Source organism: Pieris rapae, chromosome 7, assembly GCF_905147795.1.
Source record: "Pieris rapae chromosome 7, ilPieRapa1.1, whole genome shotgun sequence".
Lineage (NCBI taxonomy): Eukaryota > Metazoa > Arthropoda > Insecta > Lepidoptera > Pieridae > Pieris > Pieris rapae.
In genome coordinates, this window is record NC_059515.1 from 9,705,679 (window position 1) to 9,849,857 (window position 144,179).

General features: G+C 31.9%; 6 protein-coding genes across 7 annotated transcripts; 4 read left to right on the forward strand and 2 right to left on the reverse strand.

Annotated features, from left to right (window-relative positions):
• The first annotated feature begins 685 nt into the window (after positions 1-685).
• LOC111000481 (aminopeptidase N-like) lies at positions 686-16,553 on the forward strand. The gene is made up of 13 exons (XM_022269926.2): positions 686-1,257; positions 3,814-3,987; positions 6,326-6,640; positions 6,763-6,952; positions 7,457-7,716; positions 10,060-10,252; positions 10,797-10,983; positions 13,133-13,230; positions 13,600-13,782; positions 14,237-14,415; positions 15,259-15,381; positions 15,641-15,728; positions 16,176-16,553. The coding sequence occupies exons 1-13, from the start codon at positions 800-802 to the stop codon at positions 16,275-16,277; spliced, it is 2,550 nt and encodes an 849-aa protein (XP_022125618.2). The 5' UTR covers positions 686-799; the 3' UTR covers positions 16,278-16,553.
• Positions 16,554-16,758: 205 nt separating this feature from the next.
• On the reverse strand, positions 16,759-29,930 carry LOC111000476 (aminopeptidase N). 2 transcript variants are annotated; one of them, XM_022269921.2, is made up of 14 exons: positions 29,239-29,930; positions 27,092-27,259; positions 26,068-26,355; positions 25,369-25,549; positions 24,767-25,041; positions 23,688-23,862; positions 22,998-23,175; positions 22,466-22,569; positions 22,099-22,293; positions 20,865-21,055; positions 20,316-20,492; positions 19,184-19,330; positions 18,072-18,150; positions 16,759-17,315 (listed from the first exon to the last, which is right to left on the reverse strand). In XM_022269921.2, the coding sequence occupies exons 1-14, from the start codon at positions 29,841-29,843 to the stop codon at positions 17,106-17,108; spliced, it is 2,973 nt and encodes a 990-aa protein (XP_022125613.2). In that variant the 5' UTR covers positions 29,844-29,930; the 3' UTR covers positions 16,759-17,105. The 2 variants fall into 2 exon arrangements, with proteins under 2 accessions (XP_022125613.2, XP_022125614.2); XM_022269922.2 differs by lacking the exon at positions 29,239-29,930 and adding an exon at positions 27,459-27,946.
• Positions 29,931-30,799: 869 nt separating this feature from the next.
• LOC111000475 (aminopeptidase N-like) lies at positions 30,800-45,842 on the reverse strand. Its single transcript, XM_045628867.1, has 16 exons — positions 45,738-45,842; positions 42,535-42,991; positions 41,746-41,904; positions 41,070-41,384; positions 38,722-38,905; positions 38,127-38,280; positions 37,381-37,462; positions 37,041-37,224; positions 36,316-36,511; positions 35,439-35,578; positions 34,230-34,364; positions 33,019-33,199; positions 32,404-32,578; positions 31,926-32,072; positions 31,347-31,425; positions 30,800-31,058 (listed from the first exon to the last, which is right to left on the reverse strand). The coding sequence occupies exons 2-16, from the start codon at positions 42,987-42,989 to the stop codon at positions 30,837-30,839; spliced, it is 2,808 nt and encodes a 935-aa protein (XP_045484823.1). The 5' UTR covers positions 42,990-42,991; positions 45,738-45,842; the 3' UTR covers positions 30,800-30,836.
• Positions 45,843-49,304: 3,462 nt separating this feature from the next.
• On the forward strand, positions 49,305-73,249 carry LOC111000473 (muscarinic acetylcholine receptor gar-2). Its single transcript, XM_045629048.1, has 6 exons — positions 49,305-49,449; positions 62,085-62,199; positions 62,986-63,121; positions 64,967-65,108; positions 69,993-70,176; positions 71,016-73,249. The coding sequence occupies exons 3-6, from the start codon at positions 63,039-63,041 to the stop codon at positions 73,085-73,087; spliced, it is 2,481 nt and encodes an 826-aa protein (XP_045485004.1). The 5' UTR covers positions 49,305-49,449; positions 62,085-62,199; positions 62,986-63,038; the 3' UTR covers positions 73,088-73,249.
• Positions 73,250-103,194: 29,945 nt separating this feature from the next.
• Positions 103,195-112,757, forward strand: LOC111000470 (cytochrome P450 4c3-like). The gene is made up of 10 exons (XM_045629036.1): positions 103,195-103,403; positions 104,098-104,190; positions 104,538-104,648; positions 104,956-105,147; positions 106,349-106,545; positions 110,266-110,341; positions 110,409-110,607; positions 110,863-111,017; positions 111,607-111,777; positions 112,566-112,757. Exons 1-10 carry the CDS (start codon positions 103,244-103,246, stop codon positions 112,736-112,738), a joined length of 1,527 nt encoding a protein of 508 aa, XP_045484992.1. The 5' UTR covers positions 103,195-103,243; the 3' UTR covers positions 112,739-112,757.
• A 3,760-nt stretch (positions 112,758-116,517) lies between these two features.
• On the forward strand, positions 116,518-124,038 carry LOC111000471 (cytochrome P450 4d2-like). The gene is made up of 10 exons (XM_045629012.1): positions 116,518-116,761; positions 118,267-118,359; positions 119,106-119,216; positions 119,962-120,153; positions 121,396-121,592; positions 121,869-121,941; positions 122,011-122,209; positions 122,344-122,498; positions 123,162-123,332; positions 123,872-124,038. The coding sequence occupies exons 1-10, from the start codon at positions 116,602-116,604 to the stop codon at positions 124,036-124,038; spliced, it is 1,518 nt and encodes a 505-aa protein (XP_045484968.1). The 5' UTR covers positions 116,518-116,601.
• The last annotated feature ends 20,141 nt before the right edge of the window (positions 124,039-144,179 follow it).

Sequence of the window (144,179 nt, forward strand, 5' to 3'; positions counted from 1 at the left end):
CCGATTTTTGTGACCTTTGACCTTGAATATCTTAAGACGCGGACACGATAACGATTGTGACTTTTGAGACAACATTTAGAATGACAAAACAAAGGTTCATACCAATTTGCAGCTTATTATCTTTCATTCCGAGGTTGACCCCTTTTCTTACCTAATATGACTGGGCTAAATGTAAATTAAAATCGAAAGAGATCCCTTTCCACTATTAATTAAAAATATGTCTTAGTTAATGTTATTGTTACTGTATCTAAAGTAATAAATTATTGAATCGATGTTATTGAATTTTTTTTTTATATGAATTCTAAATTTCACCAACATCACCTTGATGACTAGAAATCTTCACAAGGCATTTTCTTTTGCGACCCAGCGATCTGTGAAATCAACTCGGTTCAAAATTCGAGCGTACTCTTCTCCCAAAGGCTTGCAACGCACCCCCTAAATTGATTGCCCTTTTTGGGTGCCCCGCAGGCTCGTTTGTCCCCCTTTATAAAAAAATATATAAAAAAATATACTTTAATTTTCCTACCACCGGTTTACAATTCAAAAATTTGCAAATTCGTCTGACCCCCGTTGATCTATTACGTTACATACTATGCTTAATAAAGGTGAAAAATACGTCATGATACTAACCCAAGGTATAATGGCCAAAATAACATGCAACCGCCATAGACGCAACATAAACAATTCGAACGTTCGTTAAGAGCGGACGCGTCTGTATTTCCTTTCGGCGCGAATTCCTTTTCTATATTTAAAATCAAAAAATATTAATTGCACAGACTATATGTAAAGTGTATAGACAATGTTCCTTTTCACTATTTTGTTGTTCATTTCAACAACCAAAGCGTACGTTTTGGAAGAAGAATGTTTGAATTACACAATTTATCCCGCGCAATATGAGCTCACTATAATACCGCATATATTTAAAGATGGAACATCATACTTCGATTGTGATTTATTAATAACGGTGATAGCAAATGCGCCAAATGTGAATATTATTGAGTTGGACGCAAAGGAGTTAGAGATAAAGAGTGGTTCGATTAAAGTTCTGGATGGTTTAACGGACATTGTAAATCAACACAGACCATACGAGTTTGATAATAAAAGGGGAAAATTGTTTATATATTTGAGGGAACCGATGAAACAATACGGTGCAAGTAGAACTCAGTATATAATAAGAGTGTCTTTTGTGAAATACGTTTTTTTGGATAGCGAAGGTGTATTTATTATTCCTTATAAAGGCGACGACGGGAAACAAGCGTAAGTATTATTTTATTTTATTTATTTATTCACACTTCGTTGCTAGAAAGAAACACAAATAACACAATACATAAAAATTACAAGGGGTGCAACGGGCGGCCTTATCGCTAACAAGCGATCTCTTCCAGGCAACCCTAGTAAGAAAAGAAAACAATAAATAAAAATGATGAGTGCAAGAAGTGCATAACTAGAATTTATATAAAAAATATATATTAATATTAATCTATAGAACCTTAATCTAGAGAAAATAAAAAAAACAATATTAATAACTAACTAAAACTAAAAAGCTAATCTTAAGGATTCAAGAATAGCTAATAGCGATGTAATACAAAAGAAGACTAATAAACTCAAAATAACTTTAAACAAGTACACTTATCAACCGAAAAGATGTTAAATTGTTTCTAAATTTACATTGATTACCAGTTAGCAACCCAAGCGCGCAAGAGCGGGCAAGAACTGGCAAGAATCCGCCACTTTTTTAATCGCCAAGTTTTGAGTTATACGACTTGTTGAACTGGAGCAAATCAATCCTTTTATCATGATCATTTATGTATGAAATATATTATTTAATAGCTTTCGATTCTTACACTATTCTGGGCCAATTATTTTAAAAATACTAGTTTTAAATAAAGCTATTATAGAGATTATACCGAAGTTTCATTATATCAGAGGAACGTGTATCTGACATCATACTTTGCAAGATAATAGTTTTAAGAAAACCAAATAGACTTATAAGGGAATTGATTGTGCAGTTTCCTGTATAAAATATTAGCGAAGTTTGTGTGATTCGAGCAATGTTGGCCTAGTAGCTTATGGCGATTATCAACTCTTTACCACAGATTGAACATGTGCTTATTGACATGTAAAGATAAACAGGCAGGTCTAAAATATGTGTATGACACATTAGCCTGATCACCGACTAGTCTATATAAAGAATTAAAATGGTCGCAAGACGCAATTCATTTAAATAAACAAATTTCTGGGATAACTCCAAAACATTGTTTTCCGCGAAAATTTAATTCAGGAACAAGCGATATGCAAATACTTATCGTAGGCGATTAAATAATAAACAGAAATAAAACATAAAACACCTTGAAAACGCGTGTTATAAGAAAATTGTTTGTTTATATGTTGGCGAGACGGGTGACCTTCTTCCCACATGCACTGAGTACAGATTTATGGCTAGAACGGAGTGGTCAAGATAGTTCCAGTACAATTATTAAAACTCCTAAACTATTTGTAATACTTTGTAGATTTAAAAAAGCTTAAGTGATAACTGACTCAACACTTGCGTTGCCAACCATAAGGACAATAAATATTATCATACAAATTCATACCAAAATAAAAATATTTCTTTCATAAAATAAAACAAATAACATATTCATGCAAATGATTTTGTCCCATTCGGTGTCGAGAACTTTGGTCCTAGCGCTAAAAAATTTTAGGAAAATATCTAAAAGGTTCACACACATACATCACAGGAGACCGAAAAGCTGGCAAATACCTCATTATTATTCATAATTTTTTTAAGGAATTTATTTTAAGTTCATAGTCTTAATTAAATAGGAGAAACTAAGTATTTTTTCCACGAGTTTTTCGAGTCGTTCCTTGAATTCACTGCAGAAAGGACTGATTTGGAATTACAAGGAAATAATTTTCTGTATAACATAATTATTAAAATTGTAAAAAAATTGTTTTGGTAAATACTATTGTATACATGCACTCCTTCTCATAAAACGTTATGATTGTATACGTAATAGAAGATATATGCAATCATAATAGCATCATCAGGAAACAATATTTATGTCAGGGCCATGTTCAATTACCCATAAAAGATTCGATTTTGACTCGTTTTATAAATCACAGTATCAACCTACGCACAACATTTATTATCATTATAGATAATCGCAATAGGTGTATAATTATAAAAACGTTGTTTATATCGCCTGCTAATTCTTTTTTTTTCCTTGAATGTATAGTAAAACGAGGTATTATCACAAATTAGTATTTTTTTATTGTCACTTAAGGCTCTATGTCCCCAGAGTGCTTCCAGCTTAGAACACCTGCCTGATCGGTGATAGACAGCACTCCAGATCATTCGAACTTCTGTCACCTCTGTAATGATGCTTTTTTTCTGTCTGTTATGGGAGGAAAAATAAAGCGATTTCTTTTGCCAGTCAAAAGCTTGATTGCTTTGTGCTCAATTGGTTTTATATCAACTGGATCCTTATTGCATAATAAAAATCTTAGTATCTATATTTTTTTAACTTGATTTAATAAAATCAGACTAGTTAGAAACAAAAATTAGCCTTAATGACATAGTAGATGATAGAAAGGTTTTAAGAATGTTAAGTTTATACCTCTTAACATTAAGGCTGTATCATATTTAAACAGCAACTGATAATTATTAGGAAGTGATACCTGATAATTAGTGTAAACATAGCGCTGGTAATACTAATTATAATTTGCAATAGTTTGTAAAGTGTTATAGTTACTTCCGTCTAAATGACTTTTTAATTTTTCACAATTAACATTGCTATATTCTTCTTGTTACAGATATCTATATACAACCCGATTATCTCCAACCAAAGCCAAATATTTCTTCCCGTGCTTCAACAATCCAGAATTTGAGGCTGTATTCAAGTTTAGGGTGTATGTTGCACCACCACGACCGGGCATCCAGTTCTGTAATACAACATTCGTCGTCGCAAACGAGTTAAGCAGACAGAAGTAAGTAGCAATTTCGTGGAGTTTCAAATCCTAACTTTGGCATTATTGTCTAATAAAAATATTCAATCCATACAAAACCATATAAAAATATTATATAGTAAAATTGAGTCTCACATGGATCGTGTATAACACAATATTAAGTTGTATAACCGGAAATCGACCACAGAGCTTCCTCTATGCTTTCCAAATTTGAATTTAGGTACCTGGTGATTCTTTTTTGTTTTATTTTTTATATCATAGGAGAAGCAAACGGGCAGGAGACTCATCTCATGTGACGTCATACACACACTGCCAAAAGGCATGCAAATGCGTTGCCAAATTTGAATTTGGAATAGGAATCGATATGTTATTTCATTAAATCTTTCGTCCCAACAATAACAACATTAATCTTGCAACTAAAAACCTATTTCCTCTTAACCACGTTAAATACCATGCCTATAAATAGAGACCACTGATGTATAACATTATCTCGTATTATTGACGCTCGATACGGAACTGGTCAAACCATACAAGTTACAATTGACACAGTTTCTATTCATAGTAACCATTTTTGGTCTGGTCCGGAGCTTTGTAGAGTTGCGACTTCCTTTTTATTAAAACGCGTGAGCATGCTTAACTCTTGGAAAGTTAAGTGTAATAACATATACGAATACATTGATCATGATCAGACGGCTATTCTTTGCTTACAAACGGTAATAATAATCACCGCGACTGGAACCGTGGACCACGGGGTTTTAACCACTAAGTCACAAAGACTGTAGCTCTATATTATTTGTGATATATTCATCTACCTGAAATAATTATGTTAACAATTATTTGTATATAGGTCATTTCAAAACTCGAATTACATTTTAGGTTGGGACAAAAGTCTTTTCGCATTATAGTCTATATGAACTTGTAATCAAACCTCCTTGGTTTTTCTGTTTGTATCTGGCTGGTTTCGTTAAATGTTTAGGTTTTAAAGAAGATAATTCCAAATTCTAAAAATATGTTATTTTAAAATTTTTCAACAAAAAAAACATATAACATATTATTACATCTCTCCTATGCTGATAATATGCAGAAAATATTCTTATTGTGCAAACATTGTTTCGTAATATATTGTTTTATATGCAAAATATTGTCATGTAAATTTAACATGGATACTTTGTAATTTTAACGCAATTAACTATTTAAGATCTCAGAATTTTCATTGACAATGAAAGGTCGAATTTTTAAAGTTATCAAAATTATTGAATATATGAAAAGTTTAATTAAAGAAAGTTGATTTCGAAAGATCAGGCAATATTGCATGGTGAGTTCAGAAATACATGACACAAAAAGAGTGATATGCTTATGTACTTCTTATGACCTGATTAGCCATTTTTACTTTTACTATCGTTCCTTGAAATAAAAGAAAGAAGATGTTTATTGTCATATTCTTTCTCTTTTTTAACATAAAGTTGATAATGCAGAAATCTACCTTTTAATAATACAGCTTTAATAAGGGATAAACAGAAAGTGGGTAACTTCCGACAAGATGCGTTGCTAATGTCTTAAAGAATCATGAGAAATTACAGAAAAACATTTGCCGACGTCCAGTAATGGCAAGACAGCATATCTAAATTATCTTCTGCCCGTTTTGCCTTAATAGTACGCAGTCACGGCATGGGTAATTTATAAAAAGGTTTACTGATTTTTTTTATGATTAATTAATATTTTATTACAAAAACTTAGCTTTTATAATTCCAACATTTAGTTAAAACGTGTAAGCTAATTACACGGAGTATGCTAAAGTTAAAAATATTACGAAAAGTATCTTATCTAGAGGATTGTATAAGACAACCAACTTATCTGTGACCTAAAACCACCTTTAAAAAAAATGTTTTATGTAAAATTTACATAGATATAGTTCTTTAGTTACCTGCAAACATATTTGTTTAGGTTTATAAAAAGGGTTACATTTACGAATTTATCTGAAGGAATTGATTTAATTTCATAGTTAAATTAATTTACTTCTTTTGCGAACTAGTGAAGTGTGCAATCGACTCCCAGTCTTCCCTGAGAGTTGCGACCTCCGACTACTCAAAGGCCGGCAACGCACTCACTAAAGTATAGTGTCTATGGGCTGCCATGACTACCATTTTTGCGCATCCCATTTTTCACTGTTTCGGCTCGTTTGCCTCCTTATATAAAATAAAATATTAGAAATGAAGTTCAGTTTTAATATAATATATTTAGTCGTATATAAAACTTTACGTTAGCGTTTGAAAGTATGCCAAATTAACAAAATAATATATATGTAAAAGTAAATGTTTTTTAATCACTGCACTCGTAAATGAAATATGTACTATTTTAGCTTCAAAGACGACAACTATGGCATCATCGAATACATTCCATCACCGCAAATCGGCGTTCACCAAATGGGCTTCCATCACTCACAATTCAGCAATCGTGAGGTCAAAATTGGCGAAGATGCCTTGATTTTCTGGTCCAGACCGTCTCAATTGCCATACTTATCATTTATATTGCAATTTGGAGAAAATCTTATACATATGATCCATAAATACTCATTGATTAAGAGGCCGCTGGTAAATGGACCGATAAATATTGTGGCCGTACCTAAGAATCTTAATGGATACGAGATTGGAAGCTGGAATCTTTTGACTAACAGGTGAGTGACCTCGGTAATTTTATATTAACTCTAATCATATACAATAATCCACTTGTAAATAATTTGTTGTAAGATATGGGGGGCGTATATGTTATTAATTTATTAATTACTCATTTTTACAGTGAAACAAAATTAGCATATATAAATGAATACACAAGCATGAAACAAATGGAGGAAATGATGTTTGAATTATCCCAGCAATTGAGCAGGATATGGTTGGGAAATCCTGGAGAATTAAAAAGGACTAGGTGGATTGAAGAATGGTTCAAGGAGGGTGTTGCTACATATTTCGCTTATTACTATCTGACGCAGGTACATGATTACTAGGCAAATGCAAACAGAGGCTATGTATTTCATATATTAACACATATCCATCCATCTGGAGGTTCAAGCTTGCGGGCTAATTACTAGGATATTTTTTTACTTCTAATTGCAAAAATTAAATCACAAACCAATAATAAAACAAAACGTGATCCATTCTAAAATCAATAAATACAAGTCGATGTCCCAAAAAAATAATAATACCAACAAGGGATCGTTAGTATCTACATATAGGGTTGACATTATAATACATTTAATATTGACTTTATTAACAGCTATGTTATATACACATTAAAAAAACACTTTTTTTCCCGGATGGAAGCTATGTATTATTGTAAACTTATAATTATTTAACATAGTTTTAAATTCATCCGACGTATCGCGAGCGATACATAACTTCAATCCGATAAAAAAGTTTTTTTTAAAATGATAATACATTTTTAATACGCCTACGGTTATTAAGATATGCATATTATGTTATATTTTTACTTTCAGTATAATCATGGAGGTATGAAACCAATAAATCGTATTCCACTATCGATGTACGGTCAGCAGATGAAGCAGAGAGCGATGGCCGTAGACTGGCACCATTCAACTCCAGCGCTTATGTCTTTTAATAGAACCTTAGCTGTAGAAATCCCCAACCGATATAAGGAATTGGTGACAATGAAAACTGCATCAATTCTGTGGATGGTTGAAAACTGGTTGGGTTCAGAAAAATTCCATCAAGCTTTGATCAAATATATCAATTTACGGTAAGATATTATGTGCATTACTTTAATGAGATGTGCGCTGAGAGCTAGTACATTAATGGTTTGGTCCTCGCCGCGTTCAAGTATTACGTAACGAATTTTTTTGGGGGGGGGTCCAAAAATTGCGTGACGTAATATTGGAACGCTCCCGAAAGGTGAGATTCTGAGAACCGAACCTAGCACTCCTAAGACTCTCGTACCTCAAAATCTAATTCATATTTTACGATGTAATATGCGTTATCATTATTAAATCAAGAGGCCAACGGGCAGGAGGCTCAGTGGTTTTAAGTGATACCGCCTGCATTAGACTAATGCTGAGATCTATAGAGCGCGCTTTGACTTAGCTCAAACTTTACTAACGAAAATCTTAGCTTAGTGTACACTTAGCATAAACTATGATTTGGTATTTATAGACATTTTAACGGTAAGATTAAGCTAAGCACAAGCTAAGACAGAAAATGACAAAATACAAAGTGATGTTTCATTTCACGGAATACCTTCTTTATTATTCTTTAAAAAAGTATAACAATAACAAATATTTAAACGTCTAAAACGATACACATTTATTGATATCTATTTATTTTATTATTGCAATTACTAGAATTTTACAAGTTTACCTTTAGAAAAATTATTTAAAAGTTAAATGACATAATTACAGAGATGACAATAATTTTTTGTTATGTAGAACGGATCGCATTGTTATGACAACTTGTATTTACAATTAAAAATTTTCAATCGCTTTTTCACTTTTGCTGTTTTTGTTTGTGTGAGCTGTTACAAATCTTTAATTATACTTTAAAACAACGACTGGCTTTGACTTGGACCTGGACCTAGCTTTATCGAAAGTGACATAATGGAGAATATAGAGAGAGAGTTCTATCTTTAATAGAAAACATTGAAAGGGTAGGAACTGCAGCCGATATGAATCCCCGAATACCAAAAGTATATGTTCGGAACGAACACAACCAAAATGAAGCTAGGACTACGGTCAAAATTGACAAATACCAGTAATATAAATATTGCTTATGCTGTACTGCATAATATAGGTATAGAGAGATGGGATGCTTATGACGATGGCGATCTTGCTGATCAGACACCAGAAGTTGAAGAACACAAAAACAATGAAATATATCCTACCGGTCTAGCATTCCGGCAATCCGTGATTGCCCAATTTAACTACGTTTTTGGTAATAAAGAAAATCAAACAAAACTTATTGTATTTTAATCATTTATTTTTCGATTCTTTTTTTAACTGTAAAGCTTCTAATGATAATTTATTTTTTTGTTGAAGAATCTATTTCTAACTGATTTTTTAATTTTAAATGTTCCATTTCTATCTCACATTTTCTTTTGTTGTTGTCCAACTCTTGCCACAGCAATTTTTTTTAAGGTCCTCAAATGAAGGTTTATTTTTTCTGCTTGCTGATTCACTTTTAGTGGTGACTATAACACTGGTTTCCGTCAACCCAGCTTCTTCAGTCCAGTTGCGGCTTGTTCCCGGCTGATTTACATATTTAAATGTGGCATCTATAGTGGACGCTCTTGCCCTCTTTGGTCTCCAGCTTTCACTATTATTGTCATGATCAGTACCAGCTAAAAAAGTAAACAGTCTAATAAGTAAACATTTAGGAATGTCTTTTATTGGCTAAGATAACCATTAAATTTTTGCCGCGGGCTTATACCTAATTAATGAATGAAGTGTATGAAGATCTTTGTATTTATCTTACAGCATATTGATATTTATAGATAGTGTAGATACTTACAGTATGTGATACGGTAGAGAAGATTAAATATCTAAGATATTAATATTTTTAGGCAAACGAAAATAACAGATTTGAAGCGAGAGTTGAAGTTAGTTTGAATTTTGTTGTCAACATATGTCACTGCTATAGGGCAGATACGACAAAATAAAAAGTCAAGTAAAACATATGATGGCAAAGTAAATTTTGGGCCATTATTTTTGTTAGGCTTATAGTCAAAGTTTTTGGTAAGTCGTCGATTTCGTGGACTTGAGATAAAGCTAAGCCAACACTTCGAGAGATTCGTAGTTTGCTCTATAAATACCAAATATGACTTAACTCGATAGTTTAGTCTGAGCAAAGTGTAAGTGCGCTCTATAGATCTCGGCATAAGTGTCCAGTACTAGACTGTTCGCAAGTGCGCTGCCGGTGTGTGTCAGCACATTACAAAAAAAACATGCAGTTTGCAAGTCATTGTCTTTTTTGCCAACGGAAATTAAATTAAACTTTGATTGCCCCTTCTTCTTCTATTACTTCCTTAATTTATGAATAGGTATAAAAATATATGTTAATAAACAAAACCTATATAATATTTTCATCCTTGCAGGAGAGGCCGCTTCGTCTCCATCGCTGACTTCATGATAAGTTTAGACCAAGATACCGTTGAGTGTATGCATCAGTTCTTCAATGGAACAACGGCATCCCGGGTGCTCAGTTCCTGGTTTTACCAATCCGGATATCCCGTTGTTTATGTCAATGTACTCAGAGATAGGACTCCAAATGCAATTCAATTAAAACAAGTACGTATTTTTTACAGTTTGTATTTGTCTTACATAGTTTAGTTGACTACGTGTGGTTCGGAAAATAATATCGATGTAATTTACTCTAATATCCGTTACAAAATCATTAGATTTTTTACACGACTAAAGTTATTTTATTGTTTAAATATACAGAAACGAGTGAGATTAGAATTAGTTAAAATATTTATGGTACATTTTATAAATTTGAGTATTTAAATGATACTAACTCTTGGAATTGATTTACTTTAATTCAAAAAATTTGTATGTTTTAAAACTTGTATATTAAAAGTGGTAGTGGTAGTGGCGGAGAGTTGCTTGCCAGTTCTTCTTGCCCGCTCTACGCCCTTGACTTGCGACTGGTAGTAAATTAGAATTAATTTAACTTATTTTCTGTTCGTCGTTCGTAATAAAAAGTTTACTTTGAGTTTGAGTTTGAGTTCTGAGTTTGAAAACAACTTCTAACTATATTTATCTATAGTTTATTACATATACAATACTAAGATATACTAAAATTATCTCACGCCATTTTTCAAATACCTTTCAGAGACAATTCAGTTTTAATGACTTGAACCGCTTGGAATCCAACTATCTAATACCGATTTCGTATATCGTACAAAACAATGAAAACTGCTTCAACTGTCACCAACCACGCTTCACTATCGGCAGCCAAACCTACACATTTGGAGAGAACTTGAATGGCGGTTGGATTATTCTTAATAGGAATTCAGCCGGTACGTATTCGTAGATTTCTTTTGTTTTTACGTGCACAAAAATTACACGTTGAATTGCAACCTTGCTTCTGATTAGAGTTAGTTAATCAAAGTGTATTATTTTTAATGTTAGTTTATTGGATTTCGGATATACATTTATTTTTTACCCAACACATATAATTGAACAACCAAGTGAATAAATTAACTAGTCCGTAGCATGCAAAACTGTATAGACTAGCATTAGCAAGTTTGATAAACTGCTAAAACGATTATAATTTTAAACACTTAAAATTATAATCACTTAGAGTTTGAGCAGAGATTTCTACTAGGAAAAACATAATACGACTTCAGTTGCGACACCGTGTCAAACGCTTTGGCTAGGTCCAAGAATACCCCGAGGCATACTTTTCCGACTTCCAATTTGTTGCCTACCTCCATGAGAGTAGCTCCATGTGACCGCAATCTTCACTGGGAATTTTTTAGATAACCATTCGTCCATCTTGCAGTTGCCCGGCTAATATACTTATAGATATACAAGCGAGAAAATACTCGTACCACACATAATTAGTTCTTAGGAAAGCCTAAACCGGTTCTAATTAACCAATATAGTTTATAATAAAAACCACTAAGTATCGGATGCCCTACTGACATTGATCTTGCAGTCCTTGGTTAACTACGATACTATCAACTGTTTATTTCTGGTCTATCCCACGCCATTAGTAGATCGCTTAGTCTAAGAGCTAGGTAATAAATTGTGTATAAAATTTATATTGATATAAAATATGTCAAAGGCTGTATTTGGTTTTTAATTTAGAAGTAATTTTATTATAGTAGAGAGAGAGTTGATATTATAAATAGGACCAGAATAACTTTGTTTAATTGTACACAAAGTAAGTAAATCGAATTCAAATCGAATGCAGTCGTAAAAAATATATATTGTACCTTTCTTTAAATTTTGAATATTTTATTTTAATATTATTTAATTTTATATCCAACTTTAAGCATATAGCCTACTATATGGTACTTAAGTAAATAATTAAAAGGTCAGCCAACGAACTTAATACATACAGAATAATGCAGATCCAATTTCAAGCAGATACGGCTTGGGTTTGATAAACCACAATAAATCGTTTCGCAGCACAAACCTTATCTTTGCAGCAGTACCTTTAATGAACGATCTCTGACTCACTTCAACAGCCTTGACGTATGCTGTATTGACCCAGGTTTTGGACGGTGTCCTCCACCCATGATACCACGAAAATTTGTGCTCTTGACATACCGTAGAAGTGATTCTGATAATGAAGTATTAGTTAAATATTTTCTTCCAATTAGACCACTAAAATGACACTTTTGCACGTTAAATATTATATAAAGATGATTCTAGTTGCCCCCTCTAAACCGTATGGGCAAGAAACTCTACATTTACTCTTTTAAAAAAGGGGTTTACAATATTTGTATACATTAGGTAAATAATTATATTTGAAGGCAATGTACTCCTAGAATTAAACTACTATGCAGGTCTATTATTGTATTGTTAGTATACAATTCTTCATATATTTACAAATATCAATCAATCAAGATTAATAAATAAAAACAATAAAACAGTGTGTGAGATAAAAATAAAATAATTACAGTAATTGTAGTATTTTAAAATATTTTTTTTACAAATAACATATTATGTCTTAATAAATTACTAATTGGATTTAAATACGTAGCTAGATCTTAGAACCACCTACGCAGCCATAATTGTTTTCTTATTGCAAACTCCTTATACGTTTTATTACAAGTGCAAGGTTTTTCGGCCTTCAATTCTTGGTGGGTGTGTGTTTTATTTATTGCTGTGTATTCGTAACATCATTTGAACACAACATTTTGAAAACATGTCCATGTATATTTATTACATTTATTATTAAATGTATATATATGTCAATAAGATAAGGTAAATTTACATTTTAAAAATACTGAGTACGATTCTGTCGGTTTGAGAACCTTCTAATTGTCTAGTATTTATGTAAAAACCAAAGTTTTAATTTAAAAAATAAATTAAATTAAAATTGTTTATTTTTTATTCCCGTTCTCAAGTTTCGAAAGATTTTGCGTGCCCGTAGTTTTTTTTTTAGAGAATTGCAACGTGATAAAAACAATAAGAAATGTATTAATTTATATCCAGGTTACTATAGGGTTAATTACGATGACACAACTTGGAAACTCATTGCCAACACACTGAAGGAAAACAGACATGCAATTGATGAATTGAACAGAGCACAAGTTAGTATTTGGAAATATTGTTTAATAATTTAAATAAGTTTTTTAAATATTTAATACATAACCCTGTGGCTCTACAACCCTTGGATAGTGAGTGATATTGTTATATTTAATTATTTATATTTAATTATTGTATGGATAAATGTATAGTCTTGAAACAATGTTTTAAATAATTCTTCCACAAATTTCCCCAATCTTTTTTAAAAATAAGAACCATTATTTGATGTTTCTGACTTATAAGAGAAAAAATTACGTGCATGTTAACCTATTTTGAGATTGTATTTTTATAACATAAGTATAGAAATGAAATTAAATGATCTGTTATTCGTACAATTTATTTTAAAAGTGTATTATTGTTTTAAAAATCTTCAGATTGTAAACGATATATTCGCGCTGTACGCAGCTGGCGATGTCAGTGAAGAAATAGCGCTAGATGTATTGGAGTTTCTAAACATGGAACTAAGTAGTTTAGTATGGGACTCGGCTATCAGCGGGTTTGAGTTGCTAAAAACAGATGGCGCTCATATGACTAAGATCAACTATGAGGAGTGGCAGGTAAAAATAAATATTAAGGTGCATAACATTCCAAATTCAAATTTGAAATTTAGAATTATCTCCGTAGCTTACTTTGAAGAATTTTTATAACGTTAGGAAACATTTGCTCAAAAAAGGGCGGGCAACGCACTTGCGAGCCTCCTGGTGATACGAGTGTCCATGGACAGCGGTATCGCTTAACAACAAATTAGCCTCCTACTTATTTGCCTTCTGTTTATTTTTTTTTAAATATGGTTAATCTTATATAATGTCAGATAGAATTTTACAGAAATTTATAAATAGCAGCAAATTAATTTTTGAAATAAGTTTCTAGTTGGTAAAGCTTAAGCAAATATGAAAACCATTTTACATAATTCCAAATGTAGTATACATTTTTTAGAAGTGGTTTAATCATTAAGAACTTTCATATTAGCTATTTAGTATAATTAATTACGTTATAAAAAATGTTCTTAAGGCTTTCATGCGCCAAAAAGTATCAACAATATATAAACGACTTATGGACGATATCGAACGAAGGCCGGAAATAAGGTTCTTTAGGAGCAATATAATAGAGTTCGCTTGCGCTATCAAACACCAACCCTGTATAAGTGATATGTGGAGGATATATGGGGACTACAAGGAAGGAAGACTACGGTAAATAAAAGACCTTTAAATTAGGGCCTGGGGCAGTAGTTGCGTTTCTTTCGTTAAACATTTCAATACGCAGAGATCAGTTCACATAACCCATGAATTGTCTAAGTGTAACATTCAACTTCATTACTTAGGGCTAAGATATGCTATGACTTATGTATGTCAAATCATCGCTCTCTTATGTCAAATTTGAATTTGACATAAGAGAGCGCAAAAGGTTGATACAGCGCTTAGCATTTTATTAAGGCAAAGAAGTTATAGGCCTGAGTATTGTAGATTATCGAACTATAACACTCTCAAATGTAAAACCTACTATACTTGTGACTGAAGGGAGTCAGTCATATTTAGCTGTATGTCAGTCACTATCTTACGACAAACCCTTAGCACAGGGAATTTGTTTATGCTGACGATTTTTAACCACGTCATCTCAGCCACATATTTTGAAAAATCATGTGGATTTGTATCTTTGAAATTTTTTTTTTTTTATATTGAGACCTGCATTTAACTGTGAGATAACTTACAAATATGACTAACTCTCTTCTTGATAGAATGTAGATCAATTCATAGAAAAAATACTAGTCTCTTCAGTAAACACTTTAGTTCGCTTGTTCGGAAAATTTATGACAGTTTTGGGATTGGTCAAAAGTCGCTATAATATTATATTTTCATGACTCCATAGTCAGTCAAAGAATTGCGAAGTTTATTTACTTGTTTGCTACCTTATTACATCTAAAATATTTCTGTAAACTTATTAATAAGATTATATTTGATTAAGATATATATTGAAAACAATATATCGATTTAATATAGACAACCATTATGTATAATTAATTGTAATTACTTCAGATTGGATCCTGACTTCCGAGCGGCATGTTATTATGTAGTATTAAATGATGCCAATGGTAATTTAGCTGTGGAGAATTTCAACGATTTTGAGAATGAGGACAAAACTAGAGCTGAACATGCATTGTAAGTATAAATAATGCATCTGATATCAGTAGTCTCGGTATAGCGTGCAATTCTCACTGGCGTTGTGTCGGTGGATTACATGCCTGGCACATTAAGGAAAACATCGTATTAAAGTGGGAATATTAAAAATATAAAAAGGTTAATTATAAAAAAATCTGAATAATTAACACCAAAAAATTTACATTGGGCGCCATACACCAAATAATAATTAAATATATTTATTTATTGTATTTATTAACTTATTCGATAACTTTTCCAGACGTGAAGAGAACAGGTTCCTATACCGAGTGCCTATTGGTCATCCTAGACCGCTACCTATTAAAATGTCAACTACTACAACAACGGAGGTAAATTTGTATTATCGCTTTTTAAAGTCAAAACTCTATACGTTATCAACCAAGTCGTGTTAGTTACACTGCACAACTTATGTCTAAAGATTGGCTAAACTGATTCTTCTCCGGTCCAAATAGCAAAGTTATCGAATAACAATAAATTAAATAATTTTACGAATGCAAGAAACAGTGCCATCTGTTGACAAAATTACGCACCATTGTACGTAGAATTCCTGTCAGTTCAAGAAATTCCGATCTTGTGGTGAATGAGGAGATGCATAACCAGGGTTTGATCTTGATCAAAGACATGTGTTACCTCATCAAAAATGTTGTAAGTCAGTACAACATTTTTCATCATAAGTGCTTTAACATGCATTATCTCAATATTTGCGCTAGATGGGCCTATCGTGTAAATCTTTTGCAATAGCAAGCAATAATAAACAAACCTATTGTTTCTTTCAGGTACCAACAACCATCAAAGTAGCGGGTTGTAATGGAGCAAAGAAAAAATTGATTCCCATAGTATTATTAAGTTTGGCGTTCCTTACTAGTAAAAGTATATAATAATTTATATTTAAAGATTTTCATGTATCGCACAAAGTCGATACAGTACAAATTATTAACTTGGAAAATATCTTACAATTAAAAAAAAGGGTGACTTTGAATAGTGTGAGAGATTATTAAGGAAATATATAACGAAATTAACTCTTAATGATCTTTTAACTATAATTGGTTTTATATTTTTAAATTTTCTTCAGTACATTCCGGCTTACATCTTGTTATTTCAGTATCTAGTCAGAGATTTTTTGTTGCTATAAATAAAAACATAGATTTTTGTTATCTTTATTTACTACTACTACATATGTACATACTATATTTTTAATAATTTAATTAACTTTACTTAATTGTTATTTAAGTACAAATCAAGAGGACGCGTTTGATTTGTACTTAATTATTATATAAAATAAATTATTGAATTAACTTATGTTTTATTTGCTAACAATATTCTCGAGTAAAAATGCAGTAAATAAATTAAAACTTACCAACTACCCATACACCAAACTTATAACTTACCTAACAATATATTTCTTAAATACAATTAAAATTATTCAAACTTACTATAATTCACTTTGTGCAATAATGACGTGTACAAAAATAATAAATTAAAAATATTTTCTTTAATCAAACAATCTAGTTACTTAGATAACTTAGATGCGATATCTGGCAAACATTTTTTGCCTTATATTAATTGAAAAACTATTAAACTATCTTTTTAATAGTTTAGTGTTTTCTTTAACCTACGTAAAATTTTAAAAAATAATTTTCACCCCAATAAACTATTAAACTAAATTTTAAGGATTAAAAAAATATTCTATGATTAATTAATATTGGTTAGTTAAATAAAGCCATCAAAACTGATAGACTTAATAAAACTATAGAGCCTACTAGGGTAGGTGCATCGTTTTCATCTATCCATTCGTAAACAGTGTTCAAATATACTCTATTCCAATCCATATCTTGTTGCACCTGATCCCTAAGCCTTTCTGCGATAACCAAGGACGTGTCCAGGTTGCTATGGAGGGAGTTGACCCAATTTGTGAACTGTAATTAAACATTAACATTTGTGAGATATATAATGGACACGATGGTAGGGGAGTAGAGTAAAATTAAATAAATAAAAAAAAACATTAACATTAAGAATCTTGAAGCGCCCGATCCCAATAATGTATCCTCAATTTCAGATAGAAAACAATCTGAGATTGTGGATTGAGAGACTGTGACAGTCAACCGATCTCCTATCTGCAACCCAATAACCAAACGCTACGAAGACAATCCATTTTTGGCGACAGATAGAATGCAATCTCTTCCCTCTTTGTCGTTCCATTTTACCGAGTTTGCACTCATATTTGTTAATCAATGTAAACCACATAAATTTTAAGATAGGATATTGTTTCGAAGTCTTGGTACTTAGAAATCTATATCTGGTCCCTTGGGCTTCAAATCATCGAGTCGTATACAGTGGTAACATACTTCTATAAGCTTTGGGAGCTGTCGTTAATAACTTCGAGTGCAAATATCAGCTAATTATTAACTGTTTATTATGACAATACTTCAAATAGAAATTATAGGAAGTGCGGCTGTATTGTTAAATTTAGTCATGTTATTATATTGCAAATCAATTGGGATATGATTAAACCCACTATGTCTTTTCTGACAAACTTGAAATGAAAATAGAAATTAATGATATAATGTACTTTTCATAGCACTACGTATCACTGTGAAAATGGTCCACTCGTTTTTCATTTTGTTTTATCTATCGTTCATAAAATGTTGAACAAATTTATCAATTTTACTTACATCAGTTGTCATGTCACCATTAGCAATATTTCTTGACAAAGCGTATAAAATTTCTTCCAATTTCTCGGGTCCTCCCAGTCTAGAAAAAATAATTAATTTAACAGAATTCAAAACATACAAACATATTCAAAACATAATAAAACATAGTCAAATTGAGACACGGTTATATTATATTTATAGGTTTTTAGTTTAAGATTAAAAAATTGTTATTTTCACATTGATTACTGTAGTGTTTTGATGTATAATATTAAATGTTTTAAAATTAATAAAGATGAAAATGTGCTGTAATCAACCTTCGTGAGTTCGAAAGTTTTGTCCATAAAAAATAAACAAACAGTAAATGAATATCTATATATATTACTCATATAAATATTTGAGATACGTTCGATTTCTAATCTATTTACTGTATGTTGTATTGTGAATTATTTGTTATCATGCTTAATGACTTTTTAAGATATTCATTTGTTTTACGAAATAAAGTGCATACTATGAAATTATTTAGTAGGCTTTGCATCTTAATTGATGCGTTCTCTTCTTTTTGTATTATTATATTAAAATACTAGCGGACCCGATAGACGTTGTCCTGTCTACACGTCTTTGATTTGAAAATTTCAAACTTTTTTTAATAAGCTAAAACATTCTGGACCATTTTGATGAAAATTATTATTCAAATGTTATGACAATATCTAACGACCCAGCACATGGTCTACAACTAATGGTAACACAATGATAACAAAACTTTTTTTTAATTTGATCGCAGCGCTAACTGTCGGGACAGACTAAAATTAAAATTCGAATATTATTTAAAATATGACACTGCGATGGTAGCGCCGTCTGTCGGATCCAATGTAAAACATTCCAAAATCAACAACTACTAATAAATTGAAAATTAATTAAAAAAACATTGTCCAGCGGACAAAATTGTGAATCTGAACCATTCCCAGATCCCCTTGAAAACACAAAAAATTTCGTCAAAATCGGTCCAGTCGTTTGAGAGAAGTTCAGTGACATACACACTCATGGAAGAATTATATAGATAAAGATGACTTGTATTTAATTTCTTGTAGTTCTCTTTTAAACAGCATCAATACTGATCTGCTACTACTACTTACGCATTCCTTATCTGTGCCGTGTTCCTTGATATAAAATCTAATGCTCGTTTTGCATTCTGGAAGTGGGATTTGATGATTGCAATAATAATTCGCGTTTTCTCTTCACTATTATATGGACTGTTATCTGCTGCAACTTGTGCTAGATAGCTGTAAAATTTATGAGTTATTAGCTTATATTTTCAAGTCAAAATCTTCTTTTGTTTGATTGTTTTTTCGACCATTTATTTAAAAAAAAATGCGATTAAATAATTAATAATTTTTCGAATCGATTGTTTTTCGTATTAATGTGACATTTAACCTTCAGGATAAATACGTTTAAGTATCGCCTATATTCATTAAATATAAGCACTGTTTGTGGTTGGAAAAAGAGGGTTTTGAAACCTCTCTCATTTTTACAAACACACCAATTTTAAAATTCTTGAAACTCAAAATTTACCCAAAAAAGCAATAGTTTTTTTTTACTTCACTGATTACTACATTACGACAATTGATTTACTTCAAGGAGTTTTGTTCAAAGATTATTAATAGTGAATCGTACTAAAGTAAAATTTGCCATACAAAAATATCTTAAACATTATTTTCCCAGAACAATGGAAAATTAAAAAAGATAATAACAACTACAGTTTACTTAAAAAGTCCTAGAGCACCACGTGAATAACGCTCATTAATTAAAAACCTCATCCGACTTTCGTTGCATAAATATTTTAATTCAAATCCCTTTGTTCAAAATTCAAAGAATAAAATGCGTTCTATTTTACTTCTTAATAGCGCTTTGTAAGTTTGCGTTAATTCAGCCGATGCAGGTCACAAAGGCAAAGGGGTGGAAACAAAGACGGAATTTAACATGCCTACGTTGACCCCTATCTGGGAATTTAAATTAGATTAATAAGCAATATGCGATAGTTATTTTACAAAGAACAGATAATACGTTGCATTATGATTCATTCTAAGGGCTAACCCGTTTTTCCGGCTTCGATAAAATCTGTATATCTAAGTTCTCATCGCATTTGCCATAAAATAAAATAATTGTTGTATTAAGTCCTTTCGCAAAATGTAAGTGCTTCTTTGTTCAGTTATTTCCTGTATCTTCCAAGTTTAAATTGATGATTTGCCTATTTCAGGACATACTTACGATTGTATAAATGCATCATCGCGCGAACAAGCCAGTGATTCGAGTACAACGACTCTCTCATACTGGTTGTTTATAGTAGTCAAATAAGCTTCGAGTAGCTCCCTCTCTTCTTCTCCACCAGTCATCACATTTGTACAGAACACCGCTGGGTGTAGATCAGCAGGGATATTAGGATTTCTAAAAACATTTTTTACATAGCTGTACAGTTTATTATTGAGTTCTTCTTCGGGGTTTAAATATCATTTAACTGGAATAAGTTACAAAAAAGATACTAAAACGACTAAATATCACATGAGAGTCATAAAATCGTGTTAAGTAAAGTCTCAATCTACTTTTATTAGGTATACCTTTTTTTTACAAAGATAGAAAGTATATTAAAGGTATATAATAGAGCTTTTAAAAACTTTGGCATACAATCAAGCCATGTGGCTTGTTTTCCTCGCTACAATTCTTGAAAATAAAATACATTTCACCATCATCAGGCTACCAGAAGCCCTTGTTTTAATATTTTTTAAATTCATTTGTGTTTTATTTAAATATAATACTTACACAACCGTATTATCTGTAGGATTTCTAAACAAGTCAACTGCTGCAGCAATACAAGGCTCATAGCCTCCACGACAAGAAATATCCATAATCAGACCTCGAGACAGGGATCGCATAGCTCGTTCATTCACGTTTAACTCGGGGGTAAATGTTAGATCAGTCTCTGCTGTCATCATTATTCGACGAATGACTCTCTTAAACAATGTAAAAAACAAATGAGCAATGATGTAGCTTATAATAAACTACCCACAATTATTAAAAAAAGTACTTTCAATTCATTCAAATCTAGTTCGAATCTAGATCGAAGCTAAATGAAGCTAGAGAAACTTTGAAATTAATTTCGTATAATTACTTTTAATTCATATTTCTTTGGTTACTCTAGTTTTAAGCTTACTGCATCTACTATATTTTTATTGTGATTATTTTAAGAACAACTACATTGTAAGTTAATTTAAGGTGTTATTCTGATGTAAGTGACCTTTTTGTCTTATTGGGAAATAAAGTTTTGAAAACTTAATATTATTTTATTATCGTCAAATCGTTTATTCCAATTAGACCACCTAAAATGGCACTTTTGAACGTTAAATAAAATATAAAGATGATTATTGTTGCCCCTGCCAAAAGGTAGTTTCGTGTGGAAGAATGGGCAACAAACTCCACACTAACTGTTTTAAAATAGAATTACAATATTTGTATACATTAGTTAAATATATATGAAGACAATGTACTCCTAGAATAAAAATCTACTATGTCCGGAGCTATCGTATATAAATCAATTATTGCTTTAATGACGGCCAAGAAGTACGTCCCCTGTACGCACGTATCAGGACTTGCAACTAATCTACGTGTTAAGTGCTGCGAGCACCCAAAACCTAACTGGACTTATGTGACGCCAATATACAATTGATGATCCGTGAATGATGATTTGTAAGCAATAGATTGTCGATCGGACAACGGAGTTTCGCAGCATTTAATACAGCCTTAGAAGATTCGTAATATGTAATTACTATGAAATAAATTTACCTCTGAACATATCTAGTAGACTTGATCAAAAATGTTATCTACTACTGATTCTCATATTAAGGCTGAAATGGCAGAATGGCAAACGTCACGTCATACATTTTGCAATGAAGGTACACGATCCGTTGTACCTCACACACGTCTTGCATATACAGAAAAAATATTTAAAGTATACATAAATCAAGACCTAGTATTTTTTACTGAATTTATTGTATACCTGATAGATATCTTGATCCAAGTCTTCATCGCCATCAACAAGTGCCTCGAGATGATTTCTCAATATGTGCATGTTTCTATCAAATGCTTTCCATACAACATACTCCGTCTCAAGATTTAGCGTTAAAACAATTCGCAGCGCAATAGAGTATTCTACCCTTCCAGATCTCGCCAAATTAAGAGCGTCATCAAGTATCTATAAATGATAAAAATAACACATATTAACACATACTATGTTATTGAATAACCCAAATGTTCTCCAAGAAATTTCTAATTTGTAAATAATAAATAAATATTTCCAACATGAGTTTTTCAATAATACCGTGAAATATAATTTAGATCTGTATTAATATATGTATAATACGTACGGTAGCTCGGTTGATTGGATGAATAATATTGCGTTGTTCTTCGTCTTCCAAAGCCTCTATAATCCTCTCCCATAATTCATTATCGTAATTGACTCTATAATAACCTAAAGCAAATAAAATTATTCAAAGTCAAATAGTGTATGAAGATATTTCAGAATACTAAAACTTTATACTATGAATTTAAAGATATTTAAGTTGTAGTATTGAGTTTTACTGGTTCGCTTTACGCCCTTGACTTGCGAACTGGTAGTAAAGTTAGAATTAATTCTACTTATTTTCTGACGTTCATTGTATACTTGTTGACCTATATGAATAAAGTTGTTTTGAGTTTGAGTTTCATTTAATTTTAAACACTGTAAATTGCGCTAGATAAATAATCAAATATTTTTCTGTGAAAAGAGAAAGTAAAATACTGGAATATTGTTCATTACATCGGCAAATATGTATTTTAATTCTTAATCTACAAGTTATATGTTAATGAAAAATAGCAAATTACAGCCCTGAAAGTAGAAGCATACTCTAATACACTTACCTTGACCCTGAACATTAAATATAACCCAGTCCTCGTCTCCAAGGTCCATAGAAATGGTTGTTGAAGCCTCCAACAAATGAGTTGGATAAATATTGTTAAAATCGGGGTTGACTCGGGTTGTAAAACTCAATGGTATCATGAAGTTCATTTGGGGTCGAGATGCAAATCCAAAACGTTCCTGGTTAAAATTTAATAGAAATTAATATATTTTTGATAACAAATAAATTATCAAATAAATCATAACAAATAATCAGGAATCACTCATAAATTTGAAGATGACGACGCAGTACCTACAGACTTTTTATGAGATCAGATATAAGTTTTGATTATAAATTTAATATTATTTCTAAAACAAATATATACAAATGTATAGTCGTAATGTAGATATACAAACTTCGAAGGTGTCTACGTTGATAACTAAAATAATGTCAAATAAAAGATAATTGCGCTATGGTCTTATTCATAGTTAAAAACCTATGTCATTAATCCTAAAGTTAAGTAATTTTGTCGTTTACGTTTTTTGTTTCTGTCATGTCTGTGTATAATGTAATAATGTGTATAATATAAATGTAATAATATTAATGATATATTTTTTTTGCTCTAAAAAGGTTTTATATTTATACAACAATAAAGGCAGATTTTTTATTAATTTTGGATTAAAATGTTGTGAACAACTCAAATTCAACATACCTGAGTCACAATCACACCACTACCCTGCCGCTGTTCAATGCGAACGACAGGGTAATTATTGTTCAAAATCCACGGTTCAATAAAGTCGATGACATTGTTTATAAGAGGTGTAGCTTGACCCCAAACAGTAGAAAGTGTATCATAAAAGTTGCGGGAGTTGACATTGGATAAAGACCTGTAAAATGTTTCTTATTAGTATATGTCAAATTAGATGCACTAACACTGCCTAGGCCAATGGAATATACACTAAAAACGAAATGGTCGCGCGTTAGATTTTATTTCTCTTTCCATTAAACAAATTCTTCAGAACTAACGAATATTGTGCAATTTAAGTAGTATTGCATAATTATTTCTTGCATAATAAATTATTTAATTCCAAGAATTTGAGAAAAGAATAAATAATTTGTCAATCTCAAGATTTCTTAAATAGCTGCCGGAGACCTTTTATGACTTTTCTAATAACATATAATCTAGCACCCTTGTTAGTTAGTTTTTAAAGTGAAACTTTTATTACATCGTCTCTAACTTTTTGGTCTGTGTGGCGCATGTCGCGTGATGGTCGGCGGTAGGAATAAAGTGAAAAGCGCTCGTCATAGCAGCCAAGGCCAATATGGCGGCGCCTATAGTTCGCAGTAGCTGACCGTGTAGTGTATAGACTATTCTTAATTTGTGCCAGTGCTCCACGCTATTTTAATACGTTTAAATAGTCTAAATAATAATTATTAAGTATTATGTATGTCGTACTCTCTAAGACACAGAATTCAATAAAAATATTAGTTGGGGACTTAGTATACTTTTATTAGTCCCATTATCATTCCAATTTTCCAAGTATAAAATTAAGATTGATAAAGCGATTTTTCAGCCTTAAAAGAATATTATTCCAAATTTTTTTAGTTAAATGTCTGTAATGTTAAAAAAAAGTTTCACTTTTACCGTGGTTTCAAAAAAACCGCACAACATTTTTTCTATACAAAACTGTCGATATCTGAGACGATTGGCTGCAATAAAATGAAACGTATAATGGAGAATGTTCATAATATGTTTGTTCAGTTGGCTTTTGTATTTATCGTAAAACTTACGCCGTATTAAAAAGTGTGGCTGCCGCGTTGCGGATGTAATCAACTTCAGAGTTTTGCGAGAGAACTAAGCTCAACATTCTCATGATAGCTGGAGCTTTTGTTTTGAGCAAGCCATTGATATGGTTTCTTATAGCATCTTCATCATAAATATCTGCACTAATTTGTAAGGGTAGGGCATTCGTGTATGAATCGTATAGTAAACTCTCTTGAATGACATCGCTTACAAAGACATGGTCCATATCTATTCGTGCTATTTCGTCAGGGTTTGACTCCAGCTAAAAATATTTATACAATTTTGTATATTTTAATTGATTTAAAAATGAGAGGTATGCATTGAAAACTCATTCATTTATATTCACCGATTTATATCGTGTTCAGAAACGATACAATATTTTTATTATTAAAAATTATTACAAAAATGAAACATTAAAAAATATTATTTAAAATACCAGAAACGTATCGACAAGATATATTATATAATATATTGTTTGTACAATTTTACTCGATTGTGTCAAAGAGACAATTAATTTAGTGCTTCTAATAATTATTATGTTAATTTAGTAATTATCACATAATATATCTACCCATTTATAAACACTTACCGCTCTAGCTGCCTCATATGCAGTGTACCGACCTAAGCCAGTGATAACCCATTGATGTCTCCAGTTGGTGGGAGCCAGGACATATCCAAACCATTGTCTTGCCATTGCTTGGGCAATTTCAACGAAACCAATTTGCTTTTGTTTGGCGGATGCCGACACTTCTATAACGATGTAAGGTTCCCTAAAAAAATTAATATTGATAATCCGCAAACCAGCGTAGTTAATTTTGTTACTTGATTTTTATACAAAAAAACTTAAAAATATATGGGTGTTAGAAAGGCCAATTATTCTATTTTTTTTTCAGTTTCGTTTATATACATATCTAGTTTTTTTACATTTTTTGTACGTATTAACGGTAGTAAGTTAGTAGTAATGTACAGGCTCTAAATATGCGTATGTAAACTTTCCATCATTGTTTTTTGATATAATAATCCAAATGTAAAAAAAACTTATTATATATTAAAATGCGTAAAATTTAATAGTTAGCGTAACCTAAAAAGGTAACTTTCATATGGAAAGCTTTGGCAGCGCTCCCTTGTTGTTCGTGGAACTAAATATGAACCCTAATGCATTGTGTTTTTAAAATGTAGACTTAAATCAATTATAAACTGTCTATAGCGTATATCAACACTATAAGTAATCATAAAGCGTATTACAGTATTACATAGAATACACTATGCTGTTAACAGATACACTTACCAGATCGCCATTGTCGATAACGCATACCAATCGCGATCAACGTCCGGTAAAGCCATTATATGCAATTCGCCTTGCTGATTGGCAATTATATTCTCGTATGGTTTCCCGGTGAAATTATTGAAGAAGTTAAAATAACTACTTATAGCCACGTTTGACTGCTGGTCTCCGCTATTACGGCCTGGTCGCGTATATACGATGACTCGTGATGTTGGTAAGTTGGCTGCATTCATATTGTGAGCTATCATACCCCAAAGATGAGGGGTTCCTGGTAATGGTTCGAATTGAAGTCTATAATGAAATAATACAATATTAATAAGAATAATTAATTGAATACTTATGCAGTTTTTTATTAAATTTAATTGAAGACCAAAAATAGCAGACGTCAACTTGCAGATGATTGCCACGATATGGCGGGCTTCCATGTGTAGAAGTGGTATGGGTCGGTGGCGATTTTAACTTTTTTCTTCTTTTGTAGCAGTAGCAGAAACAACGTAAGCAGTTATATATATATATTCAATAATAATGTCTTAATGAAGTAATGGATTAGTCTGAAGCAGTGTTGGTTTAGTGGGTTGAGCGTGCGACTCTCATGCCTGAGTTCGTAGGTTCGATCCCCGGCTGTGCACCAATGAACTTTATTTCTATGTGCGCATTGAACGCTAATCTCTAGTGAATGCTATAATGGTGAAGGAAAACATCGTGGGAAACCGGCTTGCCTTGACCCAAAAAGTCGACGGCGAATGTCAGGCACAGGAAACTCACCTACTCGTCTATTTGATATACAAATGATCATTAAACACATACAGAATTAAAATAAAAAGGTTGTAGATGATTTCGCCACTGATTTTTTTTTAAATGAATCATCTGACAACTAAAGCTAATTTCCTTTATTGTGTATAATCTTGAAAGGAATCGGTAAGATCGTTTGCAAGGGTGACACCAATTATTTCTGGTATTTCAAAGAATTGTCTTCATACAGAGAGCCTTACTAGTGAAAATATAAATCTAAGCTATAAATACTTACTCGTTTGCATTCGGTTGCTCTGCTAATCGTTTGGAGTTAGCTATAACATGATTGTATGAATTAAGTCCAGCGAATGTAAGCGAAATTGTCGTTTGTATATTAGGCTCATCAATACAAGGGAAGACCCGTCGAGCATTTGTTGGGTGAAGATTCATAGCCACATATGAACTGAAACAAATAATCAATTTTAAGAAAAGAAAAAGTATGAATAGACAAATCATTTAAGAAAACATAATATATGTAATGTTGGCATTGGAAGCAAATGTCCTACCTATTATAATAAGCTTAAATTAACATTTAAAACGTTTTTGAGACATTAATCACAAAGCCTATTTACATGTAAGCGATATTTTTTTTAAATAATTACTCTGCATCGAAGCGTCCTCTATATATACCAATACCAGCATTTTTTAACTCTCCCGTATATTCCACAATGACGATGAGTAAAGATGATGCTTCCTCGGGTGTAATTTTCAATTTGCCATCTTGCAGTTCCCATCTTGATGCAATTTCATTAGCAACAGAGAAGCTGCCCACTACAACACCTGTTACTGTCAAATCTTCAACATAAAATTCTATGGGGTCACTTCTAGTTTCTTCTGTCAATACAACTTCTATAACGGCTCGACCAGTAAAACTTGATTCCTCTACTGTATAGAGTTTGATTGTATATCGTCTGGCATTTTGTCCAGGTCTCAGAGATTGAACATTAATAACTGAAGAATCGGTGCTTTCCAAATAATTATGGTTTTCATTTTTTAGTAACGGATAACTTGAAACATAGTCATAACATAGAATGCATAACACTAATGCCCATTTGTATTTTAACCGTGTCATTTTGTCACTTTGGTCTCAATTGGAACACTGAATAAAATACACAGAAATAGGTCGATAATGATAATGACACTTGATTTTTGATAGTGTCATTTTACTTTGATGAGATAAAGGTTATCGGAAAACGGTATTTCTGTAGAACCATAACCAAGTTATACTATTTATCAGTGTATGGTTAACAGTAGGTAAAATAATATATTTAATAAGAATAATACAATTACATTATTTGCAGTGGAATCTATTCCATTAGAAAAGGACTCAAAATCTCGAGTTTATTTTTCATGGAGTAGAATTTTATTGCGGTTATATCTTAATTAATATTAGTAACATGTTTCAAAAATGATTTTATGTATATAAAAAATGTTACAAATTCAAATTGGCTTCCTGTCATATTGAATGCATTTCTTCCTTATTAAATTTGACTTACTCATTTTAAAATGCAACAGTGATTAGTTGTTTCTCAAATGTTTTTCTTACAATTAAAACATAAACCTGTTACTTTTATACCCACGTAATATAGATATTCATTACTTAAATGAAAATTGATTATTATTAAGTTATTTATTATTGTAAGCATTGTGGATAAAATTAATAAATAGTTCCATGGTTCTTCATAATATTTTTTTTTCTACAAGTGCAAATTGTAACATTGCAACATCAGTATTGAACAAGAACTATACGATAACAAAATATTTCAGATTATTTTAGATAAACGAAGATTGTGTCAGTCACAGCAGCTTAGGTCATTTTAATGTTAGACAATTTATTTTTGATTGAAATATTTAAAAAAAGTGTAAAATTATAGATACAACATAACTAATGCAAATACTAATTCACTAACTTTAAACACAAAACCTACTAACAGTTTTTTCGCGATGTACAAACTTAATTAACTTAACTAACTTATCTACGTTCTTTCCGCGAATCCTTTGCATGCTTTTATATATGCTGTTAAACCACGCCATAGGTAGCCTACGGCTATACAAGCACATCAAAGGTTGTAGAATAACATAATATATTCATTATTTTTTAATAAATTTTAAAAACATTTGCAATTAATATTTATCAAAATCTGCTTTTTATTGCACTGTTCTTGGTGCCTTAGGTAATAGAGGATTTAAATTTTACTCTATATTCCACTCAGGTACAACAAAAGAATATAAGCGAAATAATAAAATGTTAATTCCTAATAAATGCCATGCAGCAGTCGAAGAGAGTCTGGCTATACTCTCTTGGCGTAACTCCGACAATTTATAACATCATCACGCTTATAACATTGATCAGATATTACGTAAAATGTAAAAAATACTTACTCTCCGTCATAGGCACCTGTATAGAATCCAATTCCAGCTGAGGCTAACGTTCCCGTATACTGTATTTCAAAATCGTGTAACGTCGATTCTACACCAGTATCAATTTCTATTACCCCGTCCTCAGTGTTTACATTATTGATATCAGATGATGTACCACCAGAAATTCTTTTAACGGATGATACCGTTAAACCTTCAAAGTGAAACTTTACAGCATCTCCTATCGTGGCATCAGTAACTTGCACCGAAATCCTCGCAATCCCAGCAAAAGTTCCACCACCTATGTTAGGTGTTAGTTTAATATCATATCTTGTTGCAGTCATATCAGGTCTTAGATTGTTCCTAGAGCTGGATTCAAGATTCCTCAACTGTATTCCATCATCTTCTTCAGTTTCTTTAGTTGAGCTAACTCTTCTTGTGATCCGATTTTCATGTCCATCTTCTAAAATAATATTTGTTTGTTCGGGAATTATAAAATTCGTAAATGAATCTTCTTGCGTTTTCAAATTTTCTTCGATTAAATCATGTGATGTCTGACTTCTCAAAGGTAGTGTCGAGATTGTTGCTATAATAGTAGACAACGCTACTATTAATTTAAAAACACCCATAATTAATATCCAACTCAGTTCTAGCGAAAAACATACCACCGGTCTACATCTATAGAATCCCAAACACTAAAAGATCTTTCTGACAATATCTTAAAAAGGAAATGCGATAAAAGCAATCGATACGCACACTTGTGTGGTGTGACAATTGATAAAATAAGACAAGTGGATCTGTCATAGCTCTAAATAAACTTAAATTGTTAATAATGAGATGATTTTTGATCGAAATGCGTTAAGATCCTCTCTGAATCTTTGATATGACACGGTTTGACATTATTACAAGTAAAATATTGCATGATTGTAATGATTTTCTGACGTTAACGTACGAAGGCGCTAGTTGATAATAAATAATCTAAGTGGAGGAGAAATAAAATAATGTTTTAAATAGTACAAAATTTAGACATATTACAATACATATTTATCTCAGAAGTGCTTTCAGGAAATTCTTTCGGATAATGATATCTCAGGAGATAAGTCTATAAAGATAAAAAAATATGTACTTTTATTTGAAAAACAGTAAAGGTTTAAGTAAATAAAAAAAGACTTTAATGATACAATAATAGGTTGAATAGTTCTTTATTACTTTTATTACGAGATACACCTATATATTATCAAATACATTGGATTTTTCTTTTTAAAGAGGCTGATATCAGCTATCGAAAAATAAGTTTTTCAGTTCAGATTAAGAAAAAAATTATATGAACTTCGAATAACCTCAAATTCATAATATAGAAAACATTATGAAAATAATTCTATCCACAATTTAATTTAGATAACAAAAGGCAGTAAAATAAATTTAAGTCAACAATCGAAACATGTTTAACTGTTCCATTTTAATTAATAACTTGGGTGTGCAGCGTTTAATTTTAACTGGATGAATTGAAAAGTTCTAAATGATTAATTATATTTTTTAATCACAACACCTAAAATACATAGTTTATAAATTAAAACTTATTAAAACATATTAAAACATATTATATTTTTAACCAAAATATCTTAGTAGTTAAAAATGGACACAAAGATAGATATAAAAATTATTAGACTTGAGCTAATTGCGACACCATTGCTGCGATAGTAGCTGCTAAACCAACTATTAACAGTATTGTAGTTATTTTCGCTCCACGCAATGGATGAAGCGACGTTTTCTTGGATGCTAGCCACTCCCGCCAACTCAGCGGCGGAGAATATGTTCTGGTAACGGGTCACGAACGCCTCCATCTGTTAGAAAAATTAAAGATAAGATAATGTCAAAAGAAATTAAAGATAATATGGTTTAAATCACTTGTGATACGTTAAAACTGCTGCATGTATAGGATAATTTAATAGTAAAGTAATAAAGAAACTGATCATAAAATAACATACATTGATATTGTTCCAAAATCTAAGCTAACAGGCGCATTCATGGATGGCGAAAAATTTTATGTAGGATTGGTAACGAAATGTTAGTGACCTTTGATCATAATGAAAGTAATTTTTTACATGTTTCGTAAATCAATTAGGATTTACCTTTTGAGAATGTGCTTTAGATGTTAATCTTCGTGCGAATGCATTTAATATGTTTGAAGTTCCGGTTAGTCCTTGTACTCTGTAAAAATGACCAACGATAAACTGTTAAAGATCCTGTACAATCAAAAATATAGCAAATCTTTAAATTGCCCTATTCTATGCTACCACCTTATAAAATTGTTATAAAATATATACGTTTATAATATATATTTAAATGTTTAACATAAAAACATTTAATTTTTATTTTCATCTCACACACTGTTTTATTGTTTTTTATTACTCTTTTTAAAATATTTTACGGTTTCGATATTTGTAAATATGTGAGGAACATGTATAATAATAGTTTTATTCTAGGACAACATTGTCTTCACATATAATTATTTAACCAATGTATACAAATATTGTAAATTATATTTTAAAAGAGTAAGTGTGTCTTTCTTGCCCATTCTTCTCCATACGAAACTACCTTTTGGAAGGGGCAATTAGAATCATTTTTATATTTAATTCAACGTTCAAAAGTGCCATTTTATGTGGTCTAATTGGAGTAAATGATTTGATTGTTTTGACATTGACTATTACCTCGGTTGAATGGCAGCAAAATTTTCAATTACAAAGTCCAAAGCCACTTCCATGCTCTCTGGGCTTGCATTAATAGTTGCAACAATAATTGTATGTCTGTCCTGCTCGCGCACTGGTGATGTATCGTCAATAACTTGGTTCAGGAAACTGAAAATTTTTAAAAATTCAATTTAAAGACGGAATGATAAAGCATACTAGTGAATTTGTAACAATGGCGTACATTCTAAGTTGCAACCCTATCGAATGATACAATTATTTCTTACGTCACTCAAGAAAATTAATATTTGATATTAATAACAACAAATTCTTACTATATTTGTCTTGATCACTATTATAATTGTATCACGCAAATTTATCAACAACAATATTTGTTATATTATTACGTATGATCTGTATAGAGATTGGTATAATGAAAATTGTTTTATTTAAATGATAAATCTTGTTTACTTTTCCTTGATTGTTTAAAAAAAATACTTACAAGCTACGTAATTCAGGATTAGAAGTACAAGCCAGTGAGTTTAAAAGAATAGATTGTTCGCTAGAGTCCTGGCTGTTTACAAATCTATCCCATAAGAAGTTAAAGTTGTCAACGTCACCTCCACGCAGGCCAGAGCAGAATACTATTGTTTGAATATCTGGCTTTGGGCGATTATCTGAAATTTAACAAGACTTTGGTTGAAGTGCTATTTTTTTGCCACCTATATCGGTATAAATACATGATGTATTCAACCAAAATACTCTTTTATTATAGCTTTTTTAGCATTTATTCTGTGTACATATAGAAAATTTTAAGCTAATTTAGCTCAAAGCTTAATCTAACTGTAGATACTGAGGAAGCCATATATGTAGCAAGCAATTTACATAAACATTTTTTTTTCAAAGTAATATATAACTATAAAATTAAGGTATAAAATATATTATTACTGCTTCCGATAGACTTCTGTTATTGCAATCGCTGTTTGGTTTATATATTTTTATCATTGTTTTTAAAATGCGAGATGATTGTTCAAGCGCACATTTTAAATATAATATACATCAATTAATACTTTCGGGCTACGCAATGCTTGTAGTTCTTAGGTAATTAGTGACTTACTTTCATTATTTTTGAACTGCTGTAATAATTCTTGGGTGCGATTAACGCAGTGCTCGTTGCCATGGCGACAGTTTAAGTTAAGAATGATGTTCCGATGATAAGCCGTAACATGCTCGTCGCTTGTTTTAGGCTCGAAACCAAGCTCTTCGTAAAGTGGTGCGGTTAGCTCACGAATGTATCTCTGAAAAATAGGTTATAGAAGATTAGCAACTATACTAACTAACTATATACTATATGTATAATGATCGCCATATGTACGCCCTTAGATGGCGATTAAAAAGAGGGGATAAAAGTTTATTGCCAGTTCTTCCCTTCCGTTATACACCTTTAAGAACTGGCAGTAAATAAGAAATACTTCATGTACATTTCTGTATTTGACGTTCATAAGTGTGCATTGTATTATTATTTAGAATGACCGAAAGAGATTGAATTTTTTTACAGTACTGCTGCAAGAACTGTAAGACCCAGTCAGTATATTATACAATCAAAGAGTAGTCAATCGAATCTTGCGATCACCTTTTGTTACACATATACAATTAGATGATAAATTCTACTGATACAATTGGAGACTAGGACTTATGTAGGATTGTGGAATTATATTTATTCAATATGCTTATAAAGAAATTTTTATTCATATATTTCACTAGACAAATTTTAATAAATATTAAATTTTGGATTCGACCTAATCAACATCTGAAACCACATTGCCCTAATTACCTCATTCGTATTCCATTTAAAGCTTGTCCCCAATTTTTACCTTTTCTCATTACACTAACTGTCCTTTGTTTCACAAGCATTCAGCCGTAGTCTACTATTACGTAAATCGACTATAGCTAAACGCATTTTCAATTTTTATCCAGTATATAATATTAGTGCGTTTTTAATAAAATCTTAAGCTTAATAATATCAACTATTATATTATATATATTATAAACTAATAATATTACGATAGATGTATCGTAAAATGTATTAAAATAAAATAAGTTTATTATATATATATATATAGGTATCACTTATTCCACGTCATTAAGTTTGAACCTGTTGGCATCCTTACTCTTCGGCAAAGAACACAGAGGGAGTAGAGGTAAAAAACTCTCGGTACTCTTTTAAAAAAGCAAATCATCAAACAACACATATTTTAAAACAAATGAATTAGAAGTAGCCTATCTAGAACTAGTCCCAGTCCTAGTCCTATGTTGAATTGCAATTACCTGGAAGAGAGCGTGTGCAGGTGTACCAGCGAGAACAACATCTAAATAGGCAAATGCATTGTTTATGGATCCCCAAGGGATGTAATCCGTCTCATTCACGAGGTAACGTGAGATTTCCAACGGGATTTCGTAGTCCTGGAACAGATATGATCCGTTTATATACAAATTCGACAAATGTCATTATTAAACAACATTATTGGGTGTGCGCCTTAACGAACGAATAACATGATTTAAAATATCAAGCAGTTTCACTCAGATCTCATTAGATATTTATTTTGATTTCAGGTTAATTTTGATCCGATTTGTAAACAACTGAACTGGCATTTAAGATTTCGGTTTAATATTGCGAATGCGATAAAAATAAAACACATGCCCTAGTTTAACATCCATAAACAAACACATTCTAACACAAAAAAGAGTGTCTGTACGTATGTACACGCGAAGTTCTTTGGCGTATGGAAAAAAATAACTAAAATGCAGTAGTGATTAATGATAAATATTAAAATTAATAAAAACCATTTTATGTAAATAAATAAATTATTATTAATACTAATAGTAGTTACTATCACCGTCGTATATGAAATTGATTTAAAAACGCCATGATAATATTTATTTTATCACACTGTTTAATTGTACTGTTACGAAACACGTGTTCTAAATATAAAAATACTGGAATTTACAACTTGAACATAGTTATCGATTTCCACGCCACCTAGACCGTACTTTACGATGTCAAATTTAGGTGTTGGTGTGCGCGCGCATCGTAAAAATTCACTCTCATCATTTTTCTCCATCTCGCCAAAAGAAGTATAACTTCAAAAATGTATTTCTTCTGATTAAGAAAGATCTAAACAATATTAGTAGACTTATGTACTTACAATTTCTTTCAAATCCCTTTTGCAGCGTACGAAAATAAAGTTTTAACTAAACATTAGTGTAGTAACTTTGGTATCTTTAGTTGACTGGAGGGCAATATTTAAAAAATGGAAACAATTATTTGCTGCCCCAATATTTGACAGGATTTTAATATTAATGTATATTGGGCGTTCAACACTTTGTCAAGGCACTAACATGATTACAGATCTAAGTATCATGCTTAAGCCAAATTGACACATTGAATTACCGTCAGAGATAGCAGGTATACATTTCACGTATGCAAAATATATTACACACACACATAAATACAGTACAACTATTTTTAAAACATACTAGTCGTCCAGTCTTTGCCAAGTTGAAAGAGTCATCAACGATTTGTGCCCGATTTAATAAGTGGATGACACTGTGCGAGGTTTGTAAGGCGTTGGCCAGTGCTCTCCAGTTCTGTAGGTCATAATTGACTCGGTAGTATCCTAAAAAAAATTTAATAGGTATTTATTGATACATCGATAACTCAATAGCTATCGGGTGTACAGAATATTGGTCTCAGATATTTCCGGGTGTTTTTTTTTATTTAATTTTTTTTATCTGGTTGACTTGTCCCTAAATAAATCGATTGTTATATTTAATTAATAATTAAGATATACATAAATTTTATTTGAATGAGGTGACCCGGCAAGCGTTGCCATATAAATTAATTGATTACTGATTAGCTATGGACCACTGAGAGTTGAGATAATTACGAGTGCAGTAGTTATGTTATATGCTATATTATTTTTAATTTCAAATAAAAAGAAATATTATACGAAAAAAAAACATGTGAGATGGGCCATTATCGCTTAAAGGTATCAAAAATATTTACAACCTACTGAATGTACACAAAATGTCATGGGTATCGATCAAACAGTTTAGCGAGATTACACACACTGTGGCACTTAAATGTTATATAAATTTATACATAAACAAATGTTAACGAAAAAACATCAGAACAGTACTTTACAGTTTTGTTATTGTTGTTATGAAGAATAAACCTAACTATAAATTTGTGATTATTTTGAATTGAGTCTTTCACGTCATTTTGTAATTATGGGATTAATCTGCAGTAAATTTTCTTAAATTGAGTAAAAACATCAAAGTTGTAAGTAAAAACCTATTTGTATTTGATGTTAATGTTTTATAAAATTTGTTAAGTACAGTTACATATTCTTACCTGTCTGCTGCTTATTGATGATATACCATTCAGCATTAGCTAAGCCAGGAATGTCAACTGATAAAGCTGGACTGTTTGGCAATACCCATCCTTGAGGCCTTGTATCACTGAAGTCTGGGCTTGTGGACAGAACCCAGTTCACTGGCACATGCCAAGCGTCATTTGCTGACAAAGCTGGATCTGTCAGGAACCGACGCTGAAATTCCGTTATTGCATATAACATAAATGTATGTCGAGACACAAACTCAATAAATTTAAAATAACTTTATATTTATAATGCATTCTTGTCAAAATAAATATCACCACACGATAACAAGTTATCTGGCATCAACTAAACCACGTACGAACTACGGCAGAAAGAATGTTTAACTTCGAAGGCACTACCCACTATATAAAACTACCCACATATATAAACAAATATTACTTCTTTCAATTCCTTCAAATCGAAGCTAAGTGAATATGTTAGACAAAATTAATTTTAAATTCATTTCTCATAATTATTTTAATGCATATTTCTTTGTTTACTTTTACTTTTAAGTTTACTGCATTTACATCAATCTTTTTATTATGATTCTTTTAAGAACGACTTCAATGTTATGTTAATCTAAAGTATTATTCTTATATGAGTGAAATGTTTATCTTTTTTGAGAAATAAAGTCTTCCTACCTACATATTAGTTGAATATACATATTATATTCTATATTTATCGTAGCCTCAATTTTCACCTGTGCAATAGAAATGGATTGGGCACCGGCCGCCTGCCTTTCTACTGTAAGAACTGGGAAGCCACCCTGGGTGGTCCATCTTTCCATGATAGTCGCTACTCGGATGGGTAAGCTATGGGAAGATTGATCAAGAGCTTGCTGGAGGGATGCGAAAAGATTAGGTGGAGTTACCGCAGTACGGGAACTGAAAAATAATAAAAACACATCATGAAAAAAAATTTAAAGTATCGAAAAAACCAGAAGAAAAATTTTCCTTGTATGCAACAAGTGCGAAACAATTTTTTTTTATTAAAGTCTCACAGTATCATTACTAAAATTAAGAAATAAATTTAGAACTTACTTGGCTTTCAAATAAAGTATTAGACCTTGACGGAAGACCTCTGGAGTAAGGAAATGCTGCATCATACGAATAACAGAACCCGCTGAAATGTTAAACAAATTATTTATTGTATACAATAGTTAAAAATACAATATATTGTAAAAATATTATGCATTTTAAATTATGATTTAGAAATGGAAAAAGAAGGTTAAATTTTACTGTAATATAATATTGAAATCAGTGGGACTAAACTCTCTATCGTTATGTTAGGTTAGGGGGGTGTTAGGGAATGAGACTAGGGGTCAGACCTTAATCTTATTAACTGGGTAGGCTTTTAATACAGGGTTTTAGTTATATAGGTTATTATACTTTTACTACTACACACAAAAACATCTTTAAAATTAATTATTTCTAAGGTAAAAGCCTCAATTGATCATCATGTGTAAGTATAATATATATCATCACACTATGTATTTGTACTATAAACTAATAGCGTGCATTATTATTATTATTATTATTGCGGTATCACTTAACATCAGATGAGCCTCCTGCCCGTTTGTCCTTGTCGCTTGTCGTTTGTGGTTCTATAAAAAAAAAAAAATCTCGATCTCCCGTTCTCACTCTCTCTCAATCAGTCTCAATCACTCTCTCGCCTTTCTTCGACAAAAATGCTGCACAGCTTCGTAATGTTAAAATACCATATCATCATAAAATTTTTACCCTTATGCGCCTAAAGAAGTTTCACTTCAAAAAAGCAATATACTTACACTTCTGGTAAGCAACAGCATTAAAAGTTCCGATGACCTGAGATGGTGTGTACACAGGGTGTGTCATAGGATTGACACTGAGTACGGCGTCGTTTTGAAACACGCCTTGTACCAGCAAAACGTACTGATCCATCATACGCCACTCTGGTAGCACCTGTGTTCAGAGTAAAATGAAAATATTGAGTACGCAATTCTGAGCCATCATTTATATACTGTACCCTAGATCTTTTCGTTTACCATTTTACAACCTAGGCATTTTTTGGACCTAGTCCTTCTTATCAATTCAATATGTATATTTCATTTCCATCATAAGAACAAAAATGTGTCATTATTTCTGAAGTCAAAAACCTACTATACTACTAAAGTTGTAATATTAAAAAAATATCTTCAAAATGTATTACAATAATTATGTTTTACCTGAGTTAATTTTTAAGAAAATATATGTTTTAGAATACTTTGCTATTAAAACTATACATTACATTTTTTCAATATTTTAACTATACAATATTACCGAGTTCAAACCAATAAGCAAGTTATTACTAAACTTCTATGATATTCGTTTGATAAATTTTAATTTAATGTACCTATTACTTACTAATTCTGTTCCGAAGTTCTCAAAGAAGTTGGCGAAACCCTCATTAAGCCAGGTGTAGGTCCAGCTGTCGGGACTGACCTCATTACCGAACCACATATGCATGTTCTCATGGCAGATGATGCGTCCAATATTTTGCAAAGTAGATGTAGTAGTCACTCCATCAGTTGCTAGCAGAGCGACCTCTCTGAAATTTCATAGCGTAAAATATGAATCACAATCAAAGCAATTCTGTATCGAACTCAAACAAAAAAAATATCAATGTCCAAACGGTTTTTTTACAGGTAAAATGTTGCTGCCACGACGTTTATATTAGTTTATATAATTATATAAAAATACGTTTATTATGGACCATTAAGATAAACATGTATCACTTATTCCACGTCATTAAATTTGGACCTGTAGGCATCCCTACTTATCCGCAAAGAAGACAAAGGGTGTAGGCCGAGAGAAAAGCCGGCGCAAAAAACTCTCGGTACTCTTTAAAAAAAACAAATCATCTGAGAACACTTATTTTAAAACAAATATAGCAAATTACTAATATAATATTTTACTTCGTAGTGCTTCCAGCATGAATCTTAATTAATCGTGGCGGTCATAATATGATTTATGTTAATCTTTTCTAATTAATTCGTTTCAGATCGACGTGAATTTAAAACTATTTTTCCTAACTACTAGAAGCGATCTTCCAATTTACGTATGTATATTTTGTGCATCTTAACTCCTTTTAAATTAATTAAAAAAAAAACCCTTGAAGAGATTTACGTTCTAGTAGCAGTGTTAACTCATCCATGAGTTGAATAATATTCCACTATATAAAAATAATAATAATTTATTTAATAATAATTATTATTATTGACTGTAATGAACTTAAGATTAGAGCTATCGGACTTCAAGCAATGTTTGTCGCTCTTATCAACCTCACCTTTTTGTTTTTAAAAATAAAACCTGCATCATATGTAATTGAATGAACCATTGTTCAACTTGATGCCGGCACGTGTCAGAAGTAGTATTGTTACTGGTATATTTCTACGCGACGAAACTATACATATGATTTTATATACACAAAAGGGCCTTTACAAACTATTTGAAGGCCACTAAACCTATACAAATGAACCCGGTAGGGCCAGGAGATGGGACTTATATTTATCGTTTGACATTAATGCAAAAGTAACTTAACTTTAAATTTGTGAAAAGTCATTTTTATTCTAATTTAGTTTATATTATTATGATTTCATCAGGCATTTATAATCCTAAGTATGATTTCTTTAGTAAGGTAGAGAAATAGGATATTTAAAATGACCTTCCTTATAATTATATCCTAAGAAACAATTTAAAGATGCCTTAGGCTTTCTTAACAATAAACAATATTTTTTTAAGTTATACTTCTTTTGGCGCATTAGGGTTGAGGGAATTTTTCACAGAAAACCAATACCCGGAAGTTAGCCATAGTCAAAATTTTAGTTTTTTTGAAGTTATACTTCTTTTGGCGTGTTTGGGAAAAATTATGAGATTTTTTTTTTCTATTATTACTGTCGTCTTTTCTACAAACGTAGGAAAAGGCGAAAGAAAAAAAATTATTTTATAACGAAGAACTTCTAACGCGTGTATATACATAATACACGTTTTTTTACATCTTGCGGGAATCATAGACTCGTGTTAGTTTTAGTTTATATAATTTTAAAAATTCGTTTAATATATTTACGAGTTATAACTTGAAGCACAGCCACAATTATTTTAAAATAGAAGAGTGAAAATTGCTTCACTATAAATCTTAAGGGCTCATTATGTTATCAAAAGGCAACGTTTTTCATTACGATAGGTTAATTTAGTGAGAAGCTATTGTTAGAATTGCTCCGTTGATGAGAACTGTTGCTATCAGCTCTGTACTTTGAATAATGGTACATTTGTCGCAGGTTTTGATATAAATGGGCTTTATACATTGTTATATAAGATTTGATACTTCGCAAGTATATTGATAAATTTGCGTCAGTTGGCGTACACCTTTTTGATTTGAAGAATGGATATATATTAATTAAGAATCATTATTTAATGCGAGTGTGAATTAATAATATTTAATTATTATTGTTGTGTATATTATTATTTTCACTTAAATATAAATTATAAAACTTCTGTTTATTTCGAAGTAGAATGAAGTGGAATTATTATTACTACTATTAATATTTTTTGAATCCTAATTAAATGAGTGTAAATACGTAATATTATTTCATTTTTATGTAAGCATAATTAAACCAGCTGAAAATATTATTGTCGTATATACGACTTATACCTATTATACTTATAATTATACGTATACTTATACTCATATATATATATCATTTATATATTACCTGTAAATAACGAGTCCCCAATTTTCCATAGCACCAGCTGCAAAGTCTGGAACAGCCACTTTGTCGAGTTTAGGCAATGCGTACTTAAAGTCTGTGTATTGTTCCAGTGCAACCATGTTCTTTTGACCATAATCTAAAGCGAATGCTGCTGTACTCTGAGTTCCTGGTCTAGAATATACCCTGAAGGTAGTGTTGAAGATCGCATTTTGTTCGTTGGAGATGTATTCAAAGTTAGAGACAAGGAACGCCAGAAGGTACGGTGACTGTATAAGAGTGTCTTGAAATTCGTATTTGTTGAAACCCTGTAGTGTAGGCCTGTAACAAATTTTTAAATATTTAACTGTATTATGAATCTAATCAGTAGTGTATTACACACAAAAAAAATACTTTGACAGGCTTTGAAGAGAGTCTAGTAAACTTAGACTGACGTAGCTTATTAGTTTTTTTCTAGCCAGACGGTTCGCGAGTGCGTTGTCGGCCTTTTAAGAATTGGTACGCAGACTTATGTCTTCTTGAGGTTAAATTGGACTAGGTTTAGTCTGCCCCAGTCTGAGACTCCACGTAGAAATGAAATATATAAACGCATTTTTAGAAATGTCGGGTTATGTATTTAAAACAATAGATAAGTTAATAACTGTTAAAAGTTTTATAAGACTCTCATTCTCATTAAACATACTTTGAAAGATCAGTTCTCAGAGGCATGTTAGTTCTGACAGTTGGGTAAGCGGGAGGTGCGTATACCGTCATTCTAAACACTGCCTTATATTTTGGTTCGTCGAAGCAAGGGAATACACGGCGAGCAAAAGTAGGCTGCAGCTGTGACGTCACAAGGTTTCTGTAAAAAAATTCTCATAACTAACGTTTAACGCACAAATTGTCGTACCATTTTAGTGAATATTTTATGTTACCATTTAACTGGATTTCTTGTATAACACGGCGATATACTGATTGAAACAATCACAATAACATTATCACTATAACACTTTTAATAACCAAATATTTTGCTTTCTTCAAGAACATTGAAAATACTCAGATATTATATACTTAACACATTCTAATTAATTGAAAAATACTAAATATTTTTAACAGACATTTAAGTAGAAACAAAACGTCGCTTCGATAGGTTCGGTTTTTACTAAAATTATGATTCTTCGGATATTCCAATAGTGATAGATGAAAAAATCATCACCGAAGCCTACCCTCGTTCTTGCGATGGCTTCTAAAGCGATGCGCGCATCGGTTATATCTTTAAATGAGCAATTCTTTTATATATATTATTAGACAACTTAAACTTATTGTTTTTTTACTGAAAGAAAAATACTTTTACTATTCTACCGGTAAGATCGAAAAATATTATTCATATTTCATCATTTTATTAGTATGCAATTCGTACTTAAATATAATTTCCAAATTGTATTCTAAATTGATAATAATGTATAGTTGGTTAAAACAATAAGTTACTTACACACGTCCAAGGCCTGGCTGCTCAAACGTTGATACATATAACCCAAACATATTATCTGCGTATTTCGATTCAAACTCTATGTTCACCTCAATCGGCTGCAAAGCAACCAACTGCTGCGTTGTTCTTATTCTTAGAAAATGGGTGTCATCAGTTGCCAAAGTATAACTATCAAATAGATTCACACTGGGATTGATGGCGGTGTTCAGACGAATACTTTTTATTGACATTTCCATAGCATGCATGACGATCTCTTGTGTGTTTATTTCTGGAATGATCCGGATATAAACGCTGCCCGTAAATGTATCCGTTTTACCCGGATCGATGACTAGCTGGACATCGTAAAAGGTGGGTTGAGATTCTCCAGGTAAGCGGTAGTGTCCATACTGAGTGGATATATCTTGATTTAAGGGTAAAGCTAGAGCTGTCCCCAAGAGGACTAGGAACACTGCATACATGGCTGAAAAAAAAGTTTAGTTATTTCAAATGTATGGTAGTAATAATGTTTTCTGATATGATGCGGCGTTTTATCACTGTTTAGATTTGACATTTAATCTAGGTGATATTAAAAATGTATGCGTAATAACATAATTTTCATACATGTCATACTACGATTCAATTTCGAATTCAACTCGAATTCCCTAGACGAACCCAAACACCGAATTCAAAAAACACTAAATAACTAATTCGTCTCTTTTTATCAAGTTGTGTTTACGCACTGATGAAAAGGGACAAATGAGTATTTTCGTTAAAACGGGATCAAAGTTATTTAGTTATTATATTGTATAAACGATTACGTTTCTGACATTATTATTTCATTGATTAGTTGCTTTGATTATAGTGATGAATAATGCAAGGCAAGTCATCTGAGTTGTAATAATAGGAAATTCATCCGTGTAATCAACATTTGGTCGACTAAATCTACAAAATATTATACTGAGTAAATGGGGTTTTTGTTTATTTTAATAAACGCAAAAACTAAAACTACTACTATGACCTGTACGATTAATTGGACATGTATTTTTTGTGTACAAAAAATGCATAATTTCTCTTTCCGTGGACATATTTAGATTTCCAGCGAATATATATGATTCTATGAGTTATTTGCTTTCAAAACTTTTCATGGGATCTTTATAGTTTTTGTATTAATAATTTTGAACCAAAAAAATATTAGATTTTAATGCATTTAAGACACTACTATTTTTTAAGAACCGTATAAATCATTTTGTTAGGAAATATATACAAATAAATATTAATTCACGGGAAATAGCTTCCTTATCGTAGTTGAAGTATTTGTGATGTCTTCATAATAAAATTGGCAACACGTGACCTAGATAATGTATCTACTAGTTTTTGTTATTGCCCACATTTCGATAAAAATCGTTCAACTGGTGGAAAATCTATAATTGTATTTTAGCAATCAGTATATTTTTTTGTTAATAAAAAAAAATACAAATTCTTAAAAGGCCGGCAACGCACTCGCGAGCCCTCTAGAGTGTCCATGGGCGGCGGTATTACTTAACATCAGGTGAGCCTCCTGCCCGTTTGCCCCCAAAAAAACAATTAATCCTTCCTACTTCCCATTATGTTACATATATAAAACCTATTCTTTTTAAAAGATACAAGAGTTACACAAAATCGAAACATTAGCTTATCTTTATAATTAAATTGACATAATTTTCGACAGGCTCATAAGGCGGGCCGTGGTAGGAACAGTATTGTCAGTACCAAGGGTAACTCTGTTATTATGTATGCTTGTCGACTCTAAAGGGAAAACAGATCAGAAACAAGATTCAGCGCTAAGTCCGAGAACGTCAAAAATTATGAATTTTCATAAACGTGTTTTCGCTTCCTCGTTTGTAAATTTACACGTATACGAAACATTTAAATGAATGTAATATAAAGTAGTTTTAAGCTGTATTTAATAACCGTAATAGATGTTTGTTATCTAAAGCAAATAAATGGTTTAAAAAAATATATATATATGTTGAATTCATGAGTGATTATCACAACAAAGGTAAATAATTATTATACTGGTATATTGCCCAATGTTAAGATGTTCTTAAAAAAATTCGGTGTTATCTAAGGCGTCACTATCAAACCTACTTAACATTATCTTATCAAGCCAATATCAGCTTAAGATGTGAATTGTCGTGTAAAATATTTTGATAAAAGAGAAAAAATATATTCGCCTCTCGTTTTCACAACAAATTGATTGTCGTATCCCACTGAAAATACACTTTATTAAAATTATTTGATATTGTAGGTATGATTATAAATCATTCGTCATTAATAGCTAATTAGCGTATTTCCCTCGATTAAGACTACAAAAAATTTAACACGTCACATAAAATGAATTACTTTACTGTAATAGACTCCGCAAACCTTAAAAATCTTTTTCTCTTTCTAAATGTTTTTTATATTGATTTCACTTCTCTTATATTAAAATATAGTTCAATGTATTCATTGGACCAAGACTTAAGGTTTTTAAATCTTTAAAAAAAATCAATGAATCAAAGGAGCATTGTAATGATTAAGTATTGTACCTGGTACTTCATTCATTCAAACCAAATCAAACCCTTATTTTCAGAATCTCTAGTTAAGTATCACTGTGTAAGTTTGGTGTACGTCTTAATCTTTTTTTATTGATAAAAATGCTTGGCACACTGTTACATCGCTAAAAAAGAAAATCACTAAATACAATTTTAAATGTGACAAGCACTTATAGGCAAACATGACATACACGAAGAGATTTAATATTAAACAAAATAAAACAACTATTTGACAAAACAAAAAAACACAAGTAAAAAACTTAATGAATTTAGTAAAATTACTTTATCTTAACAACTTAAAACTTGGAATCTTATCCTAGGCATATAAATGGAAATTTAGAAATTACTTTGCAATAGGCCAATACCTGAGATGATCTTTTAAGTATTAGAAGCGAAAATACAATAAAAATGCAATCAGTCTTCACCTCTATATGTTTTATTAAAAATAAATTTGTCGCAATCAAACAATTGCAGGTTTTGGCTCTGAAACATGCCGTTTTATTCGCGGTAAAAAATCGCACTAAATGTATGCGTTAAGAAGCGTGTAAGAAGAAACACTCTTCGGTGCACAGGTTATACAGGGTTAAAAGTCACTACTACTCTATCGATGAAGGTATATTATAATTAAAATATTAATATAATAAACTTACTCACCGACATGAACTCACGTCAAAAGTTAATACAAAACAGAAGCGAAGTTATTATATATTGTAAGGACAATTTATATATTCTCTTATCTCTGTTTAATCGTGGTATTATCTATCTAAATGAGACATGTTTTTACTAATATAGCACTGTTAATTGTTTGTATCACAAGAATTTTCAAAAATGTAATTGGCGTTGTGACATTTTCTTTTCCAAATTAAAAAAAACGTTAATTTAATATAATTTTTTATACTTCGTTGCATACAGAAATATAATAAAATGAAATAGTTCAATGAAAAGGAGGCAAACTGTCGGCCGCTTTCGCTTACACTTACGGGCAACCTCTATGTGAAAAAACTTAAATTAGCTAATGTATGTAATGAGTGCAAAAATACATAAAACAAATAGTTATTTCACATAACTAATGCAAAAAACCGTTGAAACATACGTAAATCGTGATTAGAACAATATTAAATAAAATATTTGCATGCAATTGTAAGTAGTTTAATAAGATTGGCTTATTGAACTTGTAAACAAAAACTTAATAGTAAAACCGAAATCAATCACTGTTGTATTTCAGAGTACAAATGCAGCAATAGCACTCTGTAATACTTGTTTTATTATATGACGGAAATTAAATAACCCATAAACGCCTCCAGTTGTTGAAAGATAGCCATATACTCTTCCAGATTATTCCGATAAAGGTTTAAACAAAAATCTTATGTTTCAGAGTTTTTAATAAAAATGTTCAAAACCGATAAAGTATAAGTATAAATTTCACCTGGTGCAATTTATACATATATTTTATACTAACACGATAGTTTTGCTCATTCTAATCTATTCAGATATTTCCTAGAATTCATCTTTTAGATTAGTTCATTAAAAGGAGTATGCCAACACTTTGCTTTACATATATTCATAACCAATTTGTGCAAATACATTTAATTAAGCCTAGCTATTTAAACAAACCTATATTACTTGATCTAAACCTGAGAATATAATTGAAATTGATCCCAATCAGCAAACCAAATTTCTTCGCCTTTACAGATAAAAAGGTAAATAAAATCATTTTTATTTTCATATAAGTTTTATTAAATGTAAATTATAAAATATTTTTCAATGATTCTAGACAATTTTTATTATTATTTCTAACGCTGTTTTAGTATCCCAGCATATTATATAGACAAGATCTTGAAAGTTAAAGTGGCCAGTAAATTGGACCCACACCTATTCAACGCAGTGACGCTGACGGCTCATTTCCATGATCCCACGATATTAAACCTTATAACTTTACGTGATAATAAAGTGAACGGTATCCTTGGGTACACTTTAGTATATTTTTGTGGTTATATTTGTATTCACTTCTGTTCGTTTGTTTAACCTAAATCAAGTGGGAGTTGCAAAAGTGAATACACTGTTTTTTATAAGGCGAAATCATAGCTATGAAGCGACATAACAGGCAACTCTCACACCCGTGGACACCCATGTTAGTAGATGTGTTGTTAAAGTTTGTCTTAATTTTGTATGTATGTTAAATAATAATAAATCAACAATTACTGTTTGTTGTATTGAAAAAAATCCAATCTTGAGCATTATACCGTTACAATATCATGCATTACTGCGCCCATATTCCCAGGAAAGCCCCAGATAGTAAACTGGTAAGGAGAAGAAACACTAAAAGCTGGTAAGGAGAAAAATTCACGCCAAAAAATTGATGTTGATTGCCTTCCCGTTGCGATGCAATTAGATGCAGACAATTATAAGTTTTAATATACCGATGTATAGTCCAGAGAGAAGGTAAGACGTGGAAGCAGCGAGTCGATGTAGAAATGAGAGTATTTTGAAGTAATAAAGACAAGTAAAACTTGAGAAGGCTCAGTTTTGAGAAAAATTGATGTTGAAACGTTATATATTGTTATGAGTATAAATTTAATCTTCTAACTTTTGCAATTTACATACACTGTTAATTAAAAATAACGGCAAAGTTTTATTTCTTACAAGTACATAATTTACTTCTGAAGGCGAGAAAGGAAACGTAGGATAGACTATTCTAATGATAATTCTTTATTAGAATATAATTGGTAGGTTGTTTTATACAAACTTTCAAAAACGTTTCAAAGTTAATAATAATTTGTTTTATATCTGTTTATTTTGTGGCCGTGTCTTTTTTTCCTTTAATGCTTAAGTTCTAATGTAATTGATGTGTATGTGTGTGTTAAATTTGTGATGTCATATTTTATTGTATTTTTTTGGCATACACATTGTTTTAGAATGTATATATAAATATAAAAAAGGGTATTTAAAAATATTAAGACGTACATAATATAATAACACTTTATTGGCATCACTGTATTTCTGTGTATTTGTGACGAATTAATCAAAATATACATGTCATATTTAAAAATAATTTATCCACTCGAATTACATTCTAATCTTGTAAGTTAATCTGTAATTTGTTTTTAAAATACAAAAAGAATGTTCCGTAGACTAGGAGCTAGTTCAGATACATAGGCTTCTTTAGTACACAGTAAAGAAGAACAATAGAACATGTCACTTAACATACATACTTAAACTTATAACTGTGCTCAATGGAGTCGATGTAATTAGTAGTATGATGATGTTTAAGCTTTCTGTACTGGGCAATTAATTAATATGTCAAGGATTGACATATGTCAGTTACTAGGATTAGGTTAGCCTTCCATCGTAACGACTCAAAATACATTAGGGTTAAATTTGGTATCAAAAATATATCAGTGTTTTTTCATTGATCAACCCACTACCGAATATATTGAGCTCTGGATAAGTAGTTTTTATTCTGTTAATTTGCTAAGAATTGCCACACGGCATAAACGTTCTGTAGATCTTCTTCTCAAGTGGTAATCTTGCAACGAGGTCGTATGTACGAGTGCTCTACAAATATCTAATTTTACTTAAGTAGTTTAATAAAACCAGTTTAATTTCAGCTATTTTAATACGAAGATATTATCTTATCATATAAAAGATACGCGCTTTATGGTATATGCTTATACATATATAGGTATGTCATTATGTATACGTGTAAATAAATAGCTTCATAGAATAGTAAATATCATAATATTTTTATTTAAGATTGGAAGACATAAGTATATATAATATGTATTGAAAAATATTAATTGTTATAAATTAATGATCAAAACATAATTTTAAATTTTTAGTTGTTGTCAACATTTACTTTTAAGTGTAATTCTTTTACGGATTTGTAGATTAGATAATATCTGAAAATAGTGAAGTAACCAAAGTTTTTTATAAAAAAACATTGTCAGATTTATTTTCATCTCTTTAAGTAAGTATTTTAAACATGTATATTTCTTATAATATAACAATAAACATATTGTTTTAATATATTGTATTTTAATTGCTATATTGGAGTTTCATGTTGTAAAGTACAAACAAATCATAGATTTCAATCTTGGCATGACCCCAAAAGAAATAAATCCGTGCGCTTCGATGGATCAACCGATATTCATCGTAGCCTGTTGCGTCGTAGCTCTACGCGATTTGCCGTACCCGTAGCAGTTCTCTCGTAGGCGCCGTAGATAAAACTCGTAGCGAACCCGCAACCCTCAGCGTATACTATAACGAAGAATTTTGATTTGAATATATTATTGATTAGAATTTATAATTTTTGCTATGGATCAATAAAAGTGATACGAAAATGTGTGTAAATTGGTTATAAATGGAGGTATGTGCCTTTTATCTTGTACTTTTAGATCTCTAGAATTTCTTGTATACAGTTATTTACTTTTTAAACTTCGAGTCAGTTCTGCCTAGTAGTATATAAATAGTGAAGTTATAAAAAGTTGTAAATATGATATGTGAAAATATTTTAATATATGAGTAAAACATGATTGGCTTAAATTTTTATATAAATAAATATAATTACTCTGAATAATCATTTAAATCATCGAAATACACGATTTAAACAAAATTTAAGAGTATATTCAAATTGTTACCGCTGAAACGGTATTATTTAATAACGTTAAATGAGTCTTAAAATGTTCATTAATAAAATATTTAAAATGAACTGTACTATATCTACTTTATAAATGGCGTGTACTATTTATTTAATGATCAAATTTGTATCATCAAATAAATTACAAAAATATAAATTTTGTTTTATACTATGTATATCATATTTTGGATATTAAACCTTTTTTCAATTGTATAACAAAGTGACAGATCCTAAAAATGAGATGTTTATTTGAAACTTAACAAGTAACTACTGAAGTGAATAATTGGGTTCGAGTTACGAGTTTCTAATGGTGCAGGTCAATCGATTTAACTTGCATTTGTTTAATTAGGCCTATATACTTTCAATTAACTACCGTGGACACAGATTTAGTTTATTCAAAACCTAAAATACAAGCCATTTTCTAGAGAATACAATAAACAAATATTTTCATAAAAGACATTCTCTGAATTTGAAAATTGACTAAGTACTTATATACTTTTAACTCAAATCCAATTTCACTGACTTTAATTTAATCATTATTAGCTCTCATAAAGGATGTTTTGAATGAAAAAAAAAGACAGATTCTTTTAAATTAAAATTACAAAGTAAAAATTTCTGGTCGTAATTGACGTTCTTCATTTAATATGATGAGAGACCTATCACTCTAACACACATATAATTTTTAAATAAATTTTCTCACTTAACCATAAAGACAAGATTTTGCTACAGATTCTTGATGGGCTGTAGTATCCATCATATGGGTTACTGCTTTTTATTTACGCGCTAAGCATTTTCACATAAGAATCTTCGAATAGGATATGTATTACGAATTACTTGTTACTTTCCAAAAAATGATAACCCACATTTTAAAATTTAATAAGGTCACCCTTCAAAATTTCTCAAAAGCTGTTATAATGTTCTCAAAACTTAGTCTTATATCAAGTTATTACGTTAATTAAACTTGTCCAGTGTCTTTGTCTCCCGTTGTGAACTCTTTAAGGGGTTTTTTATCAGAAAATAATATCAGTCGTAGTACGTACTTTAAAGAAGCCAAGTTTTAAGGCTTTTATTAAGGTCAAGTAAAATTAAGCTGTAATAAAGGATGTTACAGAATCAGAAAATATTTTATTTTCGACGTCCATTTAAGACTACGTACTTTTTTTGACGGAAAAAATTTCATCCAAAAATGCTGTTCTTTACACTTATGTGTTTTAGTATTACTATGGGTTTGGTAAATCACTCCTTCCCAAATAAATCTAAAATTATAAAATTATAAGACGAGGGTTTGAAATCAAAGATTTTACAAACATAAAACCGTTAAAAATTATTACATTTTTGGATAAATGTGTTAATATAGAGTTATTGGACAGTGGGCGAGCGAGTAGCCAAGTGGTAAAGCGCACATGCACTTACACGCTAAAAAACTATAATAAATTAATTTTATACACATGCATTACACTTAATACTGTCTGTCTTCTTTTCTTTCGATCTTTTTGTTTGTATGGTAACATACGAAAGCTTCGCGTTTGGCCTTTTATCAAAGTATTTTAATAAATGCTTAATTTTTTTTTAATATTTGTCTATATAGGGAATGATGGTTATTCATTTTTTTTTACTACTTATTTGGTTGTAATTATTTTATAACAAAATATGAAATTCCTGTTCATATTAGAATACTCAGTTTTGTTTAAAAAGTTGAGAAAAGGCTTTACTACCTTAATTTAAAAAAGCACACGAATGGACGCTCAAAACTTTCGACTCAAGTTGGAGTGCAATTAAAATCAGCATTGGAAAAAAGTTTTTAAAATTAGAAGTTTTAAAGTTTTACGTTCCTTTGAGTGTACATAACAGATTTTGGTTATGACTCTGTGCAAGTGGAAATAGAAAAGCGTACGGGGGAAAGTGATTACATTTCCTGGATTAAAACACCGTAATAATCTTGCGGTATGAAATTATTCTCATATCTCTAGAAGTAAAAAATGGGTTCTGTTGTTGGGGGGAATCTGTAGTGTGGAGGGGTACTGTTGTTGGCTTTAATGCAATTTCTGCCACGCACCAACCGTCTGCCCACTGAAGTATTTCCGAACCAATTCGCCTTACGGTCCTTTAAGAAAAGAGCGCACCAATTTATAAAAGGCTGACAGCGCAAGCCTTCTGGCAGTGCGAGTGTCCACGGGCAGCGTTGTCACTTAGCATCAAGTGAGCCCGTCTACCTCCTGTTACATATTTTTTCCTTTTCATGTTCGTTATCCTTTTCAATCGCAAAGCTTTAATGTAATGCGGTCCAATGTAGCATATAATTATTATTGGTAATCAAATTTGGGAATTTATTGATAATTTTAAATTACATACCAATCATTTCGGACCACATTTGATAAAATCAGTTCATTAAATAATTGTACGTGAACTATTTTATTTAAAATCTGTGCCGAAATTATAATTATGGCAATTACATTTAATGACGCGAAAATACATTTATTACCATAAAATACTTTTGCTATAGTCTGTATCACATCATTTCAAACACAGTAGGATAATCCAGATTATGTAGAGAGTTTGGATTGCAATTTCCATATAACTTCCTTATTTTCTGCTTAGCGGCGTATATAATAAGATTAAGCTTTGGAATTCATATACCCATTAAGCAATATATTGCAACTAAATTGTTTTATTATACCACTATTACTGTATATAAGAAAACGCCTTAGTAGCTAAGTTCTAACCCTATATCTTATATAGTCTGGAGGTAGTGAGCTTTATTTATATTGGTTTCGGGTTAAAACCTGTAAAAAGCTCCGTAACGGCACCGACGAGGCACCGAGGAAGCTTTTTTTTATAAATCAAATTATTTATTTAATATATATTATTTTCTTTTTAAATTCATCAAATCATATAAAGATATGTTTCATAATCATATTATAGGTGGTTAAAAAACTGTGCTATTGATTCGCTTGATTTACAACAATATTATATAAATACTAGCTGCTTAGTTTCTTCTTAATATGATTTTATTTAGGCTTGTTTGGTACATACCAACATGGAACATTTAGCTATGCTACCCCGGAGACTGTTCGGTTTTCCTAAATGAAAACTTTTTAGGTATTTCTGTGAATGTTTCTCTGTATAAAACAAAAAATAAAAAAATAGGGGTTAATTGTAGAGGGGTAAAAATTAAGGGTTGTATGCATTTTTGTATGCCGTATTATAACAAATAAAAACACAAAATTTCCTACGGAATAAAAAAAAAATATTGGACTTATGGCTAAGGGGTCCAAACTTACTAAATATGCATAAAAAAATTCATAAGAATCTTTCGAGCAGTTTCGGAGAAGTATGGGAACTAACAACGTGACACGACAATTTTATATATATATAGCTATATGTGTATAAAATATATACAGTGTCTGGTTTTCAAGGATAAACTTAAAAAAAGATTTTAGTAGTAGCAGTGGCAGGTCGCCAGTTATATTTTACACCTTCTGGATTTAGACTAATAAGGCTTGATAGAGTGATCTCCTCAAAAGGGGCTTATCCTTGATTATATCACCGGAAACCGTAGTCATAAATCAAATGACGGTGAAATTTGTCCCTTAACCTGGATCAACGTAAATTGAGTATTAAAGGCTTTGTCCACTTTTACTTCTAACGATGGAATTCTTTATTATTAATTTCATATTACACGACACATTTATATGGCTTTAAATAATGTTAGTGATTTGAAAAACTTCCTAAAACTGAATCTATTCATAAACAGACCTTATATATATCTAATTGCGCTAGTTATATAAATAAAACTAGCGGATCCGACAGACGTTGTCCTGTCTACACGTCTTTAATTTCAAAATTTCAATTTTTAATAAGCCATTTTGATGAAAATTATTATTCAAATGTTATGACAATATCTAACGATCCAGCACATGGTCACACACGATATAACACAATGATAACAAAACTTTTTTTAAATGTCGGGACAGACTAAAATTAAAATTCGAATATTATTTAAAATTTGACACTGCGATGGTAGCGCGGTCTGTCGGATCCAATGTAAAACATTCCAAACTAATCAACAACTAATAAATTGAAAATTAATTAAAAAAACATTGTCCAGCGGACAAAATTGTGAATCTAAACCATTCCCAGATCCCCTTGAACACACACAAAAAATTTCGTCTAAATCGGTCCAGTCGTTTAGGAGGAGTTCAGTCACATACACACGCACACAAGAAATATATATATTAAGATTAGTCAGGTTTATCTGACGCTTTGACGTTTAATATGTATTGTACGTATACTTCCGTACTTGTTGGTTTAATAAGAATAATTAACAAACGAATGGTATAGTAATAACATTTTTTTTAAATACTGAAATGAACTGAATTAATTTATTTGCTAAGTTAGTGGTACAATTAGATAGAATAATTATAAAAATCCGCACAATCAGCTATATTATTATTATTATTATTAAAAATCCGCACAATCAGCTATATAAGTGGGGTTGCCAGGAAGAAATCGCTTGTTAGCGAATTGGTGTCAAACTTATGATCTAAATACACGCAATAAAGACATCTTTAAAAATGGAATACTAATTTACTTTAATTATCAGCAGAGGCTTAATAATTTGCTTTGGATTAATCAATTAGTTAATTTAGTTTAAAAAGATTAATTTATTTTCCTTAATAGATTAATAATAAAACAGAAAAATATAAAACGAAGTTCTTTATGGAATTGGAATAAGGATGGGGTCAAAAATTTAACTTAAACTTGTATTAGACATTTAAACAAAACAAACGCGAAAAATGCTGCTTACAGAACTTTAGATATACTAAGTAAACACATGTCGTAGATAATAATAACCAAGACGTTTTTTGTAGATCTTTAAAGCTATGAAACCAAAACACTAATCAGAGATTTTTTCATATAACTGGAAAAATGGCCAGGAGAATCACCGGTAGTTAAGTGACACCGTTACTCATAGACACCTTCATTGCCAAAAGACTCGCAAGTGCGTTCTCGGCCTTTTAAGAATTGGACTGCTGTTTTTTTTGAAGGATCCTTTCCACATAGTGGTGGTGTGCGATAAAAAATGCCTTAAAACACATTTAATTCTAAAAACGACTATTCACTATGATATAAGGATGAAGAATTGCACACTTGATAAAACAAAGACTCGAGTTGCTTTTTCATTTTTGATAAAACCAATGCCAATAAAGCCGCGTCATTTGTTTGCTAACTTCCCCGAGTTGATGCACTCAGTGCTTTGTGCAATTTACTCGAAACGACCAAACACGAGTGGAATCAATATTGGATTCGCATTCGAGTTTTAAAATTGAAAAAATACTGGATTCTTTATTTGAACTGTCTAATTGTTTATTAGACGTCACATTAAAACCTGTGTGTACTTAAGTACACGCGTTAGAAGTTATACGTTTGGCGTAACAACATAAAAATCTTTTCAAAAACTACATATATTCTACGTTTATAGAAAAATCGATACTAACATTGGAAAAAAGGTATTTAATAAATTCAGATTTACTATGGCGCATTATCTAAGTAAATAAAGTTTATTTAAATATCACAAAACAACTTTTTTTTACTCTTTATTTTACAAAATAATATAGTATATTAAAATCTGTTACATTAGAAAACCACTGTGGTTTGTATTAATGTAACCATAGCAGTCTTATTTGCATGTAAAAGTGCATGTAAAAGTAGTTTTTTAATTTATAATTTATGTTGGTTAGTGTTAGGCTATCTGTTATCTGTTTGGGTAGACTATTTATTAGCCGCGGTTTGACGTTGTGACGGTGTGCTTGCGCATCGCATTAATTAACTCTCATCATTTTTCCCTAACGCGCTAAAATTAGTATAACATCAAAAATACTTAGGCTGAAAATTATTTATTATTAGTATCCAACATTTTATCCTTTATACTATTTGAATACATATAATACGGAAACGAGAATACTGTTAGTATACCATTACAAGAAGTACTGTATTATTTTATATTATTTCTATAAAAACTATACAATTTGCAAAAGTCTGCAAATATATGTTCACAATGCAAATATATCTGACTATTTTAACACTGTTAGTTGATAAGCCTGAAAAGCTTATAGCCACAATATTTTGTAAATATTTAACTGATCAAATAAAAAAAACTATTAAAACTTTTAACTGTAATTTTATAAAAGTTAACTTTATTTACCTACCTTTACCAGCACAATATGTCGCCTATAGATCACACAGATCTTCATTTCAATTAGATTCACATCATCTTAGTCGTCTGGTTTAAAGATTTATTTATGGAAGTACACCACATTGTACATAATGATCTTATCTCAAATAAAAAAGCTAAGCTTAGCCTTGTTAATAGAAATTAACATTATGTGAGAGACTCTTTACCCGCTTTAAGGTAAAAAAAATATAAATGTTTGTTATATACTTATCATTGAAGCGCCTAACAGAAAAAGTTTGAAGGGTGAAATCAAATTCCGTAACAAGTATGAAACTTGCAGAATTCGCAAGCTTCAACAGGCATTTCCATATTAAAAGTAGTTCTCAAGTATGTGATGGAAATATTCACATGACCTGAATATATATTCTACACATCAATACTGAGCTTTAAAGGTTTGACTTGAGTTACTTTATGTCCTATAACCCCTAGCTGGGGCAGAGCGTCCACAGTGAGTCTCCATCGCGTTCGGCCTTGAGCCTCGTATTTCACCTCGCTCCAAGTCTTATCGGCTCTCTTTGCCTCGTCCGCTACTGTACGGCGCCAGGTTCGCTTGGGACAGCCACGCTTTTGCTTTCCTTGCAGGTTCTAATCAAGCGCCAATTCAAAGAATCTTAAGTGTAACATAATCTGTTGCTTTATAATCGTGGAATTAATACGCGTGAAGTAAATTCTTGCAATAAATTAGACTCTGATGAATTCTTGAAACCCGATGTCCACGGCCAAATAGTGGCGTTTGGCTATAGAGACAAGAAGATTTATTACTTTTATAATATACAAAAAGCCCATATGTCAGAAGTGAAACTTCTTTATAAATTAATTATTACTAAGGTATAAGCTATAGATCATGTACGAGTATCTGATAACTCGAGGTGATTAACACCTATATTCGTACTATTTACTGTATACGTACTAATCATAATACAAATAAATAAAAAATTGGGTTAACTGCACAAGACGTTATGTAACAGAATTGGCATCAAAAGTCGTAATTAGTAACTACTAAACAAATACATAAACCAATAGCGTGTATTATATCTCTACATCCCTTTCTCACTCTCTCTCTTATTCAGTCTCAATAGCTCTCTCGCTTTTCTTCAACAAAAACGCTGCACAACTTCGTGACGTTTAACGAGCCTAAACAAGTTTCACTTCAAAAAGTTACAAATGTAAAACCTAATAACAAGTGCGACATAAATTACAGCTTAAACATACTTTCCACGATAATTTTAATTTCGTTTTGAGGAAAACGTTCCTGTTCTTCTCGTTCGATCGTTCTGATTCTCTTTACAACATCCCAAACATGTTCAATTGGATTAAGGTCAGGACTTAAACGACGGAGTCCATATTCTTGCAATTTTCTGCTGACGTGACAAAATTTCTGCTGACGAACTGTGCAGGCGAGAATTATTATCGTCCACAAAAATTGAATCTTCCATACCTAATAGTAGTTAGCTAGTGGACAGTCAGGAAGAGGCGTTTAGCTGCTAATACCAGCTACGACCTGACTCGTGCCCTTAATAACTCCGTGGGCATCATGTTGGTTGATATTGCTTTTGCAACAGTTACATAAAAATCAATGTATGAAATGTGTAAAGATTTAGGTCGAACGTAATTTTGAATAATTGATTCGAGTGGAAAAAATATTAATACTTGGAAATAATATATCTCGACAACAGATTAAATTGTCTTCAGAATCTTTCATATTCTCAGAAAGTCTATAAACGGAAGTCATTCAAGTAGCTGCAGATAATATAACACATAGGCCCATCCGGTACCCTTTGTTACGCCTCTTAAGCAGGCATCGAAGCGTTGCCTCCAAAAATGGATAAAGGCTTCCCATACAACCTAGCGACACAATCAATATACTGTTAGGCGCCTAAAACGACCGCGCCTTTGGTATGATATTTAGTTAATTGTATGAAGAATAATTGTTATATACTTTATTCACATCACAATACTCTAATAAATTTATTAAAAGTTGTAACTGGGCAGTCAACAACTACTTAAACGTAAATAGTCAAATTATACAAAATACATAACTTACAGTTTAAGTAATAAATCTTTCTATGTGTGCAATTAAACTGCCGCGGTGAAGAAACCATAGCGGAGAAACTGTCTTGTCTTAGATCCAAAGGCAATCTAGATGTATGTCTAGAACCGAAGGCTGATTCTTCTTGCCTTGATATTGCAGTAAAAATGAGATAGCTAACTATATAAACTGAGAAGTTACCTTTACGCAATATTTTACCTAAACACCCAATAACCTTACGTTTTCTCATAATTTCCTTTTTCCAAATCATCAATAATAGAAGACAGTACTAGCCTCAGCTTAATTCCACTTCACTTACTCAAATCACTGAACTGAAAATAACTTATACAAACGAATTTGAGCTTTATTTATTCCTGATACAATTAATAATTGAAATTCCTTTTTTTATTAACCGAGGCAAGTTCGGGAATGTTGTGGGACATATGTATTGTTTATGTTTTACGAGGTGTGTTGTCAAGTCTCTTGATCGAACGACTCTCAACCATTTTGTGTGTCCATCACTTGTGACCAATACACTTTAGTGCGCATTTCACACTGACTTGTAAGGTAGAGGAAAGTATCGTGAGGAAACCGGCACAAACCAGCCGTGTCTTAGGCGAGATCATTAGAATACTTTATGACTTCATTAGAATTTTTTAAAGTTATATATATATATATATAACTTTAAAAAATTATATGCCTTTAGAATTTTTGTTACTACTCAGTTCATCTTAAAGTTCAATGACCCCAATGTACGGTAATAGGCTATAGTTATGGAAAAAAACCCTAAGGAAAACTTTAACCTAACAAATGTCACAATTAAATTAATATTGGGTAGGAAGTCGAAGTGATAGCTACGATTCGAACGACTAAAAGTGAAGAGTGATTGTGAACAACCATACACGAATAATAATAGAGAGGAGCTCATCAAATATTCATAATGTTATAAACCTTAAAAAGAGAAAAAAACTGTCAGGCAAAGACCAAAAATCAGACGACGACAAAGGCAATTAATTTCCTTTTGTTTTTTAAAATTGAAGTCTTTTGTTTCTGTCGCGTCAGAGCGTGTTCTTAAAAAAATACAAAATTGAAAAACGCGAGGTATTCGTATAATATATTTGTGGTTGAAGAATCAAAATCTCTGCTCCATATTCTACGATTGCGCTGTGGTGTGCTTCCTTCCATTAACGACGAACTCCACACGGATGCCCTACATCGGTAATGACCGAACAAATGATTAAAAAAGTTAAAATTTGGTTTAGCTGCATCGTCATGTTTGTTTGCAGATGAAATGAGATAATTTATAATTTAGACTAAACAATTTCAGTATTAACACAATGCTGCGGGCTATGTGGATATACTTTCAGCGCGTAGAATCAAACGAGACTTAGGATATCATAAAACTATTAGTATTTGTAACAAGAGGTTAGCTTATATCCATTCATAAAAACGAAGCATGGCTTCATCATTATAGAAACAAAAAACACGCCATGCATGACTTGGAAGAATGTCAGCACCTACATATAAATTTAAAGCGATTTCAACCATCTATTCATGGGCTTACTCAGTTAGTAGTGGGGTTAGTTAGTTGCTTAGTCTTTGGCTGTCCCACTGGGGTAGGAATGATCAAATACTTTTATGTACGGATCTTTGTCTACGAGAACAAATGACAAAATTGCGTGAGAACGTAAGTAACGGCATGGAAACCTCGTAAAGTTTTGTTTCACGAAGATAAAAAGTTCACGGTCATTTGGAAGGAAAGGCTAAGTTAGCATTCAATTTATAGGAACATCTCATCTTAATATCCATATCTGTCTATCTAGCTAGCGGTACATGACTGTTTATGGAATCAGGACATATATATTTTTAAAACTAATTTTAGTTTCAGAAAAAAAGTATAAAAAGTGTAAAAAAAACTAAAAAAAACGACGTTGCATTCTGGGAGTGCTGGCAGAAGCGAAAAGTGGAATGGATAGGGAATAATTTTGCACGAATTTCTTTAATTATCAATTATAGAATGCAATATTTATTTATTGCTCAATCGTAGACGATCAGCAGGCGCAGGTATACATTTTCGCCGCGCTGTAGAAAGAGAGGGGGATATTTCCTCTCCTACGCCGCGCCATCTACTCTTCATCCGCCTTACGAATTTTCGATCAGGTCACGTGTCCTGCGAGTTTAATATTTTTTATCCATTCTAAATAAGTGTACGCACCCCTAAAGACATTTTCACTTAAAAAAAAAATTTAAATCTTTAAATCCCTGTGATATTATAGCAAAAAATCATGTAATTAAATACATGCACAACGTAACTTAGTTTTACTCTGAAACTATAGCTAGGAAATAAATATTTATTATTACAGCGGCCATGCGAAGAAGGAAAATCCTAGCTAGTAAATTCTAAAACGTATTGTAGACAATATTTCCTGCCTCCCTTGTCTGTATAGAGTCACGTTTTTTCGAATCCCAAGCTGATTTATAAATTCTGTTGATCTGTTGAGACGTAACCGTCGTCCAAATAATCGTGACAAGCATTATACAGTATACTTACGCACAGTATATTTGAAATAGCTTTGTATGCAATCTAGGCATTTGTGATTTGTGTATTACGACAATGCTAAAAAATACTACATAAAAAATTCTTATTTTACAGACTTTGCTCTGATTATAACAAAATAATATTCATTATAAATTTGCATGAATTGTTTACCTAATTATCTTTAATTTTAAAAATTATTTCCTGATTGACTTGGCTTGACTGATTTGGCTAGGTAGGTAGGTAGGTGGACTCATACTCCGCAATTAGACTCAAATTTCGTCCGTTTTGTGTAAAGGAAACGTCTGATTTAGCTAATTATATCTTAAAATATTTGTGGAAGTTTAGGCTTCAGGGTTCAAACGATGGAAGACATAGATAAGTATAGAAAAATACTAAAAAAGGAATTTTTTTTTAATAAAAACTGGTTCTAGATGGGAAATATCTGATGTCTTTATAGAAATAAAGAATTGTGACTTGTTTATATATATATATTTGCTGTATAAATGTTTTTGAAATTGTGTTTTATAGCTGTAGTATGATTTTAAAAAATGTATTCAGTGACACAAATATATGCAAGTCATACGACGAGTTTTTAAATAAATACAAATTCTAGGCCTCGATGGCTCTTATTTAACTACTCAATGTAAACAATTGTTTTAACTACCATCATTTAAAAATGAATTCAACAATTAAATGAGATTTGTGCTTGATAGAAAATAAATAAAACTCGGAAGTTTTCTTTGCTTGTTATTGAGAACAAGTCTTGAGTATTTTATTCAACTTGATGCCGAACTTTATTATTCATGACCTCACTGAACTCGAAATTATTATATTTCTGACAGCGATTATCAAATGAGATAATTGCTATCAGAAACATAATAAAAATCATTCATAAGTGTTTATCACCCTAGTTACGTACCGTAGTACCGTTAAATTTGTTTGCCTGCCAATTTTATGTATGTACTTTTTGTTACTACTCAATATGACATTGCTATGGAATACCTGGTTATCCATATCACAGGTTCTTACCTAGTTTAATCGGATTAATACCTGCAGCTGAGTTTTATCATCGGACGTCGAGGCAGAATACGAAATTCCACCCGTATCACCTCGACTTCCGCCGTTCCACAACTGCGCGTTTTTCAAGGTAGTTTTTGCCGCGCACCGCCACTTTGTAGAGCTGCCCACTGAAGTATTTCCGAACCAATTCCACTTAGGGTCCCTCAATAAAAGAGCGTACAAATTCTTAAAAGGCCGGCAACGCACTCGCGAGCCCTCTAGTATCGAGAGTGTCCATGGGCGGCGGTATCACTTAACATCAGGTGAGCCCGATGTTAAGATAATATGTAAAGAGCTCCCCGTTTGCCTGTTCTATAAAAAATAAGTTTGGAAACCAGTCTCCCAATACCGTGACAACTGAAATCTTATTTATTGTTGTAAATGTTATATGGGAGAAAAATGAATAAGTTATTATTATTAGTTAATTTTAAATGATGTTGATATTTAAAATACTTAGATTAAAGTAAATATTGACCTAAAAATAATACGTGAAACTATTTCAGATGAAATTAGGCCGAAATACGCGGAGATTGGAGAGTGAAGAGATAGCGGGACGCGAACATATGAATGCTTATCCTGTTTTAACTAGAATGACGTGTGACGACATTATCTAACACGGTAAGTGAAATTTAGCGCTGAAAATTACGGAATTTTGACTAAATCTAGGCGCGCAAATCTGTACTGAAACGTTGTCTGCTTAAATTATTTTTTCTATGTGTGGATTTAACACTCGCTTGTACAGTGAAGGAAGATATCGTGAGAATGGATCCAACGTGTGGCATAGTAATCCTGCTTGCTTGAAAACAAATTTTAATAAAGTATATACCTCCGCTAGAGCAGTGTTGGCCTAGTGGCTTCAGCGTGCGACTCTCATACCCGAGGTCGTAGGTTCGATCCCCGGCTGTGCACCAATGGACATTATTTCTATGTGTGCATTCAACATTTGCTCGAACGGTGAAGAAAAACATCGTGAGGAAACCGACATGTCTTAGACCCAAAAAGTCGATGACGTGTGTCAGGCACTGGAGGGTGATCAGCCTATTAGATTTAAAAATGATCATGAAACAGATTCAGAAATCTGAGGCCAAGATCTAAAGAGGTTGTAGCGCCACTGATTTATTTTTTTTATTTTATTTACCTCCGCTGAACCAAGAGGTATATATTATTACCTTTTTTTTTTATAAAGTACAACAGCAAGCAGAAAAATTTCTACGTATGTTTAATTGAAGGTTATAGTAGTTTTCTTCGTCTGCCAACCGAAAACAGTTATTGTTTCGGACGGAAAGGAAACGCAGTGCCATGATATTTCCCTGGAGATTAATAAGAAGAGCAAGGCATTTTTTAGTTTATTTTTAAATACAATATAAATACAAAATAGGTACATTTTCAAGTATATTTCTGTAGATGCAGTAGCAACTTCGTGGCACCTCAACCAAGACAATAATACCAGCCTTGAAATGATGAATGCGACGGAATCAAACCTCGATTTCAACAGATCTACACCTATATACATGATCGGAACTAATTTTATAACTCAATGGTAACTATACTTTCAGGGTATAATATAAATATGACTAGAATATAGAATCGAATAATACATTCGTTTGATTCAATCTCAGAATGAACAAAAGAATCGTTGGGTTATATATATTATAAATGCTTTGTTCTAAATTCAAATATATATTGCTTACTAATAATACAGTCAATTTATTATAATACTGTTAATAAAAAGTACATTAATACTATACCTATACCATAGTTATTAGATTATTAACTAGACCCCAAAATCAAGCAATTGGTTTCTAAATTTTAACCGACTTACTTATGTACTTAGACTTGTATATTTATATACGGTTTCTAAAGTATATAAACTCCACCTTTAATTAGTGATTCCTTAAGGTCGGTACTTGCGAGCCTTCTAGCAACGTGAGCCTCCTATTACATAACAAAAATTCTAGATAATTAAAGTCTCGTCAGATTAAATGAATGAACCTTCATTAATAAATAGCACACGCAGGCATTGAAGCTTATCATCAACCCTATAGCATTTCCAAAAAGGTTTTGTTTGCAAAGAGTCTCATACAATTCCGTACCTTTAAAAAGCTAACATTCTCACGTAGAGTACATGCAATCTATGAGTACTCGGTACATAGTGCGCTGCATTTTTGATGAAGTAATTTCCTCCTCGCTGACAGACAATATTACATGCAATACTGACCCTTAAAGGCATATTTGTGCAGGAGGCTGTTTAAATCCAGACAAAAAGGCTTTAATAACCTTTAGATATATACGTGAGAGACAAAAATATATTTTAAGACATGCACCGATATTAAAATCTTGTGATATTATACTGGTTGTAAATGTAAATTTACGATTAATTAAATTTGTTTTTCTTGACGTTCATAAGTGTACAAGTTTACCTATATGAATAAAGATATTTTGATTTGATTTGATTTGATTTGAAAGGCGCTGTTATCTACCATTGTCATTAAATGTCAGAGCTCGTAAATTAAAATCGTCAAAGTCTTATCAGATTGTAACTGTTATTACTAGTGGTTTATTAAATTTTCCAAAATTACTATATCTTACAATAACGACTATTAAATAGTCTATTATAATTGTAATTTCAAAGAAATTATTATTAGTATTATAACCATTAACAGTGGTTTGTCTGATTCGTCAATGTTGCTTGATTTATAACTTAAGCACTATTCAATAATCAAGCAATAATAATAATGACTCCAGTCATTATTAATAATTTAAAAATTATAAATTTAAGCCTTTGAAACTTAAACACTATGAATATTAAAGTAATCATTGACTCTCGTCCTATGACTGCCGTTTGACTCGTAGTCTGGATTGACTAAACTAGTGCACGAAATTTCCCGTAACTTGTTTATCAAAAATTCGGGTTGCAATGAATACAGACACTGGTGCGGCCTTTCGTTCAATTGAGCGGTCGAACCAAGCAGAATTCTTAATAAATTGACTCGTCGAAATTAAACGGCTCATGCCAACATACTTATTTTTGACGTCAGATGTCATTCAGAAATTGATCTTCTGGGGGCACACCATCATCACTTATTGCGAGCCTATAACACCTACACTACATATCATGACGCGAATAACACCCTCAGTTTATATTTCCATGTGACTTTAGCGGTAATGAGATAATATTTTATTTTATTATAGCATGGTATATTTTAAGACATTAAACCATTTTTAGAAATAAGTACAGTATAGGTAAAAACTACAAAAATAGCCCCATCTAGTTAGTTCTTCATTTAAGAATAAATTTAAATTAAATTGATTACAGATCTTCCCCGTGACAGTAAGTCGTGGTTATCACTGGATTTTTTGTTCTATAATATAAATGATTATTCAGGAAACTACAGAAGCTGAAACAGCGTGCCTGTATCACCACATCTAGCTATCCTGATTGCCAAGACTCATCAAATATCACCAACTATACAGATATTCTATATTTCAATACCTCAATTGAAGATGCAATCACAAGCGATCAATTGGTAAGTAGCGAATAGATTTAAGTATTCGTCAAAGGGGAACTTTTAAATCGTCAATCCTAGAAACATTATAAGTTTCAGCCTAATACTATGTATATACCTATACCTTTAGTAATAATTAATGCATTAGGAACTTAAATATGAAAAAAGGTATAGCTTCAATGGAGCCTTTTAAAAGGGATTATATTACAATAAACGTTGCATGTTGCAGTGTTTGTATGCAGGTTATAGCAGTGTTTGTATATACAAACACATAGATGTTTTTGAAAAAAATCTTTTAAACTTTGTTCTGGAATTATCTATTGAGTTTGTTATTGAAGAGCTGGGAATTCTGACAGGTATTTTTATTACAAGGGTTCCCGAACATTGTAATACATTGTCATAACGAATAGACACATTTTTGTATATTAAAAATTAATAGAAATTAAAAATATAGAAGTAAATTCTATATGAAAGATATAATTTTTTTATTTAATTGTTTATCTGAATCAAAACAGACTTAATAATCAAACTTATGAAAACATTTCTACTAAACATTGATGTAATGTTGAAGTTAAATGATATTCGGGTCATCGCAGCCCTAAGAAACTGTAACGACCCATAAAAGCGATGTACCGTGAAAGCACTTCGTAATCCCCATCAAATCCAAGCTTTATTACGGGATTCATTAAACGGTTATCTAATTGCATTTTAAGTGTTATAGTAATCACGATATAGGTTTTATTTTCGAATGATAAACAGTGAGCAAGCTCCTATTCGAATTACCTCTTTGCACCAATGCATTTTCTTTCTATGAGCGCAATAAATACTCGAACTCGACTCTGATCCCTGAGTTCCTGGGTACATACCCCATCTGTTCACCATTTAATGTTTCGTTTAATGCGCGCTTTTATAGTGAAGGAAAAATGAGTAAAGCACAGAAGGCTATGGTCAGCTACATTAAGGAAATGCCACAAAATAGATAGAGACATCTGTCATGTTATACTTGTTTTGGCGCGTTAGGAAAAAATGTCCGTCACAAATAACCGACACTCTGAAGCTGGCTATAGCTATAGCAACATTTCAGTTTTTCTATTGTTAATTCTACAAAAATTTAAATGTAGAAAGCTCCAATTCGAATTACCTCTTTGCACCAATGCATTTTCTTTCCATGAACGCAATAAATAGTCGAACGTTGAAGGAGAATATAGTGAGTAAAGGAAATAAAAAAATAGTTGAAATAATGTATTTAATCTTTCAAATTTGTATTAAAAATAGGGGTTGATAGAGGGTTGAAAATTAAAGGTTGTATATTTTTTTAATGCTGTTGATACAGTTGATAAAAAAATAAAAAAATATCTATAAATTAAAAAAATATATTTAGGGGGATGAAAAATAGATATTGTCCGATTCTCAGACATACCCAGTATGCACACAAAATTTCATGAGAATCGGTCAAGCCGCTTCGTAGGCGTTTAACCACAAACAACGCGACACGAGAATTTTATATATAAGATGGTTGGCAATTCCAATCTATATTTTTTCTATAAAAAAGTTCTTGTGAACAGTCAAATCTAAATTGAGAATAATCATGTGATTTGAAATTAGGTTGTAACAAACGGTCGAGTGGGGGCAATTTAGATCCGAAACGAGGGTCTTAAATGGATAAGGGTAGGATTTGAGCCCAAAAACCGCAATTCAGGGCGTAGACGTATATTTTGGTATGTCATTTCATAATAATATCGCTTCCATGGCTTATTGAAGCTAGGTTTTATACAGTGTATTAGGTATTCGCACGCTCTATAATTCTAGGCAACTCGAATGACAATTCAATTTCATTAATATAGTTTTCCCATTTTTTTGCTTTTACTATGGGTACTAGTTGCACTCCGGGCAGAAGTGAAAACTTGAATGTTAACATTTTTTAATATTTTTTTATTGGTAGGGAATAATTTTGCACAAATTGCTTTAATTATTATTAGTATAAAATAACTATCGTTTATGTGTTAGAATACAATCTTTATTTATTGCGCTATCGTACACAAACATGATTTTACACAACAAATTATATTACATGAAATACGCCGCGCTAGCTGTCTACTCTCCATCCGTCTTAGGATTTTAACATTTTTTTACCCATACCAAACAGTGTGTACAACGCTAACTCACACTCACTGAAGAAGTTTTCACTAAGTAAAACTTAAATTATGTTTAAAACTTCTATTAACTAATACTAATATTATGAAATGTTAACTAACCAATCGTTGTATAGATTAATAGAACTTTTATAATATAGTTTTATCAAAACAGTTATTGTCATCATCTGTTTCTTTGATATCATTTTGCTCTTAATGAGACTTAGTGAAGTAATAGAATCTAGACCGAGGAATGTTTTCTTAGTATTTGTTCAATGTATACAGAAGCGCTGACAGGTAATCGATGAGCAGCGATGTCAGGGCCAAAGCCTGCAACGTCATTTTGAATCAAACGATGTAGGTCTCAGTGTATAAAGAATCGTATAATTTCACATTCCTTTACCTTCACATACAAAAAAAATGTATAGTCTTGGATCGTTTTTAGGCAAGTTATCGATCAGCCAATGTCACTTACATTGTGGCTATATTACGGTCATATAATAATAATAATAATAATAAAGCCCATTTATTTCCAACAACCTTAAATAACATTTTTATCTTATTCATCTAAAACTATGTTATTGGAACCCCATGTAGGGTAAAGGTCTCTTATATCACAGACATATAAAAATAGTCAATTAAATGACGTAACATTTATTACAAGCAAAACACACTCATAACCGCAAAAAATAACAATAATAATCAATGAAAAAATATAAAATAAAAAACAATAAAACAACCTTTTCCCATTCGCCTCGTTTCAAATGTGTAATGCGAGTGTGCTGTGGTTGTAATTGACCCTGGCTCAGCATTATTCTCAGGAGCAGAATGTTCCATAGCGCTGGTCATTCTGCCAGAGACTACAGCCGCTAGTTTGCGGATCAGTCGCAAAAAAAGAAATAAAAGGAATGTAATAAATATTTTTCTAGAAGAAAAATAAAAATAAAAGTTACCAGTGTACGTAATGTAGTCTTGTGTAAATGTGTATAGTAAAATTAATAAAAATGTTAGTAAAATTAAATAAAAAGGTAAAAATAACAATAATTCTTAAGAAGTAGATATAGATTTTTTTTGGGCGGATTAAAAACCAGATTTCGTGGGATTTTTGCTGAATTAATAGATTTATCTTATAGCTGCGACTAAAATTACACTTGAATTTAATGAATTAATGATTCAAACATAAAACTCAGGGTCGAGGGTTAGGCTATTCGAGTCGATTCGTCGAATGAAGCCTATAAAGAAATAATTAAATTTTATTATGTATAAAAAAAATTCCTCATCACATAGAAAATGCCTTGCCATATATGACGAAAGGATATTGTCCTAGACTTAGCTTGCGACTCTCAACCCTGAGTTCGTGGGTTCATACCCCCTCTGTTCACCATTTAATGTGAAGGAAAAATGAGTAAAGCACAGAAGGCTATGGTCAGCTACATTAAGGAAATGCCACAAAATAGATAGACATCTGTCATGTTATACTTCTTCGAACGCGTGAACATAAGTACTCACACGTTTTTTTATTTATAGCAAAAGTTCTTCGACCAAAGAGAATCTCCAATAAATTTTATATTACCTTTATAAAAAAGCAATAGCAAGCAGATGCTAATAAAATAAAACGTTGAAACCAATACGAATTCTAAAGCTTGGAAATAAAAACTTTAAACCCATTTTAAAACAGCGCAGCTGTTGGAAATAGACGTTGTATTTGTGCAATACCTGAGGTTTAGTGAATTCCTGAAAACGTGTTTTTATATCGCTTTCATAAAATATAAAGATAAAATTCAGCCAACTATTCTCAGGTAATATTATAAATATTATGTATTATATATAAATATTAAGTATTTTCAGGTGCAGTGATTTCTCTCTATATGATCCTTGGATTTATATTAATTGCGACTAAACTATGAGGTTTTTAGTGATCTTTAAAGAAATAGATTTTTAGAAAATATACAAATGCAAATTTTTCCCATATACTTGTTTTATATTAATTAGTTATTTAGGCAACATAATTGTTATTATTAAACGAGGTTCTTTGGCCCTGTCTGTTAACCTGTATGTACGCAATCAAGTCAAAAACTAATAATCACATTTTGGACGGTTCTCACTAATATTCATAAAAAATGTGAATAAACAGAAATGTGGCGAAGGTCCAAGCAGAACTAGTTGGATAGAAACTTAAATCGTAGTGGTATATGCAAATCGTTTTCAAGGAGAAAATATAATCGTGTGAGGCTTCGTGGCAGTCACACACACAGCCACACCTACTGTTGTAAAGCACGTTTTGTAAACAAACAGTCATTTAAAAAGTTTACTTTAAATGTAGTATTACTAATATAATTTGTCGTACGCGAGAAGACAATAGACAATATTCTATAATTTAGAAACCAAGAAACTGTACATTAGATTTCGTACTCTATACTAAATTGTCCATTAGTAGATCGGACAGAACATTTGTGCGTACAAATAACGACTGTTTTACTTCGATATATTACAATCTAGCGAATAATAATACATTAAATTGTAAGGAGTAGGTTAAAGTTCACAATATTTCGCCAGATCACGATCTTGCGAGATAGATTACAACTTAACGGTATTTACAATTTTACGGTGACATGTATATTAACAGGGCACTGTTAAAGCTGTTATAAAAAGAAAGATAGGATCTATATCCTATCAAAACCATATTGTTGTAACGCCTCTAAATAATTATAGATTATAACATAATAGGATGTTAAATATGTTAAAAGTTATGATAACTTTAGTTCTCTTTCAGCAACCTGTGCTTCCACCATTCCCACTTTGGCTGGCGGCGATCATTGCGACCTGCCTTGTTCTGGTGATTCTGTTGACTGTCAGTGGAAATGTTCTGGTTCTTCTGGCCTTCCTTGTGGACAGAACGATACGTCAGCCTAGCAACTACTTCATTGCTTCTCTTGCTGCGACAGATCTGTTGATAGGTAAAATTTTCATAAGATTTATTAACAGTTTATTTCATATTATTTTGAAGCATTTGAACTCTAAATCTAATCTAATTCTAATAAAATGTTTAGAAGATGCTTTTATTTTATCTAGTTAGTAAAAATAATAACAGTGTTTTTAAAATGTAATTTCAATCATTGTCGGCAATTGTATATATATTAATTGTCATGTCATTTTTTAACGTAATGGCTACACTTCTTGATTTGACATAGATAATCTTCACAAAATATCTAGTTTACGTTATATATATGTTATCATTGTACAAACAGTAGTTATAAATAAAATTAATTAATCTTCTATTCACTATTATGAATTATAAATAATTTAGTTTGCATCAAAATAATACAAAATACACTGATTATTGTGTATAATTTTTCATCTTTCCGTAAAGTAAAGTAATTTCCGTAAAAGTAATCGATTGTGTTTACCAAGATTGTTTATTATTTATGTCAAATACAATGCTAAATTGTAACCTATATTTCACAAAGATGCATTTTACTACCAATATCAAAAGTTATTATGAAAGCCTTGCTTATGAAAGCTCATCTAGTATTCCAAGCGCCCGTCGCTTTGAATTAGTATTGAGAAAAACAAATCATTTCTGCTTTAAAATGCAAATTTCTTGACTTTTGTTTTTACATTTTATCAGAACGTTTCACATTTTAATTGTTTTATCTGAACAGTACCATTATACAGTCAGTAATGCGCTATTTTGATTACTGCGAAACGAAAACAAATACTGCTATTCATTGAAGTGAATTAACATTTACATTTTTCGCCAATAAATTATTTTTAAATTGGTTTTCCTTGTTACCAGGTACATTGTCTCTGCCATTCTACACAGACTACGTTTTGAAAGGGTACTGGCATTTAGGGCCATTGTTATGTGACCTTTGGTTATCCGTAGATTACACTGTATGCCTTGTATCACAATACACGGTACTATTAATAACAGTCGATAGATTCTGCAGCGTTAAAATCGCTGCAAGATACCGAGCTTGGAGAACAAAGAATCGGGTTATATGGATGGTGACTGTTACTTGGATTATACCAGCTTTGCTATTCTTTACAACTATTTTTGGCTGGGAACATTTTGTTGGATATCGAGACTTACAGGAAGGAGAATGTGCCGTACAATTTCTAAAAGACCCAGTATTCAATACAGCTTTAATTATTGCATATTATTGGACAACGCTTATAGTTTTAATTGTTTTATATGCAGGCATATTCAAAACTGCTTACGATATGCAAAAGAAAAGTGAAGCGAAACAAAGAAAAATGCAATCAATGGTTGCTTTAAGTGCAGGTGTTATGACTGGTATGGCAGGAAGAGCTGCTGGCATGGCTACGATTTCAAAGGCCACTGTCTCTAGCGAAGATCAAATAAAAGTGTCTGAATCTGTCCGTAAAGAATCGACCTCGAAAGGTTCTTTGACAGCACCTTTGACAAACTTGGGCGGTTCTTCTGATTCAAATTCTAGTCAAAAATCATCAGCGCATAAAAGTAGTGCGACTGTAACAGGAACTTCAACAACGGCTGAATCTGACGGAGATAAAAAAGATGAACAAGTTGAAGCAGAAAGATCTAGCAGTCCAGCATTTGATTCTGACGATGAAAGTACGACGCAGAATGTAAAAAAGCGACCTTCCGTTGTTAATCTTGTGATGCAAACAGGCACTATGCAGTTGCTTGGTAACATGCGCTTGAACGGTGGCATGCTTATGAAACCCGAATTAAAATCTTCTCAAATTATCAAGCATGACCTAGACAAACCAAAGTCATCCCTGTCGCAAATATCAGAGAAGAGTATCCTAGAGACTCAATCTATACAATCACACAATGGACATCCTGCAGTAAGTTTGCCACTCTCATCCGCTAGCAACATCTCGCCTTCATCATCTGGGATAGATTCATCATTAGAAAGGGAAGTTTCAAATACGATTGCTCAAAGAATCATCCCCCCTCCATCAGAATTCCGCTGTAGTCCCACGGTATCTGAAAGCCCTCCATCTCATTCAGAATCATCTAGATCTAAGGTCTTTAGACTAATTAAATGTGATGGTAGTGGCTATGACTTCCTATTAGGACTAGATGGTGCTGATTTGCGATACATGGACGAGAGTTCCATTATAGTGCCGACACCTCAGAATGAAAGCCCTCCATCTTCTCTTACATTCCCAACTGCTACTGATCCACCGTCCTCTCCAACATTGAATTCTGGTAATGTAACAAATACTTCCTTATTACAGGCTGCTCTTATTCGAGCGACTGCTGAAGCACAAGTTACACCTAAACCAAACCAAACTCCTCCACAGCCTGTTAAAGTTAATACTGAGGTAAGTTTAACAGCCGGAGAATGCCCTAAACCTGTCATCACCCTAGTGTCTTCCAATAACAATGATCCACAAACACCAAAGCCAAAGGAAAATAAAGCAGCGCCACTAAGATTAAATGCTGTTTTAAGCCCTGCAATTGAAAGCAGTGATGTTTCAAGCCCTGCAGTGAGTGGATCATGTCGCGGTGATTCTAGAAAGGAATTTGTAAAGAGTATAGGTAAAAAATTTAAAGTAAGACGTTCAAAACGCGATGGTTTATTTCCTAGTATTGGCCGCCAGAAGTCAAAGTCGGAGAATAGAGCTAGGAAGGCTTTCAGGACCATATCTTTCATTTTAGGCGCCTTCGTCGTATGCTGGACTCCATATCATATTTTAGCGTTAGTTGAAGGTTTTTGTACGGAACCACCGTGTATAAATCAACATTTGTATATGTTTTCGTATTTTTTATGTTACGCAAACAGCCCTATAAATCCATTTTGCTATGCATTAGCCAATCAACAGTTTAAAAAGACTTTTATGAGACTCTTAAAGGGTGATTTTCATGTAACGTAAGCGTCATATCGCTAAGGAGTTTTGGTTAGTTAGACTGTACAGTAAAAATATACGTCTGTGAATGTTATGAAAAATTGCGTAATCAGCTCTTATATAGACAATACTATTAAAAAACTAGCTATTGCTTTTGATGTATAGAATTCATCGTGTAATATTATATGAAATGTAAAATAGTTATAAAATCGTTAATGTTTCAAAGGGGAATAATTGCGTAATGTATAATATAATTCTGTGAAATAAGATAATAAATATTATGCGCAAAAGACAATAAATTGTAAATAAATATAATTGAAGTCTCTTTATGTGTCTAAATAAATAATTGTAAGTATTAGTAGTAATAATTTTAGCTTATATAAGAAGTAGTTTATGGAATCTTAAATTCATTTCATTTGGAAAAAAATTGATTATTAAATTATAGTTAATAATATTTTAACATTAAAAATTATCTTCGTAAAAGAATACTCTTGCCCTACACGAAGAACTTTTTATAGAAAAAACATTCGCCTTCTATACAAGAATACTACTATTTTTATTTGCGTTATTATTTAAAGAGAAAATATGACCATTGTGTTACAAGAACAAAGTCACTTTGTACTTCGTATTAGGACTTACGACATTTTGACAAAGTATAAAAATAACGTCTGCAAATCATATTAAAATATATATTTATTCATTTTTATTATATATTTAAAATATGAGAAGTTATGAACAAGCTCATGGCGATATATTTTTCATACTCTGTAAGACATATCAAACATTTTAATTTAGATTTTATATGGTTACTTCAACATAACTGTAATCAATTTAAAGTATTCCTCAGCTTTAGAAAAAAGTCTTTGACAATGTCCGGATAAGTTGCAAATAAGCTATTTATTGATAGGATAAACACTATTGTTGCGTTTCACGTCTGTCAGGTAGCGCGTTTATTCGCGCTATTCGTCACGAAAAGTATCTTATTCGGAACTTTTATCTTTCGAATAATTAATATGTTGCATAGCTATTTGGTACTTTATCCAAACATTGTTAAACAGGCCCTAAGAATTGCTGAAGTTTCGAATATCGGTAGGTACATAATTTCAAATGGATTTTCGTTTTTGATAAACGCTCAAAAGCTTTAAGCTATGAGCCCGGCTAAAGTTTTTTAGCGTTTTGGTGTCAATTACTTTATTGGTATTTCAAATATGTTGTAAGCGTAAACTAAGGATACTTAGTAATCGTATGTTTAATAAATTATATATAAATGAATGTAAATTAGAAATGTTTTCGTTGCGTTTTATACATAACTTTTTAATATTTCTAGGCTGTTGTAACAGTATCCAAGTTCAAGATATATAAAAATCTATGGTAAAAACAGATAATATTTGACATTTATGAAAGACTAAAGTGAAATAATGATAGTTAAAATATGAATAGTACAAAAGCCTACATTATGGAGTTCCAATGTACTGTAGATTGTATAAAAAGGTTTAAGCACTCATTGCTACAAATTCACTAGTTTCTTTGAAATAAGTGATTTGTATTAAAGTTTGTTTATATAAATCATAATGCTCAAAAAAACAATACAAACACCTTTTCAATGAAGGAAAATTACAGTCATTCAGACAAAATTCCAAGTTAAAGTCAAATTATCTATTAGATTAAAAATAATTGTTCTTATGAAAATATATGTAATGTAGCTATGTATATTAGTATGTAAAAACTATTTGTAATTAGTAAAATAAATTCATAATAGAATTATGCCTCTTTCCTTTTTCACCCGATAAAATGTAACATAACAAAGAACATTGGTTAACCACGAATAGACGTAAATCGTACAGTTAACGCAAAACAGCCTATGAAAGCGGTGATATATTTATTCACAAACATATACACACTACCTATACAATACTATAATGTCTTTTTATAAAATATATAATCTTAAATACATAATATACCACTTTACGTACGTAACTTTAACTTTAAGTAAGTTAACTACGTTAACTCACTCTGCAAGCATCAAAACAACGGGGATCTGTTGCCCTTGGTAAACAACCTTGTTCTTCGCCATCGAACATAATATCCTCTACGTACCGAGGAACTGAGTTTATCGAGAACACTTGGGTTGCACACCCCTGCAAGACTTTAAATATTATACTGTGGGCCAAACTGTAGAATAAACTTAAAAGAAACAAAAGATTTTACTATAGAATTTTCGTTTCTATACAGTTTCATAAATCATGTATAGGAGAAGCCGACACAATAAATCATTCTGAATATCTCCTGTTAATTGCTGAATCAGGTCACGTTTAGATTTATAGCCGATAAAGCGTGTATGAATTTGTTAAGTTTTCTTTATACAATATATTTATGGTATATACTGTTATTACAAATGCCCATATTACTTTTAAAATTAGATAACATATTAATAAAAAGAACTAATAATGTAATACAATTATAATAATATGTTCAAGAAGTCGAATAATCATAAATCTTTTTTTGTATAATATTTTTTTTTATTCCACATCAATATTATATCTTTACTGTTACTACTAATGCGACAGCGACACAATAATATCTACACTAATTATCCAAGATAAAAAGACATTCAAAAATTTAAAATATATGCATCTTATAACTATCGATATAGCAAGCGACTCTTGTGAACTCAGCCAGTGTACAAACAAATAGGTCTACGTCGATAGAAATTCAGTTTATTATTTGTATAGCTCGCGTGAGTGGTGCTTCGCTAACCAAGTTGGAATGTGCGCGCAGTACATCCAAAAGTTAAAACTTTCGCTTCAGGTTTTTACTTGGTACCCAGTCTCTCCATTATATCCAAATTATGAACCCGACCCGTAAGTATCTTAAATAAATTCACTGACAAAGCTAGCTCTCTTCTGAGGCATAGCTGGTCATAACACACCATACCTATATATGTATGTGTGATAATTATTCATTTTAAACACGCATTATTTGTGTGTAGATACAATTTAGCCTTAGCCACCACGGATTTAGTAGACACTGTAATAAACAATCACGATTCGGGGCGTGAAAATTTAGAAGGACAAAATAAAGCGTGTCATTTGTTTGTTTGTTTGTCCACTCAATCCACTGAGACGCAAAATCCGTGTTATCGTTGTGACAAATTACAATCAAATGAATCTTGCCAACACATAATGTTAAGTAAATAAATCTTTGATCTCTCAATCTTTAGTAAAACACATGGGAATTCAATACAAAAAATTTACAATCAAGAAATGTAAGAGACCTTGACTGTGTTCCCTTTGGAGGAGAGACTCTAGGGCCGTGGGCAAAGGCGGTAATTAAAGATTTAAGTTGGTACCTAGTACCAGTGACCCCAGAGTTAGTGCTTTTCTCGCTCAACGAATAAGTATCGCCTTACAGCAGGGAAATGCTGACAGCGTTACAGATACCACAGGGATCAAAGTTTTTAAATTTGTTTTAGTTTTGTTTTTAATATTTTTTAATTGTTTTCATAGATTTTATATATTTTTTAAACAATCAAGAATAAAGGTATCTGTAAATTGTATTCGAGTAGTTTAGATTTATTTGATGGTGGCTGGGTTGAAACAATATTATCTACATGAATACTTCTTTAGGTCTGCAACGGTATATTTCTCGTTCCACTCGCTTCAGATACGGCTTGTCATGAGCGCAGAACAATTGCAATGCCCGTTGGTGCAAAAGAAAAAGTTTGTATACAATTTAATTTACTATCAGAAAAATTTAAAAAGATATATAATTATCGTGCGTATTAATGAACTAGAGTTAAAAAACTTTACATTTAGAAAAATTATATGTTATAAAACAGTTATCTAGGTGCGTTGACAATATTTCATGGAATAACTGCTTCGTTTCCTGGAAAAACAGTCTTTTTTTCATTGTATTTGGAATTCAAGAATTTTATATGGTGTGAAATCCGACTCCACAGTCAGAGTTTCTTCCTAAAGGTGAATCATTTGTAAAGTTAAATGTGAATTATTAAACAACGAATGACAATCGGCAATCAAAATCAATGTTAAAATCATTGTAGTTTTTAAGTATCATTTTTTAATTGTTGTAAGAATACACTTAAGTGGAAGAATGACGCAGAAACTAAATTGAAAGGGCTGTTACATTAAGTGCTCTCGGATCCGAGTGGATGTCCACTCCTATCCGAGCTAGGGATGGCAATAGTCTAAAAAAATGAACGGGACACTCGCCGAGTGGACGGCACAGCTGCTATGAGCCCGCTCCACTCGGATCCGAGAAAAGAGCACTTAATGTAACAGCCCTTTCAATTTAGTTTCTGCGTCATTCTTCCACTTTCTTTCGACAAATACTAGTGCTGAGAAATGTATTTACAAACCAATAAACGCTTGTTAAATGTACCATACCACTCCTTGTCAAGCGAGACAATGCCATGATGGGTGTCTCTATTGTCAAGTAGCGTTTAATTTGTTTACACACTGTAGATAGCTGTTGGAACACCAACATTGTTTGATTTTACTTAAATCTATCGAATCCACTTCAGAATGCTTTTAGAATTTAAATCCTAATAGTTTAATACATTCCACATTACTTATTTTATTTTATTAGATGAAGATTCGAAGTATTCGAAGTATAGACGTCAGGCAATCTTGTATTCCTGCGAATCAAAAATTTAGATTAAGAAATACTATTATATTTAGTATAACGTTTGGATAAAGTATCAAATAGCTATGCAACACATAAATTATTCGAAAGATAAAAGTTCCGAATGTACTTCGCGTTTCATGACGTAAAGCGCTATTTGACAGTCGTGAAACGCAAAAATACTGTTTATCCTACCAATAAGTAATAAATAGCTTATTTGGAACTTATCCGGACATTGTGAAACGGACCCTTAATATTAATATGGTCACATTGAAGAAAATTAAAAACTCTTCTATTTATTAAAAGGGTGACTCGAGCTCGCAATCAGGTAAAAACTAAAGCCTTAGATTTTTATCCTTCAAAGCATGCAATCGAACCCGACCGTTAATAACTTCTAAAACGTGCAAAAAACCAACTTACACGCACGTATTAAGGTCAAATATACGATAACATAACTTTGAAATAGGACAAAAATATGATCCATAGCGTAAACGAAAATGAAGCTTATTCATATGGGATAGAGGTGAGTATAAATGCATTTACATAATTGTAGTTTATCCAGGCTATTGCAATTAGTGCATGGTTCACATTCTATGGATAATGCAGCTAGACGTTATTTGCGTAATTTATCAATATGTATTCTGATACGGTGGTTCAAACGTTTAATCATACAGTGTAATTAATACATTAAGTAAATTAGTACCAATTTTTTTTAAACCTATCATCGTTGGAGTTGGTGCCTAGCACTTTAGATATTAAAACATAAATAAGAACGAAATTAAAACATAAACTTTATGATCTTTATCATTTTTTATTTAAATTAGTATTACACGTAGCCGGCAAAACACTAATTATTATCATTATATTTTAAATCAAAACCGAATCTTAATAACTTATTTCGGCGCTCTTTGCAACTTGACTCTTGAGATATTATAGAGTATTTTGTTGATAGACTTTGCAGTAAGAGCATACGACGGCGGCATGACATATTTTACATTTTGTTTTTATTATTTTTTCTTACGTTAGTGACATGTATGTTTTAATGAGAATAAAAGTCTTCAAACAGGGTACAGGAGCTAGTCGACCAAGAAACTCTATCCGGTCCTATTTTTTGTTAAATGTTTCCAGTTGGTGATTCCTATGACTTTGAGCACTCGCTGTACAATATCCAACCATCGTTATATCGGCGTGCCGCGCCTTCACCGACCTCAACGGTTTCCATCTCAGAGCATCCAAGGTATTCTTACATACGTCAACATGTCCAGCCGATTGTTATTATGGTATAATATTTTGATACTAAGGGCTTGTTTCACAATGTATGGATAAAGTACTAAATAGCTATGCAACACATAAATTATTCGAAAGATAAAAGTTCCGAATAAGATACTTCGCATTTCATGACGTATAGCGCTATCTGACAGTTTTTAAACGCAAAAATACTGTTTATCCTACGAATAAGTAATAAATAGCTTATTTGGAACTTATCCGGACATTGTGAAACAGACCCTAAGCCTAATATATCAAAATATTATAACTGTTAGCCAGTTATGATAGTCGGCCCCTCTTTGAGACATGTAGCGTAATTTGACGATGTTATCTAATGTAATTATAATCATATAGGTTTTAAATATACCTTCATAATAATATAGGTACGGTTTGTACAATTATTTACTTTAAATGGTCACGGAAACTATGCGGGCTTTAAAACAAAATATTGATACAATACAGTTTAAATTTAAAAATTGTAATATTATGCAAGCGGATTCTAGTTAATAAATAAATCCTTGTAATCGTCATAATACATTTTACCCATTTATGTATCCAAATTTGTTAGCCTTGGGTATTGTAAGATACAAGAAGTGAGAGGTAATGAGGGACCTTCCTATAACAATATGTTTTTAAGGTCCTTAGAGGTAAAATGTATAATGCGTAAATGTTGGAGACAGGCTGTGCCAAATAATCATACTCGGCATAGTAAACCACAGCAGAAGGCATAGCTCAGAAAACAGAATACAAGGGCAGAATTTTATGGATTATGTGTAAATATTGAACAATGTTATGTTTATCTGAAGTATTGTTTCTCATGTAAGTGGCATTTTTGTTATTTTTGAGGAAAATAAAGTCTTTAAACCTAAATCTATTTTATTATCAAGTCTATGGGTATTTTAAATGTCGCTTTTATGTATTTGCATTTCTAGCAGCTTTATTTATATTATTTGTATAATTCTTTGTTTAATGGATTTTTGCGTCCATAAAAAAATTAGTATTATGTTAACATATATTTTTTTATAGAACAGGGGTCAAACGGAATGGTGCCTCACTAGATGTTATGTGATTCCGCCACCTATGAACACTCTCAATACCAGAAGGCCCACGAATGTGTGGCCGGCCGTTTAAGAATTGGTATGCTCTTTTCTTGAAAGACCCTAACACCAACTACTTCGGAAATACTTCCACGTGGATATCCATTCCTATTTCGGTTGAAACTTAAAGTCCAAGTTGAAAACGGTGTAAAAATAATACGCCTTACAAATATAACAGATATCGTTACACATTAAAAAAAGTTGAAGAGGAAATGGGCCGGTCACATTGCCCGCGTTTGTGATGACAATTGGGTCAATAATCCTTACTTCGAATGGTGCAGTGGGAAAAAAAGAGAGGCCTTCAGAAACCTAGGAAAATAGAATAAAAGGAATTATTGCAAAATGGAAGCGTTAATTATGTACTTCTCATTCTCTAGTTCTCGTTCTCATTTTAAAAACATAAAATTATTTGATTTATTCCATGTAAAACAATTCTACAGTCAACATTTATGATACGTACTAGTTCCAACAAATTGAACTGGGGTATTGTCTCAAATTTTACACGGTAATAACTTTCGCGATAATAAAAAAGTATTTCAATATACTTTTCATTTGTATACAGTTATTCATGTGGACGGGAACTCGGTTCATTTATATCTGTTCACACAGGGTTGCCGAGATTGGAGAAATGTAAGCAGGGCGAAGGCTCTTAACAATGATGACGGTTATATCTAGCTTTATTAACACAAAATTATATGCTACTGTTAAAAATTTATCTGATAATTGCTTCTATGATTTTAATAACTAAAGCATATTACGTTAAAAATGTGTGTGCCCAAAAATATACATTATATAGAAATAACGTAATCATAAAATTTTTAATCAGTTTCAAAGGCTACATTTAGAAACTCAAAGTTATATTCGTTTGTTACAAGTCCCTCTACATTGACATTTATTTATACATAACAGGGGGCAAACGGGCAGAAGACTCAACTCATGTCAATGATACCGCCCGCCCGAAAGACTCGCTAATGTACTATCATTTAAGGAATTTAAGATAGGGATTAAAGGGATTAGAGGTGATATTTCGCTTGGCTCTTGTACGCTTTATTAACACTTTACTAACACACTTGTATATATGTCGTAGCCAAGTAGTTTAATTAGCCTTTCAATTTAGCCTTTTAACTAATCGGCGCCTAAAAGCTATTCAGCCGAATTGGCTGGCTAATGCTTATTCCATTCGTACAATAGAGTCATTAGACAGAAATAAAAAAGTCGACATAAAAAATATTTATTTTAAGACTTAATATTCCATTGTAATTGTTGGTTTTTATAGAAAATTAAAAAACAACAAATTTGTGGTTTGCCGACGCCATATTGACAATTTGAAGAGTGGCAGAAAGTGGAATTAAATTTTAATTAACAGTCAACAGTTACTCCAAGTCAATTTTATAGCTGTTTGGTCAACTGGCTGAATATCTTTTAGGCCGGTAGTAAAACGGTGTCGTTTAGTTAAATGGCTAGGCTGGTAATTGAACGGCTAATTGAGCTAATTGTCTGTGACACACTTAGATCAATTCTAATGTTGGCTCTTCCATTGACGTTCCCTTTGAGTTCTGTCCTTTGGAGAAATAAATTGGTAATAATAAACTTTGATAGACAATACAACTAGAAATCGTAACATGTGAAAGCCCTATCAGCAAAATTCATTCAGCAATGCCTCATTGTTTCAAAACTAGCACGCTACGTATGAATGGGTGGATTTTCGAGTGTATTACTTTTTATCCCTATTGTTGTTCATTTATTTTGTATTGGAGAAATAAAATGCCAAATCGTCAAAGGTAATTCAATCTTTAATTTGTATATTACCACATATATTACCGCTCTTCTACTTGAACACCTGCAATTTGTTTAAGTTACAAGCAATACATTTTAAAGAGATCATTTATTAGGTTTCATTGTTTGTAAAACATCAAAAAATATTTATCTACAGTACAATCGTAGACAGCTTTTTTTATAGAATGGACAGGAGGCTCACCTGATGTTAAGTGATACCGCCGCCCATGGACACTCTCGATGCCACTTTTCTTGTTCAGCTGGTTCCACAAAGTGGTGGTGCGTGGCAAAAACTGTCTTGAAAAACGCGCATTTGTGGGAAGAGTTATATACGAAATTTAAAATCGAATTGGATTTTTCGACCGCAAGAATCGATCTTAAGGCGTCATGACCTTCCCACTTAACTATTATTTTTTTATGATTTAAGACTATGTGACTCGCTGTTGTGCATACCCAATAAAACCCCACTGCGCCACTAGCAATCGCGATATATGTATACATTACTTACATTATCTTCGTCTGCTTAACAGTTGTATATATGCCCATAAAAACGTGATGTACTCGTTGAATAATTCATATTATTATTATTTGTCTAACAAAAGGAATCATTTCCTTACAAAAATCTTGAATCACATTTCAGCGCCTTATTCCTCCCGCTGTCGAAAATATTACCCCTAACTAACTAACTAAATACTTTTCATCTAACAGCTGCGTGTGCACGTCCTTTACGCCAAGTACATGGCTGTAAATAACGCACAAAAGTCACTGCAATGGCCAATATAATACAACTAATAATTGTATTTATTACGTCCATTGAAGAACCACCATTACTCAACTCTATCGCCCTCGGCAAACTAAACTAACACAACTTATATCGTTATTAGTTTCACGAGCGTATTTGTACATGTAAACCTATATATTATCTATTATGTTAAATTAATAATATATATATCAGTTTTTTGACATGTAAAAAGTAATAATTACATTTGGAAGGGAGTCTTAATTAGCCTCTAAGAACTCCAAGAAGCTTGGTGTAATCAGATCAAGGCGAGTCGGTACTTCACTCTGGGCCACCGCTTACTCACATGGAGTACTGTTCTCACTTTTGGGCGGGAGATCCCCAGTACCAACTCCTTTCGTTCAACCGTATTCAACGAAGAGCGTCAATAGTCAACCACCAGTCACTTTCCGTGCGAGCTGATCCCTTGGCGTTGCGAAGCGATTTGGGGTATGTCTGTATCTTCTATAGGAGTTCAGCCTTACCTGCATTTAAGTTTCGTCATCGGACATCAGGCAGAATACAAAATACCATCCATAACATCTGGACGTCCACCGTTTCTAAAGGCACGTTTAGACGCGCAACATCACTGTGTGAAACAGCTGCCCACTGAATTATTTCCAAACCAATTCGACTTAGAGTCCTTCAATAACAGAGCGTACCAATTCTTAAAAGGCGAGCAACCCACTTGCGGCCTTTTGGAAATGTAAGTTTCCATACTACTTAACATTAACGCCAGCCCGTTTGCTACCTATTAAATAAAAGTAATAAAATAGTATTATATAGCGCTACTGTAGAAATGTACTATTAAGAAATCAATGCATAATATTGCACATGGATAAGAGCAAGTATGCCAACATGTGTGAATCTTATAAAGTTTGTATTCATTCAAGTTTATGTTCTTCGCTGTATTATTTACTCCACAATACGAAGTTTATAATGTATAGAGTTTCGAACAAAAGCTGTTTTAGAAGTAAAAAGTTCATACATGAAATCTTGGCAGATATGTTTTAATTATGGATTATTAGAGACTTTTATAGAATGCCGTGGTGTTAACTAATGCGTTAGATTTTCTACAATAGTATTACTTTGCTTTAAAAAATAAAATAAAATACTTTTATTTTGGAACATAGGATCATCATGGTATCACTTATTCCACGTCATTAAATTCGAGCCCGTTGGCATCCCTACTCATCAACAAAGAAGACAGAGGCTGTTGGAGAAAAAGCCGGCGTAAAAAACTCTCGGTGCTCTTTTTAAAAAAAACAAATCATCAAACAATTCTACAATATTTAAAACAAATATAGCAAATTAATTAGAAGTAGCCTGCCCAGCACTAGTCCCAGGCCCTTTTATCAACTAGCCAGGCTCTTTCATCAACTAGACAGCAATATTTGTGCATATTGATGAAGCCAGATCATAAGTGGAATTATTGTAGAAACCAATTGTGAATGGTAGTCGTAAAATAATTAAACAAGAAATTCTTAACTTCTTACATTAATTAATTATATATGAATGAGCATATCATTAAATAAACGATTATTAGAGAGGATTTTGAGTTCTTTTAATGATTAACAACTTTAATATTAAAGGAATGGCCATTTTTCATAACAGTGGAACCTTCCTAGAAAGGTGTGAATTTTATATTTCGCCTTTGACACAGATAACGATTTTACTCCATTTCACTGAAAGGTATGTTAAAATTTTCACGGCAGACAGCAATATTTGACTACCTAAAATAAATATACAACTTCACTTAGAAGTATTAAAAAAATATTGCTAACTTATTTATTACTCATCTGAACTCTACTCAGACCTGGCATTTAATGTAGAATTAGAAGCATTTAATGTATATTTCTTTTATGACATTCATAAGTTACCTATATAAATAAATGATTTTAAATTAAATTGAATTGAATCTGACTCTAAAATAATGGATCTCAAGTATATAGTAGTTATAGCAAAAATTATTATACAAACACAACCTATATGTTACTTTTTAGCCTGCACATGTTCCCATTTAGCTTAATGATACTTAACAGAAATGTTTGCGAAAATAATTTGGTTCTGCTGACCTACGGCCAACTAATCCATAAAAAAACTAATAATACTAAGTAAAAACGGCGTGAAAACTGCACCGCACTCACTTGAATTAAAAAAGATGAAACACTTTCTAAATTAAAACTGGAAACTTGAGAGTCAACTGTAGGTTCATCGTACACAATTAAACATGAATTAAAAAAGAAATTGTTTTCATTGTATATAGGCTTCAAAACTACTGGACCGATGATAAAAATTATGTCATCATCCCTAATAACATATGGATTAGGGTTCATTAGGGTGTCCAAAAAGTCGTGGATCAAACGCAACTAGGGGATAAAGGAGGTCATCAGCTGCAAATATTATGGCAAGTCCTTCAGCTCAACCCAAAAACTTATTTTGGGTTTTTATAAGAAAATTTACTTTTTAGTTGAATAAATTAAATCATAATTATTTAAATGTATTAAATACTTTTTTTAGTAAAATGTATCATGTATTCCATCTGTGACTATATTTTCAGTGTATTTGTTTGTAATTTATAATTTATGTTAGCTGTAGGATTACGAAATAAATAAATAAATTTACTAATTCTTATTAAAAATTTTAATAATCTAAATGCTGCATCTTTTAGAAGAATTACAAGTCCATGACGGCATCTTGCACCCTATCCTACCTTGCGGACCTGCGACCTGCAAAGCCTGCTATCATTAGCTTATCGATTTCAGTGGCAATACAATATTGTTATAAATATTAAATGTGAAAAAATGTATGTGTACGGCAACCCTATAACTGCTCTTTTATTTATTTTGACGTTTTATTTTCTTCGCGAGTTTTTCTTTTTGAATTTTAATTAAGTTTTAAAACAGAACTATGTTAATTACCTTAAACTTAATATTAGCCTTTCATTGCATAGTTATTCAAAGGTAAAGTGTCAGAGTTAAGTATTATTAAGATTATTAGGGGTTGATTGTAAAACAAATGACTTAAGATAATTTAATAAGAAAAAATAATATAATATAGTCTACAACTACATTAATGTCTGAAATGAAACTTAAAAACGTTTAAACTCTATCCTGCCAAACGTTTTTAAGTAGTAATGGTCGAAAATAAAATCATAATCACATTAAGTATTTTTTTAATTTAACGTTTTATTATATAGATTAAAATTATGTAGACAATAAAAGCTTACAAAATTATTCAGTTGTTACTAGGTTACAATCATTACACTCTTCTTCAACAATTTAGGGCATTGAGCAGACAAAAAATAAAATCGTTTGATATATTAATATTTATCAAGTCAACATAATATTTACGCGGTTTTTTTAGATTTTAATGTATAATTCCCCATTTTGTAGCAATCTTGGATTTACATTTTGTTGTCAAATTTCAATTATTATCAGACTTGACTCAAAGCTTAACAATACCGTTTAAAAATTAAATAACAAGGAAAATAAGAGACAAGTTCTTTTAAACAAAATTATTTTTATTACTAAAATGTATGAAATAACAATATTTCTTTTAAACATTGATATAAATCAATTGATATATGTCTAATTATTTTATTTATAAACATTGATTCATTTTATTAATCTGTAAAAAGAAGAAAAATACACATCAGATTGCAAACCTCTGTTTGAAAGGTAAAAATTCACATTTTATTATTCGATGTAATAAGTAGCTAAAACATAATTTAAACCAATTTATCCCCAGTAAAACCGATATACTAAATAAATATACACAGTGTAAGAAGCAGGCTCATTTCCCAGCGTTATTCGATTTCCATAACACGTTTAACGGCGCAAACAAATGAGCAAACATCGAAGAATAATGAGGATCAGCGAAGGCGGGATGTAGCCTGTTATATGGGGTGTTTTAGCGATAAGGACGTCACTCGATTTTTTATTACGTAACAATTATTGAATGAGGTTTCCTTTAGAAATGTCGATAGCGCGATTTTTTTTTTGTTGCTAGCATGCCAACTATGAAAATGGATGAATAAAACCAACTCCTAACCTTGGCCGGAGATGTGGTTATCGATTAGACAAGTGTTTAGTACAGTGTTAAATGCACACTAAGAAAGTAAAGTCTATTGGTGCACAGCCGAGGTGCATGTAATCTAAAGCGTAAGTTGCAGCTACTTATATATTATGATTCGATTTACAGCATCTTACATTGTACCACATTGCTTCAACTGCCGTTGATGACTTGTTTTATCTTTATATAGTAATCTCTGCATAGGTTATCTAATATTAGTTAGGAAATCTAATTACGAAACAAGGCACATCACTGTCGTATCAAAAGTAAATATTAAATATATCAATCGTGAGAATGGTTCCTTTAAGTAAAATCATAATAAAAGTTCACTGAACGCACATTCAATCATTATTAGTGTGTCTGTGTGCGAAATTAAATAAATAAAATTGATTAAGTCATTTACAGTTCAAATCTAATTAACTATGGTTATATTAAAACCACAATAAATCAAAAAGTGAACAAAATTTTATGAAATAATATCTCTTTTTACATTTATCCCTCATTTTATACCGTATTCAAATGTTTTTAAAAACTATCTTCATATTTTATTAGATTTTGATTATAAATGACATCATTATGTAGTTTTATAACAAGCAACGGTTGACGAAGGTGTCAATAGGACTGTTTTGACAGACAGCGGGAATTCCCTTGTCTATTTTACTCGTGATAAGATTGTATACAGCTAGTATTATCGCAACCTTTTTATCGATCGTCAGTACTTAAATAATTATTTTTCGTATTTCCACATGAAATCGTGCGTCGAATCGTTACTCATGATTGCTGAAAAATTCACATTAGTAGGTATACTTTCAATATTTATACCTAAACGTAAACAAATTAACTAAAGCGAAATAAAACGAACGTATAACCATATCAAATTTAATTACGCTCTCATGCGAGTCATGGGTGAATTTAACATGAAATTATTCATAGAAAACACATCTGTATTTTGATAACATATATTACTATTCTACTGATCACACCCTGTATATGCGATCCGTCATACGTGTATATGAACGGCGTTCTCTATAATTGATTCAGAAAATTTGTTCTCCGCTTATTTATTTTTAATTGTTTAATTTTGTTTTCACATAATAGAAATTTTATATAACCTAAAATATATAAGTATCGGAAGTTTTTGCCGCGCAACACCATATGGAATCAGCTGCCCACTGAAGTATTTCCGAACCAAAAGAGCGTATAAATTCATAAAAGGCCAACAACGCACTCGCGAGCTCTTTGGCATTGACATCAGATGAGTCTCCTGCCCGTTAGTGACCCTGTTCTGTAAAAAACGAAAACGCATAAAAATCGAACGGTATCGCTTCGAAAAAAAATACGAAAATAAATTCAAAAGTGCGCAGCCAGTGTTGGCACGCGAGACCTTAGAAATTGTTAGGTAAGCTAACGTGCTTCATTGAACCGTAGCTGTCAAATAATATAAATAAATTATACACAGACTAATGCAATTGGTAGGTACAAAATTGAAAGTTTAAAACTAGTTAAGCCTGGAAGCTAACTCAATTAGGCTGGCTGCAAACGAAATTTGTTTGTTCCATACTGTGGTTTAACGTCCATTATGCTATTAGAACAGTAATGGATGCACTGTGCCACAAAACCTCAACTTTGTAAACACACGTAGTTTTGATATATGCGTAATGCGTTCGTAGAGATGTGGGATCCCTCTGCATCTTCTACAGCATTTACCATTGAGAGTTTCAGAGGAGTTGTTTGGACTAATACCTGCAGCTGAGTTTCATCATCGAACGTCGAGGCAGAATATCCCTATCACCTCGCCGACCCTTGAACATTTCTGAAGGCAAATTTTTTCGCGTACCACCACGATGTGGAACCTGCTGCTCACTGAAGTATTTGCGAGAAAATGCTATCGTCCTTCCATAGTAGCCAGCGGTAATTTACGATGTTCACGGTTTAAAATGATTTCTGGGCTAGTATCTTATATCTTTAAACGTGCAATTCTTGTATATATATATATATATATATACAAGAATTTATATTACAGATTCCAAATCTCGGGATCGGCTCCAACGATTTTTGAAATTTAGTATACGGGGGGTTTCGGGGGCGATAACTCGATCTAGCTAGGAATAAATGATAGAAAATAACAAAAGGGTGGTGTTTGAGTAGTCCCAATTTAAACTGAAAAATGAATCTTCCTGACATCTATCGGCGAATAATAATACTATTTAAACTGAAAAATGTATCTTCCTTGACATCTATCGGCGAATAATAATACTATTTTTTGTTTGAATTGCTTTAACGACACAACAACACTAAAGAAATTCAGCATATATATTCTATACTGTTCATATTTCATCATTTTATTAGTATGTAATTCGTACTTAAATATAATTTCCAAAAAACACAATTTATAAAAAAATTAAAATACCGAGCAAAGCTCGGCAATCCAGGTACTGAGAATTAAAACAGGATCTCTGTTGAGCCGGATACGGGGCGGTCTGAACAGCATCATGAAGACTGTGGCACATGTGTCTTCGCCTATCATTAGGCATTTTGTGCGGACAGTTGTCGGTACAGATCGACGGGCATAGACTTTTTAAAAATAATATACTAATTACTAAGACTAGTCTGTAAGTTTATATGTACTAACATATTTAACTGAACAAATAAATATACTTATTTAACAATAAAAAAATGAATTAGAGTGCAACATCAGTACTAGTGAGTTAAAAATACTTATGAGAGCTTAAATACATTTATTTTTCTAACTTATATAGCTAATAACATAATACAAACTTATACATTATCTTCAAAACTATAGCAAAAATCGTTTAATGTTGCCATATTTTTAAAATTCACGCTCAGCTATTTCAAATTGCCTACATGCATGGGAATTGATCGTTAGAGTTTTATTTAAATTTCAATTAAAACAATGCCACTAATATGAATTTCTAGTGTTCGTGCAATTTCAACTATACAAACACAGGTATTTTTCCAAACAGATTTTCAGTAAAAATAGGCTTTTATCGAATTTTTTGCGAAAAATAGACGCAATCATTCAGCGATTTTTAGCTCTATTTCGTATGTAAGGCTTAGTTCAATAAATTTATTGCATAAAATTTTTGATTGGTATATGGCAAACAATATTTTAATTCTCAGTTGATTTGAATTGAACTCATTTTTTTAATATTTTATTGAAATCTCAATAAATTAATAAAAATCAAATCACTGCTTATAGCATACAACAGCTTTGCTCTAATTTTATTACCTTGGATTTACTTGTTCTGTGAAGAAATTTCCCTTCCATGAAGTTTGTCATAGAAGCAACAATCGGCATGTTTTTTTACATTTACAACGACCACCTTTAATCTTTCTCTTCTCTTACTCTTCTTCTTGTGTCGCGGGATATGCTTAAAAGGAAGATTAAGAATAACCACAGCGTTAAAGAACCTGCATAATCAGCTCACCCAACAAACCCACTCACTTTCACACCATCACACATATAAGCGAGTTAGGTATTATTTGATTAATGTATTTTGCCTTTCGTAAATATATTATGTGTTTGTCATCTTAGGCTATATATTTATTAGTTTAATTGTTTTGTTATTATATAAATAAATACGTAACCTATTATTTTTCTATGTAGCAATTTTTAATAATTCCAAAGTCAGCCATTACAAATAAAATAAAATGCCCTTTTTACACGTCGCCTAACATTCCACTTACAAAACAATAGTTTTTTACACAAACAGTTATGAATTCTATTTGATCCTGTAGACCTCCAGCTAAGTATGGCTCACGTAAAACCTATGAAAGTAATTTGTAGGTTCTATTTGGGCACGTAACGAGCCTTTTCTTCGACGTCTGAATGAGCTTTGGTATTCAGGCTTTAGTCCACTGGTTGAGTGGAAGCTTGTGGTACTTGGTACAGACTTTCCATTAGAACAAACACGCCCCAGAAAGAGTATTTAGACCATAAGTTTTGACGTCGATTATAAGTAACCTTTTTCTTTATAATTTTGTTATTATGATAATTAGTATATTTGTGTTTTTTTATAATAAATAAATCTATTTTGACCACTTTCTTAGCAAATAAACGATTTATTGTTATTCAAACTGTGTGAACTGTTCATTGAACATTAATTAAAAACTTAGGTCTAAGCTGAAAGTATTATTTGCCTCTATCCATTTATAACTTGTACCTAAAGCTCACGGGGTCGCCTACCGACTTTGGGATGAGCGGAATATGCGAATGCAATCTCATGGACCAACTTTTAGCAGTACATACAAAATTAAGCCTTATCAACTTACAATATGAATCATTATTCTATACTGCACTTTTAAGATTTTAAAATGTTTTTAATGAATAAAAGCTTTTCCATCTAACAGCATGCAAATCGGCGTGGTTCCCTAGCATGGTAATTGGTTTTAACTGCCATTAATATTCATGCCTTGTGGTCGGGTCGTTTGGTGCCAATTAGTACCTACAGTATGCCTAGACTCAATATTTTTACAAAATAACATAATTTCTTATTCGTATCTTATATGAACCAGTGAACGCCATATATAAATAGGTATGCAAACGACATCTTGAGTATTTTAATGTCATATAATAGGAACATTAACATCTAACTTAACTAACATCTTAATATATATATTTCTTGTGTGCGTGTGTATGTGACTGAACTCCTCCTAAACGACTGGACCGATTTAGACGAAATTTTTTGTGTGTGTTCAAGGGGATCTGGGAATGGTTTAGATTCACAATTTTGTCCGCTGGACAATGTTTTTTTAATTAATTTTCAATTTATTAGTTGTTGTTGATTTTGGAATGTTTTACATTGGATCCGACAGACGGCGCTACCATCGCAGGGTCAAATTTTAAATAATATTCGAATTTTAATTTTAGTCTGTCCCGAAATTTAAAAAAAGTTTTGTTATCATTGTGTTATATCGTGTGTGACCATGTGCTGGATCGTTAGATATTGTCATAACATTTAAATAATAATTTTCATCAAAATGGCTTATTAAAAATTGAAATTTTGAAATTAAAGACGTTTAGACAGGACAACGTCTGTCGGATCCGCTAGTACATATATAAAATTCTCGTGTCACAATGTTCGTTCCCAAACTCCTTCGAAACGGCTCGACTGATTCTTATGATTTTTCGTCGTCAGCGTGTACATGTCTTCGTCTGTACAGTAAGGTGGTCAGTAAGATACTAAAACTAGCTACGCTGAGCCTCAGCGCTGATGAACTACGCGCTGATCTCGCGTGCGGTCGGCGTGACATTAGTGTCACATAAGTGATTTTAGAATCAGCCTAAATATTTTAATTTTGTCCTATGCTTTCTTATCGCTATAATTATCAAACTTCATATTGTAATGAATTTATGATTACTTATTATTATTTTACAAATTTATTATTTAAATCACGTTTATTTTTAATTAATAGTTATATTCAATTTTCAAGCTACTTTATTTGATGATTGTACTTGATTCACGATTTAACGAATTTATGATATGTTGATTTATTATGTTTAAAATTATTATTTATAATTTAGAGTAGAGATTATTTGATGATTGTATTTGTTAAATATGTTTTACTCGATGTAAGTAAGTTGATTGATTCGATACCAACATTTACGAACAAAATGGCGAGTCGTCTTGATACGATCAAAAATAAGCGGAGGTATTCGGACCGATAGGCTTGACCAGGACGGACGTTAGATTGTAAGCTGTGAGGTTGCTTGGGGATAGGAAGTGCTGGAAGTACATATAATTATTGTTGTAACAACGCAGGCGTTTTGTATTGTACGCCGGGGGTCGAAATGTGAGAATTCGTCTCAATATGCACACTTGACCTGTGAAACTGATAATTCGAATCTCAATAAAACAGTATAAAAATTGCATTCGATCTAATTCATGAAATATTCAGCAACTGGTTAGGAATAAATTTACAATAATTTACTATAGATGAGCCTTATAGCAAATGCATAGAGCAGAAAATGAATAAGCCAACGGTATATAGGGTAATCAACAGGTTTATTGGCTTTTGCATCTTGAAACTGAATCAGGACATTACCAATTTGCGTGACAGACTTTGTTAATAACGTCATAAATGTCTGTGGTATGTGTTTGAATGTTGTTATATGAATATTGACGTCATCGGTGGTTTAAATAGAGGATACAATTTTCATTATAACATTAAATTTACACTTAGGGTCTGTTTCACAATGTCCGGATAGGTTCCAAAAAAGCTATTTATTACTTATTTGTAGGATAAACACTATTATTGCATTTCACTACTGTCAGATAGCGCTATTCGTCATGAAAAGTGAAGTTTCCCTTTCACAACTTTTATCTTCCGAATAATTTATGTATTGCATAGCTATTTGGTACTTTAACCATACATTGTGAAACAGACCCTTTTTTAATACTATTTATTTGCCAAAAATCTATAGTGCCTGACCCTGTTTATTCTCTAGGGGCGTAACTTACGATTTACGTAATAAAACTAAGTCGCCTAGTAAAACTTAAGCGAACAGATTCAGTTTTGGTCTGTACGATAAGTACTCAACTATATTCTGGTGTTAAAACAAATCATAAATGAAATGGGAGAGAAGATAAATATCACAAGTGTGAATAATAAGTGTAATAATAGAGTATATATATATATATTTGAAGTTACAGGAAGCTGACCGGCTGGAAGCGAAGTTGAATTGGTTCGGAAATACTTCAGTGGGCAGCTGGTTCCATATAATTGTTCCAGAAAATTTTCTTCAGAAACGCTCAGTTGTGGATACGTTATAGATAGATAGAAGATAATCGTTATGTGTCAGACAACATAGATAAAACCATTAAGAAAAAGTTACTAAGGAACTGTCGACGTTCTGTGTGAAAATCCGTTCAGTAGTATTGAACGAATTTTAATTTACAAACTTTTACACAACGCTGAATGTAATTTACCAAAAAAAAAACTTTATTTTATATATAGCTTTTAATTTGATTGATGTTTTTTTCTTTTTTTGGGTTTCATTGATAAAAAAAATGTTTTGTTACGTAAGTTTTAGTGGAAATATGTTTTACAGTTGTGCGTCCACTGCCTTAAACACGCCATTTTGAAAAATACGTTTGGCGTTTGTAATGCGCTTATTAATAGCAGTTTTTAATTAAGAAGAAAAATACAGAACAGACGAGACGTATTTGTGGACTTACAAAATAATTATAATATTTTCATAGGTTTACGCAACGAATTATTGAAAAATATTAGTTTTATAATTCTTCACAGGGTATCAAGGCCTCTACTACTGACTGGCAACTTGATTAACTTTTTTGTCAGGCCAAACACATTGATCAATTATCTCGCTCGCACAATTTATAAAAAAACTCTTTGTTCGTGTATAATGTTCTTGCAATAGACACTTACGTTTTTAACTGACAAAATCTACTTAAATATTTACAAAAGATGAAAACAATATGCTGTCCAATGTTTGCGGTTTGTGCTCCGTTAGCACGAGTTTACGCTCCCGTAGGACACTAATTTAACTAGACCCTATCCGGTCGCTTCCCACAAGAAATAACAAGCTAGATTGTCCAACCCTTAGGGGTCAAGTTAAACTAGACGAATATTGCACAGTTCAGCGGTCTTTAACGTACTGCACGAATAACATACAACATTTAGATATTTGACGCTTACTGCCCTAGAAATAAGGTTTAGTTTTGGACGTAGCAACCTTAATGCTTGTTAGGGTTACAGCCGTTAATAACTCGATGATTACTGAATTTGGGAATCTATGTCAAAGAGACCACTCATACATTAAAAAAGTGCGTGCATACAAAGTATATATGTCTGTACATATGTCAGAAGTGAAACTTCTTTGTAAATTAATTATTACTTAGGTTAAAGCCCCAATAAATTATCATGTACCAGGAAATGATCACTCCATGTGTTTCTATATCTATATTCACACTATTTACATACTGAGTACGTGCTAATGATAGTATAAAAAAATAAAAAATCTGCGTTTACTGCACAATAAGTTATACGAAAAATTTGATCTAAAGTTATATTATATAAGTACTAAACGAATACATCAACCAATACCGTGTATATTTTCTAAATCTCTCTTAATCTTTCTCACTTTAGCTTTGTCCCACCTCTCGCTCTCAATGTTCGCTCTCTCACTCTCTCTCGATCTTTTTCATTTGCTTGCTTCCTACTCTCGCTCTATAGGTATTTACTTCATGCTATGTTCGCCCTTTCTCCCACTCTCTCTCAGTCGGTCTCAATTGCTCTGACTGATATTCGCTAAGCGTGGACTGCAGACAAAATGGCTCTGCCAGTAGGAAATCCACTAGTGACAAAGCGACTTCTAAACCTTAAAATAAATTTTATTATAACAATCATAAGAACGATTGCCGGCCACTCGGGTCTTCTTAAGCTGTCCTAAGCGCGAAAGACAGCCTGTTTTGCAGAGGCTGTTTCAGCGCAGAGGAATCAGTCACCCTCTTACTCCTGGAATCCGTAGCTGTGGCTCCCCAATGTACAGAAATCCTCGGAGCCGTGAGGTCATGCCATAAACCCTATGAAATGCCCAGGAGACTTTTGTCCTTCTGGAATCAGCTAGCCTGGCTAAGTTAGGAATTTAAGAACAACGGACCTGATGAGCGTCATCGTAAGATTGAATCTGAGTGAGTACATCAAATTAACATAACCTAACTTTAGGAATAGTCATACAACAATGCAATTACAAAGCAGCTAATGAACTCCTATATCCAAAAAGCTTTCATGCGAAAAAATTAAATATTCGTAGCGATCTAAAGCTTAACATTCCGCAACACAAAGCTCGCCTTTGTCGCTTTGAAAATGATAAAAATGAACGTCATATAACGCTGACTACGAGTCGGCCGGATTTCACTGAATTACTCTTATCGTTTTAATTAAAGCCGTTTCTATTGCAATTCAATTTGTTACTATTTTGGCCTGGTTTCTGGGTATATTTTAGTGTATGCTAATCAAACTACTGTTAGAGCTGATGAAAAAACAATAAGTACTTTATTATAATTCTCTCAAACATCACACATATTACAAGGTGGTAAATAAGGTTTTTAAAATATATGTGAAAATTAATATGAGATCTTGGGAAGGGGCAACTCTAACCATGCAACTTCCTCACTATCGAGTAGCCCACTTTATCGCTGCAAAAAACTGTGTATTGAAGAAATCGCTTGGGTCCGCCAACTATCCCCGAATATACTTTAAATAAATAATTATAACAGCAAATTAAGTCTCTAAAGCGACTTGGCGAAAGGCCACCATGGAATTCCTGAAAATTTCCACCCAATCATTTCTCAATACAATTTTGTGTTTAACACAAAACACAAGTGTTCGTTTAACTTTTTTTGGTAGACACGTACTAATACAATAAAAAGTATACGATGTAAATACGTTCAAATTATGAATGCTATATTATACCTGAAAAACGTATATTATTTATTCTGGACGACATACAACGAAATTAAACTTTAACGGATGTCAATAAATTGCAATATTTAATTTACGTTTACATCAGTTAAAACTTATGTTACCAGGATTATCCGGTTAATTTTAATGAGGGTTAACAAATTTGTGAATTACATGCATTGACATATAAATTAATACAAATTAAAGTCCTGTTTGAAGTTGCCATATTATTTGTTATAATGACTATATTAATAATAACTAATATTATTTGTTTTTGTTATTGCATCGTTAAAGGTTTAATGGCAATAATATATGTTTCATTTGGCTCAGCATTATGCTGAGGAGAATGTTCCACACGCAAGACAGGCTTGAGACGAACCGAATGGGAAAAGGAAAAAAAAAATATACCTCTCATTATAATATCTTTTGTTTAATTTTTTCTCTTTGATTACTGCTATATTGTGTGTTTATGTGTGTGTGTTTTGTTTGTAATAAATAATATATCTATGTCTAATACAAAGATATGATACAAAAATAATACAGACGGGTATCATATTGTTGTTTCGTGATCATCGCAATTAAAAACATTTGGTACAGCTAAAGATAGTATTTCATTGCGTATTTCATTTGATATTTTGAAAAATTTGCTTGAATTCTGAATTTCACTGTGTCAGCTTGCGTGTGGTAAAGGATCAATACTGCGGTACCAGAATCAAATCGCATGTGTTCAATGTTCAAGGTCGAAGGTATTCCTTATATATGTTTAGCTATAAAGCACAGAAACTAACGATTTGAACTGTATATAGTAGTAATAATGTAGTACTTATATTTTTTTCTTATTTGTTTGCCTCAATTATGGATAATAATGTTTTAGGCGCACTTGACCTTGGCTTTTTATTGATACTTGCCGTGAAAGAGTTATAATGTAGTGTTTGAAATAAGTCTCTCTCCTTTCTTTACTCAATTTTACGTTAAATAAAAACAGTTAATTAAACTTATTTCGGACAACTTTAATAAAACTGGACTTGGAAAACGATAAAGATGGTTTTAAAACGTTTATTTTAAATTATAAACCCTCATTAAGTGCTTAAAAATGCTCTATTATTATGAATACATTAAGTTTTAATAAAAGTTTATTAGTTTAGCAACAATTATTTATTAAATCATGTCTTGTTTTTCTACACTTCCCGATGACAATTGGCATTTGTCACTACGTTATACAGAACTTAAACAAGGTGCACCTCTCATAAAATTTCTTGTGTAATACCCATTATCATTAGCAGAGACTAATCGAGAGTTCTGACCGCTCTAGGCTATTTATCGAGATGAGCCCTCTTCTAATATATAAAATTCTTGTGTCACGGGGTTAGTAACCGAACTCCTCCGAAACGGCTCGACCGATTCTCATTAAATTTTGTGTGCGTATTGGGTAGGTCTGAGAATCGAACAACATCTATTATTCATCCCCCTAAATGTTAAGGGTGGTCCACCCCTAATTTTTTTTATTTATTTTTAGACAAACGTTTTACGATACACCATACAAAAATACATGCAACCCTAAATTTTCACCCCTCTACAATCATCCCTTATGTTTTTTTTGTTAATTATAAACTTTAATTTTTTGGCACAAAAACATGGCAAAACAACGTTTTCCGGGTCAGCTAGTATGTTTATATATTTTTCAAATTCAATAGTTTATAAAAAATCACTTTCTATGTACATTTAACATAGAAAGTAATATACCATATAAGCGAAGGCTGTAAGATTTTTTGTAGCGTCGATTCTTCATCTAATTTGGATACTAAAATCTCTCATCTGCTTGTACAACTAGACCGACATAAATGATGCATAGCGTCTAGGGAAGGTGCGATTTCAGCGCATCCCCTAGATCGTCGCACCCTAATCTGCAGCCTAATTGGCCTAAGGGTTAATCAAGCCCTAACCATTAGGTATTCACGAATTAACTAAAAAAAACTTAAGCAGCAAGCCAAGTCAACAATCAGATTTCTTAATCAACATGAAACTCGTTCACGCGACGCATGCATATGACTATTATTTTTCAACAAGCAAATAAAACTTATGAGTAAATATATTTCATTTTAGGTTAAAATATAATATAACTAGTGAAACAGAAACCTACCATAGTCTACTCCACGTCTTTAAAGTCATTCAATTAATTTAACTAACTTAAATTTCTGTATCTTAGTCTGGCATCTTAGTCGATAGTAGTAGTTGTGGCTTCACTGAGCTTCTCTCATCCCAGAGGTCATAGATTCGATCCTCGGCTGTGCACCAATGGACTTTCTATCTATATACGCATTTAATATTCACTCGAAAACCGGGTACGCCTCAAACTTTAAAAGTCGACGGTTAGCGTTAGGCACAGAAGGTTCTGCAATTTTCGCAAGAGAAGAGACACGCAAGAGGACGTCACTCACGATCTTACAAGATGGGAAGGTGACATTCAATTAACTGTCAACTGTAAACGTTTTCTTTCCTAAATTACTTATTATTCCAGGGGCCAAATTGTTCCTACTGTCCTCTCTAAATTAGGCCATAGATTAGAATATCATGCAAACTTTAAATAATTTACCTTAAGTTCAAGTGTGTATATGCATCAGTATGTAGGACCAGTGTCCCATTCCAAAAAATCATATTTAATTTTGTCCCCCCTGTCTAGTTCTACAGTGAAACTAGCATAGCCATAACGAGTCGTAATCCAGAAGTAAATTGGTGATTAACATTCAAGTAACATAAAGAAACGCCTGTAAAAATTTATTTAGCCATATCGGGTTGTTTTAACACTTATGTTAAATACCACAAATAGCGCAACCTATATTATATGGTATTTACATAAGTCGCAACAATTTGCTATGGCGCCAACGATTTCTGAGTGTCTATTGGAACCTAATGGCACTCACTTCTACAGAAATAGCAAATAAGAAACGTCCATTTCGCCGTTATACCGCGTATTGGTAATCGCGTAATAAAAAGTCGCGTATTTACCGCGTTGTTGTGGAAGTCTCGATACAAATGATGCGCGCTCCTGATGTATGATTTTTATTTGTTAACAACAAGTGTGAAAGTATATTTATATTTCATTTTCAGTCTTCTTTGGGAAATTCAAATACTTGTAAAAATGATTCAACTTAACTTGATTGTTATTTTCAGGAGTTTACTATTTTATTTTTGTATTTTGTTTTTATTGTATTGCTATATAAAATTTGGAAGACTTTTATTAGTTATGTGACATTATTATTAAGTAATAAAATGTTTACTTTCAAAACCGCTGAACGACTAAATTATTTTGTTTTTTATTTATCCTTTAGCGCCAATAACCCATATGTGAAATATCTCAATATATAATAAAGATATTTTTAAAATCTTAAGACATTCCTATGCAATATCATGCAGATGAACCACCAAAAAGTTCAGTCAAAAAAAATCTATTTTATTGACCAACATAATCAATTTATGTATCCTCCTGAAAATTGATAAAATACAATATAAGAAGATAAATAAATAAAATACTGATACGCGGTATTGTAAATTGTTCTTATGCGCTATTGCAGTCGTGTCGACGAAATGTCAAAATAAGTTTGCCACAAGATTGTGTTAATTTGCTTTTTCAGTAGGCTATAATAATAACAGGAAGTTGTATGGGAATTACGTTTTTGTAGGTATCGTTGTTGAAAACAAGACCTGATTGTGATTGTTGTAAACAAAAACCACAACTAACATGATGTAATAAGTTTGTATTTATAATAAAAATGTACTATTTAATGTAAAAGTCGCATAAGCAAAAGACTAAGTTACATATTGTCAAATTATATCGTCAGCGACAGATAAAATTTAAGGCAGTTTATATATAACGTATGGCTACGTACGATTTATGTACCGACACGACTTGGAAGATTCCAAGAATATATCGTATACCCATACTCCCACCTCTCACAAGTCTAACCGTTTTCTTGGAGATGCGTAACATAGCAAGTACAGACACATTTTCTGTACCGGGATGACTTTATTTTGAGACATATTTCATTTAACGTGAATGTCAAGGAAAACACGAATTTTTAAAATTATTTACAAAATGCCATATTTGATAATTGACGTAACTATAAATAAACATGATTGTCAAATTGATGAAATAATATACAATATTTATTTCGTTGTCTTTGTAACGGCTTTATTGCGCGAAGTCCCGAAATTAATCAAAAAAATATAAAATTTGATTTCATTATTTTTTCTTTTTTTTTTAACTAAATTTAATTTTACTTAATATAAAATTATATGGTCAATACTATTCATTTTCCTACTTATTTTAATCTTATACCAAAATAGTTCGAATTAAAACCAGGGAATATTTATTTTATAACAGCCTAATCCAACCAGCAACCTTGCATAAATTTTACTAGAAAAACTAAATTATGGTTATTTAGTTTTGGATTAATGTAGGATTGAACAAGACAAGTTTTTTAAGGGCTCACAAAAACTGTACCTAATACATTTAAACGATTGTAAATTTAACAACATGAAATCCAGTCACTATCATAATTCCATGATTAACTATGAAACCTTTATTTTTTAATTTAACTTCTGTTAACTTTTTTTTTACTTATCGTAAAGTCATCAAAACTGACTGAAAATTTTATATGAAAAAGCTAAAAAGTTTTTATTGTATAAATCGATCTTTCGGGCAGCATAGCAAAATGTTCCATGTTGGTATACGTACTCATAAGGTAGGCGAAGTAAAACCAGATTGAGTTCACAGAAGCAGCTAGTATGATTATAATATTGTTCGAAGAATGTCGCGTAAACTAGGCACGCTAACCTTAAGTTGTAGATTCGAACACTGGCTGTGCATTATAGCATACTAGCGACCCGCCCCGGCTTCGCACGGGTGCAATGCTGATACTAAATACACTACAGAAAATCTGTGAACGTTGTATATAAAAATGTGGGTTATCCATAAGAGATAGACATATACCACCATGGACTTTTCTGTAGACCTTTTCAATGTGTACAATACTTAGTACATTATTTTGATAAAACTCGTAGGGTTCAGCCTGCGTTTGCAATGTAAGCGGAAAAACCTTCCTCTTGAATCACTCTATCTATTAATAAAACCGCATTAAAATCCGTTGCGTAGTTTCAAAGATTTAAGCATACATAGGGACAGAGAAAGCGACTTTGTTTTATAATATGTAGTGATTGTGGAGGAAGAATGTTGTGCGCTCACTCTAGGCTGAATGATCCTTGACTGACAACTGCATGACCAGTGGAATATAGGCTTGGCGGTCGAAATAACATTTTTAGTGGCACGATATGATGTCATCGAGTAGGTACGATGTACAATCAGTAGATTGTAGATCTTGTTTATCTCATACTTACATCTAGGACTCAGGGTAATACTCAACGAAATACAAATACAGATCCAAAGCGAAATTGATGATTAAAAACAATATTGTTACTACTATTGTATACTAATTAAATAAATAATTTGTAATTTTAAGAAAGGGTAATGCATATTATACTTACCATTTAATATGATTAAATTAAATAAATTCGTTAATAAAGTCAAACGTTTTCGTTGCAATTGCAACGAAAAACGTGATCACTTACAGATTATTGTAGAATCATAAAAAAAAAATCTTTCTGTTAATTGTTTTGTATATCGTCAGCAACACGTCACCTATTACATTGTCAGGCATATTAAACTTAATTATACTCATAAAGTGTTCTTTTATTAGTATTATTATTTTAATTTAGGTAGTTTAATAGAAGCTACCTAGATAACACTGAAAATGTTTAGAAAATGAAAAACGGCTTATGTAAAAAGTTTCACTACCTTTATTGTTTTTTTAAGTAATCTCCGTTCCCCTCTTCATATCACGTCACATTCTTTCCGCGTCGCATAGAACTGATGTTATCTTCAAACGCCGCTGTTAAAGGACGTCCATCACGCGGATCATCATTGAGATTGCATCGTCCACGTTTAAACTCTTAAATTGTAAATTGTGGCACGAGATGGGGCTTCATTAAGATATAAATGTTAATGTGATAACTTCTTTTGGGAGGGTATGCCGCTCGTAACGAAACGCGTTACGGCACCAATCCGTCTTTTTCTATCACGCATAACTGTTTATTATTCTAAGCGCCTGTTTCACAACGTCCGGATAAGTTTCAAATAAGCTATTTATTACTTATTGGTAGGATAAATAGTATTTTTGCGTTTCACGACTGTCAGATAGCGCTATACGTCATGAAATGCGAAGTATCTTATTTGGAACTTTTAACTTTCGATTAATTTATGTGTTGCATAGCTATTTGGCACTTTATCCATACATTGTGAAACAGGCCCTAAGTCAAAGTACTGCCGTATATAGGAGCGAGTTGGAATCACTTAAAAAGTTTAGTTAACAATAAAAACCAGATCTGTCTAATCTCGCCATTTAAATAAAATTGCACCAGTTTTAATAATCATAAAGAAAAATATCGACGGGCTAGAGGAAATGTCATGTCTTCAACTTAAAAACCTTGATGAAACAGTTTCTGTTAAAGCCTAAATATTCTGTCGTTAACTACGCAGCTTAATCCGGACTACATGCTCACCGGTCGGCAACGCGTACGTTCTGCTCTCGCTATATCTCACACATATGGTATAGAAGATGATGGTGTCAGAAGATGGGCTAAATATCTGTGGTTTGTGTTGGGTGCAAGAAAACGCTACCTAACATTAAGGACAAAATGATGTGTGAGTGTTGCAATAGTAACTAGTCACGTACTCTTGGTAGAATCCTAATGCCATCAAGTTTCACCATTTGTGAGCGAGTTGGACGGGTTTAGTGGGTAGGGCTTTTAGCGAGTCCCATAGAAATTTCTGTGTCTATAAAAAAATATATTTTTTTATAATAATTTTAAAAAATGTTTTCCTTTGTTTAGCAACAGCATTGTAATATAATGACAAATGTCTCGTGCGTAACTGAAGGCCATATGGAATTTTCTGAAAGCCTTATTACTTCTTAAAACACATTTTGTAGACAACCTGCAAATAGTGGACACGTTAAAGTCGTTTAACAATATTTTTACACAAACAGTAAAATGTCTCTTACAATAATTAATATTGTTTTTGTAATTTTGTGTTATGCCTTGTACAGATACAAGCGGAGAAGGGTGCACGAGTTAGCGGATAAAATACCGTCTCCACCTGGTGCATCTTCAGTGTTTGGAGCCCTGAAATATTCTTTGCTGGGAAAAGATAGTAAGTACTTTGCAGTTAACGTACGTGGTTATTTATTAAAAAAATAAAATTTTATTTTATATTGTGTTGTTTACTTCTTAAGTAAAACATTAAATTTGAAACGCACTCGAAGTTGTGTCATCCCTCTGACAACTGACTGATAAAAATAAGAAATATATCTAATCATAATTTTCTAAACAAACAAGATTTTAGTAACATTTACTTTTCTCCTTTTTCGATTTTATTTAATTTACTTTTGATATTACTTTAATACCTTAAAAGCATATGTCAAAAACGCTACAATAGGTACAACAAATTATTTATAGTATTTTAGTTAGTTGTAACGCTTGTAAGCGATTAGGTAACCTGCCTTTTTTTGCTTTTTTATATGTATGATTGTGTTTATTATGGTAACGAAGAAAGGGTTCCTTTCTCGAACCGAATTCGCTGTTTTGCTGATGACATTTTTTTTCTCTCTAAGTACCAAAATTGTATTTGTTTATCTTGTATATGTTTTTAATTTTTTTTTTTAATTCTTATTTTTTGCAAAACTTATGTTTACATATATTGTCGTATATATTAGATAGAAGATTTAAAATTATCAGTAGATTTCGTAATATGTATGATGTTGTAGACTTAATAAATAAATAAACGAAGTGTATAAATAAACAAAAAATAACTCTAAATTGAAATATATCTTTGGACGTTTCTTTAGTGATTTTAGTGCTGTTAATGGAGTACAGTCGATATGCACATAAGACTGGATGTGGAATGGTGAAATTCATGACTGATCCTCATATTTACATTGGTATGTGCATTTTTCTGTTTTTTTCAAACAAAGATTTGTTGATAACGATTGTTTGACCATTAGGCTGAAAATACGCGTCACGTTGTTTAAACTAATGACTCCTAAACTACTTAACCGATTTCAATTAAAGTTGAACACCGTGTGCTGTTGAATCAAACTTTGAAGATAGGATAGCTTACATATATATAATTCTACTCTCCTTTTAAACGGCTTGACCGATTTGAATTTTTTTTTTTGTATGCGTTTGCGTTGAGCCTTTTTTGTTCAATAGGAAACTAAGTGTTAATGTAATTTATATGAAGGATTTGAGGGTATACTTATATTTTTAATAATGAAATTATACATAGGCGTGTCCGATCGGGATGATGTTGAGTATATTATGAAGAACTGCCTTGAGAAGGAGAATGTCATGCATTTCTTTACTGAGGTAATTGGAAATGCTGGAATCTTTGCACCAGGTATGAACCTTTTGGAAATACATAAATATACTATAGGATATTAAAAATATTATATTGGCTTATGCTGTTTTGCTCACAAGTGATTTTATAATTTATTTCAACTAGACTTTACGATTATACAATATTTTTGATAAATTAATTGTCTTGATTGAAGAATTAATGAGGAAAAATTTACTCGATACAATTTTGTGCTAAACAAGAAACATAAAGAAGTTTCTTTGAATTTATAAATAAATAAAAATACCTACCCCGGACAAAATTTGTCTGCCCAAAATTATACAACTAAAGAAGAAAGTGTGACTTTTAGTATCCACATGGATTCACAGAAGAAAGATGCTCATACCAGCCTTTAGCCCGAAAATTGTTAAAGGCTTTATAAGCATGCAGGCAAGGCAAGGTCTGGAACTATCGGAGCAGTTGGAAATAGACGGTCGAGTCGGTTCTGGAGAGTTTAGCATTTGGCCGTACATCAATGCTTACACATTAAGTTCTATCGCAGGTAAATATTAAAATACTCGTAAAATAATCATACAACTTACTGAGGTAGTATGTGCCTGACACACGCATATAGGGGTATTATATATAAAAAAAACTGACCAAAGTAATTTGCTGTGATTTCGGAATAGTCATTATCGTAATCTCTTTCCAGCTTAATAATATTAATTCCTTACTTTCTCGAATTTTCTACTAACATTATTTATGAAAAATATACAAAATGGGAGGGAAATGCCAAAAACATTCATAGTACGGTGTCGATTTAAGCAAGCCGGTTTCCACACGATGTTTTAATATACCGTTGAGAACATTTACGCTGTATTTGCAAAACATTTTATTACTTAAATGTTCAGTACATATATAAAAACATTGTCATAGTCCATGTCCTTGGTTTTCGTATAGCTTTATTTAGGGTTAATATAAAAAAAACAAACCTGAATTTTATTTGTTTTGACAACACATACAATTAAACAACTTAACGGTATCGTTTTATGTTTTACATTCTACACATATGTATATGTCGGTGCAATGGCGCTGGCATCTGTTGTCATCAGGGCCTGATTAACCCTTAGGTTAATTAAGAATCGCCTCTTCTCGATGCGAACTATTCTATGTATCATCACCAGCATATTTCAACTAGACCGTGACAAAACACTAAATGAACTGTGAACTGGATCGACAAGCAATGCAAATTTTGGTATCCAAATTAGACGAAGAATCGACGGTACTAAAAATCTGTCAAAAGCTCGAAAAAAATCAAAGAGACCAAAGAACATCTATATTCCACTCATGTAGAAGTCTTTGCAGAAGAATGTATCCATGCGTTTTTAAAATCTGACACCGAGGCTAAGCATTATATTTCTGCCAGAATCCCAAAGGGTTTGAAATGGTCCCCGCATGTTGAGACATTAAGATATTTTTTGCCAATTAGTGTTACCAACTGCTTGGCAAAAAGTATTTTTCAGCAGTTAAACGAGTGAAAAGTTGCTTGCGCTCCACACTCCGCCTGCATTAGCAGCGCTCTCGCTAATGTAGTAGTTTTAAAAACTATTAAATTTTAAAAACATCCTGATTAATAGAGAGGTCAAAACTCTCGATCCGTCTCTGGCTGCCATCGTCATTGTATGTTATTGGATATCGATATTAATAAAACTTGACGTTGTTAACTTTTGTTATTTTTTATTAAAAAATCCGATATTTTACAGAAACAGCGTTAGGAGTAAAATTGGACGCTCAGCGCGATTCAAACATTCCCTTCCTCAAAGCAGTGCAAGATGTTCTGTGTTATATGTCGAGCAGGCTTATAAAAGTTTGGTTGTGGCCCCAATTCATATATAAATATTCAAAGTTACACGCAGATATACAAGCCTCGAAAACTTTATTATATAAATTACCGGATAAGGTGAGTGTTAATATCTGAATATATAAAACCAAGTCGTGTTAGTTGCACCACTTAAAACTCAAGAGCGACTGAGCCAATGTTAGTTATCTCTTTTTTGGTTTCTTTTCTTCTTTCTTCTCCACTTCGAGAGCAGAATAAGTAATAAAATATCGGATAAGTTCTCGAATAACAATAAATTAATTAATTTTATGAATGCAATCGGCATGTGGTGCCAACTGTTGACAAAACTACAAATCATTTTACATGGAATTCCTGTGAGTTCAAGAAAGTTTGATGTTAACCAGGCTATGATCGAAGATATGTGTTACCTAATCAAAAGAAAGTGTTTTAACATGCAGTATCGCAATATTGGGGATAGAGATGAGGAGAAGAGGTCTAATGTGTAAAACCGCCATTCTTCTTTTGCTATGGCAAGCATAAAACATTTCTTTTTTTACAAAAATAGTATTAGTAACCCGGACAGGTATTTTTTTACTTAAAAGGGTTTCCAAATATTACACTTAGAAAAGAAAATGTACTTAAAATGAATAAAGTATTAATGAAATGGGTTCAGCTAGTTTTTAATAAACACTAATTCTTGAAACCGCTACTCATAAACCTCAATTTTATCACTCCTGTGACAAATATCCCGCTTTGGAACTCCTTATCTTTTGATATCAGACTAGCTCAGTCTTTTAATTTAATTAAAAAATTTCTTTTTGTTAATTTATCTTCTGCCTCGCAATAAACTACTATATTAATTGTGACTCATTAAACCTTGGAAAAACCTTTTACATTTTTGTTTTTCTTGATTTTGGTTATAGCTAGTGTTATATGTTCTTTTTTGTTAATTATGTATGCTTTCCTAGCACTTTACTAGGGTTCTATACTAGGGTTGTCTGAAAGAAATCGTTTCTTAGCGGTAAAGCCGCCCTTTGCCTAATATCTTATGTAACCTGCTTTTTTATATATTTTTGTATTAGTTACCGAAGTGTTAATAAATTCAACATTTTTAAAACCTTAATTTAAAACCTTATTTACGTTAAAACTTTTGGGTTTTTACCAATTTTATACATTAAATACGCAAGACAGACGGAGCGGCTAGGGATGAAATTTCCATAGCAAGTCCACTCCTCCTTCCACTCCTAGGATAATTTCCTTTAAGATAAAATTTAAAGAGCTATCACAATACGCGCTATATTAATATCATAACTAAGACATACTTTATCTACGTATTTGCTAATATTTATGTGGGGTATTTTTGTATTTTCATTTATACAAAGGATTCCTCTTTTACTAAGTGAAATACAGGTTCATGATAAATTGTAAATAAGGTTAATAATATTGTATGAGTCAAGGTTGTACATTTTGCTCACTCAGACTTTCTTAGTTTTATAAGCGTGACGATTTCCTTAATCATCGATGTGACGCCCCGAGAGTATAAGCCAGACGTAGGCACTCTCTTCGACTGTTACATTGCATTCTTTCGTTACATAACAATTATTGTTGTAGGCGACTGGTTAAGATAGTGTAAAATAAAAATCCTTTAATATTGAACCAATTCGACTTAGGGTCGATTTAGGGTCCTTTAAGAAAAGAGCATACCAATTCTTAAAAGGCCGGCAACGCACTTGCGAGCCCTCAGGAACTGAGAGTATCCATATTAGTATTACTTAACATCAGGTGAGCCTCATGCCCGTTTGCCCTCTGTTCTATAAAAAAAATTAAGTGTCATAAACAGAACATATAAATAACTAAAACAATGTAACCCAGCCATACAATCAATTATTTACTATTAGTAGGCTGACTCGCATGGCAATAAATGAAAATAAAAACATCCTACTGGTATCTTTCCGTGGAATTTCGAATGAAGTTCGAAACGAAGGCTGGACATGGACGAAATTAAATATAACGACCGAAATAGAAATATAATAATTTTAAAATTTCAATTACATAGCCTATTTTATCTGTTATTCATATAACCAAAATTTTGTTTTCTACTATTACATAATGTTTAAGCTAAATTCCTTTGATTTATGAAATATGATATAGCAAGTTGTCATCGGTACCGCTATTCCTTCCGTGGTCCAAATATCGTTTTTGTAATTGTTTTACTTTAATAATCAAGATGGTTGCGACTTTTCTGAGACTACTAGATATGTTAGTACGATGTTTTATTGAAATACTCGTAGACGTAAATCGATTGTTATTGTCGTCTACTTACAAAAACGAGGTGCGCCATGAGCTAACCTTTAAATGTCACGCTTGTTATGAGTTTACCCTTCCGTATACAAACCTTTCTGTGGTCAGTCACTGATTATCCGTACCCATCTTAAACCAACCTTACACAGTCAAAGAAATTAGTCCGAACTTAACAGAATTATATATATTAAATGACGGCCCAACAACGCAGTACGGAAAAATATTTTTTATTTTGAATTGTGAACTTCATACGCCAAGAATTTACAAAGATAAAGGTCATGGCAAAGGTGCTTCTGACGGAGTAGGTAATTGCATCAAAAGGCTATGTGACAATTCGGTCGCAATGGCTAAAGACGTTCCTGGTTATGATTCTCTAATGTTACGTTTAAAATAAAATTGAATATAGAGATTAGGTATAGAGATTTAAGATATAGAAGATCCAAATGAGCGAGTTATTCAATAATTTGTCGCCAATACAAAATTTAACTTTCTTGGAATCGAGGCGAACTAAATATTTTATATGTAAGGAGGTTCAGTTTTCTGTCTTGTGCTACAAATGCAGTTTTTCCACATTTGAAACTGGTCAGATAAAGGTTCCATTCGATGATTCACGACCACATAGTCAAGTGCCTAAGCTGACGCATGAAACATATCTCCGAGAAGTGTAAACACAGCCAATATATTATAATATATATGTATAAAGCTATAGTTACATATAGGTCAAAGCTGAAGAAGAAAAGGTTTCTCAGGATCCCCCTTCACGTGCCTATAAGAGATCGAAGTTCCTATCAGACTCTGATGATTCATATGCAATTTTTCATCCACAATATGTTCATACATTACGCACAGACAGCATTGATGAAGAGGACTTGATTATACAACTTCAGCAAGCTAAAAAGTTTTTCAATTGCTTCTCTGATAGCGAAGACGACGAACCTATCTTCTAGCGTACTACAAGAATATAAGACAACGTAAAATAACATGCAAGAGTATACTACCGTCATCTTTTGTTTTTATTTTTTCTCAATTAATTAGAAGCTAGCTAGATAGTATATTTAATTAAGACTAGACCGAAAAGAAACCTCTTCTGTATACATATAATATTTTTTTAAACTAGAGGGTTTATTTTTAATGTCATTTTTACTGATGTAGTATAATACAACCAGATTGTTATGATTCCAAGAAATACACCATATTTTTGTTGAGTTTTATTTAGCCAAAATACACATTTTATCTTTTCTGTTGACTTTTTAGTCCATTCTGTGGACTGTTAATAATTAAAATATCTAGTTATTCAAACAAATTAGTGCTTTGATCTCAGATAATATTTTTACCATGATTATTTGATCATTTTTCTTGATAAATGCTGAGTTAAAAAAAATGCCTTTTTTCCTTACTGAATTTTTTAGGACCCTTTAGAACGGTGACCCAGGAACCGTACAAATATTATTAGGAAACTTAATTATTTAGTTATAGTTAACGTGGGTTTTATTTAATAAGGAAATTTTGCCTAAAAAACTAGAGAATGCTTTTTTACAGATTATTAAAGAAAAACGCGAAGCTCTTTACAATAATAATAAAGTCAGGAATTCACACGAAAAACAAACAATTTACGGTAGGTACTTTATTTTTCAACGTAATTATTTCTCTTGATGCAATATTTAATATTTTTATTATATCAGGGCAAGGCGAGGACCAGAAAAGTTTCCTAGACCACCTAATAATATTGTCTGAAGAAGATAATAGACTGAGTGATGAGGAACTCAGGGAGGAGATCTTGGTGATGATGTTAGCTGGCACAGACAGCTCCGCAGTTGCTATTGGCTACACTCTAGTGTTATTAGGCAAATATCCTGAAATACAAGAAAAATTGTATAGCGAGTAAGTATACTGACGCCCTGGTACAATAAAAAGTAGCTACACGCATTTTACAACTGCTTTCGAAGCCAAACTCAATCTGTAAAACATTTTTTTGTATGTCATGTCCTCAGAAGCATAATCTTATGCTATATATGAATGTAAATCAATTTTGATGATTTTTTGTTACTTCAAACTATAATTGCGTTCAAAGGATCTAAGTACAGGCAGCGGAGAGTTATTAATTGGAATCTATTATTATAATCTTTAATATTTCAGAATCAAAAATCATTTGGGAAATAGTGATCGGCCCTTGAATTCAGACGACTTGTTGGCGCTCGAATATTTAAGTAGAGTTGTCAAGGAATCTCTTCGTCTCTTTCCACCGGCTCCAGCTGTTACAAGAAGAGCCGGAGATAAAGAAGTACATTTGCGTAAGTCATAAAGTATACATAAGATTTAGGTAGATTGAACGAACCAAAAGAACTCTCTGTCAACCTTTTAAAACTTCAAAGCTTTTTTTTTTTAAAAGGAGGTTAAAATGTACAAATGCAGGCCCGCGAGCGTATGCAGTCGCTATCGCGGGGACTGTGGGGATGGTTAACTCTTATCCCTCCACTAAACAGAGGGGAGAAACCCGACCCACTAAAAAAATCCTCCTGAACCCTCTATATCGCCTACAGTGCCAGTCTCATCCATTCTGAATGAATGACGTCTGGCACCACATTGAATTCCCCGGGGGTCGCACTAGGCATTCAACCCAGGGAAAACTTCAATGCTAAGCCAGACACAGCCAGGTGACCCCGGCGACGGCGGTGATGTCATCCGCCCAGCGTCGGCGCGGGCGCCCCTGCAGCCGGCGCGCGTCGCGTTGTCGCATTTTCAATGGAATCGATAGTGTCAAAAAAACATATCATTAAATTAACATTCTAATACCAAATTCTTACATAAAACTTCGCAGCAACTTTACAAATATATACTTTAATCAATTACACGAATCACCATACTAATTTGTGTTTACAGCCTCGGGTATAATACTCCCAAAAGAAACCGGTATTGTTATATCTATTTGGGGTATGAATCGTGATCCAAAGCAGTGGGGACCGACTGCTGAATGTTTTGACCCCGACCGATTCTCCGATAAACAAACAGCGACCTACGCATCTTTCAGTTTGGGCCCTCGGAACTGTATAGGTGAGTTACAATTTCTTTAGTTTAATATACATTTTTAAATAAATCAGTGGCGCTACAACCTCTTTAGGACCTGGCATCAGATTTCTTAATTTGTTTCATGATCATTTTTAAATCTAGTAGGCAAGGTGATGATCAACCTACAGTGCCTGACACATGTCGTCGACTTTTTTTGGGTCTAAGACATGTCGGTTTCCTCACGATGTTTTCCTTCACCGTTCGAGCAAATGTTAAATAGAAACAAAGTCCATTGGTGCACAGCCCGGGATCGAACCTACGACCTCAGGTATGAGTGTCGCACGCTGAAGCCACTAGGCCAACACAGCTCAATATAAATTTTAGTTTAATATAAAATGAAGATTAAATGTAGTACACCCGAATTTATTATATTATATACAGGAGTCGGTGTTTCGTGTGGTGTAACGGTTTTAGAACTTTTAAATACTACATTTAAAAGTTGGTTTGATAAATGTATATTGAATGAATTATATTAAATCATGGATCGGATAATTTGATTTTAATATTTGGTAATAGTCATTCGCATTTCTTTATATTCTTTCTACAAACGCGAGACTAAACGATTAAATAATACTTGCTTGGCAAGGCGAAAATTTTTATAATATTAAATATTATACAACTCAAGCCTTCTATCCCTTTTCATCAATCGTTCTCAGTGAACATAAGCGTATTGCTTATATTAATAATGGAGTAATTTCTACTTATATCCGTAAACAATTAAATATTTATCTATGTTTGTTTGTTTTCTTTTATAATTCGATATTAATTTACAGGTTATAAATACGCTCTGCAGTCTGTGCAAATAGCAGTAGCCTCCATAATCCGTCGCTACAAAGTGGTAGGAGAGCCAGAGAAGGGACCAGTGCCAACAATAGATAGCACATTCTCTATTATGATGAGAGCTAAAGACGACTTTAAAATTGCTTTGGAGAATAGAAATAATTAAGTAAAAAGTATTTATAATAAAATAATTGCGGGTTATGGAGTACAAGATTTTCATTTTATTTAATTGAAAATTTCCGAGTCAATCGAATAAATTATTTATTTTATTAAAATCAGTGGCGCCATATTTATTATATCGAAACGAAGTTCCTTATCGTGCATTGCGAAAGGGGGCCAGACGGAAAAATTAAGACGAAAAGTTGTAACGATGAAGCTAGCGACATCTCTATGATAGATCGCAACTTTTTCGTAAAAAATGTAGGTGTCAATAGATGTCTCTATCTACAGATTTGTGTCAAAATAAAACACAATAAATTAATAGAAAATTAATCATTTTAAGCACTCTAATTACTAAAATTGAGCCTACTGATTAAGTTTATATTACATTATAATTGCTAATAATAATAAAAAAATTATTATAACTTAAAAAAATTTTTATTACAATTCCTTCACTAATTAATCGAAAAGAACTTCGTTCCATCCGGGTGTCCCCTGACATCTCTCAAATTTTTTTATATAAGAACCGCCTCTTGCCTTATATGTCTCCGAAGGAATATTGTCTAGTAGTTGTTGGAAAGCGTTCTAGCTAGGCAAACAGGATTTGGTGTCACGTAAGCCTGACTGCTTGAAGGTCATTCGGAGGCCATGACACATTTTGGGTGAGCGTGTAAGTAAAGAGTGTCCTTGGGATATAAATTTGTATGAATAAAGAAGACACGAAGATCATCCTGCAGGTATCGAGTAGGAAAACTTGCAAAATATGCAGCGGCCCAGTTTCAAGTACATAGTCGGTCCATAACAAGTCCAAACTTATTACAGTTTGATTTGTTTCGTTTTGTTTTGACCCATTCTTTAAGACAGACCTACATTCGCACCTACATTCTCGTGGGAACAACACGCAAATACATTTCCTTAGGTGTAAAATTACTTTGGTTTTGGTTGATTTTAAGCAATTCAACGTGATCAACTTGTAAAATTTAGTTTAGTTTTTGGGACTGAAACCTACCCTTTAGCCGTAGCATCGCTTCATATTAGATATAACTACTAATCATATTATGTTCAATTAAATATTGGAATTTTCGGTATTTTATTCTATACCTGTAATTTGTTATTTCAATTAATTAATTCTAATTTATATTAGTACAATAAATTAAATGTAAATATAAAAATTATTTTATAAAATTATTCATAATTTAATTGCGCCTTAATTGCGTTATTTTTAAAAATGTTAATTTTTTTGGATAATTACTTCTTCATAAGGTTAAGGAAGTTTAAAAACAATTAAAAATTTACTCACTGTTTAACTCTTTTAAACAAACTGAATTGAATTGAATTTTGTTGGACAAATTTCCTACTTTTTTATACGGGAAGGAGGTTGACGTAACGTTAAGGCCGGTATGCCTTGGACCGGCCGCCCATGGACATTCTCAATGCCAGAGGGCTCAGATTTGGTTTGGAAATACTTCAGTGGGCAGCTGGTTCTAATAATGACATCATTGCTTCAGTTTCGAGCTCTGTTAATGTAGTATGAAATATGTGTCCCAATCTTTATAGAAAGTGGCAGATATATTGCACATATTGAAATTTTCTTTATCTTTTGATCAATATTTATATAACTATATCACCGATTAGACCTTAACATTCGATGCCCGTGCCTCAACTCTGAAAGAAGAAATTTCTTTGGAGATTATGTTTTAATATTGGTGGAACTCGAGCGATCTCAACGATAAACATTGTATCTATTGTCAAATAATTCCATACTTGAAATGCCAAATTTCAACCAAGTTGCCATAATCTTATAATTAGAAGTTCATAATTTTTAGTTCTCAAACCATAAACCTTTTGATAATAAATCCTAAGAAAATATGAATAATAAAAGTGTAAGCAGTAAGTTACGAAGCTTAAAATACAATAGGTTTACAATCTACTGTTTTAAAAGATTTCGTTTTTCTTAATAAACAAGGTACCAAGTCTGTAGTGATTTATTGTTCGCGTCCGTTGCAAACCCATATAAGTATACTTCTCTTTTGTTTTACAAGTTGTGGCCGCGGAAAGAGCTGTGTTAACTGATGTTCAGATACAAAAATGGATTACTCAGTTCTCCTATGATAATGAGTTTATTTTATCTTGTAGATTCTTCTTATTACCACAGCTTATCTACTCACTGCCGTGAACAAATTCACGTGTTCGCAGTCCTATTTACTTTCTTATTTTGATTTATTGGTTACTTCTTACCCTTTTCACATGATGAATAACATCTTGAGTGAAGAGAGTGAGGGGAAAGTCCAGAGTATTGGCTATACGATGGACCGTCTCAAATAAATTTTTTGACCTATTCTCAGGGATCCCTATAATCAATATATTATTCTCCCGAATAACAACAACAACAGAAGTTAGCCGGTTCATGAGTCAGTTACAATAGACTTTAACCTCTCGTTATCTTTTTTTAATTTCACTATTGTGAAATCCTCATAAGAAAAATTTAAATCTAAAGAAAACACTTTTTTACCAGATTGAAGTTATGTATTATAAACTAATAATTAGGTATGTAACATGATTTAAAAATATTATAATAATATATATATTTTAATTATGTTAAATAATTATCAGTTTATAATAGATAGCTTCAATCCGGTAAAAACTGTTTTGTCTAAAAGCTTTGTTAATAAAAGACAATACTATAACTTGGTCCTGGAACCCAGCCATCCTCTCAGTGAGATCGTTAAGTTCAAAAGTCACCAATCGCTAGGAATAGAAAATAACTCCTGTTGTAAAATATCTCGCAATTCATCTTCTGTGACAAATTGTTGTAGTTCTGATAATTGTGAAGTTTGTCGGCGTGAGGGCTTTATTCGCTGCGTTACTTTTTACTATAGAGCAAGGTTCACTTTACGCATGCTTCTTCTGAGTTCACATCATGGGGGCTTCAATCAGAAGCTGCGCCAGTTACAATGACGTGTTTGCATCACCAACTTTAGTCCGTTTCCTAGAGCATTAGGGACATCTATATGATTCCCTTATCTTACAACCAACCCAACAAATCGCTTGTGGGAGAAATTTGCACATTCTTGGTCTATATTTTAACTTGCAGATATGACAACACAAAACTCCTATTTTTGTAGCTCAATATGATATAATATAATATGACAGCTAGCAAAACTAGCTAGTTCAAAGATGCTTATTATGTTGTGTAATTGATTATCCCACAATAACCCAGCACCCTTATTTGCCTTGCTGCTTCTGTTAAAACATCATTTAAATAAATAATAAAAAAATAAAAAAACATGCTAGCGATTTTAGTTTAATATATTATATATTTTTAATTATATTTCTACATCGAGCTGATACGGTACGCAAGACGCAAGGAAAGATGTATGTATGTGTGTTTTAATAACCATAAATTAGTGTGACCTATAATGACTGACCTGTAAAATAATTGTTTAATATAGTTAAATAATAATTTCAATGTAACAAATGCAATCTAAAGCAAACCATTAGCTACATTGTGCATTATTGTAATATGTTTTATTAATGTGCTAAAATTCTTAATATTTGAAGCACTATTTATATTTCAGGTCTATTGAAAGAAGGAGAAAGAGTATGCTCTATTCCTCAATACATTCTTAGTATTGGGTTATAGTTAATAATGTTACTTTAAAAAACATTCCCAACATTACCCATTATAAGCAAATTACTGTAATAACGTTTTTTGTTCACGCAATATAATACAGCTATATAAAAGAGCTTTATAATTTACCAGTGTCATATTGTTAACTCGTGAATCTGAAGGGCAAGATTATTTTCAATCCTTTCCCGTCTTAAACATTCTGCTGAGGACCTGAGAGTCGTAAAGACATTTACGTAAACATGTCATTTGTTTTCATCAACATTGTACTAGTGATTATGTGTTATGCACTGTACCGATTTAGACGGAGGAGAGTACATGAATTAGCGGAAAAAATACCAACTCCACCCGATGCAACTTCTGTGTTTGGTGCCCTGAAATATTCCATTTTGGGACGAGATAGTAAGTAACATTTTTAATTTAACCGTACGATAATACGATTACATTTTAACATACGGTTATATTTTAAGTTGATTCGGCAGTAATGGGCTATATATTTATTTAGTAAACTAGCTAAAATAAAGTTATTTTGTAACTAATTAGGTTTATGTACAAATTGTAAAAGTTTAACTAAAAAGCTTACTTAGCTTAGTAAAAAATATAATAATTTAATACAATAGTTGTTCAATTAAAATTTCGGAAGTATTATAAAAGACCCAAAGGAAATCTCAATATCGTTCTACATCTGTCAAATATAATCTTAAATTAATAGATGTAATAATAAATAAACGAAATATTTGTGAAACTTTTTGTAACTAACTTCAAAACTGTATTAAAAAAATATAATAATTTGCGCGTTTTGTTAATAAAATAATTTAAATAGTGTCATTAAAAGATAATTATTTTAAAATAGTTTAATATAATCTTGTGGATTAATAGATTTTGACCAATTTATTATGCACATACTTCATAGCTAACGTACGAAATAAAATATATTAGTAAGCATCTTTGAATGTGTATTTTATCATCAAATCGAAAGAATTCAAAGATCTTTTACTCCACACCTAGCTTTTATTAACATGGGTTTTTCATACGAATCACCAACGTTAGAAATATATCAAAATTGTCGTCCTTTTCTCATTCCCTAGGTCTAAAACCAGCAAAATTTTTCAAATTCCTTCTGCAAAAACCAACTTAGGAGTTCAGGCACCTCTGTTTCGAATTCTTCGCGATTTTAACGAATTGAACACAGCTTTTCCGGAGCTGGATTTATTCGGTAGTTGTCTGATCGGTTTTAGATAAGCATTGCTAATTCGCTGTTTTGCTGATAATATATTTCTGCTTTAAGTACCAAAAATTCTGGTAACTTTAATTTATTTTATTGTGTGCTTATCTTATCTTATAGGTATATGCTTTAATTGTACTTTTTAATTTTTGATTTCAATTTTTTGTAAAACTTATGTTTATTTAATTGTTTTACAATGTAGATGAAAGATTTTGTAAATTAATCAGTAGATGATGTCGTAAACTTCATAAATAAATAAATAAGTTCTCTCGAACCTCTCGAAAATATCTCGAACCTAATTCGCTGTTTTGCAGATTTTTTTTTACAAAAAAGTCTGGTGATCCTTTTGCATGCTTATTTAATTTGCATATATGTTTATTTAAGGTTTAGGTTAGACTTTAGGTTAACACTGCTTAGATATGAAGCTACGTGTAACTATTATTTTCTAGTTTCCTTAGCATACAATAATTTCCGTGTCGCCTCTATGGCATATGGGGCAAACGCTCCATGACTTTCTAAGCCATGCTTTTGGAAACCATGCTCCGTCAAAAATATAAACAAAAGAATACCGGTCAATTATCAATAAATTTTTTGCTTTGTATAATTTGCGTATCCAAAAAAATCATCAAAACAGATGTTAATTTTTACTTTAATAACTATACTATACTATACTTTTTTTTAGTAATATTACCGCTGATAGTAGAGTATAGCCGATATTCTCTGAAAACTGCATGTGGGATGATAAGATTCATGACCGATCCACATTTATACGTTGGTAAGTGCAATTCACACATTTTTTTTTTTAAAGAAAGAACTTTATTAGCCACAAAATACATTAATGTTTCTATAAAGTAGAGTGCACTGGCCCTGACACTAGGATTCCCTGTGTTGTGGGCAGCCAGTCTCTTCCTTTTAAAACACGATAACATCTTAACTTTACGAATCGGATTTCAAAATATATATTAAATATAATTATATTAAAATTGATCTTCGCTTCGAAGGCGAATCTCTAACTATTTTAAGAGCATGTAGTACGATGGACTACGTTAATAATGTACTTTTTTAATGCAAAGTGATTTATGCACGACCTCGCCAGATTTGAGTTAAAAATGAATTTGTAAAATCAGACTTCAACGGAAATCTAAAATCAATAGAAATAATAATCAATACAATTATAATTTTTGAACAAAATTAGCAAAATTTTTATTTGAGATTTGACTCAGGGTTATCAACTTTTTTGTACAAGAAATAAAGTATAATCAGGTCTATGAAGAATATTGAAGTATTTTATCAAAATGAACTGCATTTTATGTATTTATTAAGCACAACTTCATAATTTAAAATCTTTTTGTAAAAGTCAATAATATGCCTCATTACAATTATAACTGAAATAAGAATGAAGAGCTAACTTTTAATAAACAGACATTTACAGTAAAAAGTATAATTTAGTTAAAAACAGTATAGTTGGCAACCCTAACAAGACTTATCTTAACTCCGCTTATATCGAGAATTTTGTTATAGGTGTAACAGATCGAGTAGATGCTGAATATATATTAAAAAATTGTCTTGAAAAGGATAATATCACAAATTTGTTTAAAGAAGTAATTGGGGATGCCGGTATCTATGCACCAGGTAAGACTTAAAATATTTCGACATTTAAAATCATTCAATCATCGGTTAAGATAAAGAGAAAAGTCACTTCTGTACCTCAAAATCTACTGATTTGATAGACGAAAAAGAAAACTTAGCCCCAAATGTTACTCTGAATTTCCACGACTTTATGGGAATTTTTCACAATAAATTATTGTGGTTACACCAATATTCTTGTTTATATTTGATATGTTCTATTGTGTGATCCATAATTTTTTACTAAAGTCGATCGAAAAATGGAATGGTCTCGCCACGTTTGAGTTCATTTCAGTTATGACATGACGCTGGTTTAGATGCACTTGAAATGATGTAGATTATAGGCAATCTTATATGTTGTATGTATTTGTACGTATGGTGAACTATGTATGATTTTAACTAGGGCATTTCCTTTCTTCTCCTTCACGGTTCCTATATTTACTTTTACATAAGACTGACGATTTTGATACGTGACGATTTTTCGTAATCAAATTTGAATCAGTAGAAGTATATATTGAGCTCTCAGGACTAAACTATTTATTGTTAGAAAATTTGTGTATAATTAGTCATTGGACCTTAGTTTTTGATGCAGCTCTATTAAAAAATTGATTTTGATAGCTTTACAAAAGTGATTGTTTGTTAGGATATCGATTTAAATCGAGTAACTACTAACTACTACTACTAAAACACTGTTAGGTCATTACAGTTCAACAGTTATCATCTCAATATTTTACTTTTTACTACTTTTTAGTTTCCACGTGGATTCACCGAAGAAAGATGCTCATACCAGCCTTTGGTCCCAAAATTATTAAAAGTTTCGTAAGCATCCAAGCTAGACAGGCACAGGATCTGTCGGAGCAATTGGAAATAGACGGCCGAGTCGGTTCTGGAGAGTTCAGCATTTGGCCTTACGTCAGTGCCTATACATTAAGTTCTATCGCAGGTAGATATTTCAAAAAAGGGTTTCAACATTTCAAATATTCGAAGCTTAGCGTATTTAGTGTATATGAAATTATAAAGTCCTAGTTAATCTGTTTTGAAGTGAAACTTCTTTAGGCGCATGAGGGTAAAATTTATAATATTAGCGTCACGATGACGTGCAGCGTTTTGGTCGAAAAAAGGGAGAGAGCTAGTGAGACCGATTCAGAGAGAGTGAGAAAGAAAGAGAGAGGAAGGATTGAAAAAAAATACACGCTATTGGTTGTTGTATTCGTTTAGTAGTTACATATTAGAACTTTAGATGGCAATTCTGGAGCATAACGTCTTGGGCAATAAACACAGATATTTATTATTTATATTATCAATAGCACGTATACAGTGTGAATATAGATATACAAATACATGGAGTGATCATATACTGGTACATGATCTGTTGGGGCTTTTACCTTAGTAATAATTAATTTACAAAGAAGTTTCACATAAAAATATTAAATAAAACAATTAAAATTACAACAAATAAACGACAATGAATTTTTAAGTGTGAGTGAAGCAGTTATGGATATCCAGGCCTAGATCGTTTATCAGAATGCTCAATCTGGATATCAGTTGGAGCTTGGACCAAACGCATTGTTTGGTAGACAGGACAAATGGAAGGATGGGATATCTGGGGTGTCCCTCTAGACAACACGAAATTTTAATTTTGGTAAAAGGTTGGAGTCAATCAACCTGATTTTTAAATAGCTTAAATGCAAACGATACACCAATTAAATTTCTACGATTCTCCAATGACATCTTAAAAGTGCGTTTCGTATACAATAACTTATCGTAACTTATAGTATCAACCTTAAAATAAAATAAAAAAGTGTTTGTTCATGTTAAGTAGGTACATTTTCCTAGGTGTAAGATTTAGAAACCCTTTTAAGTAAAAAAATACCTGCTTCAAGGTTCCCAGCTATTCTATAAACAAACGTAATTATTAATTTCTTAAAATAATTAAAATAAACCTTTTTTATTAACTTTGGTCAACCGTTATCAACACCTGAGTACATGACTACTGTAAGTGTGTGGGTGCAAATGTGTGAGTGAGTGAGTCTTAAAACGATACTAATTATTGTAGGTATACTTTCGCTGTAAATAAAATTGCAGTTTAAAGTTAAGTACAATAGCATATTAATTATTTTATTATTATTATTTAAGTCTTTTTTTATTGACGTTACCAGTCGCTTTTATCGGGTTTTTGTTACAGAAACAGCGTTAGGTATCAAATTGGACGCTCTGCGGGATCCTAACATTCCCTTCCTCAAAGCAATTCAAGATGTTCTATGTTTAATGTCAAGCAGAATACTCAAATTTTGGTTGTGGCCCCAATTTATATATAAGTATTCCAATTTACACGCAGATATACAAAGATCGACAACTTTATTATATAGTTTACCGGATAAGGTGAGTTATAACATTTGCATCGAATGCATTTTGATACTTTTACCATTCGAGCTGTTTTTTCGATTTTTCTATTTGACTATCTATATTCTAATCTACTAATTGCAATTTTTGTACATAATTATTTTACGCTTATAAAAAAATACTTACGCCTAGGAAAAAATACAATTAAAATACCTAGATATCTATGCCATGAAATAATTATAAAAATTATTAATTATAAAAATGTTAACTATAAAAATAATTTAAAACAAGAAATTATTAAGCATATGTTTTCAGATAATCAAAGAAAAACGTGAAACACTTCATAGCAATGACACCAAATTAATAAAGGAAAAACAAATAATTTTCGGTATTTACTTTATTTTTTTTACTTAATTATTAGTCTTTATACACTATTTCATATTTCTTATTATGTTAGGACAAGGCGAAGACACGAAAAGTTTCTTAGAACACCTTATAATATTATCTAAAGAAGATAATAGACTGAGTGATAAAGAACTCAGGGAGGAGATCTTGGTGATGATGTTGGCTGGCACAGACAGTTCTGCAGTTGCTATTGGCTACACTCTGGTGTTATTAGCCAAATATCCTGAAATACAAGAAAAATTGTACAATGAGTAAGTTTTTTTTGGCTCTAGCATGGTTTATCTGAAAACACAAGGATTAAGAGACAAATTTCGCTTTTTTTTAATAAAAATATTTAAAAAGTATTTACTCCCAAAATTGATTTTAAAAATGACCTGTATTTCAGAATCAAAAATAATTTTGGAAACAGTGATCGTCCCATGCAGTCAGAAGACTTACTAGTTCTTCAATATTTAAATAGAGTGGTTAAGGAATCTATCCGGCTTTTCCCACCAGTTCCAGTCATTATAAGAAAGGCTGGAGACGAGGAAGCACATCTTCGTAAGCCTTTTCTTCTAATACTAAGATATCAAAGATCAATAGTCTTACAAAAACAAGTTTTAAATTGTACTTCTGAAAATGTTTCATTCAAGGACCAACTGTCCTATTAAATAACAACTATAAGATTTATATTTCGAAGTGTATCATTTTACATATAAAATATATGACATATCGTACTATATGACTATGACTATGTTAAAGTAACTCGATAGAATGAATTCGAAAATAATTGAGATAAAATTACGGGTCTATAGTAAAATACAATTGGGAATTTCGGGGTAAAGTCTGAAGATCGTGACTGATTTAATTGAACACATATCTGAGAGTTTTATTTAATTTTTTTAAATAATTCTTAAAAGGCCGGCATCGCACTCGCGCCCTCTGGTATTGAGAGTGCCCATGGGCGGAGGTATCACTTATCATGTGAGCCTCCTGCCCGTTTGCCCCCTGTTCTATAAAAAAAAATATTAAGTGTTTTTTTGTGTAAACCCTTAACCTCAGGATCTTTACTTAATGATCAGATAAATAGAACAGACAATTTTATATTGACAGATTAACTAAATAAAATTACTTAATAAAATATTTGAAAATAAATTACTATGTAAATAACCTGAAAACTGATATTGAATTAAACTTCTGATATGAATACAATTTTCTTTACAGCCTCAGGTATAATTCTTCCTCGTGAAACGAGTATTGTTATTTCTTTTTGGGGCATGAATCGTGATCCAAAACATTGGGGACCGACTGCTGATTATTTTGACCCAGACAGATTCTCTGATGACCAATTGGTGAACTACGCTTCATTTAGTTTGGGTCCTCGGAATTGCATCGGTCAGTACAAAATAGCCAATTAGGAATTCTATACAGAAATTACTAATCAAACTATTATATTTGAAACAATATAATATGAAAGAAATCTAATTTAATAAAGATTAATAAAAGCATTTTCATTCAGATACTTTAACATTTAAACACGTTTCTATTTCATCTTCTTGTGCGTATCTATGTGTCCTTTTTGATAAATCCTTCCTCCAAATCCCGCAATTCCTCTCTACCATATACCACCTGCTTTTTCTTTAAGTTGATTTGTTCTACGTTCTACCTCTGATAAATGAATAACTATTATTTAATTTACAGAGAATATAACAAATAAAACACAATACACTAAATAATTCAAAAGCGATTCTCAACAATTTGAATTAAGTTTATGTCGACTTTTTTTGTTTTGTTGTTTTTGCAATAGTTTATGTCATAAGTTTTTAAGGATTAAAATAAAACTAAATAAATAGCCTGAGCCAAGAGATATCATTGAAATGTATGCAGCCGTCAAGAAATCTTACAAAAGTTTGTATTGTAATATTTGTTTCCAGGTTACAAATACGCTCTGCAGTCTGTGAAAATAGCAGTAGCCTCCATAATCCGTCATTACAAAGTGGTAGGAGAGCCAGAGAAGGGACCAGTGCCAACAATAGATAGCACATTCTCCATTATGATGAGAGCTAAAGACGATTTTAAAGTTGCTTTGGAGAAAAGATAGCATTTATTTATAAATTAATTTAATAATCTACAAATATATTTATGTAATAAATACGGATTTTTGGATTGCAAGCCTATTTATTTCACTTATTTACACACAAGAGAATAATTATTAATCAAATCTCTTAAAGCATTGAAGATTGCATATTGCGGTATTTTAAGTAAAATCCTCGTTTGTCTCTTTCTGTCAAATTGTGAGTTCGCTTTCATGAAAAGAGACAGATGAATACTAAATGTCTTCTCAACCACTCGTGCTAAATGACAAGATAAGAAAATGTCATTGAATTATTTCGTTGAAAAATTGAATTCGAGTCAAGGTTAAACATGACTTATTTTTTACGAAAAGATTTACACGACATGATTATTAGGTTGTGATTAACTTAAAATCACTAATTAACTAATTTAATTCACTTAAAATCTCCAAGCATTATGGATTTAATATTATGACTGAATTCATGGTCATTAAAGTATTTTTTACTACCGTAAGTATATATTATATTACCGATATGAAATAATTTGCTTTGCTTTTTGATAAGAATATGATTTATACGCAGGGGCTGTTTTAATTTCATTTAGGATCCGTAAACGGGTCATAAACCACAAAATACAAGTCGTGTCCAATCACAGCCGACATTGTGTACTCTCATAAAGGCTCTATTTTACGAGTTTGCCCAATAAACCGGTGTCAATACGGCTTATTTGTTTAGGAAGCCAATAAATTCGAGTGAGGAGATGGATAAGGGAATTTCAGACGTTTTCGTCTATAATCATATATTTTTAAAATAGAAAAAAACCCAATAATTTTCGTATTGCTTGAGTTCAATTATAGAAGGGGTGAAAAAAAACGCCAACAATCCCTGAAAATATATATTTCTAGTGACTAGTAACTAGGTCTGGTTTCTAATTTTACCTCGATTCAAATTAAAGTCAAATATACACTATCGAAACTAAGAACGTCACACGATGCAGTAACGTTGTATTGCGGCGCCGTACCGCAATTATTTCGCTACAGCGCCGCGATGTGGCAATATAGTTTACGCAGACCATAAGTCCGGCGCTTGCGGTGCGATGTCGCGTGGCATGGTATAATAATTTGGAGGATGACGTTGCGGCAACACTCTGGCACCGCACCTTGTATCCACGCTCTAAGAACACGTGCTTGGAAGCCTAAAAAATCATAACACTCACATATTCCTCTTTTCGTCCCTTTTTTATGGCAAACGGGCAGGAGGCTCATCTGATGTTAATTGATACCCCATGGACACTCTCAATGCCAGAGGGCTCGCGAGTACCTTGTCGGCTTTTTAAGAATTGGTCAAATCTTTTCTTGAAGAACCTCAATTCTAAAGTAACAGATACAAGCTTATACACTATTTTTTTTTCAAGTAACAATCTAAAACTGTCAATTAAATATCTTAAAAATTACAGTTAACAAATATTTGTCTCTAAGAAACCAACAATAAAATCTTTTTATACTTAATGTACACGTCTTGAACAAAAAATAAATCGTTTTCCGAATTGTGAAAATTCCCGCCCACAGAAGGGCCTCGGTGTGTGAATTATAGGCATGTCGAAGTTTACGCCTCACTTTTACCGACTGATATATGGGATACAATTTTATTGCTGGGACGGATGTACTTTATAGAAGAGTATATTAATGACCCGGCTGTAGCATTTTGTGCTTTTGTATATTTTTTTTATAGAACTGGGGGCAAACGGGCAGGAGGCTCACCTGATGTTGAGTGATACCGCCGCCCATGAACACTCTCGATGCTAGAGGGCTCGCGAGTGCGTTGCCGGCCTTATGTCCGAAAGCAACAGTCTAACGCCCAAATCCAATAACCTATCTCAATCCATTTTGACTATCTTTATCCAATTATTAATAAAATTACACCAATAACCAATCGACGGATGGTATAGCCATCTGTCGATACAAGCTATCCATGTTTTCTTTATATAATAGGGGGCCAAACCGAGCCTGCGGATAGACCTTTGTATCGAAATGACAGTTCAACTGTGCCAATATTCTGTCTTAAGATTTTAACTTACACCAGTTTTTAAAAAAATTAAAAAGCTATTTGATATGTTTAAAACATAGACATGTGTATTTTAATATTATTTGAACGGTTTTATTTACTTTATTTGGTTAATATTGATTATCAAATATGAGTCTAAAGAGCTAAGAGATTGCATTAAATCCGTCGCCAAAAATGGATTGTCTTCGTGGGGTTTTTTTGTTATTGGGATGTAGATAAGAGATCGATCGACTGTCACGGTCTGATCTCAGATTGTAAAAAATTGTGGATTAATTATTGGGTTCGGGCGTTAATGAACCGTTTCAACAAAAGTATCTGTCCTAGTCTATTATGTAACGATTAATGGTAGGTAATTAATTCATGTAGTAATAAATGTATTAGCTCTTGGACGGACAAATTGTAAACAATTTGTGTTCCACCATCACATAAGTCTCTGTACTTAAAAAAAAAAAACAATTATGATTTCCGCAGATAAATATGTATATTTTTCAGTTCTGGTTATCAGGCCACATTCCACTGCCTGACGTACATCAAGCCTTCAGAGCGTTCGCAGAATTATTATCGGAGCGACCTCCGATATATCCTCATTATCCTGAATCTCTTACGCATTCCAGGAGCACGCGAAAAGGGCCTTTTTATGTTGCCTTGAATGGCGTCTTTTTGCAATGATGGGTTTTTGGGTCTTTAACAACTCAAACTAATTCAAAATCGCCAAGTTTTTTGTTTTACACAATGTTTGTAAGCTGCCACAATTACACCACGTTCCAGATTACATCTAAGTAATTAATAAATGAAATAAATTAAAAAAAAGATTTTTTTTAGTTTAAATTGAAATTAAGCAAAAATGTTCACACCAATTTCGGAATTATTTAATCTTGATAACATTGGGCCGATATGGGTGTTTGCACCGCGTTATTTCAATATTTTAAATCTAGATTACATACGGTCTGTACAACCAACCAACGCGCGCCATTTTATATTCTTATTATTCCTCAAATATCGAGTATATTATCAAAAAATCATGAATAGATTTCTGAATCTGTTTTATGATCATTTGTCAATCTATTAGGCAAGTAGGTGATCAGCCTCCAATGCCTGACGCCATCGACTTTTTGGGTCAGGTTTCCTTTCGGTGTTTTCCTTCATCGTTCGTGCGTAATACGCAGAGAAAGTCCATTGGTGCACAGCCGGTGATCGAACCAACGACTTCAGGGATGAGTATTGCACCTTAAGCCACTAGCTAAAACTGCTCATTTAAAATATGAGCGACCCAAATTCTTAACAGTTTTTTAATAATTAAGAAATACAATTCAAATAAATTTCAATTTAATTTCGTAAGCCAAATAAAACTAGGATGAAGCTACAGTAATAAGATTTAATATTCTCCACTTAGGGAAATGCAGACAATACCCAATTTCCGGGATGTATTGAAAATAGAACCGCCATAATTCGACACGAAATATTCTCGGCGAGGATAAGGAAAAATTAAAAAGTAATTCAGATTATCGATTATGATAATATTGCTATTAAATTGCAAATATCCTTCCGCTGCCGATTTATAACCTGCGCAACGTGGCGATAAATGTAATAGGAACAACTTTTACAATTTGATACATTTATTGGAAAATGTTCGCAGAATTGCTGGATATATAAGGCTTATTAATACAGTTGTTACGGAAAAACATGTGAGGTGATACTATGTCCACTCGTTTTAAGTTATACTTTGTTATTTGGCTTAACAAGATCAACATATTTTCAAAAAAAAATTATTTCGCCCTATTCTACATTTGTAGAAAAAAACGACACGAACAATAGAAAAAAAATAACTCTCATCATTTTCCCTAAAAGAAGTATAACTTATATATATAACGCCAAAATAAGTATAACTTCAAAATTGACATTTGAATTATTTTTCGTAGATCTAACTGACAGTTGTCAAATAATCTTCATTTGTTTATTAGTTCATAATGCATTTTTTAGTTGGTTATAATTTACAAAAAAAGGTCTTTCTTTGCAGACTATCTAGCCTCAAAATTAATATCGGTTCGGTAGTTTAGGAGACAAACAACGTGACACGTGATTTACGTAAGTATATTAAGATATGATTTAGAACGACAGAAAATATGCTTCTAAATTAAAATTTACTGCCAGTTCTCAAATCAAGAGCCTGTTATTGTTAGAACTTACGAGATAACCTTTCCGTCATTATTTTAAATTGTCAAGGTTTTTTTCATAAAACGTAAACACCTGCAACCATTACGTAATGCCTAAATGGGACTGAAACTAAAACATATTTAGTAATATAAAACATTATTTATTTTTTGAGACGCTAAGTTTTATAATTTTATACATAATTATAATAATTCATTCATAATTACTTATAATTATTCATAATTACTTCTAAAAAGATTCATAATTACTTATAAAAACATTCATAATTATAATAATTATACTGACTGAAACTAGAATATATTTTTTAAAATTATGAAACAAAAAAGAAGACTTTAATTTTTTTTCTATACGTTCTGTATATAATTACAAATTAAAGTGTCTCAGTTGCCTCGGCGTTTCAAACGCATAGAATCGGGAAACAGTCTCAAATTATAATTGTAAATGTATTACTAACAATAACACTGAATTAAATTAACACGAAGCGTTCTGGAGAAGATATTGGACCGAATACGATCTCGTTTGAAGTTTCATAGAGCTACAAATATACGTACAGGGAATACAAATTCAGGAGTTGAGTTGCAAGATGTGGTCTACATTCATAAGATGAGCGCGAAAACTGCGCCGGTTTCCTCACGATGTTTTCCTTCACCGTTCGAGTGAATGTTATATGCGCGCATAGAAACTTGATATTGGTTGGGGCACAACCGGGGATCGAACCTACGTCCTCAGAGACGCGAGTCACACGCTGGAGCCTCTAGAACAATACTAGTCATTTTTCCATTGAAATTAGAAGACAATTAAAAAGCTGTGTAGAAAAAGAAGGGAAGAGTTAAAAAAAAATTAGTGCAGTAATAGTCCTAATCTAATAAATCTATATATAATTAAGTTGTTTTTATTAGATGCTTAGTTATTAACCTAATAATATACATAAGAGTGTGTTGTAAATTTATTATTACTTAGGTAAAAGCCCCAATAGATGATATACGATCGATTTAGTGTATACTCCATGTGTTTGTAGTTATGTTCACACTGTTTACACACTGTATACGTGCTTATGATAATAGAAATAAATAAAAACTTCACAAGACGTAATACGACAGAATTCCAATCTAAAGTTCTAATATGTAACTATTAAACGAATACAGCAACCAATAGCCTGTATTTTTCTCGATATCTGTTTCTTACTCTCTCTCAATCGATCTCAATCCCTCTTTCCCTTTTATTCATCAAAAACGTTGCACATATTCGTGACGTTCCGTAAAAAATTTAAGATACTAAAGAAGTTTCACTTCAATAATAATGTTAAGTGTAAAGTTACCTAAAGGAATAAATGATATATTGATTTTGAAATGACTGCGTCTCATGCAAATAGCTTAAAAACTTTATACGCGCCACGCTTGTATTCTACACCTAACTTAAAATATCTGAGAGTCATTGTGTATTCTTTCTGTTAGCCTCAGCTGTGACTTTAGAGTAACGGATTGAAACATGTATTTTTTAAAAGCTTCTATACTGCACCTAGCCTGACCTGACATTCACCTAAGAGTTTAATGTGGCATGCTGAATTTCTCTACATTGCAATTGAGATAAACTCCTTATTATAGGCATAGGCGTTAACCTTCATATAATAATGTTAATTTTATAAATTAAACTTCCAATAGTATTGTACTTTTTTGATTTGTGTAATTTTTTTTTATAAATTAACTGTATTTCAAATATAAGATAAAAATTGTTCTAACGGAAGGCAGCCTCTGTGTTGGACACTTCTACTGGTTCCATGCAGTACATGGTACATATTAAACAAAATAATCCAAGTAAAATTTAATAATAAATCGGCAAGTAAAAGTAATCTTAAATCCAATCAAGGTCCTTATAAGTGCATGAATGTATATGCAACGACCGTGAATACACCGTGTCTAGGTTAGCTTTTGCTAACTCAGATTGCAAATTATTTAATGAGGCTACTGTAGAATCAAAAGCTAGCATACTTTTTAAGAAAAACACTTTTTTTCAAAGACTGTCTTGAAACATAAAACAATATCTATTGAAAAAAACAACACAAACATAAAAATGTTCTATTTTTGTTCGAAAACATTGAAACTCTCGACAGCTGTCTCGACCTGACTGATTGAAACATAAAATACTGCGGGATAAATCCGCACTTTATTCACAACTCTGTAATTGGAACCAGATGTGTTTAATAATATCCAGATTGATTGGCTTTAGGTTTAGATACTTTATTTCTCAAAAAACACAAAAATGTCACTAATACTTTAGATAAACATTACATTGTAGTCGTTACTAAAATAATCACGATAAAACGATAGCACATGCAATAAACTTAAAAGTAAAAGTAACCAAAGACAAGAAATCCAAAGAAATGAAATTCAAAGTAATTTTGTCTAAAATATTGTTGTGGGTAGTTTATTGTATAACTCTGTATTATTTTTAAGCAATAAATTCCCAAAATGTGCACTTCACTCTTCTTAATGAAAAACACTTTTTTGATACACGAATCACTTTTCTTTGAATCGATCAACGAAAGACGAATTTTCTTTTGAGACAGCTTGTATTACAAAATAATGCCAAACAAGATATTTCTGTAGGCTCATAATATTTCGAAGTAGATTAGCAATACCTGCACGCTATTCAATTGATTTTTCATTAGCCTCCTACGCCTCGAGCTACACAATTATAGTCTAAGCGCTTTGGTTATGCTACTGTATTAATATTATTTTTAATAGGTATGACTCATCTGATGAAATGATGAAATCATTTATTCCAATAAGATTGCACTTTTGAACGTTAAATAAAATATAACGATGATTATATTGGCCACTTCCAAAAGCAACTATACAGAAATAATAAAACAACTATACAGGTTTATTATTGTATTATTAGTATACATATTCGTCACATATTTACAAATATCGAAACCCTAGAATATTATACATTAAAGAGTTATAAAAAAACAATAAGACAGTGTGTCAAATAAACATAAAATAATGCTTTTGTAGTATTATAAAACAAAAATATTTAAAATTGGATCAGCAACCAATTGATTTTGTCAAGGCTCTATAATTGAGAAGCAGGACCAGCATGTTTTTGGAAACATTCTTGGACATTCTTATCTTGAATATAATCCCCCAATTTGTAATATACTTGTTTCAAAACTGTATTTTTAATAAAAAAAATAAAGTTTTTTAGTTAATTTAGTTTTAATATGTTACAATGTATTTTATTGTAACATTTATAGCTCCCCGCCCAAGAGGGGATTTCGGGATTTACTCCAGCGTGGAGGATATACAGGAAGATACCTTATGCTTAAGTATCTCTAAATATGAGCTCCATATACTTAGTCTGGCCATAAATACTGATACAATTAAAAATAAACAAAATATTACATTTTAATTTGGAATCTGTTATTTTTATATGATTGTCCATTAAGTTTTCTCATTTTGGCGCCAATACTTTGTATAATATTTTGCTATATTAAAATGCAGTGGGGTGATGAAGAGAACCGAATCGCTGTGATTTCATTACCAAAGTAGGTATAAAGCTAAATGCACATTTTAAAACTCTCCATACGCTTGGTATTTGTAAAATATTTGAGTACTGAGCTATTAATAGGTACAATGAGACCTCCTCTATTTGTGACAGAAAAATATCTGGCCTTCCACGTAGTCTTCTTAAGAAAAAGGTGGTCAAAGCAGTAAGGGAAAGAATTCGAAGAAATCCTGTCCAAAAGCAAAAGATTTTATCTCGGGAGACAAAGATAGCACCTAGAACCATGTTGCGTTTTTTAAAAGATGACTTAGGACTTGTAGCATATAAGAGACGTTCTGGTCATTTCTTAAATGATAATTTAAAAAAGAATAGGGTGATAAATCGAAAAAATTACTGAAGCGGTACGCAAAGAGTGGTCACAGAAAAATTTTGTTTACGGATGAGAATTATTTTACAATCGAGCAACATTTTAACAAACAAAATGACTGTATTTGTGCTCAAAGCTCTAAGGAAGCTTCCCAATAAGTCGCCAGTGTGCAACGTGGGAACTATCCGACTTCAGTGATGGTTTAGTGGGGTATTAGCTATGAAGGAGTGACTGAGTCATACTTTTGTGAAAAAGGTATCAAAACTTCGACACAAGTGTATCAAGATACCATCCTTGAGAAGGTAGTGAAGCCATTTAATAACACCATTTTCAATAACAAAGAATGGTCCTTCCAACAAGACTCGGCAACGGGTCATAAAGCTCGGTCTACGCAGTCTTGGTTGAAAATGAACGTTTCGGACTTCATCAGCGCTGAAGACTTGCCGTCGTCTAGTCCCGATCTTAATCCGCTAGATTATGATTTATGGTCAGTTTTAGAGAGTATGGCTTGCTCTAAACGGCATAATAATTTAGAGGCCCTAAGACAATCCGTACGATTGGCAGTGAAGATTTTTCCCATGGAAAGAGTGCGTGCTTCTATCGATAACTGGCCTCAACGTTTTAAAGACTGTATCGCACCCAATGGAGACCACTTCGAATAAGCTTTTTATATTATAAATTGTTGTTTATTTATGTATTAAACTAACACACTGTAAAAGTAATAAATGTTATTTGCAACAGAAAAAAAAATATTTTTCTTTGTTTCAGTATTTATGGCAAGACTAGGTATATGGCCGCCCGTCCAGGATAAAATGAGATTAGTAAAAAAAAGTTAATAATCAGACTCTCTCGAGAGGATCAGATTAAGGGAGGCTATGTAAGTTACATGCTAAGAAGTGTATATTTCACTAATCTGACAGGGAGGCCTGCAAAGTTGTAAAAATACAAAGAACGTTAGTGCATCTGCTTTTTGTGTCCTTTCCTTGATGTCAAGTAACTTCTCTCCAATCTTCTTCGTGTTGTCTGGATTGTTTGTTGCTTTTAAATTAAACTTTCAAGGTAATTTAATAACATGCCACTCTTAGCCTATAAATTATAAATAGTTTACTCGGGGCATGATAATACAATTTCTATAGCACGAGAAATTTCAGGCCTATAAAGACATTTACGATTAATTCAACAAAATAATAAAAACTTTCTCCATACTGCCTGGGCAGCTGAAAGCCAGCAATTGGAGGTAGCATAGTACAGGGAGCGCTGGAATTTTCTCGTTTTGCAGGCCACGATACTTTTTATGACACAGAGCTAGCGAAGTGAGTGAGGTGTTTTATAAATTTACTAGCTGCGCCCGCGAACTTCGTTTCTCCTAAATACCAAGCGTACCTATTTAGTACATACCAACATGGAACATTTGCTGACTGTTCGGTTTTCCGGAATTAAAACTTTTCTGGTTGTTCTGTCTCCATATGAACCGCAGAATTCTCGTCATAAGCTTTTAATTAACAAAAAAAATAGCAGTTAATTACCGACGGCTGAAAATTAAGGGTTGTATCTATTTTTGTATGTTGTATCATAAAAAATAGAAACAAAAAATTTTGTCTCAAAAATATAAAAATATTTTATGTGCTAGAACTTATCACTTTTTTGTTTGAAAGGGGTTTGAAAGAGCCGTTTGAGTAGCCTTTTCTCTGACCTACTGAATATGCATAATACATTTCATACGAATCGGTCGAGCCATTGTGACACGAGAATTTTATATATATATATATATATAGATTAAGCTGTGTGTATCCACAATATCATACATAGTCTACATTATATCAATACAATCTCATATACAATCTCTACACACTTAATAATTCATGGCAATACTCGTTACCCATTGGTACCCTGTCCAATTGATGAAAAATACAACGATCAATCGAATATTTTCTAAGTCCGCTTATTTCCAATCTTTAGAAAAGTAGAATATACCTGTTAGATTTGTTAGAGTTGTGAGTTATTCTAACATCCTTCAGTACTGTTGCTCAGAACTCCTTCACGGTCTAAGGAGGCCTAAAAATTACAAATGAACAATCTAAATTATATACATAATAATTTAAAAGAGCACTTTTATCGGATCAGAGTGTAGCGGGGCCATAGCAGTGCCACCTACTCGGATCCGTGCGAGCGTTCATTTTTTAAAGCACTGCTATCCCTAGCTCTCGGATCCGAGTATTCAGCACTCGACATGCTATAACTCGGATCCGATCCAAATTTTTTGTGAAAATAATAATATACATTTGTACATATTTTGAAACATACATATTTACTTAACCAAAATTAAAAAAAAGCTTTGGTTTCCGGCTATTACTTTGTATCCATTATTATTTAAATTATTGTGTAAATATGACCATACTGACCGAATTGGCATCTAACCAAAAGAGTGACTAACGAAACTAAGAAGTAATTGGTTTGTATACGTTTGAATTAATCCATAACAGAAAAAATAGCGATATTTTTTCTTCTTCTTCTTAACTTTTTAATCAATTCAAACTTACGACGCCAGTTGTCTTCATTGTGAAAAAATATTAAAGTAACAAGTGAAATCTGCGCAATATTTGATTGCTTATTTTTTATCCTCTTATCGTGGGGTTTTGATCTTAACAGGAAAATAATTTGGATGTTTAAAGAAATTTTTATCTTTATCAATAATTGTATGCATTACCAGTGGTTGATACCAAGACGCATTCTTAAATTAAGAGCACTTATTGCTTACTTAATCGCGCTAAATGCTTTATTGAGGGCTTAATAAAGCCTTGAAATAATTAATTAATAAATTATGACTACTGTATTGGCTCTTGCCAAATGACAATTTATTTTAAAAAGAATTGGAGTTCGAAGTTAGACGCACGAAGTAGTAGATTGTTTGCGATGGCGAAAGACAATAGCGAAGGAGTAGAGAAAGAGAGAGGCAATAGAGAAAGAGAATAAGGAGCTGTGCACACATTAATAATAATGATTACCCTTTTAATTCAATTATCTGTAATTGTTCAATCGTAAAAGGAAATATGATAATTTCATTCATGCATTTATATATTAAAATAAGCAGTCTTTGTTGTTAATATCGCTGTAATATCCTTAAAACAATTAATAAACAGTGTAAATGAAAATTACATAATATGACATTGAGACTTAAAAATAATTATCTGAAAGTGGATCAAAGTCTGCATAATATAAACCTGTATTACCGGTCTTGGTATTTGTACCAAATCTGCAGTTTCCCACAAGGCCTATGTAATAACCCCAACAACCTTAGAAGTAACTCGTTTATTTTTTCTAAAAAACTATTATTATAATACATTACCTAGGATTGTATTTAATCTTTACGTAGAACTGTTTATATGTCAAGCGATTATAATTTTTCTGTCTTCTTTGCCGATGAGTAGGGATGCCAACAGGCTCGAATTTAATGACGTGGAATAAGTGATACCATGATGATCTTATGTTCCAAAATAAACGTAGGTATTTTATTATTATTATTTTTTAACGGAATTCGACTCGACACAAATTCACTTCACTTTATCTAGCTATGCAAATGCAATTCAATAATTGACATTTACGAATTGCATCTACCAATTTTCAGAATCCTTTTTCCAGATCTCTTTAGATACCATTTCTATCGTCTTCTCGAACGCTGACAGCATGGAAACTGAATTTCTAGGATAAATTTGTAGTATTCTATGCATCCACTGTTATTAAACATTTTATAGAATTTTCCACGTAAACATAACATTTATTTAGTGTTAACGGTTTTGAGTATTAAAATTAAAATTTAAAGTTATATATACAATTTTAACGACATTTAAAGTTATTCATACGAATTGAATAAATTTTCTAGTTTTACAGAAAACAGTTGAAGATGCAGCTTTCTGATGGTGAAAGAATTTTTGAAGTTTTGTTTTAATTTTTTTTATTTATTTATTCCACACCATTATTCTATTTTATCAGTTAATACTAATTCGATAGAACAGCACAATAATACCCACACACCGTTTATCCTAAATAAAAAAACATATATTTATATACCTAAATACATTTTGTAATTAACGATATCTCAACTCTTGTGAACTCAGGTAGTATACAAACAAGTACATAGTTCTACGTCTATAGAAATTCTGTTTATTTGAGAGGCGTTCGCTAACTAAGTTGGAAAGTGCGCGCGGTACTTCTAAAAGTTGAGACCTCCGCCTCAGGTTTTTACTTGAAACCCGTTGACCCAGGCTCTCCATTATATCCAGATTATGAACCCATAATAATAAAGCATAATTGTGTGAAAACATTAAAAACATACATCCAAAAACACAAATGTTTCTTCTTTATAATATTAGTATAGATTAATTTTATTTATTTTTCTTCTTTAGTTAAATTTCGTCTAAATTTAAAGTAGACATATAAAGTTAAAAACGAAAAACGAATATATTTCGAATTTAAATTAATAATGAAACTGAAATAATCAAGAAATACTAATAAAATTATTATTTATCCATTTGTTATTTCTTACGAATATTTCGCGTGTCACAAAATACGACCTTGAAGGTACGCCTTACTGTAATTTCGTGTAATAACCTAGATCGTTGATCAAACATGTTCAAAACAATAATTAACTGCGATGTTGTTGATAACATTTAACGATATTTTTTCTGTAAAGAATAAGTAGTCTGCAGTAATGTATAGTGGGAGAAGAAAAGAAGAGAAAAGCGAATGTTTAAGTAACTGCTAGCATTACCATCAGCAGCTTCAACGTGCGACTCTCATCCCTCAGGTCGAAGATTCGATCTCTGGCTGTGCACCAATGGACTTTCTTTATATGTGCGCATTTAACATTCGCTCGAACGATGAAGGAAAATATCGCGAGGAAACCGGCTTGCCTTGATCCAAAAATTCGAGGGCGTGCGTCAGGCACAGAAGGCTGATCACTTACTTGCCTATTAGATTAACAAATGATCATGAATCAGTTATAGAAATCTGAGGCAGAGACCTTAAAAGTTGTAGCGCCATTGATTTTGATAGCATTACCATAAATTATCACAAAATTCAAGATAAAAATGGACAAATAATCAAGATAAAATCACCTGATTGCTAATTAAATAAAAAAAAATATGGACAATGATTTATTATGACTTTCGTTGTGGGCTTACCTCACCTTTAATCTAAAATCAGCGGATCTGATGATAATTTTTACCTATCTCTGCAGGGTTATGATTGACACATGCACTTAAACTTAGCTAGCCTATCGAGCGCTATCAAATTATCTCTCAGCCGACAAAGGGAGCTTCATAATCCAACTTTGTCCTGGAAATTACTCAAAAGCCTCTTTGTCAAGCAATCTGTCGGTTTCAGCTCTTCTTTACATCATTTACGACATTTTTATTACGTTACCCACGACTCCTTACGACTAAATTGTAACTAACGAAAAAATTATTGTATTAAAATTGTGTGAAAAAATATATGCACAATTAACAATTCGGTCATGTGGAAACTTATTAAAATATATAAAGAGGTAATGTTAAATAAAACCGTTTTAAAATAGACTTAAAGAGACAACTAAAATTTACAATTATGACGCGACAGATACGAAAAAGTACCGTTACTAGTATTATATTATAGTATAGGCAAGCAACATTTAAAATATATTAGATACTTACGTTTTTCTTAACCAAGATTTAATATTTGGTTTAATATTAATTTTATATAGCACAGTCTTTATGAAGTAGTCGGTATTAAACTTTACCGGTTAATAAAGTAAATTTATTACATTTTAACAATATCAATTTACTCGATGTTTTGAATGCTTTTCAGCAACGAATTATGGAAAATGAATGGACTGATTCACTATGACTGTTTGAATGCGATAAATTAAAAAACTGTATGGATTTTGTAGAATTTTCATTAATTAAGATGAATTTCCTTAGGAAGGTTTCGGGGCATAATTGATAATGTATGTGCATAATAAGATGGTTATTAATAATCATAACAATCAAATATACAGTATTTACAATTTTCCTAACCTATTTTGTAATAATAAAAATATTTAAAAATATGTATATAGAAAATTTTACCCTGTCTCTATGTACCTTTAATGCTGATAACATTTCTGTATTGCGATAGTTATTCATCGAGCGAGAAAATCTCTGGGGTCACCGGTACTATTTACCAGGCGCGAACTTAAATCGTTAATTAGCGCCGGTGCACTTAAGCCCCATGGCCCAACAGTCTCTACTCTTAAGGGAAGAATTGAAGTTAAAGGAAAGACTCTTATGTTTGAGTCGTTTATTATTTTCCACCTGCTCTGCGGCCGCCCTAGCTTTTTTGCTTGTCCGAAGGAAGTAAGACGGGAAAACGTTTGTCAATTGTTGTAAAATTGTCTTAAATATCTGTCAAAACCCATACGAAGTTGTCGGTATAAACTTTTATTTAAATGTCTCAATTAAAAAAATAATTAGTAAGCATGAATTGTAAGCATGACCTGTAAAATAAGAGATTCATTATTCTTTTAAGATTTCCGTTCTCACCAAAATGCCCGTGTGAAGGCAAAAGATAATTTATGGCGTTAATTACCTAACCGCTATCAATACTTCGACCCCTTAGTAATCTAACTTTGACCATTACGGCCCCTTTGAGTACCTACCCCTTTTATTGGTAAAGTTATTCTAAGGATGTAGAATTTCTTTATCAGGTGGGTAGCGCATTATGTACCCGCATAGTTAAAAAAATAAATATGTACCTATGTAATGTATGTAAATGTATGTTTGTGGATGTTTTTGTAAAAATGTGCTTAAGAGACTTAGTTAATAAAATAAAATAAAAAATAAAAATAGCCTTTATTAGAGTACACTAAAGTTACACTAAGGGTCTGTTTCACAATGTATGGATACATGAAAACACAAGAACCGACTAATATACTTAATAGAGACAGACGGTCTAAAATATAAGGTCTAAAATATACGTGTTTCTAACATAAAAAATAATAGCATTAAATTTATATATAAAATTGACCATCCTCCTACTTTCTAATAAGCAATTATTTATAATTAGTTTTCACATTTTACCAATAGCCATTTTATCTTATTACTGACGGAAAAATCTTTATCAATAAATTTTGCTTGTGGAACTCTTCTTCAATTTTACAGCAAATTTACTGATAAATTCACACCTGTAGTATTTTAGTAGCTGATGATAACTGGAGATTAACTTATAATCCGCTATTTTATCCTAAATTTGAATATTATATTACTGTTCAGTATGTCCAGGGCTAATCTTAGCATGAACTAATAACTAACATTAATGAAAACTAGTTAATTATATTTCGTATTAGCTATAATTACTAAATACTACATTGTAGTTTATATAAAACTCGCTTTTAAACCTAATCGAGATACAAAATAATATGGAAATAATGAAACAATATTTTCTTAGTTAAATTAACATACTAAATTATTTTTTTATAGATAGATAGAGCGTGAGATAGCTAGTTTTTTAATGTAACAAGAAAAATTGTATGGAATATATGTAGTAAGTAAAGTCAGAGTTGAAAGGATTTCATCGTAGCCCTGAGGCATAGTAGATATCGAAACATGAATATTAATATTTTATTGACATATTTCAGCATACAGATTTCAGACAGCTGAATAGAATACTAATATTTGTAGTTTATGAATGTGTATTTATATATGTCAATGATTAAGTATAGTTTGTCATGTGGGTAATTTATTGTGTATTGCATGGTATTTGGTTGTCTTTACACATAAATAAATAAGAGCAAAAACAAAAGTTGTAGATGTCATTGCCCTAAAACAGAAGTGGCTATGGGATGTGTCATGTGGGGGCTTTAGGCATAGATAAAAGGTGGATTGTACAGACAACTATATGGAAAGGACCAAGAGCAAGAAAGAAAGAGGGTGCCTTAAAAAAGGTATTCGGATCATATTATAGAAACGTTAGCTGAAAGGTTATGGACAAAGAAAGCTATGGTTTGTTGAAAAATCTGGAAAAAGCCTTCGACCTTAAAGGAGTTTCGATCAAATTTGAGGAAGACAGGTTTGAAAAATATTTTTGAAAAATATTGTGAGATAAAAAAAGGGCATTTTAAAAACCATGTTAAATATATATGAGTTCGAGTTTCTTCCTTCCAGAGTACTAATCAATGGTATAATATACTAGCTTACGCTGTTTATAAAGGTTCAGAATGTAGAACTTATAAAGAAAATGTTTCAGTTTAATCTAAGAAAACAGGAACTCGTAATGTTTAGTCGTTTAAGAAATGTTTGCATCTTTATCAACGCCGCATGCAAGTTTCTAGCTTCGTTATGTACAACCATAGTCATTGCTCTCAGATTGTCGCAGGCGTACACAATTTATAGTAGTATATTTGCTAATAAAGATTTCTTTCATGTATCTTCGGAAAACAAATGCCATTTTGGTATTAAGTAATTATTCTCATATCTTTAGTAATATTATAAACAGGCAGTATATATTTGTATTTTCATAACAAAAAAGAAAAAGTCTAAAAGTATTGATTTTCAAAAATCTATTAAATGCTGCATTATATCTAAATAACATAGAAATGTTCGCGTATGTTCGCTATTCGCTGATAATTTTAAATAGGCAAGTAGGTGATCAACCTTCTGTGTTTTGTGATACACACCATCGACTATTTAAAGTAAGTCATGTCCTCGCTATGTCTTTCTTAACCGTATGAGCGATGATAAATGCGCACATACAGAAAGTACATTGGGGCACAGCTGAGGATCGATACTACGTACCCAGGGATGAGAGTTGCACGCTAAAGCCACTAGACCAACAGTGCTATAAGATATTACAGTAATATGTTAAAAATTGTCCAGCCATGCGTACCCGGGAATGACCGCTTCGTTATGTACCCCATACCCAATTCTCAAACCTTACTCTTGCCTTCAAATTTCTGTATCTATACTAATATTATAAAGAGGAAAGGTTTGATTTTTTGTTTGTTTGTTTGTTTGTATGAATTGAATAGGCTCCGAAACTACTTGGCAGATTTGAAAAATTCTTTCACTGTTGGAAAGCTACATCATTCCTGAGTGACATAGGCTATATTTCATTTTCAAAAAAAAATAGGCATCCTTACTAAAATTACGATAACATTAACATTTGTTTATTATTTGATACAATTCTAACAGATGGCGCTGAGTTAAAGGTAGTTTAGTTTAGGTCCGTGTCGTGGTACCAACGTTTCACATAAGTTCTCCTACGGTTTCCCTTGATTAATTTACTAGTATGTAATATAACAAAAACCTTAGCCACAGCAACGCTTGGCCGAGTCTGCTAGTCTGTTATAATTTATACCTATAAATATCGTGATAATATCTATAGGGAAATAAATATGACTGACACATACTTGCTGCTCAACAAGATGGTCAACACAGCCACGATTTCAACACAGATTCATATTAATATTATGATAAAATATTTAAAAACAAATCCTTGTACGTCTAAAGTCGGCCAATTGAAGGATTACGTGTGATTTTAAACGGGCCGGCTCGTGTCGGTTTCACTTTGATATGCAAATTGCGGGACACCGGACGACTGTATGCATTCGGCTTTATTGCTATTTCTGGTATATAAATCTATTTAATAAATAGAGTTCAGTTGCACCTGGTGGATACTACCGGTGACCCCAGGGCTTTCCTTCATCAACGAATAAGTATCGCCAGCGTTAAATGCAGTGCCACAGGTAACAAACTTTTTATTTAAATATTTTATTATTTACTTATTACTATGTTGGTTAAGAAAATTTAACATTCTGTATATCTGATTGCTGTTTAGTTACATGAATAAATATTTTTTTTATTTAAATCAAGCAATGGTCCCATATAAAAGATTATTATACGCCGTCTTACATATATTCAAAGGTTTTTATGTGTAAATATTTTTTTTATCAAATAACTGTATTAGTTGTGTTCATTTTTTTATTTATTTATAATAATTGGCTATTTTAAAATGTGATGAAGAGCATGTTGATGACAACTGTTGGCGATTAAAGAGTTTTATAGCCCTTGATTTGAGAACTGACTAAATGTATGAAAGCATATACAGTGAAAACCGTTCAAGACGACATTGGTTAGAAGAACATATCGGTTATGTTGACCAAAATGAAAGGCTGAATTCAAACATACATAATAACAACGTAATTGGTTGCTACGACTATCGCCTGTTACGACCAAATATGTAGTCCCTTCGATGTGTTTCGATTTTCACTGTACGTACATTTCTGAGTTCATACATTTACATGAAGTTACCTAAATTAAGAAACATATTTTTTTATTCCCAACTAAGCCTTCATGTAGACCCCCGTCTAATCAGCCTATCTATAGCTGACATGATCTTTGGGTCTTATATATCTTATATATCTTAAGATACCGAGTCGAGACTTGTATGTTTAATACGTTTTAAACTTGTAGGTCTAATAATGGTTTTCACTTGATATTAATAAAAAATCATGTAAAAATACCGCTTTGAACCGGTTAAATCTAGTCTGAAGTGTTTGTGATGTTCTGACAGATTGCGATGATTTGTAGCGTTTTTGGATCCTTTGTGCAATCCAGTTTCATCGCTTTGCAACAACTGAACGATTGAGGTCACTTGGTCACAATTCAGCGTCAAAGAACTAACTATATCAATAATACAAGACATTATATTATTGTCAAGGCAGAATAATTAAACATCCTTCAAGAAAAGAGCGTACTAATTCTTAAAAGGCTGGCAACGCACTCGCGAGCCCTCTGGCATTGAGAGTGTCCATGGGCGGCGGTATCACTTAACATCAGGTGAGTCTCCTGTCCGTTTGCCCCCTGTTCTATAAAAAAAAAGAATACTGAAGCCTCTGAAGTATTTCCGAACTAATTCATTTTAAGGTCTTTCAGGAAAAGAGTGTACTTATTCCCAACAGCAACGCCCCGTGCGTTCTTCTGGCATTGTACTCGCATTTTAAAAGCTATGGTTTAAAGAATATATGTATGGTTACAATATTATATATATATTTCAATTTTTTAATGGACACATATAAATTTCAAAAACGTTTACAAAATCCGCGAAAGAGCAAAACAACGCCATCCACTCGCAAATCTACCAGGAGTCAAAAGTAGTTCTAAAAGTAAAAAGTTAATAAAAAAGTTTAAATATACACTACAGTAATGTTATTTACGTTTCAATGTAATAAAACATCCTTACCAATAATCCCATTACCATAAACTCACACAGATAAATCCAAGCAATCCGATTATACGACTGAAGTGAGTGAGAAAAATTAATTTCCCTCGTTTCTCGTGTTTTATTTTTCAATCAATCTTCCATCATGCTTATTTTCTACGTTTATCATAGCCTACTCTGGCTCTAGTCTTAATCAGATGTTTTAAAGGTGAAAATCTACCAATATTTTAAAATAGGCTGCATCTTGTTTAATTGATATTTGATAGAAATATTGATACTCCAACTACATTTCTTTAGTGATAATTTATATTTTTTTTTAATAATACGAAAATACTCGTATGTAAGGACAGGATATTTCTCAAAATTAATATATTAGCTGATTGGAAACAATTTTTATAAACCTATTTCAAGAGATTCAGATTTAGCTTTGGTGATTTGATTTGGGTTAAAAATAAGGTGTTAGGGGCAGATAGTTACGATGTGTGAAGTGTGTTAAATACTAAAACAAATCTGAAATACCTCTGTAATTTATAATCTAAACTAGCAAGTAGAACTTTTTTATTAAAAAAATACCCCATTTAAACTGCGAACAATTCATTGCAAATAATTAAATTTTTCCAACGCAAGCTAAGAGGGAACCATTTCGCTCAAATTGACCCACTCGAGACTTTAATGAACTTCCACAGTTTTAGGGTTCCCTATCTAACGATCTCCATTTACATCAATTTAGAAAAATGAAAAAAAGATGTTCAGAAGCCATTGAAATTGGCTTTTTTAATAAAACAGGGGGCAAACAGGCAAGAAGGAGCACCTGATGTTAAGTGATACCGG

Coding starts and splice junctions, on each gene's coding strand:
- LOC111000481 (XM_022269926.2), top strand. CDS start 800: ATGTTCCTTTTCACTATTTTGTTGTTCATTTCAACAACCAAAGCGTAC. Junction 6,953..7,456: donor CTTATTACTATCTGACGCAG/GTACATGATTAC, acceptor TTTTACTTTCAG/TATAATCATGGAGGTATGAA. Junction 14,416..15,258: donor TACAAGGAAGGAAGACTACG/GTAAATAAAAGA, acceptor TAATTACTTCAG/ATTGGATCCTGACTTCCGAG.
- LOC111000476 (XM_022269921.2), bottom strand. CDS start 29,843: ATGGGTGTTTTTAAATTAATAGTAGCGTTGTCTACTATTATAGCAACA. Junction 22,294..22,465: donor ATCCAATCAACCGAGCTACC/GTACGTATTATA, acceptor TATCATTTATAG/ATACTTGATGACGCTCTTAA. Junction 20,493..20,864: donor CCTACAGATAATACGGTTGT/GTAAGTATTATA, acceptor AAATGTTTTTAG/AAATCCTAATATCCCTGCTG.
- LOC111000475 (XM_045628867.1), bottom strand. CDS start 42,989: ATGTATGCAGTGTTCCTAGTCCTCTTGGGGACAGCTCTAGCTTTACCC. Junction 38,906..41,069: donor TGGGGACTCGTTATTTACAG/GTAATATATAAA, acceptor ATGAAATTTCAG/AGAGGTCGCTCTGCTAGCAA. Junction 38,281..38,721: donor AGAACTTCGGAACAGAATTA/GTAAGTAATAGG, acceptor CTCTGAACACAG/GTGCTACCAGAGTGGCGTAT.
- LOC111000473 (XM_045629048.1), top strand. CDS start 63,039: ATGATGAATGCGACGGAATCAAACCTCGATTTCAACAGATCTACACCT. Junction 65,109..69,992: donor CAATCACAAGCGATCAATTG/GTAAGTAGCGAA, acceptor GTTCTCTTTCAG/CAACCTGTGCTTCCACCATT. Junction 70,177..71,015: donor TGCGACAGATCTGTTGATAG/GTAAAATTTTCA, acceptor CCTTGTTACCAG/GTACATTGTCTCTGCCATTC.
- LOC111000470 (XM_045629036.1), top strand. CDS start 103,244: ATGTCTCTTACAATAATTAATATTGTTTTTGTAATTTTGTGTTATGCC. Junction 110,608..110,862: donor CAAGAAAAATTGTATAGCGA/GTAAGTATACTG, acceptor TTAATATTTCAG/AATCAAAAATCATTTGGGAA. Junction 111,018..111,606: donor AGATAAAGAAGTACATTTGC/GTAAGTCATAAA, acceptor TTGTGTTTACAG/CCTCGGGTATAATACTCCCA.
- LOC111000471 (XM_045629012.1), top strand. CDS start 116,602: ATGTCATTTGTTTTCATCAACATTGTACTAGTGATTATGTGTTATGCA. Junction 120,154..121,395: donor TACATTAAGTTCTATCGCAG/GTAGATATTTCA, acceptor TTTTTGTTACAG/AAACAGCGTTAGGTATCAAA. Junction 122,210..122,343: donor CAAGAAAAATTGTACAATGA/GTAAGTTTTTTT, acceptor CCTGTATTTCAG/AATCAAAAATAATTTTGGAA.